At 43.0% G+C, this 144,179-nt stretch overlaps 1 protein-coding gene across 2 annotated transcripts; it reads right to left on the reverse strand.

Moving 5' to 3' along the window:
* Window positions 1-35,543: 35,543 nt before the first annotated feature.
* On the reverse strand, window positions 35,544-98,160 carry LOC115400564 (CD166 antigen homolog). 2 transcript variants are annotated; one of them, XM_030108540.1, is made up of 16 exons: window positions 97,873-98,159; window positions 49,725-49,831; window positions 49,322-49,538; window positions 49,145-49,209; window positions 48,622-48,709; window positions 48,228-48,386; window positions 46,225-46,349; window positions 44,776-44,908; window positions 44,327-44,439; window positions 44,106-44,232; window positions 43,471-43,592; window positions 40,400-40,532; window positions 39,362-39,391; window positions 38,849-38,960; window positions 37,365-37,506; window positions 35,544-37,270 (listed from the first exon to the last, which is right to left on the reverse strand). In XM_030108540.1, the coding sequence occupies exons 1-15, from the start codon at window positions 97,922-97,924 to the stop codon at window positions 37,404-37,406; spliced, it is 1,686 nt and encodes a 561-aa protein (XP_029964400.1). In that variant the 5' UTR covers window positions 97,925-98,159; the 3' UTR covers window positions 35,544-37,270; window positions 37,365-37,403. The 2 variants fall into 2 exon arrangements, with proteins under 2 accessions (XP_029964400.1, XP_029964401.1); XM_030108541.1 differs by lacking the exon at window positions 39,362-39,391 and having other exon boundaries at window positions 97,873-98,160.
* Between the last annotated feature and the right edge of the window lie 46,019 nt (window positions 98,161-144,179).

Below are 144,179 nucleotides of genomic sequence, written 5' to 3' on the forward strand. Positions count from 1 at the left end.
AACATAGTTTTGTCAATAGCTTGAAGAAGTCTTTTGCATTACCTGAGAATCAGTTTACCTGAAAATGAGATGCCTGGATTCAAACAGGACTCATGTTGGGATGAAAATGACTTCAGCAGGATTGGGAGTCCTCTGATTCCTTCCCAGATCCTGGTTTAGTGAGCGAGCTCCCCTGAATCACCAGAAAAACTACTGTTTTAAGTGTCCTTTCTGTGTAAATGGACATCGTTTTCAAAAAGTGTCTAAAATGAAAATGCAAAATGATGTATTTTGAAATGAAATGTTGTCACATAAACGGCCTTACGTTCAGGCTTATATATATATATATATATATATATATATATATATATATATATATATATATATATAGTATATATATATATATATATATATATATATATATATATATATATATATATATATATATATATATATATATATATATCAGTGGCGGACCGTGCATTTCACATTAAGGCCTTCAGAACAGATCCACCTGAATCAATCCACCTCTCAATAACTATTTTGTCTACAAAAAAAATCTTATTATGCAGATATGCACATAAAGAGTTGTTGCACAGCAGATAGATACCTGTGCAGCCAGAATAAATGCCTTTGCTGAAGTGCACAATTCTCCTACTACATCTGTGCACATACAATGGGCATCAACAACTTAATAAAACAGCAATATTATTTAGGAAAAGAGGAACATTTTACTCACCAAAATCCCGATTATTTGAAAACAAAATACATCCTCCTTTCCTTCCTTAAAAATAGTTCAACTGCTCTGTCACATAGATTATCCGTGCGTTTCAGTTCCATAAAGCCAGGGCTGAAAGTCCAGCTTGCCCTGTGGTATTTGTGGCGTAAGTTTTATTTCTCTTCAAGTCTTCTTCTTCTTCTTCTTTGGAATAATTGAGGTAGGCGACCAACAACTTAGGTGCATACCGCCCCCTACTGTATCTCTTGGTGAATGTAAATCAGAGGGCCTGGATATGCTGTTGTTAGAAGCTAGAAGGCGCTGAGTCGCCAACTCGAAATCTGATTGGTTGAAGCAGCTGTCTGATTGGTTGAAGCAACTGTCTGATTGGTTGAAGCAGCTGTCTGATTGGTTGAAGCAACTGTCTGTTTGACGCTTCACTTTACGTCACTGCGCCATCGGGAACGGCTAGCGAAGGCCTCGGGCAGATTTCTTTGACTCTAGCAACAGATGATGCCTGAAATCTGATTGGTTAAATGATTTAATATGAAAAAAACATGTCTGGAAGCAGCGCAACCACGGGAAAACTATGAAAGGAACTGGAATATACCGTTTGGAATCATTTATTAATTATTTATGGACAAAATATAATTTACATCAGTCTGTAATTCAGATCATTTTTAGGCCAGCAGAGAAGGCTTTGCAGGCCCTGAGGGCCCACCACTAATATATATATAAAAAAACTACTTTATGCCAAACAGAATAATTGGGAAACCCATGTTACGGCCCTGGGAAGAAACACAATATATAGGAAATAGTTATACAGTTCTATAATCCCCCATCCAAGTGTGTACCTTTGCAGAAACATTTTTCCATTTTTTTAAATATATCATTTAGTTAGTTTTTTTTATTCTTTGTAAAATAACAATGGTCTCATAACAACCTGAATATTAAAAAGAATAAAGAAAAAAATAATATTAATAATAATTAATAATAATAACATTTTGAACTATGCTACCTTATATAAAATATATAAAACAGAAATATTGCACAAAAAATCATCCCCTTTGATTTTCTTTTTTGCCAATGCCACGTCACAGAGCAGTAAAATAAGCTTGCTGCATCTTGTTGTGTTAGTCTGCTACTCTAATTAAGACAATACAACCCCCAGGGAATAAATCAGAAACTACAGTGACTTTCACTGAATAATCAAAGTTGATGGAATCTCTAATAGCCCTATTTTAGCCCACAGACTTTATGTTTGGCACTGTTGGGGTTTATGATTGGTAATTGGGAAAAAATTACTAAAGTATTGATTACTGGGAGTAATTGATTACTTTAAGTAATTTAGTTACTTATTAATTTGAGTAAATTTTGATTTACCAATTAATAATTGCAGGTCCTTAACAGTGGATCACCAATAACAATCAATTACAGCGTAATAAACTGTTTATAGTGAAGCACCAAGTAAATTAACCCAACATCAATTATTATTAATCAGAATAAATTGTTATTTATTCGTTAATAATGTCAAATAATCAGATAATTTGGGAATGGAGTAGATCACAGAGTGATTTAACCATCAAATTATTGATCAACAAGGTGTTATTAATCGATAATGCCACAAATTACCAATTACTGGAGATGGGTAAATCACAGAGAATGAGCTGAGAGAAGTTGTTAATTATGTATTAAATTAACCTATGGTTTATTTAATTAATAATTTCGGGGTACCACCACAACTACCAATTTTAAGTCTCAAAGATGTGAAGATAATTTAAGCTGGAGGTTAATCTTTGGATAAACAACCGTTAAATCGTCAGAGAAGGTGTGAGATCGAGCACTGAGCTGTTATAAACCAGGGACTTATCATCAAACACAGCCAAGAAACACAATGAATCGTCCAGTTCAGTTAATGAGCGTTTATTAAAATGTCCACATCTAATCAACACAAATAACAAATCTGAACAAATTCAAGGTATGCGGCAGCAACAGTGTTTGTGTGTGTGTGTGTGTGTGTGTGTGTGTGTGTGTTTGTGTGTGTGTGTGTGTGTGTGTGTGTGTGTGTGTGTGTGTGTGTGTGTGTGTGTGTGTGTGAGTGAGCGGGTGTAGATCGGCTCCGGTCTGCTCTGTCCGGCGGCCGGCAGCAAATGTGTGTGTGAATGGGTGAATGGGCGTGAGCGTGCGTGAGTGGGCGGTCGTCGGGTCACGGAAGAGGGAGTGGACCCCACGTCACTCGCAGCGTAAAGCCAGGTTTACACTTTCACGATTCTGTGGCACGCGTTGCCATGAATCGAGTCACAAACGGTCGCAAACCACTTGTAAAGTGGTGTGAAGTCTGCGTAAACCTGTCGTGACTGCGTGGCATGTCAGGACGAGAATTTTGAAATGTTTAAAATTTTGGTCTCGACAAAATATCGCGAACAGGCCGTGAACTGTGCACCAACTGTCCGTGAACTCCTCGTGAACGCGTTGGGACAATGCAGGAGGATGCATGCCAGTCGTGGCCACCGGCGAGTACCCAGAAAAGGGCCCCATGCGGGGGATTTTTGACACATTGTGGTTGCAGCGTCTAGTGTAGCGCCTTTAATTTGTCATTGAAATTGACTGATGTCAGCCATCCAGGGCCCCCTTCAGCTCGGGGCCCTCGGCAGCGCCTTTTCTGCTGCTCTTCAACACAGAGCAGCAGACATGCCACGCAGTCACGACGGGTTTACGCGCACTTCACGCCACTTTACGAGTGGTTTGCGACCGTTTGCGACTCGATTTGTGGCAATGCGTGCTACAGAATCATGCAAGTGTAAACCTGGCTTAAACCTAGCTTAAGCAGGGCTCGGGTCCTGCCTGTGTGTGTGGAGGGTGGAGAGCGGAAGAAAAAAAGGGGGGGGGGGGGGAGAAAGGGGTGTCGGCTTTCCCTCCTGGCTCCTCCCAGCAAGAGAGAGCAGAAGGCGTGGAAGCAGAGGGGGGAGACGTACCGCGTCCGAGTCTGATGGCCTTGCGCCTGTGCTGGAGCGGGGAAAAGACAGAGGAGGAGGAGGAGAGGGAGAGAGAGAAAGAGAAAGAATGTGTGTGGGAAGCCTGGTTCAGTCCACTTCAACCCCCCTCTTTCCGGAGGAGGCGGGGGAGAAGCGGGTGGTGCATGAATGGGAAGGAGGCGAGCGCAAGGTGTCGTGCGTTGTCCGAGGTCCGCTGCCTGCGCGCCTGGGCAGTTGCCCAGGGGCCCGAGACCTACAGGGGCACACGGCAGTAGCCGTATAACCAGAGCAGAGGCGTAACTTACATAGGGTTGGTGGGTTATGAAAACCCACGGGCCCTCTTTTGGTGAAATCCACTGCCGAGGATTTTTGTTTGTTTGCTTGTTTGTTTAAATCCGAGGCGGAATGAGCAGCAGCTGCTTTCTCTCCAGCCAGAGGCGCCGCTACTGGGTAGGACCCCGAGCTGAAGGGGGCCCCACGGGACGGCTGACATCATTCAATTTCAATGACAAATTAAAGGCGCTACGCCAGACACTACAACGACAGCGTGTCGAAAAACCCCCGCATGGGGCCCTTTCCGAGTGCTCAGCAGTTAGTTGCTGGTAGGAGGGCCCGACAGACGGCAGATATCAGCAATGTTAGGGATATACTTTAATTAGCACTACTACTATGGGACAATTGTATCAACCAGTGGTGGGCCGTCAGGGCCTGTAAAGCCTTCTCTGCTGGCCTAAAAAGTATCTGAATTACAGACTGATGTAAATTATATTTTGTCCATAAATAATTAATAAATGATTCCAAACAGTATGTTCTGGTTCCTTTCATAGTTTTCCCGTGGTTGCGCTGCTTCCAGACATGTTTTTTTTCATATTAAACCATTTAACCAATCAGATTTCAGGCATCATCTGTTGCTAGGGTCAAAGAAATCTGCCCGAGGCCTTCACAGTTCGTTCCTGATGGCACAGTAAAGTAAAGTGAAGCGCCAAACAGACAGTTGCTTCAACCAATCAGATTTCGAGTTGGCGACTCAGCGCCTTCTAGCTTCTAACAACAGCATATCCAGGCCCTCTGATTTACATTCACCAAGAGATACAGTAGGGGGCGGTATGCACCTAAGTTGTTGGTCGCCACCCGCAATTATTCCAAAGAAGAAGAAGAAGACCTGAAGAGAAACAAAACTTACACCAGAAATACCACAGGGCAAGCTTGACTTTCAGCCCTGGCTTTATGGAACTGAAACGCACGGATAATCTATATGACAGAACATTTGAGCTCTTTTTGAGGAAGGAAAGGAGGATGTATTTTGTTTACAAATAATTGGGATTTTGGTGAGTAAAATGTTCCTCTTTTCCTAAATAATATTGCTGTTTTATTAAGTTGTTGATGCTTATTGTATGTGCACAGATGTAGTAGGAGACTTGTGCACTTCAGCAAAGGCATTTATTCTGCCTGCAGCTTATTGAGAGGTGGATTGGTTCAGGCGGATCTATTCTGAAGGCCTTAGTGTGAAATGCACGGTCTGCCACTGGTATCAACTGCACATCAGGCCGTTGTGACACTTGTTCCTGAGACAAGTACACTTAGTCTATAAGATATTCTGTTAAAGTGTAAACATACCCACATGTTCCGGAGATATCAACACACACACACACACTAGTGTTCCAAACATACTCGATAAGGATAACAGCGCTTGGTTGGCAGCTGACATCAACACCAAATCGTCCAATTGCGAACAAAGTCCAACCTATCTGTCGGGGCAGGCCCAGCCCAGAAGAACATGGAATAAAAACTCTGTCTCATCAACGATCAGGATCCTTTCAGGGCGAAATACTTTGTATCTTTCCCTGTAAGGTCCAGCGCTAAGCATTACATCTGGCTATACTTAAATAAATGGTAATAATTTGAAGTCAGTCTTTTTGGCGTTTTTCATACCAAGCATAGAATCAAAGAACCGGGTGGAGTCGGCCGAACAGAAGTCCTGGGCTCCAACAGCAACACAACTTGAAATCCCCGGATAACTTGCAATGACACGTCTGGAACCTACCTAATGGGGCCCCACGACTACCCGGCTTGCATCAACGTGATGCATTACATGCAGTCAATATTCTGCATTCAATAGTACGACACCATGACTGCATTTACACTTCATGCCACTAGGTGTGCTGTTTGCATGTTCAACCTTATTTTACACAGACACCACAGAAGAAGAAGGGCCCTCTCTTTCTGCATGTTGTGAGAAAAAGCCAGCAGGACTTGGTGATGTGTTCAATGATGCAAAGCAGAGAAGAAGTAAACTTGCTCCTCTTGTAACCGGGTTGAACCGATTGTTAACTCGTGATTACATTATTATTATTATTATTATTATTATTATTATTATTATTATTATTATATTATTATATCATTATTATTGTTATTATTATATTATGAAATAATTAAAGTAATTAAGTAGTTTGAACTGCTTTCAGTATCACTGTCCCTGTTATTCAGCCTCCTTTATATGTTTACCCAAATTCAAGATTTTTACAAGTACGGTATTTGAAGTTTTCAGAGTGGTTGCTTTCTTTGAGTGAAAAAGTGTGTTACTTTCTCTGCAACCGGAGGGCTCATAGATCAGCTTAGACCAGGGTACTTGCTCCTGTTCTGACACTAAATGTGTGTTTTGGGGGGCAATAAGTGCTTTAGGATTTTGTAGGCGTCAGAATTTTAGCTTAGAGGGGGCACTTTGAAAGAACGTGCCCAGGGGCACGTCAGTTAGAGGTGTGCGATACTCCGAATTTTGGCATCGATCCGATACCAAGTAAATACTGGGCCAGTATCGCCGATACCAATACCGATACCGATACTTTTTTTACTAGGTTTTTAAAAAATTTCTTTTAAGTTTTTATTTTTTATTTTACATACATGACAGGTAGCAGTTTTGCTGTCTGACGCTTTGAAGTAGCTCCTAACAGTTCCTGCTCCTGTTCCTCATCTTAAATTTGCCATTAATGAACCAGTCTGTCTGTCTGATCAGCAGAAGGAGAAGGAGAGCTGCACAGTGTGCCTGAGTGAGCTGAGAGAGAGAGGAGTGCTATTTGTAATCACCTCACCTGGAAAATAAAACACAGGACCAAGATTTTAACCAAATAAAAGAACAGTTTTTATCAAAAAACACAAGATTACTACAACAATGTCAACGTTTCAATAAAAATTATTCATTTTGCCTTTTTCACACACAGAAAATGTCAATACTGAAAATATTATTTAAAAAAAAGGAACAGTATAAGCAGTACAACAAAAAGTACCATTACCCACAGGTATTTATGAAAAAAAGTCATTAGTGCAAATAAGGTGCAAAATACTATTGGCTCTTTGCTCTTTTGTCAGTGAGCTTATACCCTGAGGTTGCTTTTTGCCCCTGGATATCGTGAGCAGTTATACTACAGTAAATAAATACATTTAAAAAAAAATACTTGAAAATGCACAGCAACAACACGATAAACAAAACTTTAAAAACACACAAGCTGTGTCAAGACACAGCATCTTCAGAGTCACATGCTGAACCACATTAAACAACTCCAGTCATTAGTGTAAATATACTGTAAACTATAGCTGGCTGTCGTTCACCACCACCTTTGATAAATATTATATTTTTCAAGTTGCATTAACACAATCAGGATTTATTTCAATTGACTAAATATATGAAAATAGTTTAATCACTGCTAAAATGACATCTTTGACCACCAATTGAAAAGCAACGTCAAATTATGCTGGAAATACCAAAATCTTAACTTGGCTTCTCTAAAACACTCCCTGGATGTTCTGGAGGCTTCTGGTGAAAACCTCAGTCAGAGACCTCTGTCTGTGTCGGGGTCTGGTCCGTTCACGCTGCTTTTAAAAGTTTGTGCAGATTGGTGGTGTTACCGCAGCAGCGAATTACCTTCATGCACACATGATGCAGTGTCTTTGTCTGAAGCTGTGAAATAAGTCCACACAGCGCATCTTTATCCGTCCATCATTGCTTTTCCTCACGCTCTCTCTCTCTCACGCTCTCTCTCTCTAGCTGCTCTGACACGGCAGTGAAGAGCAGAGGGAGGAGGGAGCGGGCAGAGCGCGTTAACAAGTGTCTGAGCACTGAAGTGAGCTAAGGTCCGACAGAGAGGCTGCGCTAATGCCGGGCGGACACTGTGCGATTTTATAAATCTGACTGTCGGGGAAATGCTCCCACTGCACGATTGGGTTTGTCGCTCGTACTCTATTTGACCCTGCGACATGTGCACTCATACTGTACGACCGCTGTCGGTCAATATTATTGACAACCACAGCGTCAGTCAGCGTGTGACGGCACGACGTGCTCGAGTGTAAACAACGAAAGATCGAGGTTCCGCGTTCCTATGACAACCACAGCGTGCATGACAACAAGGCAGCGAGCAGCCGGGTCATGGCGGCAGCCTAGACGACCACGTCCACGTCACCCTTCGCAAATAAACTCAAACTATTGCTTCATGGTGTGATTTACTTGATTTTTTTTCTCTCTTTTTGTAACTTCATCAGTGTGCTTCTCAGCCCAACAATCCTGACCTTTTTCATATGTGCAGTACGAGAAAAGCGACCGCTGCCAAGCAAGCCGCCATGAGTGAGGTGAACAGAGAGCTTGGCGTGGAGAACGCGGCCCTGGCCAAAACCATCGAGAGGATCATGGCAAAACATTTTAAAGAGGCCGACGAGAAATCTGAAGCCAGGAACAACAGACTCGAAAAGCGGCTTGATAACATGCACGCGACGCTAACCCGACACACGGAAGAATTGAAAGCTCTGAGCACAGACACCTCGCAACTTCAGGAGCGCGTCGCGCACACCCAGACACAATTGAAGTCTCTAGAGGATAAACTTGTGGACATGGAGGACAGAGCCAGAAGGGACAACCTGCTCATCTTCAATCTGAAAGAGGGGGCTGAGGGCCCTAACCTGCTGTCCTACCTGACGGAGCACATCCCGCGCTGGTTCCCGGCTTTTACGCACGGCCATCCCCCGGAGATCATGAGGGCGCACAGGCTTGGCCCGGCACCAAGATCCGCTCCTGCTCCAGGTAGAGCTCAACGCCCGCGCCCCGTCATCATGAAGCTCCTCCGTTACACAGACCGAGATCTTCTGCTCAAGGAGGCTCGCAAAAGTGCTCCCGAGGTGGCGGGGGAACTCCTGAAGTGGGCCGCGGACTACAGCGAGGCGACATCCAAACGGCGGAGACCGTGCTACAGGATAATGCACGAGGCCCGCACTCAGGGATTCACGGCTTTCCTCATGTACCCCGCCACCATCAAACTCCAGCGGGGCAGCGAGAGCCACGTCTTCAGAGAGCCAGGTGAGGCGGAAAGATTCTTGGCTTCTTCAAAATGAGACGCTGACAAAACTTAACTGAACATGGAACTTGTTTTGAGGACTGTCTTGCAGTGCTTCTCGACTCATATTAGTTTACACAAGGACTGCAATGACTGACATCCTATTTTTTTTTTCTTCTCCCTTCTTTTTTTTTTTTTTTTCTAGGAAGTCGGCAGCTCCTCTTATTTCAAAAGGCAATAATAAAATATATTTGCTGCTATTATGAGTTACCTATTATCACCTAGAGGCCTTAACATGAAACATGGTGATCAAGAATATAAGACTCACTTTCACACCTTGGTTTATTAATGTAATGAGAGGGTGGAGGATTTGGTTGTGCCCATGGTTACCGGTACAATTTTGATGGGAAATGGTTCAATGGGACGTTTGTTTTCTTTTCTTTTTTTTTTTCTCCTCTTTTCTTTTTTTTTTTGGGGGGGGGGGGGGGGGGGGGGGGGGGCTGTCCAGGCATGTGTATGTCATATGTATTTCTCATTGCACTTATTATCTGCAAAGGTCTTGTTATTAAATGGATAAATTCAATGTACTATCATTAAATGCGCGCGGGTTAAACTCTCCACCAAAACGTTTCAGTGTTTTAGATCTATTACAAAGGAAAAATATACACTTTGCCTTCATTCAAGAGACTCATCTTCTAGAAACTGATACACACAGATTCTCTAACAAACATTACAATGTGGTGGCTTCTTCCTGTTATACCAAAAAGAGCAAGGGAGTTCTCATTGCGATTAAACGAAATCTATCTTTTATCAATTTGGGTCCCGGTGGAAGTGACGATGGCCGCATCAGTTACTGTAAAATTTCTTGTAATGGAATGAAAATTGCACTAGTCTGTGTGTATGCTCCTAACAATTTTGACGAAAATTTCTTTACCAGTTTAAACTGTATGCTTTTTGATTTATCTGATTTTCAGCTTCTGATAGGTGGAGATTTTAACGCTGCATGGCTTCATGAAATTGACAGGACAGGGGGTCGAGAGGGCAGTGACTAAAAATGAGCTTCCACTGCACGGAAGAAAATGGCAAACGAATTTTGTTTAATTGATTTATGGCGACTTATGAACCCTTCTGTTAAAGATTTCTCTTACTTTTCCGCACGACACAAAACTTTCTCGAGAATTGACTATATTTTCATTTCGAAACCCTTATTTGAGGAAATCTGCTGCTCAGAGATGATACCTTTTCCACTATCTGATCACAGGGCTGTTTTTTGCTCTCTTCAAATCAAAACTGGGCATCCGAGGGCTTCATGCTGGCGCTTTAATACATCACTGCTCCAGAATGAAGCCTTTAAACAGAAACTCAAACAAGAACTAGATTTTTTTTATCAATATAAATAAGCATTCAGTGAAGGACCCAAGGATCCTATGGGATGCAATAAAAGCCTGCATTAGAAACACTACTATATCGTTCGCTTCAAGATTAAACAAAGAAAAGAATCGTGAAATTAACTAATTAGAAACAGAGCTAGTCATCATTGAAAGGGATTTGTCAAATAGAATCACACCCGAAATGACTACAAAACGCCAGAAAATTTCAGAACAATTAAGTGAACTACTGAGGCAGAAGACTGAATTTCAGATATACAGGACACGTCAGGAACACTACATAAATGATGCTCGCCCAAGCCGTCTTCTTGCCCTCAAAATTAGGAACAGTGAACAACTCGCAAGTATACCTGCAATCAGGACAGAAGAAGGCATTATAACTTCTGATCCCACCTGTATAAACAATACCTTCAAATATTCTATCAACAGCTATATACTTCAGAAGTCATGCACAACCAAGAAACTTGCAGCTCTTTCTTAAAATCACTTCATTTGCCCCAAATTCCCTCTGATGCAGCAAGCGCACTAGAAAAAGAATTTACATTAGAAGACTTAACCAAAGCAATGAACAATATGAATAAAGGCCAATCACCTGGCTTAGATGGGATCCCTCCTGAATTATATATTGCATTTTGGCCGCAGCTTGGTCCACTCCTCCTGGAAATGTTAAACTTTTCTATCTCTCAAGGTTCTTTTAATGACAACTGCAATGTAGCTATTATTTCTTTACTCCTTAAAAAAGATAAACCACCTACTGAGTGTGCTTCCTACAGACCCCTTAGCCTCTTAAATACTGAAATAAAAATTTACGCTAAAGTTTTAGCTATGAGGCTGGAGGAACACATGCTGCACCTTGTTCATCATGATCAGACAGGCTTCATGAAGTCACGCCACGCTTCTGATAATATACGTCACTTACTTTATGTCCTAGACACGTCATCCAAATCATCCGATCCAAATACTGTCATTTCACTGGATGCCGAGACGGCATTTGATCGGCTTGAATGGGAATATCTATGGTCTGTACTTTTTCATATGGGCTTTAGCAAAGGTTTTATATCTATGGTTAAAATACTGTATGCAAACCCTACAGCTGTAGTATTAACTGGCAATACTTGCTCATCCAGATTTACTGTAACACGCTCATCCCGTCAGGGTTGTCCCCTTTCGCCATTTTTGTTTTGTCTCTCACTAGAGCCCATAGCACAAATTATTAGAACATCTGGAAGAGTAGCGCCAATCATGGTACACGATACTCCTCACTATATCTCACTTTATGCTGATGACGTTTTGATATATACAAGTAATCCAGATATGTCAATACCCTATCTACTCCAAACTTTTGAACAATTTGGGAAAATCTCTGGATATAAAGTGAATTGGATGAAGTCAGCTCTGATGTCCTTGAGTGACACCTCAGCCAATCTGCCACCCTCACAAATCCCAGTTGTCAAAAGCTTTAAATATCTTGGGATCTCCATATATCCCACTATAGACGCAGTGGCAAAGAATAATTTTAACAAAACTCTAGACTCTATTACAAATGACTCTAATCGCTGGTGCTCCCTTCCAACATCCTTTCTGTCTCGCCTTTCAGTCATAAAAATGAATATTTTACCTCGCATAAACTTCTTAAGCTCTATGTTGCCTCTGACTCCCCCACAAGGATTCTGGAAGAAACTACACTCTATTGTCAGCATTTATCTCTGGAATAAAAAGAAGCCAAGAATTAAAGCTTCAACATTACATCGCTTCAAATCATCAGGTGGTGTCAGTCTCCCTAATTTTGAATGGTATTCATGGTGCTTTACATTACGTGCATTTACTCTATGGTTCAAACCCTCTATTCCAGTATCATGGAGACCAATAGAAGAGCCCTTACTAAAGCCCTATGATTTGCAGTGTTTCTTGTATTCTAATATACCCACCAAGGCAGCAAAATGCAAATATGGCCCTACACAGCAAATTTTCCAGTGTTGAATTAACTCTGAAAGTGTTGAGAGTGGTCTCATATAGACACTGTTGTAGTGTTAAATGTAAGTGTTAAAATATCAACCCTGTCTCCACAAAATTACGTTCTGAGGAAACTAAACTGCATTCTCAAATACGTTTCAGAGGAACCTATTCTGCCCCTTATTATGTTCGTCTTCAACATATCTTTTTTTTTTTTTTTTTCATTACGCTCGGTCTGAAACTGATTTTTTTCCTGCTTTTTCTTCATCATGTTGGTGGGTAAAAATGAGCCTGTATATTCATCTGGGATGCATTTCACTCTTCTGAAAAGACATTATGTTTATTTACTCTTTTTTTAGTGATGTTTGAAGGTGCCATGCAGTCTTTTTCAACTTATTCTTGCCGTTAATTATATGCACGCACACCTAGCTCACACATTGTGTAGTGACGAGGGCTGTTTTGGAGCTAATAATTACCTCCTGATGTATTTCTAACATACCTGTTTTGGGGTTGTTGTTTTTTAAGAGCAGCTCCAACAAGATCTGCCACCAGAGAAGACAGCTGGAGCTTCTCCGACGCTGCACGGGTCTTGATCACCATGGAAACCAAGACGCGGTTCTGCGGTCATCTGAAAGTGATTACAACATTATCGTTCTTCACTGTTGTTTATTCCTGATAAAATAAACGTGTATTTCCCCTTACAGCGGTCTTCATGCTCCTCGTTACTTCCACCTTACGACAAGTCCCAATATGAAACGACCACATGGCTCATTTATGATCCAAATATTAATTCATGATCCAAGTTATGACCAAGATATACTTTTTAAAATCAAGTATCTCCTATTGGTCACGTAAATATTATCACGGAGAATCACGGACTGAAGGAGTGTTTTTTTTTTTTTTAAATTTAACAGATCGCGTTGCTCCGAGAAGTTTGAGCACAAATACAATTCTCTGCATTAAATAATGACTTCAGGTAGACTTTCAAAACATAACAAAATCACTAAAATAGTTTATGAAACAGATCAGAAGCCACAATATGAAACATTTTTTAAAAAATGACTATGAACGGAGAAGTCTCTAAATTATAATCTACACAATGCTTCTCTAGCAATAAATGCACATTTTTATCTTCATAGTTTCCACTCGGATTATGGATGCGATCTGCAGTGTTTTTGTTTAAATGCGCAATCTGTCTATTTTGTCTTCTAAAATGCCGCCCCGCTGGTTGCTAGGCTGTTGCTATGGACTCTGAACTCTGACCCGGAAGTACGTCACGGACTGATTTTTTTTTAAACGGAGCGAGTTTTTGATCTTAAACTAATTATATTTGTCTACAAATATGCTTCTGTGCATTATATAACAAGTTCTGTTTAATTTTAAGAGTAATATTTATTTTGAATCAGATGTGTGTTTTCATCTTCATACATTTGCTGAAACAAGTTTGTTATAAATCAAGCAATCATTAAATCGATCACTCTGTCTGCATTTATGTGTTATAACATTAAGATCAAACTTTTTTAACTGTTTTAATAGTATTCCAGTAGATTATGAAGTATTGACGTAACGACAACAAATAAGAAAAGGGTGAAAAATTGACTGATTTCTTTAAGATAGATAGAACTTTATTCATACCTTTGGTGGGACCTGATGATAAAAGTCGATCTAAAAGCAGCAGAACACCAGCGTCACGTGCGCGTGTGCAGAGGAGAAGGAGCTCCATCATGAAAAATGGACTGTTATGAGCTGTTAACATGGTTAGTGTGTGATTACCTCACGAAAACTTCTTTTGGCTGATGTTTCTCTTCATTCATGCGTATTTGAGTATTCTGTAAGAATAATTAGTGCAAGCTCCAGCTCCCTTCACACGACTGATGTGCAGCATGGTGGCATACTTCAGCACGAAGGAGAACCTCTCAAGCACAGATGTGCTGCACTAGATCCACCAGACGGAGCTGCAGAGGCCTTCTCTCCAACTTCAGTGTAAAATACACACTACAAGGCCTGTTTCTTTCTTTCTTCATGCTGTGAGAGCTGGATTATTGTCAGACAGTCCTTTAGAGGTGCCCCACAAGGTCATTAAACCCTCTGAGGCCTCGCTGAGACATGAAGCCTGTTATGACCTTTGACCTCTGTTGCTCTATTGCTCTTATTTGACCTCCACAGCAGATACAGACCTAAAACCTGAACTGCGAGGCCTCTGGGAGCTATAAAATCGTGACCTGTTGGACTTTTTTCATAAGCTCCTCCCAAACAGGAAGTAGCTTCAGGAAGGAAGTGGGGCTTCCAAATTCTACATATGACTTTCTGGCAGAGGTGTGAACACATCCCACAAATCTCATCTTATTTGGAGCAAATCTGACCAAATGATGATGCTTTATTGATTCTTTTAACTGGACACTGCGGCGCCCTGTATGGGCAGCAGAAAGGACTTGATGGAGTTAAACCACCGCAGATGTGATCCTGAGGGAAGACAGAAGAACATACTAACATTTCAACTTCCTGAGTTGAATGGACTTTATCAGCTGATGACACTGGGGGAATCAGAGTCTGTGACCTTTACCCTCTCAGAGCCTTTGTGAGCAGTCTGGAGGATCAAATCCAGGTTCTGATATAAAATGTTCGTCACAGTGTCCAGTTAAAAGAATCAATTAAGCATCATCATTTGGTCAGATTTGCTTTATTTGGCGAACTCTTTAGGCTTTATCATCAGCTGATGATAAAGCCTCTCAGAGCCTTTGTAAGCAGTCTGGAGTCAGGATCAAATCAGAGGCCCGAGCGCTGTCTCAGACAAACCCCAACTCCAATAAGCAGCTCCTCAAACCCTGGCAAAGTGTTCTCCTAAACTCCCCTCCTACAATTTCAATTTTCTGGGTAGACAGGCAACATTTTATATCAGAACCTGGATTTGATCCTCCAGACTGCTCACAAAGGCTCTGAGAGGGTAAAGGTCACAGACTCTGATTCCCCCAGTGTCATCAGCTGATAAAGTCGTTTCCATTCAACTTAGGAAGTTGAAATGTTAGTATGTTCTTCTGTCTTCCCTCAGGATCACATCTGCGGTGGTTTAACTCCATCAAGTCCTTTCTGCTGCCCATACAGGGCGCCGCAGTGTCCAGTTACAAGAATCAATAAAGCATCATCATTTGGTCAGATTTGCTCCAAATAAGATGAGATTTGTGGGATGTGTTCACACCTCTGCCAGAAAGTCATATGTAGAATTTGGAAGCCCCACTTCCTTCCTGAAGCTACTTCCTGTTTGGGAGGAGCTTATGAAAAAAGTCCAACAGGTCACGATTTTATAGCTCCCAGAGGCCTCGCAGTTCAGGTTTTAGGTCTGTATCTGCTGTGGAGGTCAAATAAGAGCAATAGAGCAACAGAGGTCAAAGGTCATAACAGGCTTCATGTCTCAGCGAGGCCTCAGAGGGTTTAATGACCTTGTGGGGCACCTCTAAAGGACTGTCTGGCAATAATCCAGCTCTCACAGCATGAAGAAAGAAAGAAACAGGCCTTGTAGTGTGTATTTTACACTGAAGTTGGAGAGAAGGCCTCTGCAGCTCCGTCTGGTGGATCTAGTGCAGCACATCTGTGTTGAGAGGTTCTCCTTCGTGCTGAAGTATGCCACCATGCTGCACATCAGTGGTGTGAAGGGAGCTAGAGTTTGCACTAATTATTCTTACAGAATACTCAAATACGCATGAATGAAGAGAAACATCAACCAAAAGGAAATTTTTGTGAGCCAATCACACACTAACCATGTTAACAGCTCATAACAGTTCATCCATCCTCAGTAACACCATGCACCCTCTACATGAGACTCTGTCTGCTCAGAGGAGCCACAGATCAGACCGTCTCCTCTCAGTGCGCTGTAGGACGGAGCGCTTTAGGAGATCATTCATTCCTGCTGCCATTCGATTTTATAAAGAGCACTGTTAATGTAACATTATGTGCTGGGGTTTGTACACGGGATTCTTCTTTTTTTTCTGTTGTTTTTAAATACTATTTTTTATTATTCTGTCCTGTTTTATGTGTTGCTACTAAATGACCCTTGAATTTTCCCATGTGGGGATTAATAAAAGTATCTATCTAAAAGTCCATTTTTCAGGATTGGGCTCCTTCTCCTCTGCACACGCGCACGTGACGCTGGTGCTGCGCTGCTTTTAGATCGACTTTTATCGTCAGGTCCCACCAAAGGTATGAATAAAGTTCTATCTATCTTAAAGAAATCAGTCGATTTGTCACCCTTTTCTTCTTTGTTGTCGTTACGTCAATACTTCATAATCTACTGGAATACTATTAAAACAGTTTAAAAAGTTTGATCTTAATGTTATAACACATAACTGCAGACAGAGTGATCGATTTAATGATTGCTTGATTTATAACAAACTTGTTTCAGCAAATGTATGAAGATGAAAACACACATCTGATTCAAAATAAATATTACTCTTAAAATTAAACAGAACTTGTTATATAATGCACAGAAGCGTATTTGTAGACAAATATAATTAGTTTAAGATCAAAAACTCGCTCCGTTTAAAAAAAATCAGTCCGTGACGTACTTCCGGGTCAGAGTTCAGAGTCCATAGCAACAGCCGAGCAACCAGCGGGGCGGCATTTTAGAAGACAAAATAGACAGATTGCGCATTTAAACAAAAACACTGCAGATCGCATCCATAATCCGAGTGGAAACTATGAAGATAAAAATGTGCATTTATTGCTAGAGAAGCATTGTGTAGATTATAATTTAGAGACTTCTCCGTTCATAGTCATTTTTTAAAAAATGTTTCATATTGTGGCTTCTGATCTGTTTCATAAACTATTTTAGTGATTTTGTTATGTTTTGAAAGTCTACCTGAAGTCATTATTTAATGCAGAGAATTGTATTTGTGCTCAAACTTCTCGGAGCAACGCGATCTGTTAAATTAAAAAAAAAAAAAAAAAAACACTCCTTCAGTCCGTGATTCTCCGTGATAATATTTACGTGACCAATAGGAGATACTTGATTTTAAAATATAGATCTTGGTCATAACTTGGATCATGAATTAATATTTGGATCATAAATGAGCCATGTGGTCGTTTCATATTGGGACTTGTCGTAAGGTGGAAGTAACGAGGAGCATGCAGACCGCTGTAAGGGGAAATACACGTTTATTTTATCAGGAATAAACAACAGTGAAGAACGATAATGTTGTAATCACTTTCAGATGACCGCAGAACCGCGTCTTGGTTTCCATGGTGATCAAGACCCGTGCAGCGTCGGAGAAGCTCCAGCTGTCTTCTCTGGTGGCAGATCTTGTTGGAGCTGCTCTTAAAAAACAACAACCCCAAAACAGGTATGTTAGAAATACATCAGGAGGTAATTATTAGCTCCAAAACAGCCCTCGTCACTACACAATGTGAGAGCTAGGTGTGCGTGCATATAATTAACGGCAAGAATAAGTTGAAAAAGACTGCATGGCACCTTCAAACATCACTAAAAAAAGAGTAAATAAACATAATGTCTTTTCAGAAGAGTGAAATGCATCCCAGATGAATATACAGGCTCATTTTTACCCACCAACACGACGAAGAAAAAGCAGGAAAAGAATCCGTTTCAGACCGAGCGTAATGAAAAAATAAAAAAAAAAGATATGTTGAAGACGAACATAATAAGGGACAAACTAGGTTCCTCTGAAACGTATTTGAGAATGCAGTTTAGTTTTCTCAGAACGTAATTTTGTGGAGACAGGGTTGTAAAATATACACTTTAAAGTGTTCATTCTAAGAATTAACACTGTATAGAGTTAAATAGGAACACTGGTCAACAGAGAGGAATATTAATATAACTTCACAGAGTGTCAGCATTAGAAAATTAACACTGGTCAGTATTGAGATTTTAACACTACAAAAGTGTATATAAAAGACCGCTCTTTAACACTTTCAGAGTTAATTCAACACTGGAAAATTTGCTGTGTATTATTGCCCATTTCTTGATGGTTTGGCACAAAGTTAATCGGTTTATGAAAGTTAACGACAAATATTTTATGCAATCTCCAATTTTTCATAACGAATTGTTAACAATAGACAAGAAACCAATTGCTTTTTCCCCATGAGCACGCCAAGGTGTTTTTACGCTACACAACATAATTGATCAAAGTGGATTAAGAGAATTTCAGGATATTCAGAAAGCCTATGATTTACCTGCTACATCCTTCTTTTTCTATTTGCAGCTCAGAGCAGCTATGCGTGCCCATGGCGTCCCATGGGGATGTGCTCTTGAAGACCATCCCCTCCACACCATTTTAAGTGGAGAAAAACGCCATGGTATTGTGTCTGATCTGTATAAAACTATAACTAAGGAATCATACAAGCATCTGCCCATTCAGCAACTCTGGAAATCAGAGCTAAAAGATCAAACTGAGTGGGACTGGACAAGTATTTGGTCTAATATATCTCTGTCATCCAGAAACCCAAACCACCAAATGATTCACTATAAAATTATTCACAGGTCTTATTTATATCCTAGGAGATTACACATGATGAAGTTGAAAGACAATCCTTATTGTGATTTCTGCACGGACAATACCATTGGCACTTTCCTCCACATGGTGTGGCAATGCCCAGAGGTCTATGATCTTTGGAGAAATGTTGCTAATGTTTTATCAAAGATCATGGAAATCCATATGCCCCACACACAGAGGCTTCTCTTACTTAATGACACAACAAATCTGAAACTAACCATTAATCAACGCCGTCATTTTCTAGCTGGTCTTACTGCTGCTAAAAAGATGATTGCATGCCGCTAGAAAACAAGACAACCTCTGAGTGTGGGGCAGTGGCTCCGGTCATTCAAAGAAATCGCACAACTGGAACTATCAGCAGCTCGGATTCATGGAGCCAAAAGCTCAAATATTTTATGCTGGTCTAATGTAGTGTCTACAATTAACTCTGCTGTTGAGACACTATTGTAACCTCTGCATTCCACAAGCAATTTGCTACATACTACATACTGCCATAATATCTTATTGTTTCCTATTGTGATGTACTTAATTCTATGTATGAAGAGCTGTTTCTGTGGATGTCAATGACGGAGGAAATTAGCAGCATTAGGTTTTTTGTATCTGTATATGAAAAGGTTATTGTTATTGTTCCAATGCCTGGACAGCCAGGGGTGGGTGGGCTGGTTCTACCCTTTTCTCTCAAATGTTCTGTTAATAATCTGCCATAACTCTTAATTTTTTTTTCTTTCCCTACATACATTTTTTTATTTTTTTTTCTTTCTTTAGTTTTGTTTTTTTTTATTATTATTATTATTACTTGTTTTATTTTTATTATTTTGCCATCATTTACAGTCTTCGAATGTCCCATGGGGTGGGTGTGAGGGTGTCTGATTGGGAAAAGGGGAGGAGGGAGGGGGGGACGGGGATAAAAATACAAGCAATGTAAATCAATGTATCATTGTTAAAATATGCAAAGACGAATAAAAAATTGATCACAAAAAAAAAACAAGACAGCGAGCAGGCAGCAAGTTGTTGCAGTTGTGTGCGCTGTCTTCTGTGCTGAAACTAAAAAAAAAAAGAAAAGGATTTGAGTACGTGAATGGCTGAGGAGACGTGGTCGTTATGGGATGTCCATCCTTCATCAGGAGCTTGAGGTAACGTTAATGTAAACTATATATTGTTTTACTGTAGCTATGATAGTTTCACGTTAGCATTGGCAATTAGCATTAACATGGAGCCTCACTGAGCCAGCCAATGTTGCTTTAAACACTATACTGCCCCAGCGAATTCCTCATCTGTAGCTGATAACGTTATGATGAATATAGTTAGCTCCGCCGGTGTCTTCTGCGCAGGTGCAAACATAGAATCGTTACGTAACACCACTCCCACTGTACGGGCTCCGGCGAGAATTTCTGACATGCCAGAAGTTTGATCGGGAGGTCGCAGCATTATCGTTAGAATGTAGCAGCAATTAATCCTTCCTCGTGAGTGTTCTCACACTGTACGGCTTACGACCGGACGTCCCGACGCTACGATGTTTCCACGATGACGCAGCGTGGTCTGCGACCGTGGTGAAATCCCCTCGAAATCGCACAGTGTCCGCCCGGCATAACTCTGGAAGAGCAGAAAAAAAAATATCGATCTCAACATGCTGGTATCGATGCTATCGATATTTGGATCGATCCACCCACCACTAATGTCAGTGTCTTAATCTGGTTCTGCCAGCAAGAAGGGGTTTTTGTTTCTCCTTATCACTCCGTGTGAGACGCCGAAGCTCTCTGGTCCCCTTTTTCAGCCAATCACGTCGTCTGCTCTCTGTCCCCCTCCCGCTGTAGCGGAAGTGTCTCACGAGCGCCCTCGTGAGGTGGCGCGGTGGTAGTGCGCCAGGGGCAGGCCACCCAGATGTGGAGACCTCTGGGGATCCGCCATTATCCATTGTTCTCTGAGGGATTCAACTGAGCACATGGTCGAGGGTGAGCCCCCTCCTCCGCAGTCCTTTGAAGTAAGGCCCAGCGCGTGGAGAGGCCTCTGGTCTGAGGCCTAATCCTTTGTGTCTTTGTGAAGCAGACAAAGACTCATCAAAATATGCTTCCGGTCACCTATGAGCCCCCAACAACACCAGTGTTGTATATTTAACATCAAACTTGAATTATTTTTGACATGATGCAGAAAAACTATATGTGTCAAACATGTTTTGGTCTTTGGGTCAAAACTGCCTCCTTGGAGGAAACTTCAAAATGTAGAGAGATAGGGAATCAAACCTGCAACCTTTCAGTTGAGAAACAACCAGCTCTTCCAGCCACAGGTGCCCTGTTTATGGGAAGAGACTTTTTCCAACATCTCTCAGGGTTGACCTGTTGAAGGAAGAGTAGCTGCCATTGTATTGACTCTATTACAGCCACATCTACAAATATAAGAACCTCAAAGAAGATGTTATCAATAATCACTTATCATGTTTCAGGATTCCTTACACACATACAGTAAGGTACAACAGAATATATCTTTTACCCCTTCATTGTGGGTAAGGTACTTTTTAACTCTTCCTGGTTGACAAGTTCTTAGAAACCTAAAAATAGGTCATAGCTTGTCTTTTTACATTATAAATAAGTAATAAATAAGTAAGTAATAAATAAGTAAAACATGAATAAAATCACATTTATTGCTAATATGGCAAGAACAAATAACAAAAACTGTTTTCTGTATTTTTTTTCTCTCACCTGCAACAACTACAACTTTATCTTTATCTGGATTGATCTCAATATTAAAATAAAAAAAAAAAACTGAACAAAAGCATGACCCTTTGGATTGTGGGACCCTCGACTGTTCCCACAACACCAACGCTCGATACAAGAAGAGCCAGTGTTGCCAGAGGAGACTGAGGTCCTTCGGAGTGTGCAGGCCTCTGTGCTCAGTACCTTTGATGACCCTGTGGTAGCCTCTGCTGTCCACCACGCCGCCGTCTGCTGGGCCCAGGGCAGCACAGAGCAGGACAGGAAGAGACTCAACAAGCTGGTCAGGAGGGCCAGCTCTGTCCTGGGCTGCCCACTGGACTCTGTGGAGGATGTCAAAACAACACTCAGTCAATAGAGTCCAATGTCTGATTATAATCTGAAATGAGGCTCCCGAATAAATCTGCTGTGAAAAACTCCAGTGTCAACATTCACCATTTTCTTTTGTCCTGCTAAAATCAAACCTGTTTAAATGTAAATGTGATAACTGAAGTAAATGAGTTTTACATTGATTGCATAAAGTTGGTCCAATGGTTGGTTTTGGTCAGGTGGATTTCTAAAATGTTGGAACTGGCTACATCTTACTAAAAGCCAAGATAAATAAACCATTAACCATTAATAAAATCAAACTTTATTATAATGTTTTATTTTTGATAATGGAATGAAAGAAAGTGAACTGCTTCAGTCATATATTGGTATTTTAAGAGATGTTTTAATCTTTTATATTTGTTGCGTCTCCAGCTTCTGTATCCATGTTGACGAAGGATCACATGTTATATACATCCGTTTCTGATGTCTTTATTTCCATCTCAGCACCAGGACAAAAACATTGGTAGCTCCATTTTTGACAGTTCCTGCTCACACAGCATTAATGTGAAGTGTCAAGTTACATCACAACAAGAAAACTAATATAATTTGCATCACATAACAGGGAGTAACATAAATAAAACTATAAATGAGAGCATTAAACTCAACACCCCCTCTCGCTCTCATCATCTCAGACCATACATTTAAACCACTTTCTTAATCTCCAAAGAACCATTTCTTGAACTTTGTAATTTTAATCTTCGCTGCAGGTTTTGTTAATATGTCTGCATCCATCTCCTCTGATGGGCAGTATGCAATAGCTATCTTGCTCTCATTCAGTGCACCACGTATTAAGTGATACTTCACATCAATGTGTTTTTTTTTTCAATCTCTGTCTTTTCACTGGGTTCCTACTCAGTGCTATAGCTCCTCGATTGTCTCCATGGATCCTGGTATAAATGTGTGCCTTGTTATCCTTGCCACTCCAAATTTGTATTAAATGCATGCTTTCCTGGGTAGTGGTTGCTAGACCTATGTACTCAGCTTCAGAAGTTGACCGAGCCATTGGGGGTTAGTTCTTCCATGAAATTGCAGGGCCTTTTCTTGTCAGGCTGGAACAGTATCCCACAGTGCTACATCTGTCTTGTGCAGAAGATGAGCAATCAGAGTCCATGTTGGCAATCAGACTCAAACCCTCTTTGCTTTTCTTGAAAGTTAGTCCATAATCATTTGTACCTTTTAGGTATTTCAAGACATGTTTAGATGCAACTAAATGTTTTGGTTTGGGGGTTTTCATCCGTTTCTATCTGCTTTCTTTATTTCCATCTCAGCAAAAGGGGAAAAACATCAGTAGCTCCATTTTTGACAGTTCCCGCTCCCACAGCATTAACGCAAAGTGTCAAGTTACATCACAACAACAACAACAACAACAACAAAACACGACAGTCTGGTGATATTTACGCTATATCAAATGTGACACATAAATCACCATAATAACACACTGGAAAACTAATATAAATTTACATCATATAATCGGCCTCGAAGAAATTCAGGTAAACCGTCCGGCGCCTCAGGAGGGGAAAGCAGGGGGGTATTGCACAAAAGTCGGATAAATACATCCAGGATAAATGAAAATGCGCGGCTTGAGTAAGCCTATCGGTGTTTTCTCGGATTAATCTGTTGCACGTTTGCCGAGCCAGGATGAAAGGACGCGGCTTACTCAAGCCAGGTGAGGAGCATCAGGATTTGTGCGCGTTCACGGCGTTCTTCAGAAGACCACCAGATTGATCACAGAATCACAGATTGAAAATGGAACAAGGACGAGCATCTTACTTCACACGGGATGAGCAGCAGTGTGCGGACTATACCGCGGCTGTCGGGGGGGGGGGGGGGGGGGGGGGGGGGGGGGGGGGGCTCACTTAAAAAGAGGGGTGCCCCAGAGCAAGGACTTTACACAAAACACGTCCATTAATGTCACTCCATATATTCCAGCCTGTACGTCTGCTTTAAGTGACGTTTTTGGCATAGCGCCCCCACGCTTCAATGGTGAGGACAAGTACTGCATGCAGGCCTGCAGCTTTGTTAAAGTGAAATCGTGATGTGCAAATCATCCACTAAAAATGGCCTAATTCTGCTTTGATCCATGATTATGATCATACAAAAATGATAACAATAAAATACAGGAAATACACGGGGGAAACAGCATTTTGCCAATATTTAGGATATTTATTCAAGAATATTTCAACCCTGTGTCTGTGTTATCTAATTGAATCAATTGTCCTCATGCTGTGTTCTGTTTCATCCCTCATCTGTCATGAAGAACAAACCTGTCTGGCTAGAAAAGAACCTGTAGCAGGTGAAAACCTAACACAAAAAATATTCTGCAGTCTGGTAAGTTACTTAAGTGTAACCCAAAGAGCAATCATCAAATGAAGTGATAAATTAGTTGTCTTCCAAGAATGAATTTCTGTATGATTTTAGCCGTTAAAAAAGTGGAGTCAGAGTGATGTGGGACCCTTTCACTCCTAAAGGTGGAGTCCTGAAATAGGACGATTTTCCTATTTTCAGGAGACAGTTAAGACAAAATGATATGCTGTCTGTCATATTGTAGTCCATTTCAGTGGTGTGATACATATATTTTTCCTTTGTTTCTCATTTTACTCATTGTGTAGCTTCAGGGTTGTTTTATTTTATTTTTTATTCTTTATTTTTTACATCAGTGTGGTTTAGTACCAATTTCATTAAGGTTTTTTTTTTCCATTGTCTTTACAATAATTGTGAACCTTTTATTGTAGGACTTGTATTAATAAAGAAAGGATTCTGAAACGTCTGTGTTGAAAGTTATGTTGGTCTTCATATAGTCTGAGCAACAAAATAATACTAAAGTCAACCAGACCCTGCAAATGCAATGACTACAGTAATAAGCTTTGGCTGCAGGATGATTAAATGATGTAATGTGTAGAAAAATCCAGGAAATGCTGTAAACCACACCCATTTCTCACATTGTTGACAGCAGTTTAATCTTATCCTGGGTAGTTGGCCTGCTGTGGAGCAGGTTAGCTGCAGAGAATAAATCATTATGGTGACTTGCCCGGGATAAACTTGGTCAGCTTTTGTGCAATCGACTTGAGGCTAACTTCGTCCAGGATAACCACAAGATCACCACAGGATAACAACAGTTTGCCGGCTTAATCCCTTATCCTGGTTTTGTGCAATACCCCCCAGGTCTCCACTAACACTGTTTACAGTGGAGGTGGAGAGCTGCTGACCACAACTGGGGATATTATAGGACAGTGGAAAGAATACTTTGAGGACCTCCTCAATCCCGTCGCCACGTCTTCCACGGAGGAAGAGAGCCCGAGGTCTCAGCGGTGGACTTGTACATCATCCAAGCTGAAGTCACCGAGGTGTTCAGTAATCCAACCGATTTAGCAGGGGCCACGGCAAGGGAGCTTCAGCGCGGGAAATAATCTCTGCAAAATCACTCATTTCGGCTATATTTTTTCATCCATCGTCAGTGTTATCATAAAGTCAGCTTGTCTACCATCTTCAGGTGGGTCAGCTGACAGTTTTTGCTAACTTAGCCGCAATTAGCTCGGATGGGAATGTCGCGGAGCTCCTCTACCCAGCAGAGAGGCACTTTGAGTCGGCCTCGGCTGTCACGGCGCCCCGGCGTCTGACTCGCTGGGAGGCTGCATAAAGTCAGCTCATCAACCGTCTTCAGGTGGGTCAGCTGACCCACCTGAAGATGGTCAGACGGCCAGGGGCAGCCGGCGCGTGGGTCCGGTCGCCCGCCTGCGGAGCCCGACCGGGCCTGGAGGCTGGGCCGTTGGGTTTGCAGCCGAGTGTGAAGCGAAAGGGATGAAGATCAGCACCTCCAAATCCGAGGCCATAGTCCTCGACCAGAAGAAGGTGGCTTGCCCTCTCCAGGTTGGTGGAGAGACTCTGGCCCAAGTGCAGGAGTTTAAGTATCATGAGTGAGGGACAGATGGAGCGTGAGACTGACCGGCAGATCAGTGCAGCGGCTGCAGTGATGCAGTCGTTGTATCGGTCCGTCGTGGTGAAGAAGGAACTGAGTCGAAAGGCAAAGCTCTCGATTTACCAGTCAATCTACGTTCCCATCCTCACCTATAGTCATGAGCTTTGGGTCATGACTGAAAGGACAAGGTCCCAGATACGAGCGGCTGAAATGAGCTTCCTCCGTAGGGTGGCTGGGCGCTCCCTTAGAGATAGGGTGAGAAGCTCAGTCACCAAGGAGGAGCTCGGAGTACAGTCGCTACTCCTCCACATCGAAAGGAGCCAGCTGAGGTGGCTCAGGCACCTTTTAGGATGCCTCCTGGATGCCTCCCTGGGGAGGTGTTCCAGGCATGTCCCAATGGGAGGAGACCCCGAGGAAGACCGAGGATACACTGGAGAGACTATGTCTCTCGGCTGGCCTGGGAACGCCTTGGGATGCCCCTGGAAGAGCTGGAGGAAGTGTCTGGGGACAGAGAAGTCTGGGCATCCCTGCTCAGACTGCTGCCCCCGTGACCCGGTCCCGGATAAGCGGAAGAAAAATGGATGGATGGATGGATGGATAACAGGAGGTAACATAAATAAAACTATAAACTCAACAAAGTTCTTGGCTTTTAAATAGGCATGTCACACATGCACAAGATGGCACCAGCCTGTGTGGCTTGCCGTCTGCATGCCCTGCTGTACCTGCTCCTTGCTATTGCTCTACTATGCTTACTCTGCCAAGGCTCCGCTCGCTTTGTTGATATATGATCGGCAAACTGTCCTCAGCATTAAATCATCCCAAGAAGCACACCAGAAGCTTGATCTGGACGATCAAACAAGGAGTCTCCCTCCTCATCTGCTGTCTGTGCCAGCTTACCTCCTACCACCCGCCATCGTCCCACGGAGGAAGCGCCCAAGGAGACGCGGGAAAAGAGCTGGAATTCTGGTAAAACTCAAGGTCCAGCCTCTGGAATGGCCCCCATCCAGTCATAAGATCCTGTTTGTCCTGGCGATCGCCTCATGCACGATACATCCAGCCCGTTTTTCCCGCTCGCCTGGATGCCTGCTATCTTCATCTGCCGGCAGAGTATTACCTTCGACCGTCCTCACCGCTGCATTCGGATGCCTCAAAGCTGCAACACTAGCCATCGAACTGTGCCGCCGTATCATCGAGATTATCCTGGACTTCCGTGTTTACATCAACGGAACCAGCTTACGACCGCTGGCGCAGCTGGACAACACATGATCGCAGGAGGTGCCTGCGGCCAATCCCACTGGACACAGCTGACATGAGAGCAGCGACGTCATCAGGTGGTCGTATCAGTCTCTTGAATGCTCGCTCTATCGCAACAAATCCTTCTCTCTGAACGAAGTCTTTACCACTGAAAACTTGGACCTCCTGTTCCTCACGGAGACATGGCAGAGAGACGGGGAGTTCACCCACCTGAAGGAGCTGTGTCCTGCTGGATGCTCAGTCCTAGGTTTGCCCCGCCGCTGTTGCCATGGGGGTGGTCTTGCAGCTGTGTACTGAGACAGGTACACTTGCAGAATGATGAACACTGACCGCTTCACTTCCCTTCAGTCACAAATGATCAAAGTTGGCTCCTCTAACACATTTCACTGTTTTCTGATCTACCGCCCTCCTGGACCTGCTGGTGTTTTCTTAAATGACTTCAATGACTTTCTATCATCCACCATAAAACTGGATCAGGTTTTTGTCCTTGGATATTTCAACCTGCACGTTAACGATGGCTCATGTAACCCAGCACCTGAGCTCTTATCTCTGACTGAATATTTTAATTTCCAGCAGCGTGTGTCAGGCCGCAACCACATTAAAGGTCATACTCTGGACCTGGTGTTCTCACTTGGCCTCCATGTTGGAAATGTGTGAGTAGGATTTGTGGAAATTTACTATTTTCTGTTCTATTTGCTATTGGCTTTGTTGACCTAAGACTAGCTTAGGTCAAGAGGGGGAATTGTGGAAATGTACTATTACTACTATTATTTCTATTACTATTTTACTATTTCCTGTTCTATTTACTATTATGAAAAAATGCAGCTTGTGAACTCATAATCTTGCTCGTCTAATGTTCATGCAAGGACTTCTGAGTATCTGTGCAGAAAGACAACTCCTTATCAGGCACAGAGCGGCTGTACTGGAACAATGGGAGTAACAGCGTATCCACATCAGTGCATGAGAAGCAGAAGTCCAACCAGCCCAAACCAGCTACAGTGATGTGTGAGCCAGAAGAATGAAGAAGTCACTCTGCCTGCGAGTGGAAGACTTGATGAATACACAACCATTAGATTAGACTTCACCTTTTTGCTCTGACTCTGTCGGTGAGGACATACTAGCTCGTGGACATACTAGGGACACAGAGGACCAGAATTCTGTCTAGAGGTTTTGCACAAATAAATTGTAAATAAGTGTTGGAGATCTGCATTTGGGACTCTTTATTTCTGCACTGAATTTGGGATCCAAGGGGGAGGGGAGCCCGGCCAGGCACAGGAGGAAGGAAAACTCTGTCCTCGACATTGTCCATCTGAGTGACCGCAGCTGTGTTTTTTGAACTGATTACTCCATCTGAACCTCAGCCTGCCTTTACAAAGGTAGAAAGGAGGATACTGAAACCACTCCTAAAAGATTCTGTGCCTTGACACTCGTGATCTGATTCACTGCACTGATGCTGATGACTTTATGTGCTGTTTTAACTCACTCTGTGGCTCTATTATAGACCAAGTGGCATCACTAAAATCCAGCCACATCTCCGGAAAGCAGTCATCTCCCTGGTTAAATGACAACATCCTGAGCCTGAAAAGATTGTGTCGGAAAACTGAATGCCTTTGGAAATCCACAAAGCTTGAGGTTCACAGACTACATCTCAGGGATTTAATGTCGTCCATAAATAAAACCATTAAGGACACAAGATCCAAATACTTTGATGCACTGATAGCATCAAATCAGAAAAATCCTGAAGTGTGTTGAAGTGCTCTCTCAAGGGGCCAAATTGGTTGGTGCCGACTTGACTGTAAGCTGCTTACCAATTCTGCCAAAAGCCTCTTTCTTTAATCACGATGCCGGCTGCGCCTCAACAATTTGCACAGTTTTTTTTCGGTGTGGTGCTTCTCCTCACGTAGCAGGCTGGAGACTGGAGGACAAACTGTGTGATTATGGTGACTGACAGGCTGGAGGTGGATAATGTACCTGGAACTTCATGTTTGACGTTCTGTTTGAACTGAGTAGCTTAGCTACGAGCGCGCAGCGTGAGAGAGCAGCTGTCTGGTCATGTGACCAGATCATGTGACCAGGCAGCGTCAAATCGGCACCCACCAACTCGGCCACTTGAGAGCGCCCGCCCCCGCAAGGGTGACTTGGCTAGGTGCCGACTTGACTGTATCCCGAGGGCGGTGCCGAGTTAGGCAGGGGGCAACTTGGATTGGTGCCGACTTCACTGTAATCCGCTTCCGGTGTGTTTCCCTCCACCTTCAGGTTGCAGTTGTAGAACCTAAACTTAAGAAACCTAACTTGGACTAACATGAGCTAAAGAACTAAAGGCCAATATTTAAACTCCCCTTTTTGTCCAAAACATTAGAAAAGGTGGTAGCGAAAGCACCTCACATCTTTTCTATAATCGCAGAACCTTTCAGTCAGACTTTCGTAAACACTACTCTGCAGAGACTACGCTACTTAAAGTGTCCAGCAACATCCTGATGTCTGCCGACTACAGGGGGGCAGCACAGTGCTGGTCCCAGTAGACCTGTCTTCAGCCTTCAACACAGTTAACCACCAGATCCTGATAAACAGGCTGCAGGACCTGATTGGTCTGTCATGTCCAGTGCTCCAGTGGTTCTCCTCATATCTGGCTGGTAGGAGCTTCAGTGTGTCAACCAACCACATTATGTCTGAGCCAGGTAACCTGCAATGTGGTGTTTTTCGGGCTCAGTTCTTTGACCCCTCCTGTTCTAACTGTATGTGCTTCTTCTGGGTCAGATAATCAAGCAGTTCAGTGATGTCTCCTCCCACCTATGTGTTGATGACCTGCAGCTGTACTGCTCATTCAAGCCTCCTGAAACTCACAAACTGAGCTCCTTAATAAACTTCTTATCACTAACCAAGCAGAGGTTAAGTGACAACAGCCTCCAATTAAATTCAGGAAAAACAGAGACTCTCATCTTTGCCCCGGACAGAGCCATCCCCACTAATAAGCAGCATCTCGGTGATCTGAGCCCCTCAACCAAAACAGAACTGAGGAACCTTGGGGTGATCTTTGACAACGCTGTGTCGCTGGACCACCACTCAAGGCAGCTGCTTAGAAACTGCTTCTTCCAGCTGCGCAATATCACTAAGCTCAGACCCATTATGTCTTAGAACGAGCTTGAAATTATCATTCATGCGTTCATATCCTCGCGGGTGGACTACTGCAGCAGCCTGTTCACTTGCCTTAACAAGAAAGAGCTGGCTTGTCTTCAGTACATGCAAAACTCATCTGCGAGGCTAGTGGCCAGCACCAACAGGAGGTCCCACATCACACCTGTTTAAAAATCTCTCCTCTGGCTCCCTGTTTTGTTCCGTGTCCAGTTTAAAATCCTGGTGCTGACCTTTTGAGCCCTATATGGCCAGCTCCCATTTATATCAGAGACTTAAGGAACACATTTTCCTTCCAAGGCATTTATAAGGCTTGACAGAATGTGAGGTACGTTTTGTGCGGCGGCACAGATGAGATGAGCTTCGACACACACACACACACAAAAAGATAAAGCTTTGAAACACAATGAATAAATGTAAGTGCAATTATATAAAGTTGATGGATATGACATTCAGAAATTGCAATAATTATCTGTGAATGCATTCCATGTACTCCTTTTTTTTCTTTTTTCTTTTTTTTTAACACCTGCTGTCAACTTCCAAGATCTCTTTGCAATTTTATTCTTTTTGCAATTAGTGACCATCACTAGCCTTTACAGAGGTAAAAGGTCTAGTACCTCATACCTATGATGGAGGGCAGTGTAACACCACGTGGGGGTTGTGAAAAGTTGTGAGGGTGGGGGGAGTGGGGTGGGGGGAAGTAACTAGATGGAGATGATAGAGCTGAAGGTACAGAAGATAGAGGACACCAACCAGTGTCTGGACGGTGCGGGGGAACAACCAGCGTGTTCTGGTAGATTCTACAATGCACAGTGAGTCTGAGCAGAGGCTGGAGTGATCATATAGACGAGCATGTGATGTTACCCAAACAGGCCAGAGTCCTGCACCAGGAACAGCGGGGTGGCACCAGCCGACACCAATCCATGCCACAGGAGCCCCCGTAATGCCACGCCCCGCAACCCAGGGGGGAAACCTGAAAGGCCGTGTACTCCTGATAGAGAAGGAGCATTAACCTGTTGAACCCTGGGGGTTTTTGGAGGCAAGGTTCGTCTAAAAACGCCTTTTTAAATTAACAAAATCTCCACAATTATTAGGAAAATATGCATAATCTTGGTCTCAATTAATAGCTAAGACTTTACAGAATATAGTTCCTGTGTCAGAAACACTGTGAATTTTAACATGCCTTGCGCAAAGTTTGATAAAGTAGAGGAAAAAAATTAAATTTTTACCCTCGCCTAATTTTTTTTTCAGATTTCACGTTGAAAAACACCATGATCACTAGATAATCCTGACTTCCTTCCCGGCTGTAAAGATGACGGATTTAAACTTTGGGTAAACAAGGGGGTCACAAAACTAGGTGACCTGTTTGTAAACCAAGAAGTGTTACCATTTGTTCAGCTACAGCAAAAATTTGGCCTTCAGAAAACAGATTTTTTTAGATATTTACAACTCAGACATTTTATCACCAGTGGCACAAAATTAATAAATGACTTATCTGTGGTGGAAAACTTACTCTGCTCCCACAGTGGTAAGAAGTCAATTTCAATATTTTATAAAACGATAGTCTCTACTACTCTCCCAGTCTCCATGTCTGTAAAACTAGATTGGGAAAAGGATATGGGAATATTAATTGATCCAGAGGTTTGGTATGATGTTTGGGAAAAAGCTTCCAAAATATCCATCTGTAATCGAACTAAGTCAATTCAATTTAGGATCTTGCATCGTATACACATAACACCTGTTCTTAAACATAAGATGGACTCAAATTTTTCTCCGCTGTGTTGGAAATGCAAATCTGAGGTTGGTGACTATTTCCATTGCGTGTGGTCCTGTGTCAAAATGCAGAATTATTGGTCTGGTGTGGTGAAAGACTTGTCTTTTATATTTAATACCATAATACCCCTGGATCCCAAGCATCTTCTACTCGGCCTTCCGGACCCTCGTATTCATTCTAAGCAGCACAAACGACTGTTTAATTTGTTGACTTTTGCTGCCAGGAAAAATATTTTGTGTTTTTGGATCAAAGACTCGGCTCCTACCAAGAGAACTTGGCACAATCTTGTAATGGAATGTATTCCTAGTGAATTCATTACTTGTATGTTCACTTCCTCATCTGATGCTTTTTATTCCACCTGGAACCTGTATTTGACATTTATAGGCCCATCTAAATCATCTTACTTGCTTAAGGGATTCCCCTCACGCTGACTGTTTTGTTTCTGTCTTATGCTGGCTGACATATTGCAGTGCCAATTTGTACTTTTTGTTTTGACTATGTGTATGTGTATCCCCCTTTTGTGTTCTGAGTAACTGTTGTGTGTTTGAAATTGGATTAATAAAAAAAAAAAAAAAAAAAAAAAGAAAAACACCATGATCACAATGAAGCCAGCCATAATGATGCCACTGCCTGCATTCAGCAACTCTTTGACTACAACTGTACCAACTGTCATGAGAAGAGCAAAGAACATAGATTTTATAGGGTTCAGTTTGAATAGTACCAGGCGAACCCTCCATTTTGCCACTTGGAGACCAACCTGTGCCAAACTATACGAAGTGGGTTTTTATTTCTTTGAAAGGAATCTGACTTTAAAATACTTTTAATTTCCACTACAGGGGTCTGTATATATACAATGCACCCTTTAGTTCTGACATTTAGCCACTATATTATAAGTTTCACAGTATAAAATACATTTTTATAAATGACTGAACCATAACATTTAGTTTCCAACTGAAATATATTCATAATAATATAATCAGGGATGGGACGAGATCTCGCGAGATCGAATGCCGCGAGATTGAGTACGTTTATATAAAGGCAAAAACTCTTTATTAACTGGAATATTGACAGAATAATACATTACATGGCGCACAGTCGAATAAACACGTGCAAAACCCTGAATATGCTCATATTCATATTTAAAAACCCAGTCAAAAGGTACATGAAATACTGTTCTGCGCATGATCTATCCGCAAGGAATCTCGGTCATTTGTGTCCTTGGGCAAGACACTTCACCCACCTTGCCTAAGTATGAAAGTTGTGAGAGTGAATGGTTGGTGGTGGTCGGAGGGGCCGATGGCGCAGATTGGCAGCCTCGCCTCCATCAGTTTACCCCAGGGCAGCTGTGGCTACAATAGTAGCTTACCACCACCCAGTATGGTGTGAATGAATAATGCAATGTAAAGCGTCTTTGAGTGTCCAGAAAAGCGCCATATAAAACCAATGCATTATTATTATTATTATTATTATTATTATTATTATTATTATCAGTTGTGGAACTACTCTCCAGCACTGCTTCTCTAACCTGTAGTTACTCTCTCAACTTTTTAAAACTTGTAGATTTAAAATGCTTCATGGAGGTTCTGTATTGTTGTCTTTATGTATTGTGGTGGAAGCTGAACGGGGAGAACAGGACTCACAGAAACTGAAGAAATGGAGTGACAGGAGTGATGGCTTGATGAGCTGCAGGTGGAAACAAGGTGAACCAGCAGGGCGGAGCAACAAGACACTTTGAGCTCACAGGGAAATGAAATGAAAGGGTTCGATCAAGTAATTATCAAGATATTAGAAACAGGAAACACAGTCGAATCTGTGTAAACAGCTATACAGAGACAACAGACAACTCTGATTACATGACAGAATGTAAGAACATGGAAAAACATTAACCATCACACTATTCTTTTTTTCTTTCATTTATTTTTTTGACAGGGGGGCAGAAAGTGAAAGAAACAAACAAGTGACTAGACAAGCTGACACCAAGAAAAGGGGGTGAAGAGAACGAAAAGAGTGCATAAATATATATATATATACATATATATATATATATATATATATATATATATATATATATATATATATATATATATATATATATATATATATATATATGATAACATAGACATTGTATTAAGTTGGCCTACATGGCACTTTATTTTGAAAGAAAATCCAACAAAGTCAAAAAGGAAATACTTTCTCTGTGTTTGATTCCCAATCAAGATGCTCTGGTAAGAAATCACTTGCTGCAGGAAGTCTGAAACTTCTGCAATTACTTTAAATTCAACTTTTGAACTGACTGTTTGGACTGATGAATGCTTTACGTTATGGGATGAAAACTGTACTGAAACGCAAAACAACACAATTTACAAAATGCAATTCAAAGTGTGATTAATTGTGATTAGCTATGGAAATAATGCAATTAATCATGGTTAGCATTAAAACACTTAAACTGAATAGGATAATTTTAACAATAATTAATTTAAACACCAAATTTTTAAGTCATAAGAGAAATACTTTTTACTCTTAGTTGATTATCTTCTAACAACAGTATATATATATATATTTTTTTTAGCTCTAATTCATTTTCAAAATATTCTAATTGATTAAATGTTTTTAAGTTCTCCTCTCTCTGATCGCCTCATTAACTGACTTTCCTTTGAAGGTGCCGAGTTTCAACCCAGTCGCACTCAGGGGAATGAAAACTAAACAAAACACAAATTTCTTTGCAATGTGATTTTTGACCACAAGATGGAAGCAGAGGCTTATTTCGTCTTTAAGCGGCTCGGTCACAGCTGAGAACTGAACCTCTTTGAGATGCTGTGGAGGGAAACAAACTTTCCAGCGTCTCCTCCGGAGCAGCTGAGCACTGAACCCAAAACACCAGTAAACCACCGTAACGGCCAACGTGACCTCCAGCTGCAGGGTCGCGGCTTCCCAGAAGGGCCTAAAGGGCCTAAAGGGCCGGAGGTCAGAGGTCAGTGGAGGGACAACGCTGGTTTCAATCTCTGGACTCACACCAGATTTCTACAGGAGAAAATGATAGATGCTGTTTGACTCCGCCATCACCACCGGCACGGGCCTTCTAGCAAGGCACCTCAGCAGCCTCTGTTTCCGGTCAGTACGGTTCAGTATATAACATAAATAAAAAGGATTTCTCTCTCAGTCTGATTTAATCCCATTCAAACAGCAGTCTAAGACCTGCTGTTTGACTAGTTCCATGCATGTGGTCAAATTTGCAGTCACTACTTTTTCATCCTCTGGTTCCTCAATTTTCAAGATGAAAGCTGTAATTATGCTGAGAGGAAGAGGTTTTTTTTCTTTTCAAAACAAGGATCCAAAACCCACCAGCGCTCCTGTTATTGTGAGATGTGTACGCCCGTAAAACAGTGATACACTGTCAATAGTTTCCCACAAATCAAAGATCACATTTAAATACACCATCTAGTTTCTCGACACACTTTTGAATGTATGCAAGTAGAAAAATTCAGGATCCAAGCTTTTTCTCTTTATTTCATCAGACGATCAGGTGAAAGTTGCAAAAATAATTGATGATCGATGGACATGCGTTTTCCAAATGTACACTTTATTTTAAACAAAAGTACAAAAACAAACATCAGATATTTACAATACTTGCATGGCAATGTTCACTTTCTTTGGTCATTCTTCCAATTTGATGGTTTTGCACAAGGTAGGCAATGCAACAGCAGCTTGGAGGTCTGAGATTATCACATGCTGAATGGATGACTCAACCAGACGCTGAACAAACTACTTAAATTAATTATATCTTTTTGTAATGTCTGCAAGCAATTTATCAATGGTTTAAATCCAAGATATGAATTATGTAATAGTTATTAAATTTGCCTACCAGGATATATAGTCTCGTACAATATAAATAGCAAAAAGAAGAGTCAAATTCACATACTTCACAACTACATCTTGGTCTTTTTTTTGTTTTGTTTTGTTTTTTTTCACCCCCAAATTCATTAAATGCTCTCCAAGGACCAAAATCCATGACATGTACAGCTGCACGTATTCCATCGTATTCTACACAAATCTGACATGAAAACATGAACCCTAGTGCACGTCACAAACTGAACCAGTTACAGGTAGATTTTCCAAAAAAGAAGGCAAACATATAAAGGCTACTTCGAGACGCGCGTCCCGTCCGCTCCGTGCTCTCCGTCACAGACATCAAGCTACATGACAATCGTACCGCAACACTGAAGGAGCACCAACGGACCCACGGCCTCCACAGATAAATTAAAACATCCTTTCTTTACAACAGGCTGAAGGACAGTTTCTCACGTAACTGAACAATGGCTTTTTTTTTTCTGCAAAAAACAAAGAAAAGAAATAGAAATATTGTGTGTGCAGCCAAACTAAAGCCTGGAAAATAGATTCAACTGTGCTACACGGTCTCCAGATGATCTACCTGCTTGTGTTGTACAGTGGTTATGTCAAAAGTACAGTACACGCGGAACAAACCGAGAGGAAAAAAAAAAAAGATAAAAATGAACTAATTTTGTCATTTTTCTCACCTGGTTACACAAATTTATAACAAAATATTAATAATGCAACAGCAAAGAACTTTGTAACACATCACCTACTTCCTGCAATGCAACATGGAAATCATATCACCGTCTACATCTAATGCCAAGTATACCAACGTATACCTTTAGCCCTTTCATTGATTTCATCTCAGATTCAACATTTCTTTAATGCCTGAATGAATAAATGGATACACTCACAACAGATTTAGCATCATGACACTGAAGGCAGCGGCCGTTTTGACTTGTGATGGCGAGAAATTAAGAAGCGGCGATGGCGGCGGTGGAGGGACCCCTCCGGGCCTGCTGTCTCCGAGGGGCCCCAGGGTCGAAGACAGACTAACGGAGGTCTACACATCCTTTCAAGCAAAAGGCAACTGGTCTAGAAGTAGTTTTACTTGCATCGACTAATGAAACCCAAACAAATTTAGCATTTTCTCATTTTCCCAAAATCCTTTCTAACAAACATGAATCCTAATAGTAGACGAGTTTACACATGTATCAGTAGTGCAGACAAGTTATGTATATCACATACAGTATTCATTCTTTTTTTTTCTTCTTTTTTGTTTTAAGAAATGGAGGGGTGGGGAGGGTGGACTGACAGGCTCGGGGGATGTTTGGATATGCATTTTAGTAAAATTCTCCCTGAAACCAAATCCAAACTGTCTTCATCCGAATGTACGCTCTTTTTGTTTCCCAAAGACAGAGGTGAAGAGAAATGTGCAAAAGTTCCACGTTCTCACTGCAAAAAGAAGAGATGGAACAGAGGTTATCTGAGAGCAAATGGCAGAACTGTTCTGTGAGCACACGGCGTAAACAGATGATCGTCTCTCTACCTTTCACATCCCCGCTGAAAGAACGCGCTTGCTGTTTCTTTACACCTCGGCTTTTTGGCTGTTCTCCTCCACCTTCTCCTCCAGCTTCTTCTCCTCCTCGGAGGAACCGTTCTCCTTCTCTCCGGTCTTCCAGCTTCCCTGCCTGTTTGGGTTAAATACTTTGTTAGGTGACGTCCTAATAATGCCTCCTCGCAAGATCAAGAATGATTTTGTTCACCTAGGGAATTGATAACCGACCTGAACGTACAGATTTGGCATTTGATTGATAGAAAGACCTTGACTGATCTCTCTGGAGAAATTGTGATGGTCTTTGTCTATCTTGCTATACTTCTTTATACTTCTCAGAGTTATATATATTTAATCCCCAAGTATCTCAAGGAGCCAGATTCAGATCTTTAGCTAAGCTGGAATTATTGTGTGCGCTTGTTCACATTCTAATGTAAATGAAGCTGCTGTGACCCTGAAGTGATCACACACACACACACACACACACACACACACACACACACACACACACACACACACACACACACACACACACACACACACACACACACACACAGTCTTGTATTTCTATCCTTGTGGGGACCGTCCATTGACTCCCATTCATGTCTAGCCCCTAACCCTGACCCTTACCCTAACCCTAACCCACACCACAACACAGCCTAACCCTAAAGAAATGTTTTTGCACTTTTACTTTTTTCAGTAACAACAACATGGTCAAGAAAACACTGTTTCTCCTACTTAGGACCGGAAAAAGGTCCCCACAAGGCACGTCGTTCCACGTTTTGCTATCCTTGTGGAGACATTTGGCCCCGACAAGGATAGAAATACGAGAACACACACACACACACACACACACACACACACACACACACAGGTCCTGTTAATATGAATGCTCCATCTCAACACGTGCATGTCAATAATCAAGATGTCCAAACCTTGATCACATGACAAAGAAAGAACCAAGAGTAAAAACCAGCACATTATATCTGCACTGCAGCTATGTGTGGAAACAGTGCAATCTGGAATCCATTTAAAAAAAAACAACGTGCTGTAGAGTTACAACTATGTACTACATATAATTTATCCACAAAGGCCTGCATTTTAACTGTTATCTGATTTTCCAGCCATGAATACAAAACACCGCTTTTGGACAAATGCTCTGGTTTTGCTGTGCTCCTATTATCAATAATTCCATATTTGTACACAAAGTTCTGTTTGATCAAACAACAGCGAACGTGCAGACAGAAGATCTGCTGCCAGGTGGTGTTTTTCCAGGGTAGTCTCTGAGCAAACATGCATTGTCTGCTGTGTATTCAGTGTTTTGCACTAAATGGGAACGTGGAGGCGACGAGAGCGACAAATGGTGTACTGCAAAGCTTTTATATGTACCTGCTTATTCCACAAACATATCTGGATTTGAATTATTAGAAGTATCTCTACACAACAGCATCTGCACAGTTTCAAATGGAAGCTCTTACTTAGATTTCTTCATGTAAAGCCAATAAGCCAGGCCTATAACGGCGGTGGCGATGAGGACGCCGACCACGACTCCAACCACCACCTTGGTCTGGTCGCTGTCATCCGACTGGTCTGCAATAAAGACAAAAAAACACACGTTTAAGATCATTTCTGTCGAACTCCAGCCTGGGCTGCATGTCGGGAATGAAGGAAAAAAGCCTGCAATGTGCCGGAGATGCATTGATGAATGGACACACCCGCACTGTGCATGATTTACACCTTAATGGCAGATATCAATAGTACAGTCAATTGGATTATCAGGATGTCAGGATGCTGGTGGCTCCGTTCCTCTCACTCCTTCAGATCTAAAAGAAAACCCCTGGTCTCGACACTGAGTTTCCTGAAGTGCACGTTAGGGCAAAGGTAAACACCGTTTTACGTAGAGGGCAACACTTTGCTCTGAAAGTCTTCATTAAGTCGGACCCATCCCATCATTCTTTCCTTTTACAAGCAAGAAGACTATTACAACTTACCTTGTTTATCCACTCTCACTTTCCAATTTACTGAAATCAGATATGAAATAAAATTAACGTCCAACCAAAAAGGAAAAAAGGAAAAAAGAAAACAAACTTTGAAGAATTACTCTAATACTACTTCTACTCTACTTAGGCATGCGAGTAGTGCAAAGAGGGAAGAGATTAGATCCAGCATCCCAACATAAACACACACACACAGCGAGCGGGAAAGGAGATGTGAATAATGAAATCCCAAACACACAGGAAATGAGTCAGCAGAGAGAGGAAAAGGACATCAGTGGAGACAAAGTGCTGAGTGCATGCATCGATTACAACGTGAACAGCCACCCAAATAACAAACCCTGGAGCTCAGAAGGAAAACAACCCAGATTAACCAGGATTAGGCTTAATTTTTACTTTTTAGATAATCAACGTGTGATTTGTGACAAGAAAATGCTTTTTTTTTTTTTTTTTTTTTTTTTTTTAATTTAAAGTGGGGAGTTTAAAATGAAGGGACATCAGATAACTCAGTAATAAACACAACATTTCAATAGCATTAAAGAACAAGCCTGAAAATACAGGAAATCCAGAACTGATTCTAATTTATTGCGTCGTTATTAGTCTGTTAGTTTCACTAAATGCCAGTTCGGCTTTTGTTGCCTATAAAAATACATTGATTTATTGTTTCTGCTCCAGAAAAGATAAGAAGCAAAAAAAACAGACACGTACTGCTCGTCGAGCAAATCTAACTGTATATAATCTGTATATAACTGTTTATGATCTTTAATTTTAAGGTCTTTTCTATTTATAAAGCATTCAAAGAGGTCTGAAGACTGAACACATAAAAGAAGGAGGGACATCCCTTAATTACATACCCGCTAAATGTTATCACGGCATATAAACATTGCACCGAGTCAGCATGCAGACAGGAGGAGTTAGAAACCAGGAGAGGAAAAGGCACGTCGAAATGCAGATTACTGAGTGGAAAAGAAAAACACAAAGAACGACTACAAAGAGTGGAGAGTCGGGAGGACAGTTCTGTCACTTTGTACTTACAAGATGACACATTTATAGGTCTGGTATCGCTGCCAAACTCATTGGACACTGTACAAGAGACAGTTAGATTTGCCGAGGGCACAACTTTGATCTTGTGTGTAATCATCCCATCCACAAAATCACTTTCATCAAGCTGGAAAACAACAGAGACAGACAGACAGAGAGAGACACTGTCAGCATCTGACGGAGTCGAGCCCAGGCTGGACTTCTTTCCACCACTAGGGGGCGATGTTGCCCCAATGAGGGACTCGTCTTTTGCATGACAAAGAAGCAGCGTGTGTGCCTGTGGGATATAGACTCCAGAGTCTCAAAGGAAAACCCCAGACACAAAGACAAACTGCCAACACCCTTTTTTCACATCCTCCACATGTACAAGAGAATGTGGTGATTCTGTAAATACCCATTACGGAGCTTTTATTCCAGTCTTAAATTATTCTCTCAGAGAACAGGCTTTGAAGACTTCAAAAAAAAAAAAAAAAAAAAAAGACTGAAATGTTGTGTAAAAAAGTGTTCAGCCTCAGAAATACATTGTTCTCCAGTGACGGTGCTCTGTGGATTGATTAATTCTCCTGTTCAGGTTGAAGTTGAAGGACATTCTAGTGGTTGGACACAGACTGAAGAGGCTGGGGGGAAAAAAAAACAAAAAAAAACGAAAACAACAAAAAAAACCCAGAACAAAACAGTAGCCACCATCCTGCACACACACCGCAGGTTCAGATGTAATTCACTCTGCTTCACTGACTGGCTCTGCTATCAGTGTGCACGCAGGTGCACCGCAGAAACAAAGGAGGGGGAAAAAATGTTCCATTTAAAAAAAAAAAAAAAAAAAAACAGACAATTTTCGTCTTCATGACAGTCAGGTGCAAAATGAAGTGTTTGAGCCTGAGACGGAAAACGAAGAAATTTACTCTTTCGAGAGACTGAGCACAACTGCCGGGAAATGTTCGGACCAGATAAGTTCAAAAGTGTGACTGAGAAGGGGGGGGGGGGGGGGGGGGGGGGGGGGGGGGGATACTAACAGTGCGAACGGCGACGAGCGTAATCACTCACTGTGGAGTGGCGAGCAGTAAAAGCAAAGCAGAGACCGTCTGGGGAGCAGAACGGGCTCCCTGAGCTTTAATCAGACCCTCGTATCTCTGTTGATGTTATTCATAGGTGTGTTGTAAGCAAATGCATTTCAAATTTCAACAAGTTCACCAGCGAAGCAGCGATTCTCTGAAGGTCTGCTGAGACCTGCTTCAGCCAACAGCACCAGAACCGAGCAGAACTGGAAGACGGATGGATGGATGATGGATGGACATCAAGCTGCTGTAGTTTCATATATATTACTGCCACTGTTCGTGGATCACAACCTCGCTGTTCTCTTGCAGAGGAAGATCCCTGTCAGAATGAAAGCTGAAGGCTGGCAGCATCGATTCAGCATCAAAAACAGGCTTTAGAGGGAACGTGGACGTAAACACTCGGAACATAAGTTGAAATCTGCAGTGTGCATCAAGGAGAGGATGAGAAGGAGCCGTGTGGGCTCGTGTCAATATCCTTTTTGTTACCTTTCTAAATAAATTGGAGCAACAGAGCTGCAAAACACGGCGGTTAACAAGCACAAGGGGGAAATTCCTCCTCGATCGCCTGTCACTGTGAAATGGGCTCGTCGTGACATGATGGCTTACAGCTGTCCCACATGACAACGCGGATCTATTCCATCCTTCACTTACTGATATTAAATAAACTATTACGGGTTCACATTCTGGAACAATTTAGAGGTTTTGGAATGGCTTATTCAACCCAAGGGCATACTGCAACAACCGACAAAACTCTGTAAAGAAGCACGACAGGACCTTCAGACTGCAGCTTTAACATTAGAATCACTGAGCTTAAGAAACCAAAGACGTATTAGTCTCAGCATAACGTGTGGTACAGTCCACCGCATGAACTTAGATGTTTTCAGAGCTGTAGTTATTGTGATGCTATTCTATTCATTGATTCACACACAGCAAGAAATCCAGGTCTACTGCTGTTATATTGCTCAGAAATCACAGCATTTATTTGCTAAAGGAAAAAGTTTGAATAAAGCAGCTGCACATACAGGTTCTGGATGTACCCTGCCTTTTGTTCTCCGGGATAGCCTCCAGCCCCGTGAAACAAGAGTCTAAATAAAGCCGGCGGAGCAGAGAGCCAGATGGATGCTGCTGTACTGTACTCTTTACTCAACGGGTGTTTGATTACGTTACAAAACACACTCATGGCTACGCACTGATCACACGTGTGTTCGGATCCCACAGAACTGGGAGTTAACTTACACAGGGCTTGCAGTGATTTGCATGAAGCAGACACTGAAAACTCTGTTCGGAGGGATAAGTGGTTGAGTTTAAATAAAAAAAAGAGGCCCCGCATTTGAAATACGGCATCCCTGCAGTGTGTCGGCTTTTCACGCCTTCGCTGCGTGAGGCAACATAAATCTCTCATAAGTCTGATGCAGACACCATAAACAAACTTACCTTGAGTAGCAGCACGTATATCGACACTTTGCCTCTGGCATTACACCGGATTCGATTTTGTTCTAAAGGCATCCATCCATCTGGAGGGCTCTGCATTTTGGCGTATTGGGAATCTGAGAGAAGCGAGCGCTGCCTGGAAGGTTCGCCATACCTTCAGAAATGAGCTCATCTTATGGTACCTCAACCACAGCTGATCACTAAGTACCTTCAAGACTTTGCACCTTTGTAAAAAGGAAGTAACGACAATCTGGAGAATGAATCCACTCACTGACAATGAGGTGACAATGATGATATAATTGTCACTATTAATGAACACATTTTCCTTCCAAGGCTTTTCTAAGGCTTGACAGGATGTGAGGTACGTTTTGTGCGCACAGATGTGATGAACTTCGACACACACACAAAAAGAAAAAGCTTTGAAACACAATGAATAAATGTAAGTTAAATTATATAAAGTGGATTTGACCTTTATAAATTGCAATAATTATCTGTGAATGCATTCCATGTACTCCTGATGGAGAAGGAGCATTAAAGGTGCGTGCGTGTGTGAGTGCGTGCGTGTGTGTGTGTACATACCAATGTGCCATTGATGCTCCAGGAAACGACCGGCTTGGGAAAACCTTCAGCTTCACAAATTAAGACTTTATGAAGACGGTCGTCGCTGAGCTGCTGAGACAGCTGTTTGACGGCGGGAGCACCTGCAACAGGACATCCGTCTTCAGCGACACAACCCGGCAGGGACATTCACGAAAACCTCCAAAAACAACGGGCAGAGAACGGCTTTGGCTGGACGGATGATTTGATATTTTGGGGAAATTCATTTATTGGCGTTCCTGCCAAGATTTGGATGAGATGATAAATGCCACGCTCATCTCAGTTTGATAAATCTGAAGCTGCAGCCAGCAGCGGGCTCCCTCAAAACTGCAAACGAGGAAAAACAGCAAGTCTGGTTCCGTCCCAAAAAAAAATAAATCCCATCCACACCTTCAAACCCAACCAATTACCCCGCTTTATCGAGTCTGATCTGGACAGAAAACACGTTATGATGTGAACTTATGTAAACCACAACAACTGGCTGAAACAGTATGCATTTATTTTGTGCCGCCAGTCTGGATTACTCCTTTCTGTATTAATTTAACTGCGGCATGTGAAGACGGTGTAAACTTTTACCTCTAGCTATTGAGTGTTTTTGTTTTTTTTTATTCTGTTACCTTCAACAACCAGCTGGAAGGAAGCCTTTCGACGGAGCGGCCCCATCGTCACCTCACACTCATAGACGCCAGACTGTGAGTAAGTCAGCTTGTTAAGGTCGGGCTTCTTCTCCATCTCAGCACCATCCTGGATCAAATGAAGAGAATATCGCTGCCGTCAATAACACCCACAAACTTTGCTTCACTGATTTGAAAGTGGTTTTATAAGAGATTGCTTTTACCTTTGTCCAAGAGACCTTTGCTTCTCCGGAAGAATAAATGTTAAGATCTAGAGGCAGGCCCTCACCGGCACGCTTGACGATCTTCCCAGAGGGGCTGAAATTGATGTCTAGGTCTAAAAGGAGGAGACGATGGTGGAAAGATGGTTCAGAGGCTTGATAAGTGTGGAAACATTTCTGTTGTTAACCATACAGCCCCACACTTGGCTCACAGCCCTGCGGATGCAGCTTATTAGAGGCCGAGCAGTTGACACAACACTTTCCCCAACAAATCACAGGAAGACAGGCTGGCAAAGAGAGATATTAAGACTTTCTTTTCCACAACAAACACTTTTCAGTACTATTGTAACAAAAGAGATTGCACCGGGAAATGGAAATTACACTGAGAACGGCGCAAGCAGAACTCCGCTTTATAGAAAGATTTTTGTAAATGTGTGTGTTTTCCTCCTTACAGTTCACTGTGATGTCCTCAGATGATTCCATGCTGGGGTCGTCGATCAGGGAGCATTTGTATTCTCCGGTGGTGTCACGTGAGACGTTGTTGATGGCGTAAGTGTCGCCATCTTTCACTGTCACCACTTCCCCCTTCAAAGACACGAAGGCCAGGAGTCAATTCCACAAACGTCTGTGCAGCCAGACAACTTTACGAACGTAGAATACGATGTTTTTCGACCCAAATCTCACCAGGCTGGGGCAAAGCGCGAGATGAAAGAGTTTCCAGATCATTTCCAAACAAGGCCTCAGTCTTCTACTTGTTTGAAAAATCTGAACCACTGTTATGTTTTCTCACCTTATTCTCTCTGGGTTCATTTCATACTGATTTCATACATGTTGTGCAGAGTGAATGAGTAATAATTTGGCCAAATTATGTTGTCCTAACTGGGATTTTTTTTTTTTCTTTTTTGCTTTATGTTGAATTGTTCTGTGGAACAATCAAAGTCTTCATGAGGCGCTGACTGAACACAGCACACAGGTCAATATTCCAGTTGTTCTAATAAATATTAATTAAGAAAAATTAAAGCACAACTATGCAAGATTTGCTGTAGCGCTCCCCCTACTGGTCTTCTGTGAAAGCTCACTGTCGTAAACGTTCTCTGCATCAACCCCCAACCCCCCACCCCACCCCCACCCCCGCGTGCAGAGAGCGTCCCACTCCCGTTTCCTTTTTGTCCGCTTGTCAAAGTTTTTTCCCGTCTTTTGGTTCTGCCCTCCGTGAGCACCTAAGGGTGGCGTTGCTAACGCTAGCGAGGGTTGTTTTACGCGCTTTTATCCTTGTACTCCCGTGTGAGCGCCGTAAAGTAGGTTTGTTCTCGCGAGATGTTGTCGGGTCCGCTCCTCTGAAATTGTAAGTGCTGTTTTCAGGACACAGACCCCGGGGGGAGGGGAGGGACCGGCGAATCACCGTGACAAGTCTATGTTTCCCCCCACAGGGATTCTGAAACACATTTATTGAGGTAAAAAAGTTGCATAGTTCTGCTTTAAAGTAACCAGAACTGCTATCTGTAGTGCAGGAGCTTTCTCAGTGCAAACCTTTGGTAAAAATGAGGCACTGTAGCATTTAAACCACATTCAGTCCTCAAGAGTTTTACTGTCCCAAACCGAAAACTCAACTAGGTCAACCTGAATCTGGCACCGCTTCTCGTTGTGAATTTCATTTCTACAAGTTAGAATATGTGGGAAATTAGAAAAGACCTTTCTGCATGTCAGTCTCGTCTTCTTCCATGAGCTTTATTTTTTATTTACCAGTCCATTCACCAGAACAGCTGCAAATATTGTGCAACATGTGTAACCTTCACGTAACCTTCACCTCTTTATAGTTAGTGCTATGCAATGTACAATATTTGAGTGTGTGGTTGTTGCTGCAGTGCAGGGAGATCTGGACTTTAGAGCTGACTGAGTACCTTCAGGTGGAAGTTGAAGCCGGTCGGCGCTGGATTTCCGTCTGCCTCACACTTGAGAGTCACGTTGTCTCCTTCTACCAGCGGAGCCTCGGCGATGACTGTCAGAATGATGTTTTCTGTCGAGTCTGCAGAAAGAAGGAGACACAGGGTCAGAGAGGCGAAGTATGTAAGGTTAGAGGCGCGTAGCAAGTGGGCCGCGCTGCCCTGCCGGCTGACTGCAGGCGTCGCGGCAGGCGGGCGACGGTGTCAGCAGGCTGCAAACTTTGCTGGATACGAGCGAGTGTGAAAACCAGCAGAGGAAGCGGCTGAGCGGCTGTCATAATCTGAGGCACTCAGCTAAACAATTCGTTCAGAGCTCAATGTTTCTGCTCCATCTGAGGCAAACTCTTTTAAGAATCTCCTGTAAGAAAGTATTCCAGCACCGATAAGTTCTGCTTGGAGCTTCGCCGAGACGCCAACGTCAATATTTAATGTTACCTTCGCTATGAATCCCACAACAGAATTACAGAATCCACATCGCATTTTTCAACTTTCCCAAATCAAAAGATGTTCGTGACTTGACTGGAAGCAGAAGGATTACAGGAACGAGCATGAATTAAAAAAGTTCCTGAGAAGCAACGTGCTTCCTGTGAGCCTCCTGGTCTTCTTACGGGTCAGGAGCTGCTGCCGCGGGATGTGATGCTAAAAAGGTTTGACTTCCATTAAATATTTAGCACGGTGTTCCCTCAGACTGCGTCTTTAAATCTTAATGTGATCGTCGATGAGATTCGGAAGCTGTTTACTTAAAAAAAATACACACACAGAAGCAAACTATGGAAATAGAAACTATTTCAATACTTTTAGGTATCAAAATGTTTATTCTTCCAAAGGTTAGAGATGTTAGAAGCTAAAACAAGCCAGGAGTGATTATTTTCAAAAAGACACCATCTGCTTCTTTCCAAACCCTTGTAGAGAACATTGCATTTATAGCGTGTGCTGGAATGAGGATTTTCCTTGAAACGCAGAGTAGCGATCCAGTAAACACTGTCATATGTGTGGATTAAATGTGAAGTTTTTGACAGCAGTGGGTTTAGCAGTAAGATTAAAAAAAAATGCAACAGATCAATCATTTGTTTAATCAGTATGAAATCATTAAAAGGAGACAGATTTTTAGCACAGCTTGATCAGCTGTTTCCACTCTATAAGATCACCATCTGCTGGATATCATGTTATATTTAGCATGCAGACATGACAGACGTATCACTCTGTTCCACACACAGAGGCGCACTGCCTAAAAAGGCTAAATTATGCCTTTAAGGCTTTCAGTCCACGCCGCTGGGTTTTTTTTGTTCTTATACAGAGCTAAAGGTGGCTTCAGTAAATCTTTCTTCCTGTGGCGGGTAACATTTTTGTGCAGCCTGCAGGAGCACTTTCTCTCATTCATGCGGATGGAGCACGACTTGTTAACAAGAAAATGAAGGAGAGGCTTTTCTATAAATCTGATAGGAATGAACCAACAGGGACAGAAAAGCCCACTCCCTGTGAGCGGATCAGTCGTACGCGCCGCGCTGCTGGTGGCGAGCGCCGTGCTTTTATCACACGGCGCGTGATAAGCTTGTTAGCCCGTGTAGTAAAGCCTCCAGGTACACAGGCGCCGAGTTGTTACAGAAACAAAACACATGTGTAACAGTTGTTTTGTTTTTTTTTTTTGCTCGATCCACTTCTATGGATCACTGCATGACGCTGTGAGAGCGATCGATGTGAGCAGAGGTCCTAGGAAAATACTCGGGCCGCAATATGTAAGAAATATGCCTGATTCCGCTGCAGAACCGCTGAACGGTGGGAGAGTGTTTCTATCAGCCAGGACCGAAGATGATAACTCCATTTTAAAGGGTACGCTGCGACAGGGTATCGACGTTTCGTGGTTCCTTACTTTTCAGCGTGTTGCTGTGTACTCTGGCAACAGACATCTGCAAACAACAGAGAGACTGTGTGTGTGCGTGTGTGTGTGTTCAGCGGCTCACAGGTGATGCTGAAGGTCACCGGAGAGGACAGCAGCCCCCGAGTGCTGCAGGTGAACTGGGCGTTTTTGTCTTCCTTCTCGGCGGAATACTCGAGCGTGGAAGTCGTGGTGGAGAGGCCGGTCACAGGGTCCACCAACACAGAGGTCTGAATGGAAATCCCTGGACAGGAGACACACAAACAAACAAAAAAACACACAAACACTGCTTGAAAACCCTTAACGAGGACAGGTGGAACCTGGACATGTGGCGATCACAACACTGCAGCCACGATTCATCACAGTAGAATCATTTACAGCCGCTGTCACAGAAGAAAGCAGTCAGCTGGTGTAATATTCATGAGTCTCATGTTTGGGGTTGAATTTTAAAAGCAGAAGAAAGACGAGGTGAAGCTCACTGTTTCCGTCAGCCAGCAGAGGTTTGCCGTTCTTTAACCAGGTGATGTTGGCAGGTGGGTTGGCGTCTCTCGCAGTACATGTTCCCAGCTGTGGAAAACAAAAGACGTGAGCCTCGAGAAACAACCCAACATGAGGAGGAACCACACTCCAAGGACAAAAACCCCATTCATCTCTCTGGCTGACCAAACAGTAAGTGAGGGAGCTCCTTCACTGCCGCACATTTATGGACTTAAGAGTTTTCTACGCAACAGACCGTGAAATGCCCAGAGCATTTCTAAAGCCCCTCAGATCCTTTGGGTATTTTAATTGAAGTGGGGGGGTGGGGGTGGGGGGTGGGGGGGGGGGGGGGGTTCTGCTCTTTAGTAATTCATGAGAATCACTTCAAAGAACTCATTACTGTAGTAACACGCATGGTTTCTGTAAGGCCTCAAGATACCTCAGCTCCAGTCAGGACTTTGCCTCGATGATTCGCTGCATAAAATAATGTGAGTTTAAGCAAAGTTTGTGTTTAAAGAAGGCTACCTTAGTCAGCTTGCCGATCTCCAGATCCTTCGATTGCTCAGAAATCTCCAGCTCTGTGGGGAACTCTGGAATGATAACAATAACAATGGGGAAAGACTGCGTTAATCCACATGGGAAGCCAGCCGGAGCGCTGCGTTTGTGTGTCAGTGGTCCAGTGGACCAGTGGACCGCACTCACTGTGGACGACCACGTTGACCGGGTACTCGGCGATGTCGGCGCCCACCACCTCCATGCAGGTGAAGGTCCGCTGGTCGGCCAGCGTGGCGGCGGACAGCAGCAGGCTGGAGTTGGCAGCCAGACTCACGCGGCCCTTGTACTCGTCGGCGGCGCTGATGGAGACGTTCTGGTTCTTCTGCTTGACCAGCAGGTCCCCCGAAAGCCCGTCTCCTTTGTCCTGGAGAGCCGAGAACAGAGAGCTCGTCACCCATCGCATCGCCTCACCCCCCCGTGTCACACGGGGAGACGGACGCACGGTCGAATGCACGCCACATGCACTCAGACGGGGCGTGGCTCAGACGCCATGAGTGGGTGTCGAACGGACGTCGCCGTTTCAAAACCGCTGACCTCCATTCTGACTTACATATTTCCATTTAGTGATGAGGACGTCTTCCGCTTTCATGGCTCCATTGTTGCACGGGATCTGGAGCGTCTCGCCGTACAGGCCAGTCACCGTCTCCAACGCAGCCACTGCCACAGGAAGAGGACAGACGGACAGACAGACAGACAGGCGTTTTCAATTACGTTTAAAAGAGGGCTAATCTGGCCCGCACCGACACAGCGTGAATTTCCCCGAACGAAAATTGAAATCCGTCATTGTTCTGAATACTTGAACGTCTTCCCTTCTGGAGCATATTTGACATTTATCAATACCACTTAGTGTTCGCCCAAACACACACAGCAGCATGGCAGTTTCAACAGACTTCTGCTAATTTTACAGCTCCCCCGGCTTAAAGGGGAAAGAAAAAAAAAACAAAAAAAAAAACAATAACCTTTCCTGTCCTAAATTTCATTGAGAACATCGCCATGGAGACAAAGTGCTTGAGGGGGAGGAGAAGAGTGTCAATGGCCACCATGAGGGGTGAGAGCCAGAAGAGGCTGCCCCGGCCCGCTGAAAATCAGCTGCTGCTCAGTTTATCAAGCGCTCAGATTTACATTTCTGATACCTCCGAGTTCAGGCCGGGGTAAACCTGACAGCCGAAACCCAAAACAGTGACCAGACGGCGGCCGCCTGCTCATCCAGCCACAGAGTCGAGTCTGTTTATTTACAAGAAAAGCCCGAAACAATGAAGATGTTTGATATTCTGCGAGCATTCATGCCTGAAATTGTCTGATTACACTCACACGCACGGGAACAGCTGCACACAATAATGCCGTTTCTAAACTTTTACTCTCACTTTCCTTCTTAACTCGGCAGACTTTGAGAGGCTTCCTCTGAGTGGAGCGGCGACGGAGTGAATTCATTTGCCGTGTGCGTGATACTCATTTGAATCCGGTTTGAATGAAAGTAAATACTTGTGCTATGGTTACCATTGTCTGGAGGAAGACAGAGTAACACCCGGGACCCTGAGGGCGCGTTTGCTCAGTTGAATGCGAAGTTCAGAGGTGCACAAACGTTTGTCTCAAACGGGGTCTGTCCCCTTTCCCACATGCTGAAGCACCACTAGCGGGGGGGGGCTCATCTTCTTCTTTACAAACAGGTAAAACTACTTCATGAAATAGTGGTGTAGCGCTGTGATGCGGGACGTAACCAAACAGCCGTCCCGGTGTCGGCGCGGCCTGCTGTTGTTGCAGCCCTCCTGACACTCGGCCCGACAGGTTCACTCCGCAACACTTGTCACTCATCGTTTCTGAGCTGTCAACACAACCCGGTCTGACGCTCAACCGACCGGCACTCTGAAGCCCGGCTGTAAAGTCACAACAGCAGCAAAAGAACACACAAAAAAAAGAAGAGAGAGAGAGAAAACAGGACAATTTAATAATAGGGTTTTAAACAGAGCGTGCTTCATTGCTCTGCTGCCTTCAGCTTGTTTTCTGTTACTGCCATGAATTCTGTGTCTTTTGGCTGACTTGTCTCACTTTAAGAGACTAGTTGGGCATTTGGGAAATAAATACACTTCTCTTGCAGAGAGTTGCACGACATGAAGAGATTGATGAGACGCTTGCGTTTGTGTGTGTGTGAGAGTGTGTTAGCTGATCGTGACGCTACCGTCAGCAGATCGTTGACTTTCACCAGCTTGAAGACCAGAGAGGAGAAGAAACTGTTGGTCTGGCGCCGTCCGAAGACGACCACGAATAGTCATGTTGTCTGTTTGCTCTCTATGAAACAGTCTGAGAGCTGCAGGTCGAGTGTGTGCTGAGGCGGATTCACTGCTACCAGCTTCATATGAAGAAGAAACAGTGCTGAACGATGTGTTCAACTCACGGTACACAACTATACATTCAATTGATGCTCCTTTAGCTCTGTTCATAAAACACAAGAATTTATTTAGCACATTTTAAGAGGAAAAATGAAACATTTAAACAGAGCAGAGGAAAAAAACTAAGCAATAAACTGAAGTTTAAACTTTATATTCTGTAATAACTCCTCATATATTTTGCAATGAAGTGTCTGCAAAGGTTGAAGGATGAAGTGCAAAACTTTTCACTTTCTTCTACTTCTTGTTTTAATGTATTTTACAGGTCTTATTTTTTTCCATCACATATGAAAGTGTGAAATGGTTTTTAGTCATTACATGTATGTGATAACGGCACATTATTCATACGTAATCTATACTGAACAAAAATATAAAGGCAACACTTGTTTTAGCTCCTATTTCTCATGAGCTGCACTGCAAGATCTAAGATTATGAATGCAACAGGCTCATTCTCTGAAGAGTCTGTAAATTTGAGTTAGTGAGCACTTCAGAGCAGTCGGCACAGGAGAAGTGCTCACGAACACAGATTCAGACACATTTGTGAAAATATTTGAGAGAAATAGACCCTTTCTGTACATAGAAATCGTCTTAGATATTTGAGTTCAGCTCTGCACACATATAGTTCATACATCTCACTCCTCTTTTATAATATTAAAATATACGGTACATACAAACATTTATTTACATGATTTACATCAAAGCAAGCACAAAACAATAAAGCCGTGACTCCAGTTCTTCCTCCTCACAGAGGCTTGTTAGGTTAATATCATGAATACGTTTGGACTGTGATACTGTTTAACACAGATTAAATACCGGTAATTTATTGACACAGCGAAGCTTAGTCAATATTCTGACCTGCTGTTTTAAAACACACAAACGCTTTTATAGTGGACTTCCTCCACATTCCCCTCGTAACCTGCGGCACAGGTCTGACTGGAAGAACCAGCTCGCTTCACACGGGTCTCATCAAAACACAAAACCCAGGTGTTTTTTTTTACCATCTCAAGTTAATTTGAGCCTTTTGACTTCACACTTCTGATGTGAAACGAGGGCGTTTAATTTGGAATTCGATATAAAAAGTTTCAGCATATTGAGTTTTTAATGACTCACTCGATTATCAAACAAACTTTATTTATGAAGCTCTTTTCATGTGCGATGAAAATGAAGCGCTTCACAGAAAGGTTGATGCAGTTCTGACAGGAAAATGAAGAAAAGGGAATATAAAAGATGCAAATGACTAAAAGCGTTTAAAATTGATGCTTAAAACTGGATAAACGTTGAGATAAAATATGATTCTGACGACATAATTAAAGACTGGGCTGAACATTTTTTATACTTCCATGTTGTAACTATGCATTTGGCCAGATTGTGTCAATGAAGACTTTTATGAACATTTTAATGTTCCCTTAATTTGAAATGGCTCTTTGATTGTGGGAGGATAGTTTACTTTTCAAATATTCATGATGTGATACTTTTCTTTTTATCAAGTGTTCCTGCATTTTCATTCCAATAAATCTTTTTTTGTGTACTGTATTTCAATAAATACCGGTATTCAATGAAATCTCACCTCCTGTGCTGTAATCTGTCAGATTTCTGCCACACATAATGTGCTTTATTTGGATTTTCTTACCACACATCAAATGAATCATTGCTTTAACAAAATATGAGCAGTGGTAAAACTATTTCTTGCAGTTTGACAGTTACATTTTGCAATAATCTGCAGTTTATATGTCAGTGTGGAGCCAGAGCCTGCTGCCACTGGCATCTACCAGCTACTTTATGAGCATAAACCGAGGCCCCAGCCTGGCTCAGTCTAACCTGCAATATGACTGTTGGTAATTCATGTGTTTTGACCTTTCACAGTGAAAAAAGCCAATAAAAGTACTTGTGAAAAAGTGGGCTATTTTACAAACAGCCATGATGGCTGAAACCTTTCCATTTGTGGAATCACACACACACACACACACGATTGATTTGGATTTGAATCCACTTCATTTCGGTTTTTAATCTTTTTTTTTATTTGTTCAAGAATAGTTTAAGTAACCTTGGGTGGGTGAGCAGAGTGAGCTTCGACAGAGCTCCCTCAAAACCACAACGCCCGCAAAAATGAGCAAGAATTAGCAGTACCGGAACAACTCCAACACAGGCGCTAACAAAGGGCTTTAAAAAGCTGTGTGAACATCTGAGGTGGTTGAAAATTATCCCCGCTTACAGCTGTTTCCACGGAGCGGCTCATGGGAGCATCCAGGCAGACGAAAACCACACAATAAATAAAAAGCCATGTGAGACAGACACAGCGCCACCACTTCACCCACAGAGATACCATCCCTGAATTTAAATAAGACCGGGCGACACTTAATGCTGACAGCACGGGACAAAACAAATCGCGCCGCATTTCAACTCCTGACAGCCGAACCCAGAATTCCTCGCCAAACACAGGAGTAAGCTGCCACTTGTCAACTGAACTGAGGCGTGATTGCAACCAGTTCCTGCATTGATTCGTCTCCTTGTCACTAATTTACCACACCTGAAATCTCTTCCCTCATATTCTAAAGTGATTTAACAGGATTAAAAGCTGCTTTTTCTTTTTTTTTTCTTTTTTTCACTCAGAATCAGGGGACGCAGTGATTAGTCCCGGAAAGTGATTTTGCTTGTTGGAATCTGTCAGCTGGTGTTTTACCAACATGCAATGCTTTTGTTGAGTTTTGATTTCCACATTCATTCCTGAATCTTGCAACATTAAATCTGCAAAAGACAGATAAAGGGGGCTGCGTATCTCTCAGGCCATCCAGCTTTATCTAAGTTGGGGTCAGATAAAGCGGACTGGAGCGGAGCCCGGCTGCTGACAGTCACACTCACATTCGAGCAATTTTCCATCCCGTCCAAAGAGAGATGAAAACCGCTCACAAAAACTTCTCTGTCCACTCACAGATCCGTCGAGAAACCTGTCCATCCGCAAGAAACCATTGAACATGCTGTAAGTTTTCATACCGGGCCTGTTGTGGTGCTGTACAACAATAACAAAGAGAAAGATAGGAATCTCAAACCACGGGATCTGGGAGCGTGAGGCGTCTGCAGTTCTCATGGGAAACGCACAAGATCGAGCCAGAAAACTCTGAGCAGCATTTCTACTCTTTCATCCAGAAAAAAACCAGATGCTAAGTGAGTTTTTCACAATAAAAAAATGCAGATTTCCTCGCTGAAGTTGTCGGCTTTTTGCAAAAAAAAAAAAAAAAAAAAAAAAGTAACAGTTGTTGAAAATGATCCAAACCCGTTTACACGGCAATGTTTCAAGTGAAAATCCATCATTTTTTTAACATTTTTGTTTCAGAATAGTTGAGCATTGGAAAATTTTCAAAAATGTCCATTTATGTGATAACAGAACCGGAGGCAGTTTTCCTGTCGAACCACTAGTGGGAGCTGTTTGTTTGTTTCTGTCATGAAACTACACACACAAGCATCCAGGGAACTACAACACACTACAAACATTAACAATGGCAAATACATGGGAATTTGTACGATCAGACATTTTCTAAAAGATGCGCTTTCAGTTGTTCTGAGCACCATTTTTTTTAAAACCGACGTCCAAAACGCCATTAAAGTTTTGTGTTTCTCTTGAAAACGTTGTCATTTAAACGTGGGCTTCGAGCCACTTAGTTAGTTTTCAAATGTATGTTTCTGACCTGTGTGAGAAGACCGAATTCAAGGAACATGCGAACGCCACACAGCCTGGAACCGTGGACATTGTTTCTACGAGTTGAGATCGTAAACCGCTTCACCACTTTCAGCCACTTCAGTTTCAGAAGGATTTTGAAATATTTGACACAAAAAAAAAAATGCATGACACTTGATTGATGCTTCACAAAGACATTTCTTCCTTTCAGTAAACGTATCTATGGATGTCTTTACCTTGGAAATGTAAAAATAACAAATGAAAAAGTGAGACAAAACACAATAAACTATTTTTTTCCCATTTTCAAACCTGCATTATCTGCTTTTTTTGTCATTGCTGTGAGAACAAAGACATATCAAGCCTTTTTACCCCAAAACCAATGACTAATGTATTTAATCACTTCCTCAAGTTCCTCAGATTTTATTATATAAGTGGCTTTTAATTGTGTTTTTGTCTGAGACTGAAAAGTTATCAAAGTTCAAGAAAAGAGCTAAACCTTGAAATCGTCACCATATCTGAATGAGACCTACAAAAGAATCAGGAGTCTCACTCAGCTGCAGCAGAGTTTTCATGGATTTCTGGACTGTAAGTGTGTGTCTGTGTTCCAGGTCTTTGCTCAGGTTGACATTTCGCCAGTCCACCTGAAACACTGACGCAGACAGCCGGTGAGCGCAGCATGCGGATGGAGCCGACCGGCTCTCGGATGTTTTTTCTTTCTGATGTACGTCTTAATGAAACGTGCAGGTTTTCTGATCTGGCCAAGAAACAAAGTCCCACGCTGGGCGGGAAAGGGAAAAAGGAACGGGGACATGGTGAATATATTAAGCCGGGGTCGTTAATGAGACCTCTGAGCGAGGCACACATTTGCATACGTGTCAAACCTGATGACATCCAGCTACATTTCATTTCTGTTTAGGAGACCAAAAATAATCAGCGCCTCGATTATGTGCTCCACCTGCGGGGCGCCGGTGCCCGCGCTCTCCGGCAGTCGAGGAAATAAAATGTTTTCCACAATCTGCTCGGCGGCCAAGTTTGCTGCATCTTTGTGTTGAGAGACTCAAACTTCACATGAGATAACGCTGCAAACCTGCTATGCTGACTCCTACGGTTACTGCAAGGAAAAAAAACAAGAGTTTGTTATATTGAGGTTACAGAGCAAAGCCTGCGGTGCTGGAAAGGTTATCAGACTCATGGTATAATGGACTCCTTACATTTCAAATTCAAATGGACATTTTTGAATATTCTATAAAGCCGCGCTCGGCGCCTGCGAGAACTTTAAAAAGCGTCGGCATTAAGGAAGAGGCATTATCTGAGCAGATTACACCGCGGCACAATGAGAGCTAATCACACATGTTAGAGTTACGGAAGACAAAGCTCCTGCTGCTTACTGAGATAAGGTAATCCTTCGCAACTAAAGTAGGTGAACAGAGTGACTTCGCAAACACACACACACACACACACACACACACACACACACACACACACACACACACACACACACACACACACACACACACCAAGGGCCGAAAATCACCACTAGTCCTCATGAAGAGAGGGAGCAGCACAAACTGATAACAAGTAGCACGAGCGCTGGTGTTGGTGTTTCCTTAAGACTGACTTGACTTTACGCTGTTATTGTTGTTGTTGTACGTGTACAAATAGTGTAATACACTGAATAACCTTTTTCTCCCCTGAAATTATTTACAGGTGACCTTTTAAAACCCAAATGCACCAAGGTGGTGATTCTCCTGCTCCCACCGGCTCTGCTTCTAATGTGAGGACCAAAACATTTCTGCACCTAATAAGGAAATATTAAGAATAAGTGTTGTGTGGAGAGCTGGAACAGCAAACAATCAATACGTACGTCATCTGACTGTAAAAAACAGCGCACAGAGAAATATAAAACCCTGTCTGAAAGCTTTACAAACACTTTACATTCTCTCTCTGGCATCTTTTAATGTGTTTCAAAGATTCTCACGTCCATTTGGAGTGTCACGAGCTGGAAGATACAATAAGCCTTCATTTGCTCGGTCAGCTGTGAGGAGAGTAGGCAGTATTTGAATTCTCATTCTTTTCTAAAAATCCAAACAAAATGTTTGGATTCTGAGTCGTATTTATTACAATTCCACTAAAAGTTGACGAAGCCATGCAGAGTGTGTTTCCTGAACTCACACGGTGTTCAGGATCTTCTCCCAGATCACAAACATTTGGGTTGTGGGGAATAATTTCTGGGTGCTCTGCCTCAGGGAGGGTTTCCAAGTCATTTCTGGACTCCTCAGTCTAAAACCCTGAATTATCTTCGCTCACCAGATACGAAGTATGATTCCTCTTCACTTAAAAGCGCTCTCATGCTGGACACAAAAAATTAGCTAATACTCCGGCAACGTTAATGCAGGTAATAGACAGGCGAGTGACGGAAACAGGAGGCAGCGCCGCAGGAGATACTTTCATGTTCCTGATTAAGGCGCCTCGATCCCCAAGTAGAGACAGGTGACGACAGCTCAGATATAAGCTCACCGGGGAAATCAGCTGCCTCCTCACGGTACGCTCTGTATCCCTGTTTTGCTACCTTATGCCCTCCCACTTGTGTAAGTGTGCGCTCGTGCGCGTGCACGTGCACGCCTTTCAGGAGCAGCATCAAAAAGAAAAACGAAGGCCCGAACTTAATAAGTGCTGAAAATGAGGATTGTGCAGTGAATGGAGATCCCATGGCGCATGTCCACAAAGGCTTGATGGCAAATAGCCTCGCTTCAGCAGCGGTTCATTGGTGAGGGGGCAGACAGAACCACTTCAACTAGATCAATAATACTTGAGCAAAGGCTAGATTCTTATAGTGAATGCCGCTTGCCTAAGGAGCAAGAAATCAAAGAAAAGCTAACCTTCCGTGACATTCCGCTTCTCGTCCTTGTCTCTTCTTTAATAATTTAACTGGAGCTGAATTTTGATCAGCCATATCTACCACCTCCAAAGAGACAGATCAGCGATTTAATAAGCTCAATCTCTCATTACTCGCCGTCAGATGAAACCTGCCACGCCGCTGTCACGCAGGATCCCACCGCCTCCAAACTCTCGTGAGCCAGAGGCTCTGTAGGCCGTTGTTTCTTTCACGCACGCCCTCCGCTCTCATGTTGCAGGCCATGACAAGCATATGACTACATCTGAATTCTGCTTCAGTATCGGTTCGTGGCGAGGCGGCGGTGTTCCAGATCAGCTCGCTGAAGAGAGATTTTAGGGGGGAAAAAAAGAAGAAGAAAAAGAAGAAAAAAAAAACACTGCTGCATCCTCACTATCTGTGTCTGTCTCTCGAGGGAAGGGGTGTAATCATGTCGCTGATGGATAACTGACAGCAGAGCTTGCACAACATCCCTCTCACATCGTGTCTTTTTGTTGCAGGCTGAACCGTAGAAGCACCATTCCAAACGTCAACACTCTGCGCTCTATAATTTTGCTTTTGCCTTCACACTGTAATTGCCTGTCAGTGTCTTTATAGCATAAAACTAAGAGCATCAGCTTGTATTATTTTTACCGGACTGGTGAAAGCCAGTCGAAGGAGAGGGGAAAAAAAAAAAAAAAAAAAAACATGTCCCTAGCTGGGTGAGTCTCGGATTCTCTAAACATGTAATGAGGAAGCGAACGCAACCTGGATGGGATAGTTACAAACTTTTCCAGCGCGCTAGCGGTGAGGCCATTTTAGTCCTGGCTTGAGTATTTTAAGGACAGCACAGACCGACACCAATAATCTCAGGACTTTCTAGCAGAAACACCAAACAGATGATTCTCACAGATCTAAAAAAGTATCAGGGAGCATAAATGATGCTGAAGATTTTCATCTGGTGCCATCATCAGATAAAAAGTCGAATTTAAAATTGTGGTTTATGGTCAAAACACTTGAAAACTCAGAGCCTCAGGTGTATGGTTCATGCTCATGATAAGTAAATGTTTCGAGGTTGTCAGCTATAATTGCTGTAGTATCAGTCTTAAGATCAGGAAATAGCACTCTCTGCTCTGAAACCATGGTTCACTGGGAGTTGACAAAAGGATTTTCACCTCAGCAGATTTACTGGACAGTTTTACCGTCACAACTTTCAGCTGCGATCTGAAACTTATTGTTGTCTGAATAGCCTAAAACACGAAGAGATCCTGACCTTCAGAATCAGTACAGCACATTTTCAGCAGTTGTTCAATGTGTGTAATGTATTTCTAAACCAATTTATGAATTTTCATTACATGCACATTAGTCTACTGACACCTTAAAGGCCCAAATATGATTTGAACAAACAGTAAACACACAGACAGATACTCTGTCCGCTTCCTGCATTCATTCTCTGAGTAACCCGGCTCGTGTTCCAGGAGTTTGTGGTTGCATGACAGACAGAGTAACACCACTTGAGACCTGTGGGGGCAGTGTGGTGCCGAAAGGCTGACGTGTGACCAGCAAAATGAACAAAGAAGACCACAGACATAACAATCTGAACGGCTTAAAAACAAAAACATCTGGGATCAGATTATCTCCTGAGACCAAATTTAAAATTTTACAAGACAACAATATGTATTTTAGCTGTTTTGAACCTGTTTCATTGATGTCTGGACTAGAAATGTTACCAACAACGTGCGCTGCTCTATACTGGATGTATTAACGATCAAACCAATGTAAGATGTTTGAACGACGCCAACCGGTTTCTGTATGAAAGAAACATCTTTAGTACTTAAGGCCAACTGTGGTTTAAAAGTTTGGGTCCAAGTTAGAAGAAAAGAGAGAAAGGCTTCCATTCAGGTGTGATTTTCTTTGTATTCAGTTTCTTTTCACCGGATATTTTTGACTAAGTCCTAACAATAGAACATGCTATAGAACTTAACATATAATATAACACAATAACATGTTCTCCATCATAAATGCTGCATGCATGCTGAGCTAAGTGCTTTTTCATCCATGTAAGTTCATTGTAGATAATATTGCGGTACTTAAGCGGTACCTTGACCTTATAGAAAGAAAAGAACCTGAAAAGAGCAGCAGGGACTTCACCGTGACGCACATGAATTACCATCTGCTGCCGGAACTCAAAGCCCCTGTGGTCTGTCTCCTGTTGGGTTTAATCTGTATTTAACTCTTAGGTCTGTGTTGTGTTCAAACTTCGACTAAACTTCAACCTGCATCAGAAATTATTGGAAATATGTTTGGCAGAGACCACAGTTCATAACGCGGCGGCACTCGTACCAAGGCTGGTTTTCATCTGACTAAGGCTGAATCCCATTTCACCCCTTAGCCCTTCCCCTTGGCCCTACCCCTCGTTTTGCGCGTTCACGTGGAGGGGTAGGAGTGTCCCAATTGTCATTATGACGGAGGGGTAGGGCCAAGAAAGAGGGCCAGTCACCCCTCCAAAAGGAGATTCTCGAGAGGCACGCTCCAAACGGAGGGGTATCGGCCGATGGCGAGGGGCGCTTGTTCTTTCAGCCTAGGTCATGCCTGGCGGGCGGGGTGAATTCACTTCCGCATTGACGGGAGTGATCGTTTCCACACCCGCGCATTCCAGGCGCATTCCAAACACAACAGATAGACGATTATTTTCAATAAACTGGTTTCTTCAACACGGCCCGCCTGGAATGCGCGGGTGGGAAACGAGCGCCCCCGCCAATGCGGAAGTGAACTAACCCCACCCGCCACTGACGGTCCAAGCGAACAAAACAAGCGCCCCTCGCCACCGGCGCCACTGGATGACAGATTTCTCAGAAAGCCTTCCAAGATCGGCAAGATGGCGGCGTCCGCAACGAAAGACGTTCATAAATGTAAGTATTTTGTCAATTAATAAAGTTTTAAAATGTAAGAAAAACATTCTTCTTCGGCAGATAATTGTCGCATCTGCCTACGTCATCGGCAGCGGCGACTACTGATGACGTACGCGATTGTCGGAGGGGTGTCCCAATTCGGAGGGGTTGACTTTCTCCCCTACCCCTTAGCACTCCGTTTCATAGGCGGAGGGCTAAGGGGTAGGGCCAAGGGGAAGGGCTAAGGGGTGAAATGGGATTCAGCCTAAACCTGTCAGGTGGTCACACACAACATCCGTCAGCTGATGGATGGAGGTAAACCTTCACCTGAAGTATCTACAGCAAACAGAGCTTATCCTTCAGCGTGAGACTGGATCTGGAGACGGAGCAATAAAACACAAGGCGTCTTAATTCCTGATGATTTGATGGTCAAAGCAGGAGAAAAAAAAAAATCACGTAGAAATTTAAATATATTAGAAATTATTTTTTATAATGATGTAACATTAAAATACATATGTATAGACTGGAATGTGCATAAAAATACAAATGAGTTTTTAATTTGGGAGAATTCGTTTTAAAAATATTATAAACACAAATAAGTATAGATTAATATTGGTGGAGCAGCACATATCTGTCAGCTATTTTAACAAGTCTGGCTCCTTGCATACCCTGACAAATGATTTAGACATTAGATACTTAAATTTAGTTTTTTTTCTTCTTGGGATGGGCATATTACTGGCTAAATAGAGGAAAACTGAAATATTCAATCATAAAATAACAGAGAAACTGACGAAGCTCTTAGCAAATTTCTGATCTGTTTACCATCAAACAGCCTGCCTTGCCTGGAGTCATGAAAAAAAAAAAAACTTTTGCCGCTTTTGCACAACAAAAATGGGCTTATTTCTATTTATTTTCTGTACAGACAAGAGATTAAAGGTGCTGTACGCAGGATTCCGCATCTCCGCCATCTTGCTTAGGGTTACCTAAGCAAGATGGCGATTTGACCCATCTAAGATGGCCATTTGAAACCCAGCACAGCCAATCCTGTCCTGTTTTCTCTGACATCACGCCCTTACGCAAGTTAAGCCCCTCCCACAAGAACGTGCGACGAACACCCCTCGACCAATCACAGTTAGAGCTTCAGGGGCTCTTCTGATTGGTCAAAGATACCTGGAGCTGTCGAGATTCCTTGTCAGCTCAGAACAGAGACAGATGGAAACGCTGCGCCTTCGTGGTAGTGCAATTATGCTACACTCCTAAAGGATTATCAATGGATACTTTAACATTTAATCCAAAGAAAACAGAAAAATTAGCATTGACGAGCAAAATCCTGCCTACAGCACCTTTAATTGATCACCAATGCCTGAATGAGGATGGGTGAAGTGGTGAATTCTGTTGAACCAAGAGACCGGACTCGTCTGTTCGTTATCTGCTCATGGAAGGCAAGCTTCAATGACTAATCCATCAATTCTTCTATAAACACGCCATTGTTACACTATCGAGCCATTTAGAATTGCTTGAAACATCTGGAGAAGCGAAGCCAGCACTGAGGGGGCGTGGCCTCAGAGGGGTTCATACATGGTCTCCGGTGAAGCCAAGATTGAAGATCTTTCCTAGCAAGGCCAGCCGGCAGCCGCAGAATAGTCCAAGGTGCAGGGAGAGGCTGTATCAAACATCCAGGAAAACACACAGACACCAGCAGTACAGGAGGAGAGGGAAGAGGAAGAGGTTGATGAAGCCGGAGTTGAGATTCGGGCCTTTTGAGTTCTTGCAACTTCTCCTGGAGTATGAAATGTCGGCCGGCAGCAGAACTTTCTTCAGCTGCTGGATGATGTCATCAACTTTGTCAACGTTGTCAACTTTGTTCTTGTTCTTGTGGAGTATGTAGGGGGTCTTGAGAGTGAATGATTGGTGCCATTTAATGGCCTCATAATCTACCCTGGGGGTCGCTATATATGGAGCTGACCACAGAGAGAATGAATAAGGTAAATGTAAAGTGCATTATTGTTATTATGTTCAAACTGCACAGCTGGTCTTCTGGATACTTATTTCTCTGCACTTTGCCAGCTGCAACGCTTGCGTGTGCAACAACTCAAACACCGGTCTCACCTGGAGCTGTGTTGCTAAGTGATTTCATGAAAGTTAACTTTGAGAAAAATGAATCCCGCAAACTTCTGGAAAAAAATACTGTCCTCAAGACGTGGAAATCCAAAGATACTCGACATTCAGACCAATGGAAACCTTCTACTGGACCATACTGGACCATAATAATATACTGGCAGTATTATGTGTGTTTGGGATATAGTTGTTGTGACTATCTGGTTTCGACCCCAAGCAAAGTTGGCCCATAGGCAAGTCGGCCCCAAGAAACCAGCTCTTCTAAACTTTTTTTTCTAACCTGTCCTGTCCAACATGTAAGTGCCTGTCAGTGTCTTTATAGCATAAAACTAAGAGCATCAGCTCGTATTATTTTTACCGGACTGGTGAAAGCAAGTCGGAGGAGAGGAAAAAAAAACATGTTGCGAGCTGGGCGAGTCTCGGATTCTCTAAACATGTAATGAGGAAGCGAACACAACCTGGATTAGATAGTTCCTCTGGCAGTGCCTTATTGTGTGTTCCTAAAGCCAGAAGCAAGACTCATGGCGAGGCGGCTTTTAGCCACTACGGCCCCCGCCTGTGGAACAGCCTGCCGGAGAACCTCAGGACCGCAGAGACCGTTGATATTTTTAAAGGGAGGTTGAAAACACACCTTTTTAATCAGGCTTTTAACTGACCTTTTATAGTCCTCTTATTCCATCTTTATTTATGTAAATTTATTCTATTTTATTACGTACTTTTAACTTGTTTAACTTTTTTACTTTGTAATCCTGTCTTACTACTTTATTTTAATTTCGTATCATATTTTATCACGTTTTAGCTGTTTAATTTCAGTGTTTCCTCAGGGGGGTCCTTCACACCGGGAGTTGGTCCCGGTCCAATGTTGGGGTTACTGTGCCCGGGTCCTCTGGTCCCGGCAGGTCTGGGGGGTCCACACTTCGGTGTGCGGGTTTCCTTGGTCTGACGGGGTCGGGGGTCGGGCGCTGGATTTCTCCTGGTGTGGATGGCCCCACTGGTAGTGTTTTCCCAAGATGCTCAGTGCCATGCCATGTCTCCTCTGTTCTGTGCAAAATAATGGGAGAGTGTGTGTGTGTGTGTGTGTGTGTGTGTGTGTGTGTGTGTGTGTGTGTGTGTGTGTGTGTGTGTGTGTGTGTGTGTGTGTGTGTGTGTGTGTGTGTGTGTCGTGCATACTGTTTGATGGTGCGTTTTTGTAATTCTTCTTGTTTTTATGACTGTTTTTTACTGTTCAGGACTTTATGTTGTTTTTATAAATATGAAAGTGCTATATAAATAAAATTGATTTGATTTCATCTGATAGTTACAAAGTTTTCCGGAACGCTAGCGGTGAGGCCATTTTAGTCCAGGTTTGAGTATTTTCAACTAAATCGTAACAAAAGAACATGCAATTGAACTTAATAACATATAATAGAGCACAATAACATATTGTCAATCATAAATGCTGCATGCATGCTGAGCTAAGTGCTTTTTCATCCATGTAAGTTCAATTTAGATAATATTGCGGTACTTAAGCGGTACCTTGACCTTATAGAAAGAAAAGAACCTGAAAAGAGCAGCAGGGACTTCACCGTGACGCACATGAATTACCATCTGCTGCCGGAACTCAAAGCCCCTGTGGTCTGTCTCCTGTTGGGTTCAATCTGTATTTAACTCTTAGGTCTGTGTTGTGTTCAAACTTCGACTAAACTTCAACCTGCATCAGAAATTATTGGAAATATGTTTGGCAGAGACCACAGTTCATAACGCGGCGGCACTCGTACCAAGGCTGGTTTTCATCTGACTAAACCTGTCAGGTGGTCACACACAACATCCGTCAGCTGATGGATGGAGGTAAACCTTCACCTGAAGTATCTACAGCAAACAGAGCTTATCCTTCAGCGTGAGACTGGATCTGGAGACGGAGCAATAAAACACAAGGCGTCTTAATTCCTGATGATTTGATGGTCAAAGCAGGAGAAAAAAAAATCACGTAGAAATTTAAATATATTAGAAATTATTTTTATAATGATGTAACATTAAAATACATATGTATAGACTGGAATGTGCATAAAAATACAAATGAGTTTTTAATTTGGGAGAATTCGTTTTAAAAATATTATAAACACAAATACGTATAGATTAATATTGGTGGAGCAGCGCATATCTGTCAGCTATTTTAACAAGTCTGGCTCCTTGCATACCCTGACAAATGATTTAGACATTAGATACTTAAATTTAGTTTTTTTCTTCTTGGGATGGGAATATTACTGGCTAAATAGAGGAAAACTGAAATATTCAATAGTAACATAACAGAGAAACTGACGAAGCTCTTAGCAAATTTCTGATCTGTTTACCATCAAACAGCCTGCCTTGCCTGGAGTCATGAAAAAAAAAAAAACTTTTGCCGCTTTTGCAGAACAAAAATGGGCTTATTTCTATTTATTTTCTGTACAGACAAGAGATTAAAGGTGCTGTAGGCAGGATTCCGCATCTCCGCCATCTTGCTTAGGGTTACCTAAGCAAGATGGCGATTTGACCCATCTAAGATGGCCATTTGAAACCCAGCACAGCCAATCCTGTCCTGTTTTCTCTGACATCACGCCCTTACGCAAGTTAAGCCCCTCCCACAAGAACGTGCAACGAACACCCCTCGACCAATCACAGTTAGAGCTTCAGGGGCTCTTCTGATTGGTCAAAGATACCTGGAGCTGTCGAGATTCCTTGTCAGCTCAGAACAGAGACAGATGGAAACGCTGCGCCTTCGCGGTAGTGCAATTATGCTACACTCCTAAAGGATTATCAATGGATACTTTAACATTTAATTCAAAGAAAACACAGAAAAATTAGCATTGACGAGCAAAATCCTGCCTACAGCACCTTTAATTGGTCACCAATGCCTGAATGAGGATGGGTGAAGTGGTGAATTCTGTTGAACCAAGAGACCGGACTCGTCTGTTCGTTATCTGCTCATGGAAGGCAAGCTTCAATGACTAATCCATCAATTCTTCTATAAACACGCCATTGTTACACTATCGAGCCATTTAGAATTGCTTGAAACATCTGGAGAAGCGAAGCCAGCACTGAGGGGGCGTGGCCTCAGAGGGGTTCATACATGGTCTCCGGTGAAGCCAAGATTGAAGATCTTTCCTAGCAAGGCCAGCCGGCAGCCGCAGAATAGTCCAAGGTGCAGGGAGAGGCTGTATCAAACATCCAGGAAAACACACAGACACCAGCAGTACAGGAGGAGAGCGAAGAGGAAGAGGTTGATGAAGCCGGAGTTGAGATTCGGGCCTTTTGAGTTCTTGCAACTTCTCCTGGAGTATGAAATGTCGGCCGGCAGCAGAACTTTCTTCAGCTGCTGGATGATATCATCAACTTTGTCAACGTTGTCAACTTTGTTCTTGTTCTTGTGGAGTATGTAGGGGGTCTTGAGAGTGAATGATTGGTGCCATTTAATGGCCTCATAATCTACCCTGGGGGTCGCTATATATGGAGCTGACCACAGAGAGAATGAATAAGGTAAATGTAAAGTGCATTATTGTTATTATGTTCAAACTGCACAGCTGGTCTTCTGGATACTTATTTCTCTGCACTTTGCCAGCTGCAACGCTTGCGTGTGCAACAACTCAAACACCGGTCTCACCTGGAGCTGTGTTGCTAAGTGATTTCATGAAAGTTAACTTTGAGAAAAATGAATCCCGCAAACTTCTGGAAAAAAATACTGTCCTCAAGACGTGGAAATCCAAAGATACTCGACATTCAGACCAATGGAAACCTTCTACTGGACCATACTGGACCATAATAATATACTGGCAGTATTATGTGTGTTTGGGATATAGTTGTTGTGACTATCTGGTTTCGACCCCAAGCAAAGTTGGCCCATAGGCAAGTCGGCCCCAAGAAACCAGCTCTTCTAAACTTTTTTTTCTAACCTGTCCTGTCCAACATGTAAGTGCCTGTCAGTGTCTTTATAGCATAAAACTAAGAGCATCAGCTCGTATTATTTTTACCGGACTGGTGAAAGCAAGTCGGAGGAGAGGAAAAAAAACATGTTGCGAGCTGGGCGAGTCTCGGATTCTCTAAACATGTAATGAGGAAGCGAACACAACCTGGATTAGATAGTTCCTCTGGCAGTGCCTTATTGTGTGTTCCTAAAGCCAGAAGCAAGACTCATGGCGAGGCGGCTTTTAGCCACTACGGCCCCCGCCTGTGGAACAGCCTGCCGGAGAACCTCAGGACCGCAGAGACCGTTGATATTTTTAAAGGGAGGTTGAAAACACACCTTTTTAATCAGGCTTTTAACTGACCTTTTATAGTCCTCTTATTCCATCTTTATTTATGTAAATTTATTCTATTTTATTACGTACTTTTAACTTGTTTAACTTTTTTACTTTGTAATCCTGTCTTACTACTTTATTTTAATTTCGTATCATATTTTATCACGTTTTAGCTGTTTAATTTCAGTGTTTCCTCAGGGGGGTCCTTCACACCGGGAGTTGGTCCCGGTCCAATGTTGGGGTTACTGTGCCCGGGTCCTCTGGTCCCGGCAGGTCTGGGGGGTCCACACTTCGGTGTGCGGGTTTCCTTGGTCTGACGGGGTCGGGGGTCGGGCGCTGGATTTCTCCTGGTGTGGATGGCCCCACTGGTAGTGTTTTCCCAAGATGCTCAGTGCCATGCCATGTCTCCTCTGTTCTGTGCAAAATAATGGGAGAGTGTGTGTGTGTGTGTGTGTGTGTGTGTGTGTGTGTGTGTGTGTGTGTGTGTGTGTGTGTGTGTGTGTGTGTGTGTGTGTGTGTGTGTGTCGTGCATACTGTTTGATGGTGCGTTTTTGTAATTCTTCTTGTTTTTATGACTGTTTTTTACTGTTCAGGACTTTATGTTGTTTTTATAAATATGAAAGTGCTATATAAATAAAATTGATTTGATTTCATCTGATAGTTACAAAGTTTTCCGGAACGCTAGCGGTGAGGCCATTTTAGTCCAGGTTTGAGTATTTTCAACTAAATCGTAACAAAAGAACATGCAATTGAACTTAATAACATATAATAGAGCACAATAACATATTGTCAATCATAAATGCTGCATGCATGCTGAGCTAAGTGCTTTTTCATCCATGTAAGTTCAATTTAGATAATATTGCGGTACTTAAGCGGTACCTTGACCTTATAGAAAGAAAAGAACCTGAAAAGAGCAGCAGGGACTTCACCGTGACGCACATGAATTACCATCTGCTGCCGGAACTCAAAGCCCCTGTGGTCTGTCTCCTGTTGGGTTCAATCTGTATTTAACTCTTAGGTCTGTGTTGTGTTCAAACTTCGACTAAACTTCAACCTGCATCAGAAATTATTGGAAATATGTTTGGCAGAGACCACAGTTCATAACGCGGCGGCACTCGTACCAAGGCTGGTTTTCATCTGACTAAACCTGTCAGGTGGTCACACACAACATCCGTCAGCTGATGGATGGAGGTAAACCTTCACCTGAAGTATCTACAGCAAACAGAGCTTATCCTTCAGCGTGAGACTGGATCTGGAGACGGAGCAATAAAACACAAGGCGTCTTAATTCCTGATGATTTGATGGTCAAAGCAGGAGAAAAAAAAATCACGTAGAAATTTAAATATATTAGAAATTATTTTTATAATGATGTAACATTAAAATACATATGTATAGACTGGAATGTGCATAAAAATACAAATGAGTTTTTAATTTGGGAGAATTCGTTTTAAAAATATTATAAACACAAATACGTATAGATTAATATTGGTGGAGCAGCGCATATCTGTCAGCTATTTTAACAAGTCTGGCTCCTTGCATACCCTGACAAATGATTTAGACATTAGATACTTAAATTTAGTTTTTTTCTTCTTGGGATGGGAATATTACTGGCTAAATAGAGGAAAACTGAAATATTCAATAGTAACATAACAGAGAAACTGACGAAGCTCTTAGCAAATTTCTGATCTGTTTACCATCAAACAGCCTGCCTTGCCTGGAGTCATGAAAAAAAAAAAAAACTTTTGCCGCTTTTGCAGAACAAAAATGGGCTTATTTCTATTTATTTTCTGTACAGACAAGAGATTAAAGGTGCTGTAGGCAGGATTCCGCATCTCCGCCATCTTGCTTAGGGTTACCTAAGCAAGATGGCGATTTGACCCATCTAAGATGGCCATTTGAAACCCAGCACAGCCAATCCTGTCCTGTTTTCTCTGACATCACGCCCTTACGCAAGTTAAGCCCCTCCCACAAGAACGTGCAACGAACACCCCTCGACCAATCACAGTTAGAGCTTCAGGGGCTCTTCTGATTGGTCAAAGATACCTGGAGCTGTCGAGATTCCTTGTCAGCTCAGAACAGAGACAGATGGAAACGCTGCGCCTTCGCGGTAGTGCAATTATGCTACACTCCTAAAGGATTATCAATGGATACTTTAACATTTAATTCAAAGAAAACACAGAAAAATTAGCATTGACGAGCAAAATCCTGCCTACAGCACCTTTAATTGGTCACCAATGCCTGAATGAGGATGGGTGAAGTGGTGAATTCTGTTGAACCAAGAGACCGGACTCGTCTGTTCGTTATCTGCTCATGGAAGGCAAGCTTCAATGACTAATCCATCAATTCTTCTATAAACACGCCATTGTTACACTATCGAGCCATTTAGAACTGCTTGAAACATCTGGAGAAGCGAAGCCAGCACTGAGGGGGCGTGGCCTCAGAGGGGTTCATACATGGTCTCCGGTGAAGCCAAGATTGAAGATCTTTCCTAGCAAGGCCAGCCGGCAGCCGCAGAATAGTCCAAGGTGCAGGGAGAGGCTGTATCAAACATCCAGGAAAACACACAGACACCAGCAGTACAGGAGGAGAGCGAAGAGGAAGAGGTTGATGAAGCCGGAGTTGAGATTCGGGCCTTTTGAGTTCTTGCAACTTCTCCTGGAGTATGAAATGTCGGCCGGCAGCAGAACTTTCTTCAGCTGCTGGATGATGTCATCAACTTTGTCAACGTTGTCAACTTTGTTCTTGTTCTTGTGGAGTATGTAGGGGGTCTTGAGAGTGAATGATTGGTGCCATTTAATGGCCTCATAATCTACCCTGGGGGTCGCTATATATGGAGCTGACCACAGAGAGAATGAATAAGGTAAATGTAAAGTGCATTATTGTTATTATGTTCAAACTGCACAGCTGGTCTTCTGGATACTTATTTCTCTGCACTTTGCCAGCTGCAACGCTTGCGTGTGCAACAACTCAAACACCGGTCTCACCTGGAGCTGTGTTGCTAAGTGATTTCATGAAAGTTAACTTTGAGAAAAATGAATCCCGCAAACTTCTGGAAAAAAATACTGTCCTCAAGACGTGGAAATCCAAAGATACTCGACATTCAGACCAATGGAAACCTTCTACTGGACCATACTGGACCATAATAATATACTGGCAGTATTATGTGTGTTTGGGATATAGTTGTTGTGACTATCTGGTTTCGACCCCAAGCAAAGTTGGCCCATAGGCAAGTCGGCCCCAAGAAACCAGCTCTTCTAAACTTTTTTTTCTAACCTGTCCTGTCCAACATGTAAGTGCCTGTCAGTGTCTTTATAGCATAAAACTAAGAGCATCAGCTCATATTATTTTTACCGGACTGGTGAAAGCAAGTCGGAGGAGAGGAAAAAAAACATGTTGCGAGCTGGGCGAGTCTCGGATTCTCTAAACATGTAATGAGGAAGCGAACACAACCTGGATTAGATAGCTCCTCTGGCAGTGCCTTATTGTGTATTCCTAAAGCCAGAAGCAAGACTCATGGCGAGGCGGCTTTTAGCCACTACGGCCCCCGCCTGTGGAACAGCCTGCCGGAGAACCTCAGGACCGCAGAGACCGTTGATATTTTTAAAGGGAGGTTGAAAACACACCTTTTTAATCAGGCTTTTAACTGACCTTTTATAGTCCTCTTATTCCATCTTTATTTATGTAAATTTATTCTATTTTATTACGTACTTTTAACTTGTTTAACTTTTTTACTTTGTAATCCTGTCTTACTACTTTATTTTAATTTCGTATCATATTTTATCACGTTTTAGCTGTTTAATTTCAGTGTTTCCTCAGGGGGGTCCTTCACACCGGGAGTTGGTCCCGGTCCAATGTTGGGGTTACTGTGCCCGGGTCCTCTGGTCCCGGCAGGTCTGGGGGGTCCACACTTCGGTGTGCGGGTTTCCTTGGTCTGACGGGGTCGGGGGTCGGGCGCTGGATTTCTCCTGGTGTGGATGGCCCCACTGGTAGTGTTTTCCCAAGATGCTCAGTGCCATGCCATGTCTCCTCTGTTCTGTGCAAAATAATGGGAGAGTGTGTGTGTGTGTGTGTGTGTGTGTGTGTGTGTGTGTGTGTGTGTGATGCATACTGTTTGATGGCGCGGTTTTTTAATTCTTCTTGTTTTTATGACTGTTTTTTACTGTTCAGGACTTTACGTTGTTTTTATAAATATGAAAGTGCTATATAAATAAAATTGATTTGATTTGATCTGATAGTTACAAAGTTTTCCGGAACGCTAGCGGTGAGGCCATTTTAGTCCAGGTTTGAGTATTTTCAACTAAATCGTAGCAAAAGAACATGCTATTGAACTTAATAACATATAATAGAGCACAATAACATATTGTCAATCATAAATGCTGCATGCATGCTGAGCTTAGTGCTTTTTCATCCATGTAAGTTCATTGTAGATAATATTGCGGTACTTAAGCGGTACCTTGACCTTATAGAAAGAAAAGAACCTGAAAAGAGCAGCAGGGACTTCACCGTGACGCACATGAATTACCATCTGCTGCCGGAACTCAAAGCCCCTGTGGTCTGTCTCCTGTTGGGTTCAATCTGTATTTAACTCTTAGGTCTGTGTTGTGTTCAAACTTCGACTAAACTTCAACCTGCATCAGAAATTATTGGAAATTTGTTTGGCAGAGACCACAGTTCATAACGCGGCGGCACTCGTACCAAGGCTGGTTTTCATCTGACTAAACCTGTCAGGTGGTCACACACAACATCCGTCAGCTGATGGATGGAGGTAAACCTTCACCTGAAGTATCTACAGCAAACAGAGCTTATCCTTCAGCGTGAGACTGGATCTGGAGATGGAGCAATAAAACACAAGGCGTCTTAATTCCTGATGATTTGATGGTCAAAGCAGGAGAAAAAAAAATCACGTAGAAATTTAAATATATTAGAAATTATTTTTATAATGATGTAACATTAAAATACATATGTATAGACTGGAATGTGCATAAAAATACAAATGAGTTTTTAATTTGGGAGAATTCGTTTTAAAAATATTATAAACACAAATACGTATAGATTAATATTGGTGGAGCAGCGCATATCTGTCAGCTATTTTAACAAGTCTGGCTCCTTGCATACCCTGACAAATGATTTAGACATTAGATACTTAAATTTAGTTTTTTTCTTCTTGGGATGGGAATATTACTGGCTAAATAGAGGAAAACTGAAATATTCAATAGTAACATAACAGAGAAACTGACGAAGCTCTTAGCAAATTTCTGATCTGTTTACCATCAAACAGCCTGCCTTGCCTGGAGTCATGAAAAAAAAAAAAACTTTTGCCGCTTTTGCAGAACAAAAATGGGCTTATTTCTATTTATTTTCTGTACAGACAAGAGATTAAAGGTGCTGTAGGCAGGATTCCGCATCTCCGCCATCTTGCTTAGGGTTACCTAAGCAAGATGGCGATTTGACCCATCTAAGATGGCCATTTGAAACCCAGCACAGCCAATCCTGTCCTGTTTTCTCTGACATCACGCCCTTACGCAAGTTAAGCCCCTCCCACAAGAACGTGCGACGAACACCCCTCGACCAATCACAGTTAGAGCTTCAGGGGCTCTTCTGATTGGTCAAAGATACCTGGAGCTGTCGAGATTCCTTGTCAGCTCAGAACAGAGACAGATGGAAACGCTGCGCCTTCGCGGTAGTGCAATTATGCTACACTCCTAAAGGATTATCAATGGATACTTTAACATTTAATCCAAAGAAAACACAGAAAAATTAGCATTGACGAGCAAAATCCTGCCTACAGCACCTTTAATTGATCACCAATGCCTGAATGAGGATGGGTGAAGTGGTAAATTCTGTTGAACCAAGAGACCGGACTCGTCTGTTCGTTATCTGCTCATGGAAGGCAAGCTTCAATGACTAATCCATCAATTCTTCTATAAACACGCCATTGTTACACTATCGAGCCATTTAGAATTGCTTGAAACATCTGGAGAAGCGAAGCCAGCACTGAGGGTGCGTGGCCTCAGAGGGGTTCATACATGGTCTCCGGTGAAGCCAAGATTGAAGATCTTTCCGAGCAAGGCCAGCCGGCAGCCGCAGAATAGTCCAAGGTGCAGGGAGAGGCTGTATCAAACATCCAGGAAAACACACAGACACCAGCAGTACAGGAAGAGAGCGAAGAGGAAGAGGTTGATGAAGCCGGAGTTGAGATTCGGGCCTTTTGAGTTCTTGCAACTTCTCCTGGAGTATGAAATGTCAGCCGGCAGCAGAACTTTCTTCAGCTGCTGGATGACGTCATCAACTTTGTCAACGTTGTCAACTTTGTTCTTGTTCTTGTGGAGTATGTAGGGGGTCTTGAGAGTGAATGATTGGTGCCATTTAATGGCCTCATAATCTACCCTGGGGGTCGCTATATATGGAGCTGACCACAGAGAGAATGAATAAGGTAAATGTAAAGTGCATTATTGTTATTATGTTCAAACTGCACAGGTGGTCTTCTGGATACTTATTTCTCTGCACTTTGCCAGCTGCAACGCTTGCGTGTGCAACAACTCAAACACCGGTCTCACCTGGAGCTGTGTTGCTAAGTGATTTCATGAAAGTTAACTTTGAGAAAAATGAATCCCGCAAACTTCTGGAAAAAAATACTGTCCTCAAGACGTGGAAATCCAAAGATACTCGACATTCAGACCAATGGAAACCTTCTACTGGACCATACTGGACCATAATAATATACTGGCAGTATTATGTGTGTTTGGGATATAGTTGTTGTGACTATCTGGTTTCGACCCCAAGCAAAGTTGGCCCATAGGCAAGTCGGCCCCAAGAAACCAGCTCTTCTAAACTTTTTTTTCTAACCTGTCCTGTCCAACATGTAAGTGCCTGTCAGTGTCTTTATAGCATAAAACTAAGAGCATCAGCTCGTATTATTTTTACCAGACTGGTGAAAGCAAGTCGGAGGAGAGGAAAAAAAACATGTTGCGAGCTGGGCGAGTCTCGGATTCTCTAAACATGTAATGAGGAAGCGAACACAACCTGGATTAGATAGTTCCTCTGGCAGTGCCTTATTGTGTGTTCCTAAAGCCAGAAGCAAGACTCATGGCGAGGCGGCTTTTAGCCACTACGGCCCCCGCCTGTGGAACAGCCTGCCGGAGAACCTCAGGACCGCAGAGACCGTTGATATTTTTAAAGGGAGGTTGAAAACACACCTTTTTAATCAGGCTTTTAACTGACCTTTTATAGTCCTCTTATTCCATCTTTATTTATGTAAATTTATTCTATTTTATTACGTACTTTTAACTTGTTTAACTTTTTTACTTTGTAATCCTATCTTACTACTTTATTTTAATTTCGTATCATATTTTATCACGTTTTAGCTGTTTAATTTCAGTGTTTCCTCAGGGGGGTCCTTCACACCGGGAGTTGGTCCCGGTCCAATGTTGGGGTTACTGTGCCCGGGTCCTCTGGTCCCGGCAGGTCTGGGGGGTCCACACTTCGGTGTGCGGGTTTCCTTGGTCTGACGGGGTCAGGGGTCGGGCGCTGGATTTCTCCTGGTGTGGATGGCCCCACTGGTAGTGTTTTCCCAAGATGCTCAGTGCCATGCCATGTCTCCTCTGTTCTGTGCAAAATAATGGGAGAGTGTGTGTGTGTGTGTGTGTGTGTGTGTGTGTGTGTGTCGTGCATACTGTTTGATGGCGCGTTTTTGTAATTCTTCTTGTTTTTATGACTGTTTTTTACTGTTCAGGACTTTACGTTGTTTTTATAAATATGAAAGTGCTATATAAATAAAATTGATTTGATTTGATCTGACAGTTACAAAGTTTTCCGGAACGCTAGCGGTGAGGCCATTTTAGTTCAGGTTTGAGTATTTTCAACTAAATCGTAACAAAAGAACATGCTATTGAACTTAAAGGGACTTAAGGCAACTTTTCAAAATTTACCTCAGTGCTGCCGCGATAGGTGTTGCGGGGAACTGCAGCCACCAGCCAAGGCGGCACGGGAGCGCACACAAACATTTTACAGAATGTCCCGCTTCACAGCGCTGCACCAGGGATGCTCCTGCTGTTTACTACGTCGCGGATTACTGCAGGACCACAGCGCATATTATGTGATTTTTGTAAGCATCCATTTTCACTCCCAAATGCAGCTGAAGTTCCCTCCATGAATCAAACGCATATCCAATATTTATTCGCGTGCCTGCCCGGCTTCGATCATATTTTTTTTTTTTTTTTTGACTCACGAGATAACGCTGATAATAGGGCTGCGTTAAACGATTACTTTTGTAATCGATTAATCTAGGAAATAGTTCTTTGATGCATTGATTAATCTAACGATTCATTTTTAAATCCGTCGCGGAGCTCCTCTCCGCCTCCGTGTTTATGCGGCGGGTCCCTGCGCGCTCCGCGGCCGGCACGGAGCGCGTCTCCGCCCGGTAGCAGAGATCCGGGGCTCTCCCGTCAGCCTCCGTGGGGCAGCTCCACTCGGCCCGTGGAAGCCGCGGCCTGCTTCACGCGCCTCCGTGGAGCAAGCCGCGGCGCGGCAGCTCCGGATCTCCGCTCCCGGGCGGAGACGCGCTCTGTGCCGGCCGCGGATCGCGCGGGGACCCGCCGCATAACCACGGAGGCGCGTGAAGCAGGCCGCGGCTGCTGGAGCTCTCCCGTCGCCGCCGTGGAGCAGCTCCGGGCCGTTTACCCAATCGGCCCCAACTCAGCAGGGAGCGCTGCTGAGACTGGCCGCCTGTGAGTGCTTTGGGACGGGGGAGAGGCTCACGCAGCACCGCTGCTAGTTGAGGACAGCGGAGACGTCCTGTCACGTCTCCAGAGCACCAGAAAAAGACGCTAAATTTGTCGCTAGTTACTTTTGACAAAAAAAAAGTCGAAAAGAGGCTTTGGAAAGTCGCCAGATTTAGCGAGAAAGTCACCAAGTTGGCTACACTGCCAGATACGCGGATTGGCCTGTTATTTTAGGTTTTTAATGCTTCATGGCCCATTAGCATTGAATAAAGTGGAAATGCATGTGTAGTTTTTCACAAATCTTGCCTTAAGTCCCTTTAATAACATATAATAAAGCACCATAACATATTGTCAAACATAAATGCTGCATGCATGCTGAGCTAAGTGCTTTTTCATCCATGTAAGTTCAATTTAGATAATATTGCGGTACTTAAGCGGTACCTTGACCTTATAGAAAGAAAAGAACCTGAAAAGAGCAGCAGGGACTTCACCGTGACGCACATGAATTACCATCTGCTGCCAGAACTCAAAGCCCCTGTGGTCTGTCTCCTGTTGGGTTTGATCTGTATTTAACTCTTCGGTCTGTGTTGTGTTCAAACTTCAACTAAACTTCAACCTGCATCAGAAATTATTGGAAATTTGTTTGGCAGAGACCACAGTTCATAACGCGGCGGCACTCGTACCAAGGCTGGTTTTCATCTGACTAAACCTGTCAGGTGGTCACACACAACATCCGTCAGCTGATGGATGGAGGTAAACCTTCACCTGAAGTATCTACAGCAAACAGAGCTTATCCTTCAGCGTGAGACTGGATCTGGAGACGGAGCAATAAAACACAAGGCGTCTTAATTCCTGATGATTTGATGGTCAAAGCAGGAGAAAAAAAAATCACGTAGAAATTTAAATATATTAGAAATTATTTTTATAATGATGTAACATTAAAATACATATGTATAGACTGGAATGTGCATAAAAATACAAATGAGTTTTTAATTTGGGAGAATTCGTTTTAAAAATATTATAAACACAAATACGTATAGATTAATATTGGTGGAGCAGCGCATATCTGTCAGCTATTTTAACAAGTCTGGCTCCTTGCATACCCTGACAAATGATTTAGACATTAGATACTTAAATTTAGTTTTTTTTCTTCTTGGGTTGGGCATATTACTGACTAAATAGAGGAAAACTGAAATATTCAATAATAAAATAACAACAGAGAAACTGACGAAGCTCTTAGCAAATTTCTGATCTGTTTACCATCAAACAGCCTGCCTTGCCTGGAGTCATGAAAAAAAAATAAACATTTGCCGCTTTTGCAGAACAAAAATGGGCTTATTTCTATTTATTTTCTGTACAGACAAGAGATTAAAGGTGCTGTACAGCAAACATTTACATGAAGACTTTAGCATGTAGAAGTGTTAAAATGTAGCTTCACAGGACTGTTCGCACAGACTGCCGGGAGAAAAACCAGCTCGTCTATACCGAACCTTTAAAAATCTATTAATGGACACGTTTGACTCGAAACTTGCGTTGGCCAATCTTATTCTAATATTGTATGCGTATGTTATTTTTCTTATGCTTTCCAGTAGAAAGAAGGGTATTAAACCTCAAAAGTTTAAAAGGTGCCAACCTCATATCATCATTGAGTTTCCTCCCTCAGTCTAAGTGTTTAGTTCCTGAAGATCGTCCAGCTTCTTCCGAGTTTTCTGTTTACTGTTGTTCAAATTCTTTTCATTTCCTGTTTTATTTCACACACTGTTATCTGGTTTTCTGTGAATCCAACTACTTCTCATGGACCTTCTGTTCCGTCTGTGTGAGCTCTTCACCTCACACCTGTGTAACACTCCCTCTGAGTGTGTGTGTGTGTGTGTGTGGTCCAGTGCCTCTTCCTGGTGTTGATTAGCCCCGCCCCCTGATTGTGCCAGCTGTGCCTCATTTCGTCGCCCTTTGCGTGTCGGTACGTCTGTATTGTCCTCCTGTTGTTCTACTGTTAACCTTTATGTTACGGAGAAAATCCCTGCTTCCCTCAGTTTTCACATTCAACCTACTTTTCATTTCCACTTGTCGTGAGTTCTGCCTCCCAGTTTGTTATATTATTCCTGAAAACTGCCCTTCTTTTCTGCTTTCCTTCTTAAGAAATAAATGTCCCTCTGAAAACTTCTGAATCAGTGTGGTTATTATTCCTGATGCTTGTTTTTGGTCTTGATTAAACTATCAGGCTTTGTCAATTCAAGCAACGTGTTGTGTAATTTTCATTATTCACAATCAATTGTTTTGGCAATATAATTCTTAAGTTGTTTAAACAAAATGCACATCTTTCCGTCTATTTTGCACAATCAACACTCCCTTCACCCATAAAACACAGTTTACTACCATGACAAAGAAAAAGGAGCAAATTACCGCAACAGAGAAGATGCCAGCAGAGACTATTTGCAATGTTTTGCTTGATAAATGCCTGCAATTATTTACTGATTATCAAAGTAACTGCTGAGAGTTGCCGTTTTGCAAAAGTAAGCGTCAGGTATTATTCTGTCGCTACCTGGGAGCCGACAGACGCCACACGATGTAAAACGTACCATCGGCGAGCGTGTGACATGCAGATTTAGCCGCTTTCTCTCGTTATTTTGCCACCATCTGTCTTACAGCACAGAGAGCGCCAATATAAAGCCTAAAAGCTGCAGCCCTGCGTGACTCTGACCTTTAAATGGGGGCAGAGATCTTTCAGAGAGGAGCGATGTGAAAAGAAGATCCGTTTATGGACACGAAAACGTGGGACAAAGCTTTCATTCTTCCATCGACGTTCCCTCAAGGCTCCATCTGCCATTCGGCCGAACTACGTCTGTCAATTATCCGCTTTTACTGAGCGGCTCTCTCTCTCTACAGAGTTTTATGTACGATTTGCAAAGGGAAACCTAAACACTTTATCAGTTTTATGAAGGGAAAGCGCAGTTTGCTATTATATCGCACTGAATTCATGCGCATCATGAAAAACATATTGAGAAAGAAAATTAAACTGGAAACTGGTGGCAAAGTTCTTTTAACAGATCAGATCTCTGCAGCGTTAAAACTGGATATGAAGTGACAATATTGTTATTAATTTTTCCAAGATCTTGAAAAACAAACAGTGAAAACTATAGAATGCTTTTCATTAATCCTCTTTAAAGTGTTTTTCACCTCAGACACGCTGAGGACGACCTGCTGACCATGGCTGAAGGAAGGGTGCAGGGGTCACGCTGGACGGTCATCAGTCCATCACAGGGCAAGCACAGGGAGACGGACACACACACACACACACACACACACACACACACACACACACACACACACACACACACACACACACACACACTGATGGGCAGTTCAGAGCCGCCGATGAGCCTCAGACATGTTTTTTGGAGGGAAATGTGCAGTCTGGACTTGTTTCGGGGATTTACCACCATGCAGCAGTTTTCATCATTTCAGGTATTTTGTCTTTGTGTTTGACTCACAATCTCTTACTGACCTACAACTCAGACTTCATGAATCATCACATGGTAAGACTTCAGTCACCGCATAAACCAAACACACTCATTACAGACTAAAATTGCAGTTTTCTTGTCATTTGTAAGAACTGAATCCAATTAAAGCTCAGAACAACTCCCACAACTCGGAAGCATCACAGTGGACAGAAAATATAGGAACGCATCAAGTTTTTCCATTTCATCCACAACTTTATGTATAAAACTTTATTTTGTTCACATCATCATCATCTTTTTTTTTTCCTGGTGAAATACTGTCAAGCAAATTTAGTAGAAAACTTTCTGTCGTTGAACTGAACATGCCACTGTTTGAGCTCTACAGGAGACATTTCAGTTTAAAAACAGGATTTTATGAGCCAGAGAAACATAAAAAAAAATAAATAAATAAAAAGCCCTCACTTTTTTGCCAGCCTACACTGAGCAGAGCCATGTTTGTCACCCTGGGGCAAAAACAAGCCTGTGTTCTGCCAAGGAGGAGGATGGACAGCCAGCGGAGAATTATGTAGAGTGTACAACACACAGTATTATTAGTCTGAGTCTATTAAGCATAATGGCTCCCCTTCTTCACCCCAGCTGCATGTACACATTTTTAGATCGCTGTGTTCCAAAACCAACAAAAGCATTCATGCTTGGCAAACAAAACATCCAATCACAGAATTCAAGATAATTCTGCATGTAATTTAGGAAGAAAAAAAAAGAAGAGAGAAGAAGACTGGCCAAGCTAAAATGTGCATGTAAGAGCTTTAACAGAAACTAGGAATGCAGGAGTGAAACCGTCACAAGCGCTCTTCACACATCTTTATTCCTCGGGCGAAATGAATACCTGCTTCACACTCCGGCTGCCAGATATAACATGCAGCTTCCAAAATATATATTTTCTAGAGAGAGAGAGAGAGAGAGGCATAAAGATGATTCTCCCTCCTCCGTGCCTGGAGCGCAGAAAGCAGTGTTCATTTGCTGCTTCATGTGTGGTCAACAGACTCCTACGGACCGCGGCGGGCGGGAGCGCCGCTAATGCACGGCCCACAGCCTCACCTGTCGAGCCGCTATTGTTGCCTCGTGACTGAAAGCGTTGGCTCCATTTTCTCTGGTTTCAGATTTGTCCCGAGGAGGGCCGGCTACCTGTGCAGACGTGCCGCTGGGGGATCGGGTTGCCGCTTCTGCCTCTTGTCAGGGAAAGAGACGAGAGGACAAAGGCAGAGAGGAGCGCTCCACCAGGAGAGGAAGATTTAGTTTGCTTTCGGGAGGTTTAAGCTACTCCTGTAATTACCGGCTGCTTCTCTCAAGAAACAGCATGAAGGAAAACCTTTGATAAAAAAAAAATAAATAAAAATAATCCATCAGTGGATTGACACCTATTTTTAATCAACCGAACAACAAAGGAAGTTTTTTTTTTTTTTTAAACACTAAAAACTATGATCCCTTTTGAACATTTCTAAATGAGAGATTTTGCCAAGTCTGTTGGTTTATGTGCTGTTTGATTTTACATTATTTCACAACTGTTGGCTACCAATGACATATAACATTATGGAGACTTCCTCACTACTGAAAGCAAGTTGTCCCCGACTCCCATACTCCATCCTCAGCTCATGCTTCCAGCAAAACACCGAATCCCTGCAAGATATCTGGCACCACTGATGCATGCATGCTGGAAAACGAGAGTGAAAAAGCTCTCTGAGACTGCTCAAAGTGCTGAAAAATACACAAGATAACCCATTCACCACCCGACTGACTGCATACATTTAAACTGTGTGAGACTTCCTGCTCCTTTATCTGCAGTTATTCAATATATCTGTGTGTTTATGGGGGTAATGAGGGGCTCATTTTATACGCTACTTGCAACATGCTGGGGATTGTTATCTAAGGAGGTCCTGGGGGACGCTGTGATGGGGAGTGTATAGTTTGATTTTAATTTTCTAGATATTATCTGGAAGTTACGGCTGTAAGAAGTATACATGCCAGTCTTGACAGCTGTGACAAGATGGGATTAAAAGTGTTTCGATACTTTCTGCATGTCTTTTGCTGTTCTTTGCACAGACACGCATCGTGCCGGTGAGTTTATTAGAGTTGTTCATTGTTTGCTGCTCTGTTATCCAACAACTCCCAGAATACCTGTTGACAATCCCTAAGGTAACAGGTGCAAACACAGCAGCAGCTGCATGTTTTTCAGCACAGGCACCAACAGAAGACGGCCAAAGGAAGACGCGGGTCCTTCACCACCGCTGAATCCATGGGGTGTCCTTGTGACTGCGTTTAACGCAAAGCATTGTGGTTCATTAAAAACAACTGTTTTCAGTTTTCTTCACCTTATTCAGATGAAGAAAAAGAAGAAATTTCCTCTTCAATGTTTCAGATAGTGAATCTGTTCCGTTAAATTTCTCCGACGTTGAGGTTAGAATGGCTCGACGTGCTGTCACACCGCCGCTGTTTGACCCATTATTCCTGGTAATGAGAAAAAACGAACCACCAAACAACCAAACGGACCTCAGACTGTCAGGTAGACGGCTAAAAATACACGTCATTAATCCCAGCCAGACAAATCCACCAGAGCGACGCAGAGGATCAGTACATCTAAAAGCCAAGAATATAGAAACACTTAATCTGATTTTCTGCATCATTATTAATGAACTATCACTCACGCTTTGAAGCCGGATAATGAGCGACGCAACAAAGATTTACAGGAAACCGCGACAGATCCAAGAATGTCGTGCATTTCTCCTTTTGATTAGGGAGGGAATTTATGAGGGGAATTTAAAAGGGTGCCTTTGTCAAGTATTTTAATAAATGATGTTCAAGTTACCCTAAATTGCCGCCTCACTCGAAAGATGCTGACGGCACAATCAAAGCAGACAATTTGGCTTTGATTTAGCCTAAATTAGTCAGCAGCACTTCAGCAAAGAGGGCAAAACTAACGATTGTAAAAGTTTTGTCAGCACTGCAGCTGCAGGGAGAATAAATATTTCCAGAAAGCTTAAGCTGTGTCCAAGCAGAGTGAAAATCATGCACACACACACCTTGTTTCATATAGGATGCATGCAGGGAAAAGGCACGTTTTGATGTATGGCTCACATTATTGGCGGTATCGGGAGTCATTTTGCTACATTTTTCTCCGAGCGAGGCAGATGGGGAAGATAAAAGCACATTACAAGAAGGGTGATTATCACTCTAAATGACTTGCCATAAGGTTTCCTAGAAATTGATCTTGTGGCATGATCGTTAGTCTTTGAAACATTCTCCTCAGCACACTCGACCACACGAAGCGTCCGTAAAAACTGTCATAAATTGCATGAGCGGATGAGCAGCACGAGAGCAGGGACAGCTCTTAAGATTGCAGCCGGCTGGAGTGATCAGGTGGTAAGTGCACTCAGAAATCACGTCCATTATGTCTTGAATTATGTATTTGTAGGGCGCAGGCCGCGGGACCCTGGAGATGGGAGATGTCTGTGGGCAGACTCAGACAGCAGATCATGGGAGCGCTCGCCATCTTGACTCTAAACATCCTCCAACAACTCCCATTAATGACATACCATTAAAGGCAACATTAGGCCATTAACAAAGCTCTGCCCCGCTGCTTCCTCCTGATCCATTAACCCTTTCTAATGCAGCTCAGCGCCCAACATTTTGCCAATGACTTCATTCTTCTGTTTCCAGGAGTGCTTGTGCTTGCATTAGCTCACCCAAGTGACTGGACTATGAATGGACTGGAGAGATTTTTAAATTTCCCCTCCGTAGCAGACACTAGCAGAAGCTAATGGATCTTCAAGTCTTGACTTTGCCACAATGACCCTGTTTCTCAGGTAAGGATTTGTTGAAAAAAAAAAAAAAAAAAAGCTCCAAGGATATTAAAGCCTCCTCCACATAACCACTCTTCAAAGTCCTTCCCTAAAAATAGACACAGCCTGCAAGCAAACTGCGAGTTTACGGCCTGAAAAGGATTATCAAATCATTTCCACCTATTAAAATGGAAAAACTGGGCACCACCAACCTGAATCTGTCTGCCCCGCAGATAACACTCTTTTTAATTAGGGTTTTGACATGTGGTAACGATCAGACAACACCTTCCCTCAGTTAAATGTCTCTCAGAGGACAACCGTTTTCAGACAGCAACACATCTAAGAGACTCTTCACCTTTTCAACACTCAACTGTTACCAGAAATAGTAAAACTGTGATCAAAACCAAAGTGACCTCCACTGTTAGCATAATTAAAAACGGACTTTTATTTGAATGCCCATAAAGAATGGAAATTTAACCCGCATCTGTAATGACAACTCAGTCCGCTCACTTCTAAACTTATACAAGTCAGAAAAGTCTATTAAATGTGCTTATAAGTTTATTTTGAGGTTACTTTTGTGTGGCGGAGGGAAAGGCTGAGGCCTATTAACTCTCCATTCAGTCAATTCAGATGTGTGATTAGAAACCAGTCATTCATTCCTAATTATTTCTCAGTAATTCAAATTTGATAACATTTTTATTCGCGGAGGAGCCTTCAAACTTTATTAAACTGCTGGATCCTACAACCTTTATTGAATTTGTCCCGCTCGCCTGTGCCTAATGATGAGCTCTGCATCCGCATGTAGCCCTGCTCCTAATCACACAGGCTTTGAATTTAACGCAGCTCATCTTGCAGCGGCTGAAATACTTCCAAGAGTCTTTTGGGGTCCAAAGTTTATCTGCATCTTAAATCAAAACGATGTATTTTTTGATCTGCGGCCGGACTGTGCCGGTTGTTTCAAGGTCGCTGAGGAAACACATTTTGGCCTCAGATGCCATTCCTGCCATATGTGCAAAAAGTTTGAGACTTGTGTGCATTTTAAAAAGTGTAATCTCATCGCTTGATGTGATTCACAGAGTGAATCACCAGGGGAGGGTTCAGTATTTGATGTGACCGCCCATTGTCTTCAAAGCAGCATCGCTTCTTCTCTGCAACGCTGCTTTTTTTCTTATTCGTTTTGCAGGAACTTGCATGGAGTTTGTTATAAAACACACGGGAGCACCAGGCAGGGATTTTTCTGGGACGTAGTCTGGTTCAGATCTCTCCGTCACTTCATGTGACCCACGCAGACTTGATTGTGTTCAGATCAGAGCTGTATGGATGGGGGACGTCTCGCCGCCTCCAGGACCCTGATGTCTTCAATGTGCCGAGCTTATAAAGCACTGGCTGGATTTTGGAGGGTTATTTTCCTCGACTGCAGAATGAAATTGGAGCCAGTCACACACCCTTCTCCTGGTACGACATGATGGATAAGTAACAGTGTATTACAGCCGCCTTAAATGGTTGTAAAGTAATGCAGTTTTTGAATTTCTCCGTATTGAAATAGTCTAACGGCGTTCAGCCGGATGCGTGTGTCTTGAAGCGGAAATCCGATCACGCCGTTCGAAGGGGTGATTCTCTGGTGATGTTTTTGTGTGTTAGATGGATGAATACATGGATGAATCCAGTTTCTCAGAGGATGAAACTCGCTGTTTGAAAACTCTATTTTTGGCCAGCGCAATTAAAATTACAGGCCCTTTTTATTCCGGCACTCAGGAGTAAAACAAGTCTAATTAGGGTTTAAAAATCTAGTTGACTGATAAAAAAATAATTGTTTACCATCTAATAAAATAGATGTAGAAGATGAAGAGACGGTGCAGATGAAGCTGGCAGTGTGTGACGTTGATGGTTCCGCCTCTGAATCGCTGCAGCAGGTGAACTGATCTCCAGAATTCTGAGCTTCTGAATTTAAATCTCAGGTTCTCCAAACGCTCCCATGTTTCCAACAGCGGCCGGTCAGACGTGTTAACGGACAGCTTTAAAATATTCAAAACAACCTTCTAGACATCAAAGTGCTTTTTCTTCAGCAAGTCTGTTCAAGAGGCCTCTCATCAGACAGGAGGAATCAGGTTTTTTTTTTCTCCCACTCTTTTCTTTTGCATACAGCCATAAACCTGCCAGCCCGCTCGCCTGGAGCCACTGAGCCAACATTCTTCAGGAAAAAAAACTGTCTATTCTGGGAAAACCATTTGTTATTGTCACTAAAAACCACTGGAGTCAACACTATTAACATTCTCTAGGAACAGAAAGTGATTATTGAAACTGATTAGAGCTTTATGACATTAATCAAACAAAAAAAAGTCATATTTCACATTTCTAAAGTCAGAATTGACTGTTCGCTCTGTAAATGTAACGTCTTCAGGCCGCTTTTCAATGAGACAGACGTCAGTCTGAGCTGTGAAGACTGAGCTGCATGTTAATAACTATTTTCTGACATTTTATAGACAGAGATGCTCATAAAAACAAAAGAAAATGAACATATTATGATCAGTTGGTGCAGCCAACACTCATTACAAGACCTGCATAACATATATCAGTTATTTCTTTATAACTTTTGAATTAAATTTTCTTTTTTGTCATTTACTGGAACAATCATTTGGTCTATAAAATGTCAAAACATAATGAAAACAGTGGCTTCAAAGACAGTCATTTTACTTTCATACAAAAGTGAAAAATGAGCCAAAACTCAAGGCTGGCTGGCATTTTTCTGCATGAAAAGCACGTGAAACTAAATACTAATTAAGAAAGCAGTTGGTGATTTATTTTCCCCCAGTCGACGGTGAAGTGTGAAACAGTTTGACGTGTGAGGATGCGTCTGCTGCACGCGCTACAGACGGACAAAGCCCCGCAGGAGGGTCAGCATGGAAACATTCACTGAACCGTCTTTTGAAAAGCATCAGCTCACTGATTGCACATTGAGTGAAGTGTCTTTTTTTCCCCCCCTTAATTTTATATTAAAATATTTGTCCCAGCTGGCAGCGACAGATTCAGCTGTTTGCACTACTGCAAGCAGCTTTTGTTCAAGTCTGCGCCCGCCTGTGTGTCTGTCTGTCTGTCTGTCTGTGTGTGTGTGTGTGTGTGTGTGTGTGTCTGTACCACGGGCGCTCCCCTCTCCTGTCGGAGCGGCGGGCCCCACCCAGCCCCTCCCTCCCTCCACCCTCCCTCCCTCCCTCTGTAGGAAATCCTTTGAACACTGGCAGCGCCGTGGTCCTTGGGGAGCAGTTGTGTTTACTATTACACTATCTGCACGGCCATATTACAGTTTCAGGTGGTGCCCGAGGATACCAATCAAACCTGCTGCCAGAGCCGCGTTGAAGGCAGATGGATTGAGGCTACAAAGCCACACACGGCGCGGCGGAAAAAAAGGAGTGGGAGACAAATGTGGCCAGGGCCCATCACTTTCTACGTGGGTAAACAAGAAGGCATCCACTTATTGATCCTAAAGTGCTTCATTAGATGCGGCATGAGCCATGGACGAATATTTCCCCAACAACAAACAGATGATTAATGGAAAAATGTGTAGTGGTTGCACTATTGTCTGAGTTTGATGCACGGCACCTGCTTTTGGGTATTGATAATATATGCCGAGCTGCACTGTACCCAGCACAAAATATTAACAGGTACATATTTTCATTTGTTCGGCGGAGAGCTGGCGTGGCTTTCATCTGCGGTAATTGCCGCGGCGAGGCTGATACGTTCGCATTAGTTGGGCAAAGAGTCGCGCACGCTGTTGTGCACTCATAATGACAGAGCCGACCTTCTAACCCTTCACTGTGAAACAGAGCGGGCGGCGCTCCCCATCCCAATAAGGAAAACAACCTGGTTGGTATTAAGAGGGCACGACGCTTTCAAATGGTGGCCTGCCCGGGCTTTTTTGGCTCGAGGGGGGTCCTAAAGCCTCTGCTGGCTAAACAGAGCGGAGAGCGGTGGGAGGAATACGTGGAATGCAGATAATACATACAAAGGATTATGTACCTGCTTGCACATCAAATCTGTGTGGTTACACATTTAATGCCGGCGGACCAACATCTGCTTTGATGGAGCGCTGTGAAAGGCTGGAGATTACCATGGGCTTTGACACCGTCGAGTCTTCCTACGACTTCAGGACTTTCAGATTTACATGGCGGGATAACCGCACGATTTGACTGGAAGGCTGGACTCGTGTGAACACCGATGGACTCAAGCTGGGTTTGTGTGCATGGAGAATCAGCGCATGCGTCCTATGAAAGGAGGAGAAATTGTTTGCTTGTGGCCGATAAATTCACTTATATCCAAAAGTCGATTTATCTCTTGTCACAGCAAGGTCACTAATAGTGTTACGCCCTTTTTTTTCTTCCCAGAGACACATGCCAGATAAAACTGTCACAACAAACCCGATTCCGCTCTTCTGTTTGCGTCTTTTCTTTCTGTAAGATGAGATAACCATTTAGTTTATGCGCTCCCGCATATGTCACCGTCATCTTGGGTACACAGGACCTTCAAGGCATAATAATTTCATTAGGAGTGGCTATTACATTTTCTGCTTCCATCAAGACGTGGGGAGAAGCTATACATCAAGGTAAGTGCTTTTAACCATCCGCCCAGTAGCCGCACTCTTTCGCCGCGCCCCTCCTGCTTCCTGGCCTGTGCAGCACATCCCAAACAAGACGGGGAGAAGCCCTGCAGATCTGTCTGGGAGTGAGATGAGCTGGCACCAGTGAAACACTCCATTTCACCCCAAGAAAACAAAAAAACAGACCAACCTTGTCAATAAGCAAGAAAAAAAAAAACCCCCGAAAAACATAGTAACATCTCTTCTACGGCTGAAAGATGCTGGAAATATCTGCGATGTGGCCTAAAGAGCTCAGGAGTGAAAGTCTCCATGGGAATGTTCCTCCTTCAAGCACACTGAGTCAACACGCTGTTCAAAAAGTCCTCTGAAGCAATGAGCTGCTTCGGCTGCGGGGTCAGACAAAAAGCCCAGGGCTCCGGGGCGGAAGCTCCCCCGAGAGACCGGGAAAGGCTGCAAACTGCGGCAGAACCAAAACAGCTCAGATAATCAGGAATACCTGGCCTGCACGCATTTAAACAAGCCTAATCCTCCTGGTGCCAGAATCTGTAAATATGCAACCCGAACGTGCTTCCAGCCACTCCGGGAGGGGTTCGATCGCGCAGGGCGGCGGGGTAGGTTAAAATTATCTGAGGAGCTGCTGGCGGAGGCAGCCATGACCCAAGCTGACAACCGCTACCTGTCTCATACTCTGTAGTTTTCAGTGGCATGTCTCAAGAGACAGAAGGCGGACTGAACCGTTGATGGTTCCAGTTTCTTCTCTGTGATCTGCTGGGTTTTCTTTTCTTTTTTTTCTTTTTTTTTTTTTTTACCTCTAGGATTCAATATCTCTGTCGTCTTGATCTGTCCCGTCACAAAACTTCAAGTGGTGTTTACTTTCACTAGTTTCTCAGAAATGACTCACTGAAACAAGAAAAAAAACATCTCTAGATTTCTCAACAATAAAGATACTCAAACCAAGAATTGACATAATCGTTCCAAAAAGCATCATCAGGACAGATTTTCCCAAACTAATAATCAAATGGCAGCAGATTCATTTAAATTTAGCGCTAAAGTGCCCAATGCTTTTTGCAAATCAGCTTATTGACATTACAGTAAGAATTGAATCACTTGCAAAACATTGCCAAGACACAAACATTATTGTATTTCTTCACTGCATCTAATTCTAATGAACAAAAAGCTTCTTGCTCTGAGCCTCTGTAACAACCAATAATGGAATAATGTCCAATAACATGACACCTGCCAATAATGTAAAACTTCTGCCCATTTTAAATGTAATGAAGCCAAAATCGTAGTTAAACCAAAAAAAAAAATAAACTGCACTAATATATAAATAAGACTGTATTTCCTTGACATAAAGGCTTTTCTATAGCTTTGCTAATCAAAAATATTTACTACTCTTTGTTTCTATTGAGGTTATGGAAGATTTTTTTAATATTTCATTAGATTTTTGGCCCATTGTTACATTCCTGGCCGTTATTCCATTATAGTTGCTACAGTCTCGAGTGTGGTTTTGGTGCAATTTAGTGAAACATGAATAGCTTTTTAGCAGCGCTGGAAGAATACTATTAAGCATGCATTTTAAGCCTGATCATTATGTAATCTATGCGGTTATGGAGTGTTAAGAATGTATATTTAATTTTGCCTTGATACAAACAAATGGTTCAGGCTTGAAAATAGATTAAATCTCTTCAAATTGAATTCAAAATGTGGAATGAATTAAATGTGAGCATTTTTTAATGTTTCCCCAAAGAAATGATGAGATTTTATCAAGTCTTCGTGAACAGATGATTACAAAGTCTTTCTGATGGAAACAAAGAAAACATGTCAGTCAAACGAAAGTTAGGATGCTAAATTGCTAAATGCTAATGTCTCACAAGCACGCACATGTAGCAGCAAAACATGAAGTATAATCATCATTATTCTCATCCATCACACTCAGTGAGACAGCAACAGCATAAACACGCTTTTGTAAGCTGCAAAAAAATGAAACTGTCGTCACATTCTCCATTTATTAAGAGAGAGAACATGCATATTAGCAGGCGTAATGACCTGGGATATGGAAATGCATTCGACACAAGACATTACAACGAGAAAATGTCTTCACTCAAGCATGATATCTGTGTTGCCTTGAGCAAAAAGGTAACAAGTTGTCCAATTACTAGAAACCTGCTGGGAAATACATGCGGTCTGAAAAAATATGCCATTAAAAACAAACTGGGACTGCGATGCCGCCGTGGATATGGCTACAGACGAGCGTGCCCCGGCAGGCTCTCCGCAATACCACAGGTAATCCTGAGATTTCCTCGTAAAAGAGGAGAAAATCCAGGCTTCTTCACCCTTCATGTCCTAAACTTAAGCTCACTACCAAAAAATTACCACTTCATCTTTCTTTGTCACTTTTTTGTGTGTCTGACCCGGAGTGTTGGGAGTGAAATCACTATCATTATACCAGGAAATGATGTGTCATCTCTTCTGCATCTCGACTTGTATGAGGAGAAAATGAGTGGCGGCACAATGGGCGGCGGCCCCTTCATCACTCAAAATTAAACACTTCAAAGTCCATTTAACAACATCCTCATTCCATACACCGCCTGTGTGGGACCAGTGCAAGTTATAGCTTATCTATTTGATATTCCTGATGCTTTTTGTTTTCTTCTTCTTCCTGTTACCTCCGTGCAGTCGCAGTGAAATCAGAGCCACACAGGTTCAAGTATTTGCATTAAAGGAACAGGAACAAAAGCGTATCATTAAATTGCACAAGTGGGACGTCTAATGCTCAGAACATCTACCCAGGAACACAAGGCCACTTGACCCTTTAAGGCATACCATTAGAAAACTAAGTATTGCATCCAATTATCAGACAAGCATCTCTTCACCTTCCACGTGAGGTCCACCCGCCGAACGGCTGAACACTTGACAGTATTTTAGCAGGAAACATCGAACACATCCGCCAGTCCTGCACGGGGCACAGCATCGGGGGTAATTACTGCGTGGAAGAAAAAAAGCCACCGATTGACTTCTTGGAATAAAAACTGAAGCTGAATATGAGAAAACAGTGCCGCGACTGCTGGAGATTCAGCCGACAACAAGACGGTTTTTGAGTAACAATCTGTAATGTGCTGTGAGTACTGCGTCTCTCTGCACTTAATCGTGGGTTTTTTAAAGCAGTCCCTCATTAGGGAGTACATGCCCCGAGGCCTGAAATGAAGTCTTAACTGTTCGAACACTGGAATGTAAATAGATCTGGCTTTCAGAAGGAAATCAGCACTCCTAATTTATGTGGCTGCGTATTTCAATTATCCAATTTTTTTGACCTAAATACCTAAATTGTTTACTTTAGTCTAAGTGTTCCCAGCCTTTACACATTACTTTTAGGTGTATATTTCCGCTGTTTACCTTCCGTCTTTACTTATTGATCCAATCATTGGCTTTGAAAGATTGTAATCCTCCTTTTTTTATGCATTAAAACGCGTCTTTGAGGTGCAAAAGCTTTCTCTGAATTGGTTCTTGGAGAGTGGTTTTACCGTTTTGTCGGAAACTTACTGGCCATTGTGCCCAAAAAAAATCCTGAAGAGTGGCATTTAGGAGGACAGTTCTCTCCCAAATAAATAACTGAATGTTTTTGTAAACTTCTGGCAAAAATAGAAGTTCTGTTTGGCAATTTAATCCAGAAAGTAGCTTGAAGTCCATGAAGAGAGAAACTTCTACCACCAGAAAGAAGCTATTTTCTGAAAATAGCCTGAAAACCTACCAGAACTTGGAATTTAAAGAGAGCATCTAGGTGCTTTTTCTTCAAGCAACATGTTCTCGGCCGCTATAAGGAGCTGGAGGCAGGGAGGCTCAAATGTACTGATAGATTGATGACCCAGAGGTATGCTATAACCATTTAATTTTTCATCTTGTTTGCTACTTGGACACTACCAGAATGATGGTCTTTTAATTTCGTGCAGAGATACACTCTCGCTCTCCCCTGTGAAAAGAGAATCTCCCTGAATGAGAACTCCTGTCTCCTCCAAGTTCAACCGTAGCAGCATATAATCAAAGATAGCTTCGGGCGCTGCAGGCCGCTGCAGCAGTCTGTGAAGGAGGGATGGTGGACATCAGCGAAAGCAACACAAAGAAACGGCTTTCAAAATGGCAAGAATGTGAATGCTGAGGTCAAACGCAGACACAAAACTGTTCTGTTGAGTCCCAAGGGCGGGACGAGACGCGGAGCAGCGCGATGTTTCATGAATGAAAAACTGCTAAACACTGTCGGGATGAATAGAGTGACTTCCCACTATTGCGAAAGGGGGTCTTTGAGTCCAACAGAGGGTGATTCAGAAATGAATGGAAAGACAAAACTCAGTGTCACTTTATCAGTTGGCCCGAGGCTCAAAATGAATGTTTCACCTTTTGCACAAAAGCTGTGTCAACCTGCGTGACTCCGCTCAACCTCAGACAGCGTCAGGAAAAAAAAAAGATTGGTTCCCTAACAGCCTCCTGTCTTTCCAGCTGCCTCTCATGAGGTGGCTGGAATAATGACTTTATGGGAGTGCGGGCGTATGTATCGGAGGTCCACCGATGACCCCTTTCTGGCTCGGTGGGGGCCCCTGCTGCTGGCACGCCCATGTGCTGCCGCCACTCTTCAGCTGCTGCTTTGTCTTTGTTTTATCTGCGAGGTTCTAATGAGGAAAAGAACTTAATTAAGTGTAATTTACTAAAACAAGGTCACGCAAGCACCCGGGTCACAGCTTCCCTTATTCACACGTCCACGTCCCCCTTCGAGATGGTCCGACTCCGAATAATTAATGAAAGCCAGTCAAAGGATTCATTAAAGCAGAGCAATGACTCTAATGGAGGGTTTGAACAAAGATCCAGGCCCTGGCAGGGATTGGGTGTGGCCACGGGCTTTTCATATGGAGCAGGGATGCTTCTCCCCCAGTCAGGTTGCACATGTGAAGAGCAGGGACAGGCAGCGGCGGCTCTGTGCCCTCTCCGAGGGGTGTGTGCCGTTCCATATTAATGACAAAGAGAGGAGCGGGAGCAAGAAGTCGCTATCATACACTCATTCTGTTTAAAAAGAGCCCGCCTCACAATACAGTCGGCGGGAGTCCACAGGCATCCAGCGAAAGCTTGGGTGGATGCGTGAATGACAAAAGGCAGAAACAACCTCACTTTTTGTCCCCTGAAACAAGGGCCGCCCAATTTCAGAGTGCCGTTCGTCTTTCACCAAAACCCAGGATAGCTTCATGCATTTCAATGGGGGTATTCCTGCATAAAGACTGAAGCACCACTGCATAGCACAGCCATCTCTCTCGTGTTGTTAAGTCTTTCTTTATAGCTGAAACAATGGGACTCTAGTCCCTCCCCTTGAATCACAAATAAACCATTACTTTGCATGGCAGAGCAACAAACCGGCGCGCCACATGGAAAGTCAGGAAATAAGCCAAGGCAAGCTTTGGAGGCTGAAAATCTACTTGTTGAAACACAATAAAAATCAGTTTAAAAGTCTTCTGACACTTTAGCAGGCATGAAATTTTCATATTTCATGAAAGTTTCGTATTTCAACAATGTCTCTCCACTCTGATTAAAGCCAGAATCTAAAATTCAAAGGGGGTAATTTTAACCAAGATTATAATAAGTGAATATATCTCACACTATGTCTTTAAAAGCTGAGGCTAGCCAATCACCAAAGTGTAATTAAAATTCACTTACTGCTGTTTTAGTGATAATCCTGTGTGTAAAAGTGTCACCGGCGAACAAAGGAGCTTTTTTCTCATTGAGTCATTGCCTGAGAGAGTGATTACTTTTGCCACCCAAGTCCTTTCATTTTCCCAAGCCAAAGCCGCTCATACATCTCCCGGCTCGGCGAGTCCAACGGGGAGCGAATTGCTCTCCCTGACATGTAGGAAACTCAGCATGTTCATGTGGCGTCTCCTGCTCTTTTTTTTTTCCAGCACTGTCTCCCTGAATTCCATGTGACAAAAAGGTGACTGGAGGTTTTTAACAATGAGGTTTTTCAAACAAAACATTTTTAAACGAAAGCTCTTTCAAACCACACGGCCAATAATGAGACTGAATTTGTGAACTCAAGCTCAACGTGAGTGATTGGAACAAACTGTTCTTTCAACAACTGTACACACAAACTGGTATCATAAAGAAACCCCCATCCTCCCTCCTCCTCCTCTCTTCACGGCCCAAAAAACCAACACTCCTCCACCTGTTCAGTGTCCTGCTGGGGGAGGAGAAAAAAACAAGAGCCAGTGTGTGTGTGTGTGTGTGTGTGTGTGTGTGTGTGTGTGTGTGTGTGTGTGTGTGTGTGTGGGTGGGTGTGCGCCACTGAAACCCACAATGTAGTTGGTGGAGAGCAGACAAAGAGCAAAAGGAAGCGGTAATGCATGTCTGTAACGACCTGTTCCATCAGACGCTTCAGGTTCCCGCTGCTGAATTAGACTTTTCTGTCAGGATTACAGGTTGCTCCACTTTAAAATTTCAGCATACAGTATCCGAGCGGGCCCCAGGCAGCGCGCCATATGGTAAAGATGCACATGCTACAAGCGTGATTTCTCTGGGGACCAGCCGATGCGCTGTTTTCCGAGAGACCGTCCTATCTAAAGCAGCTTTCTCCTCCCACAGAAGTCGGGCAGGTTAATGATCAACTCCCATTCCAGCTTCTCCCAGCTACAGATTCACTGTAAAACTCGCGCTTTAGTCTTTCACTCCACATCAAAGACTTTGCAACTTCCACATTTAAATTTCATCATGGCCGCGGGTTATTTTTAGTTTTACGTCACCCCCCCAAAAAAACCTCCCAGTCTTATTTTTAGTAATTTCTGTGGTTTATAACCAAGGTCTACATGTCAGTAGTTGTTTAAGCGTGATGCTAACATCGCAGCTATAAAGCGCCGCTGCCAGGGGCGCTGCGAGGAATTCTGCACCCCCTGATGAGAAGTGACACCGGGCTCTCCGCCCTAATGCTGCTCTAATTTACAGTACGACCTCGCCTGTCTCAGCGGCCCCACTCTTCTTTATGGATCCCATCAAAGTGTCCCCCTTCTTCACTCCCATCAGCATCGGCGGCGGCGGCGGCGGAGGCGGCTCCGCCTTCTGCTTCACGACTTATTTTTTTAGGAGCCGAGGAGCACATGACGCACGCCGACGAGCTCGCGCACGGCCAACATCTGCCTCGTTCTCATATCGCACTCACTTTGTGCTTCTCATAATGGCATCTTGTCTCCCTTTTATGCTCAACACTATGGGCTCTTTTTTTCACGCAACAAAACACAAGTGTGCTCGCTGGGTGACGCTCCAAAGGATCCCACTTCACACCTTCCCTCCGCACGCCGAACTGAGAGTCCTACAGTCTATTGAGAGACGCTATGAGCTCCCAAATTTGGACTAAGCATCCAGCAGGATAATGGCTTTTATAGATATCACATTTGGGAGCATTTTTAGCCTTTCTATTATAATAAGTGAGCTGAGGGATGGATTAATGGGAGATCTGCTCTATTTTGTTAGCTTGAGATGTGAGGTTATTGGTGTTTTGCGGCGCAGTTTGTTTATTGAGATGCTGGAGTGTTTCCAGTGCTCCTTCAGCTCAGGCGAGATGCGCGTTCTCCACTTAGCCAGTTTAGCCAGTTAGCTATTAGCCGAATCTGGTCGACAAACTCAAAGTTATCGGCGCCCAACTTTAACTACATGAAGGGATTAAATATTAACGCCAATGCAGAAACTGGAGTGCAGAATTTTTATTCAAAACGCATCTTTCAGTTGAGCTGCCAAACTTGTTATGGGTGCTTCTGAATTTTGCATGAAGGTATACAATACTTTGCAAGTCACAAAGAAATCTCTTTTCAAAGGAAGAGACAACCACCAGCAGTCTTCAGACATGAAGGGAAGGAGCGCTTAGAACAAGACGAGACGTGCACGGGCGCACAAATCAACGGGCGAGCAAAGTCTTTTTACACGTGTAGCAAACATACAATTAAAGCGCTCCTTTTCCTTCTCCTTCCCGTGCATCAACATCACGGCGTTCGCGGGACGAGTCTCGACATAACCTGGTTAGAGATGAAAGCGGGGAGAGTGAATCTATCGCAGGTGAAATTGGGTGACCCCTGCGAGAGATTAGTCCATTAGCAAAGAGGAGAGCCCCACTTGCCTGACAAGTAATACCAGCTGTGACACCGAGCGCTGCCTGCCTGTTAAGGAGGGGTGGGGGCAAGTGGGGTGGCAGTGGTGGCGGTGGGGGAAGGGTGGAGACAAGGGAGGGAACAAAAAAAGAAGAAGACAGATGCATCTTCCTAGACTTGTTCTTCCAAGAGTAATTCGAGAATGTGGTTTTCTCAGTTTTCAGCTCTTCATCACTGAAACACTGGATGCTCAAATACAATAAAGACCAGCCTGTTTTGGGTTTAATAAAAGTATTGATGGAGTTTTTATTGCAAATCCAAGATTCAATAAACCCCCACAGACACACAGATCTGGCCCACATTGAGCAAATTTGACAGAGACCCCCTAAAAAGGTTTGTGTTCACGTCGCTCGTTCCACCATCTGCTGTGTAAGCAAACACACATGTTTAGACCATCACTCAAGGCAGCGCGTCAGCTAAACACACAGCGGTGCGGACCGTAAAGTCTAACCTCATTACCAACTCAGAGCACTCTGCTCCGGTCTCAGGCACACGGCACTGCAGCGGCACGGCGGTGTAAAAATCACCTTAAAAGGAGCCCTTCGTTTCCTCTCAAACAGCACCTGAGCTTGACTCATCGGTGCTGCGTGGCGCTAATTTGCAACAAGAGGCGCCACCGTAGTGTGACCGGGGGGGGGGGGAGAGATCCCAGTGAGATCCACATCTCCGCCCCTTTCCTATCCGAGGAAGTGGTCCCAGACGGAGTGGAGTGAGCACATGGCGCAGCTACCTGTTGGCCTGGCGGAGCACACGACACGGACGTCTACGTGGACGCTCTCTGCACAGTCCATACTGCACACAAACTTTTACAGAGTGGTCTTTATCCAACAATCATTTGTTTTTTTTAAAGGCAGGGTCTGGTGGAAAACAACCTTTTTCTTAAACCACAATTCCAAATCCCCCCTCCAGTCTCCGGCGGCGGCGGCGGCGGCTTCCTCGCCACATCCAGGAGAGCACATTTCTGAGCTGAAACTTGGACGCGCTCAATTCCAACAGCCCCACATCTTAGAGGTTTAATTGCCAGAAAGGAGCCTGTCAGTAGTACCCCCCCCCCACACACACCACACACACACACACACACACACACACACACACCCTTACCTCCACCCACCCACCTCCACCTCCACCCCCTACCTTGAGGAGACAGCCCATAATTACAATAAATCATACAGGATGTGAACGCAGCATCGCTCAGCTCAGGAAGCTCGCATGCAAGTGCGCGCGCACGCACACAGAGGGGCACGCGCGCGCACACACACACACACACACACACACACAGACACACGCTCACGCACACACAAATGAGGCATAGTGACATCATGCATGAGCACATGTGGCGCTCGCGGCGGCACATAATCAGTTAACAAACAGCTTCAGCTCATCGGTAAGTGAGGCTCGACTCCTCAACATTATAACGAAGTGAGTGGAGTCACAAGAAACTACTTTGTGAGATTACTTTTTTCTTAAATAATTATGTCTGACATTAAATACCAGCAAACATGACTTCAAAAAAGGAGGGAAAAAGGGGTAAATACTTCACTTCTATCAAACGAAGCCACGCGAAATGAGCTTTTTTTTTTTTTTTTTTTTTGGCTGGAAACAAAACAACTTGTAAGTTACAAACAGCGATATTCGTGGCAGAGACGGGGCGGGTGAGTGGAGTTGGGAGTAGTTGAGGCACCTGCGGCGGGCGGAGCGGGCTGGTCCGGGTGGGAGCAGACAATGGCTTACCTTGGCACAGGAGCGTCAGGGCGCACACGCAGCGGGCGGACAACAAGTGCATCCTCGAGCGTCTCACAGATCCTCAGTCGAAGAAGAAGAAGGTGGGGGGAAAAAAAGGAGGAAGAAGAAACACTTGGTAAAATGTCTTTCTTTCTTCTTTTGATGTTTTTTGAGAGGCGGATTAAATCAGTGTGTCCTCGCTGGAAACGCAGTTCACTTCACTTCTGGCTCCCCTCCCAGCGTGGCATGTGCTCGCCAGCTCGCGCTCGCATCAGTTCTGGTGGTGAAACAGGTAATTGCGAGGGGCTCGAGGACGAGCGCGAGGGCGGGGGGATCCTGTCTGCAGCTCCGCCTCTGCTCTCCCTCCGCCCCTCCCTCCTCCTCCTCCTCCTCCTCCTCCTCCCCCCCCCCCCCCCCTCCTTTCCTCTATTTCCCCTCCAGCGTCACCCTCCTCCCCCTCCTCCTCCTCCCCCTCCTCCTCCCCCTCCTCCTCCTCCCCCTCCTCCTCCTCCTCCTCCTCCACCCATATATCCCACTCCACCTCTTTCCTTGAGACCCCCTTCACGATCCCCTCCTTCTCTTCCTCCCTTTACTGTCATCTGCAGCCCCCCCCCCCCCCCCCCCTCCACTCCTCCTCCACCCCTCCCTCTGTCTAACACACACCCTCATCCTCACACACATTGATGCACACATACAAAAGGAAATCTTCAGTCAAGCAACACCTCAGACTGGAGGAGTTCCTCACCTGCGTTTTAAATTCAACCTGCGTCAAACTCCGGTTTCTTATCAGCTAAAAGGACCAATGAGCATTCACATGCTATGCATTTATTTAAAAAAAAAAACTGCCTATTATCAACAGGAGAAATGTACAAAAGGGAATTTAAAACCATGTACAAACTTATTTTGCTGAAAACCTGTCACTTTTTTCTGAAATCAGGAATCATTGCATGCTAATGTAGGCTACTTAAGTCACAATTGTTTGAAGTCTGAAATCACAGTAAAATAAATTAGAAACAGACATTTGTTTTATTGGCAGATCATGTCTTTTTTTATATATAATTTTGTATTGTTATTACTATTGGTCGGGTTTCAGTGCACCTCATATGAAAGGAGCCTGACTGTTTTTAATACACCCTTTATAAAAGAAAAAACTTCAGAAAACGTACATCAGCATGGCTGCAGGATCCATCAGAGAGACTTCACACTCTAATCTCAGCTAAAATGCAGCTTTTCAGTCCAGATTATCCATCTACCGATCCAGTCATGTGTGGACAAGACGGCTTTCTCCTGTCGTCCTCTCCCGCCTCAGAAATGCTGCGTTTTTTACACAGCTGATGGCATGTTTTTCTTTTTTTCTTTCTTTTCTTTCGAGTGTCAGGTATGCAGAGAAAGCATTCCTGCTGTTTCCATCAACAAAGGACACGATTCCGGTGACACAACAGTCGGAAAACTAGAAATTAGCTCGTAGCAACAGGCAATAACAGTGTCAGCCAGAGCTTTTAAAGCTGGCGTCAATCTGTATTTGCTGCTGTGATAAGTAGGGACATATTGAATGGTTTACAACCATCAGCTCTGACTCGCCACACTAAAATATACATTTGAGCCTAACTGGAAACTCTAGTTCAGGGATGTCAAACATAAGGCACGTGGGCCAAAATCACCCCACAAGAGCAGACACAGCACAATGCAGAGACAGCCTTGCTGCCAGGGCGAGTTCGTAAAAATATGCAATTTACAAAAGGTTTTTGGACCTTTCATTGTATTTTGCACCAAACCTCATTAAAATTGACTTTATATCGAGGTTGTTATCAATTTTGGCAGTAATTATTTGTTTTTGTGAAAATACAGACATTTCCATCACCTATACTCTGCACCACAATGAAGACCATCTTTAAATTTGAATGTTATTATGACAGTTTTTCGCCAATCTGACTCACTGAAGATGAAATCGGCTGTATGCGGATCTTGAAATAAAATGTTTTTTGACCACTCGGCCCCAGTTTATCCTGTGATTGGTTCAAGCCCTGCAACCCTGGGTTAAAGCGGAATACCCGATGGATCGCTGAAGTTACTTGGAAAAGTTAACGCTTTCTTTTCTCTCTCTCTGGAATTGGAAGTCTTCACATTGTGCACATAGCTGTATTGTTGCTGTGACGCATTATCTGAGCTGTCGGCCCCGTGACAGTGAGTCCAATGATTCACTCACTCATTACGTTCAACTCAAGTGGCCGTTAGTTAGTTGGAAGTCAGACACATTAATCTGACCTCCTCGAGTTAAACAGTCGTCATTAAAGGAGGCAATTTTCATTCACGCTCATCCGACTCATCAAGTGAGGCGGACGCACTCCTCAGCAGCCACGCAGAACTTGGCATTACACCTGTTTCCGAAAGATTTATGGACTAATGACAACAAAAAGGAGCAGCAACAAAACAGCTGAGACATCCCTCCAACATGCAGACAGCAGCAGACAGCTCCTAATAAGGTAAGCTAATGTTTATTTAGGGCTGCAGATACATCACAGTTACTGCGGATGCCGGGTAATGGCAGTGTTACTGACAGTTAGACATCTTTCACGACGCTGTCAGGAGGACCGAGGGACTTCAGGACTAACGAGCCATTTCTCCTCCAACGAAGAAGAACTTTGGCTAATGCTAAGGCTAACCGTCGGCACATGGAGCAGCCATTTTCAGGATTACAGTAATGCGTTACCTTCAGAAGACGATAATCCCCAGAACATTTTGCATGCATGTGGGAAAAGACTGTGACTTGGTTTGGAATAATGTAATCTCGCAGATTTTATGCACAAACTAGTTCCTCAGTTTTGGTCTGCTCGGTTCATTGTTCCATGAAGGTCATGGTTTAAGTAAAAATCAAGTTTGTTCAAATTGTTCAAACATCTAAACTGCAAGTTAACATTCAGTCAACAAATTGTCTTCATTATTTTAAAGAAACACCAAGGTTTCACTTAAGTAAAGAACCCTTTTCGGTGTTAATGCTGCATACCTCCAGGCACTCGACAGTTGCTTTGTTTTTAAAGATCGATTTTCTGAATGGAGGTCCACGGTTTTATTCATCCAGCTGTCTCCAACTCCAAATGCTGACTTCGTAATCTTTAATCCTTTGTTCATTGATCATTATTACAACCGCCAGAGGTCTGAGCTACAAATGAGACAAAAGAAATAAAACCTATAAAAATAAATACGTTTGAGAATCTGTCGAGATGTACATTTCTAATATAAGACTGACTGACATGGAGATCAAACCTAAAATTATTTAGTCATCAGAGATTGAGTGTTTACTTCAAAAGTGGAAGCGATGTCTCAAAGGTTAAGTCATAAAACAAAAGCTTGCTGGTTTGAGTCCTATTACCAGTAAGTCATGACTGCAGACCCCTGAGCAAGGCTTTTGACTCCCCGCTGCTCAGACTGCATGAGGAACCTTGTGCCAAATCAAACGCACAGGTTGTACAATCAGCCGTATCGACCCTGGAAGGAGGCTCTCAGTACAGCACTGGCTTCCGAGGTTATTAGAAGACGAAAGTCATTTAACAGCATGACAACCTAATTTGTTTAATATGCAAAATGTATCTGCTGCAGGGGCCCCGACGTCATGCGGCTCCCCGCTCCCTCATGCAGCATGAGCAATGCGCCGCCAATCCACGCTGGATTTCACGCGTGGTAGGCTCACCTCCATCGACACTTTGCATGATGTAGTTTTGGACGTGTTTTTTTCATCCAGAAGCACATTACTCCTGATAGCATAGCTCTGAAGGTCACCATCAAGAACCGGAGCCAGGAAGGCAGCAGTGATGCAGATCCTCCCCTCCAGCCTCAGTCAATGGGTGGAGGACGGGACGCCCCCTCCAGGTAGGGAGGAGCACCGTCCTCAGGCGGAGGACTTCAAGGACCTTCGGTCTTCTGAGTTATGTGAATAATGAAGGAAACAGATTTGGACGTTCGGCTGCGGCAGTGCAGACGTTGCATTGGACTGTTGTAAAGCTGTAAAGCGGAGCTCTCGGTCTACCGCTCGATCTTCATCCTCATCCTCAGCTGTGGCCGTGAACTTTGACTCAGGACCGGGCTCTCCTCCCGCCACTGGAGGTGGTTCTGAATGATGCTAGGTAATTGCAATATTAAATTAAAAGTTAACGAGTTTGAGCATTTTGATACTAGACAGTAAAGGAAGCTGTTATTTCTCAATTAATGAGGGTTTAAAATAACTTATTGTAACTTTGGAATATTCTGTATCTATATGGAAAGAGTTGGTACACTTTGCATTATGAAACATTTTTTTGAATTGATTCAGGTACAGATATGACTGCTATCATTTAAGAACTTGTTTTTTCTTTTTGTTTATTTGCTGAATTAATCAATCAATCAATTAGTAAGGGCACTAGATGGCTGAGGCCGATCCCAACCAGCATGGCATGAAGGGCAGGACGCCGTCATGAACAGATACAACACAGGAAGACAATCTCTCAGTCCTACAGATAATTTGGAGACACCAATTAATCTAACAAGCGTGTGTGTGAAGTGTGGGAGGAAGCAGGAGAGCCTGGAGAAAACCCACGCAGGCGCGTTCACCAGAGGAACAGAAACTTCAAAAACAAGACATCTGAATAGGTGGAACCTGGTTTTCATTTATGATTTTAGGAGGTTGATTCATTATCAAAACACTCTCAGATAAGTTTTCCTGATGACTGTGTCTGATGTCTGGAACTGATTATTTCCAGCTGACAACCAGCTTATCAAGCACATCAAATGATTTTTTTTTTTTTTTTTTTGCTGTTGTTTTTTTTTTTGTTTGTTTGTTTTTTTTGCTGTTGTCAAGAATCTAAATTGTCATCAAGCTAAGCTTGGGTTTTATTATTTATCAATCCGTTTATGTTTGCCAGACAAGTGTGACAATTAATGAGTGAATCGAAGGCGGCAGGAAGGAACAGCTGTCACAGAAACGCTTTCTGAAAAACGTCCGTGAGAAATGCACCATAAGTGGATGGCTCCTACGTCAGAAAACGCCAGTACCTCCAAATTGTCCTTTACCACAGTACTTGAGTACCCATTACTTTTTCCCCCGGCTGCATCCAGCATGCACTCCCTCTCACTCTGATGGTAGCGTGCACTCAGATGCACAGGAACACGACGCGCTATATTCTCAATCAACCCGAGCCTCAGACTCGAGTCACGCAGGAAACGACACAAAGCGCCACTCGGCTTTATGCCTCACAGGCTGGGAACATAAGGTTCACCGTAAAGCCAGCTATAGGACGTGCATCCAGGATTAATTATGATGAAGAAAATTGCACATAAATAATTAAGCTGTAATTAATTATTAAAATCCCTGCTCATATCTCCTTACTTTTCAATTATTTTACAAAGCACATTCAAGAGCAAGAGCACCATAATTAATATCATATAAAGGCTATCTAATAATTAGAATTAATGTGAGTGCGTTGGCGCTCAGAGAGCTTTTGCTTCTCTGTATTAATTTACGGCTCTCTGTATTGTCAGTACTTGTACATATATTTACTCGACCAGCATGTTGTTGGTTCAGAGCACTGCTGCTCGACGGCACTCTTTAAAAACAGTAGAACAATATCAATTTCAGCTTCAGCCAGTGCATTTTCGAGGTAATTTTTAAAAAATAAAGAAAAGAAAGAAAAACAGCACGTGCAATGTTATTAAATCCACACTTGCTGCAAATAAAATGATTTACCACTGTGCTGTAACTGCATGATCATGCTTGTCTGATCACAAAATGTGTGTGGCGGTGTGCTCGTCCAGCGTGTGTGTTGGGTCTACAGGGTGAAAGAAGTAAGTATTCCTCACCCTGGGTGTGAAATTCATGTAGGCCTGTGATGGTTTGTGCAAATGGAGTGAGGGCACAGGCTGTGAAAACCTAATGCAATTTGATTAGAAGTTAACCGCAAAGCAATATTTTTCTTGCCTCAGTGCGTTGAGAGAAAAAAAAAAATAAAACGAACTTGCTTTTTCTATTTTTTTTTTCTTTTTTCATGTGGGTGAAAGTGAATGAGACTGACTGATGACCAAGCCAGCAGCATTGTGTTCAGTTACCAAACAATAACATCTCAGTCATAATTGGGATTTTAGGTGAGCCTGCTCAAGGACTCTGTACAGAAAGGTTATTTTCTTCTTAAAAATTGCAAGAACAGTCAGTCTGCTAAAACTTCATCGTTTTTTTTTTTTTTTTTCCCCCTTTTCAATGGAAGGAATGCAGCTGAAACTGAGGTTGATTTTGTATTCACAGGAGAGCATTTTCAGTCAGTCCCCATGACTGGAGAAAGAGATTACACACAGAATAATGAATTACAATACATCATGTCGGAGTGGTGGAACTGTACCAGCTCCTGCTGTCTCTTTTTTTTTTTTGATGAAAGAATGAGCGTTCCTATTTTGACATCTTGTGAGACATCTTGTGACACAGCTCCTGCTATGAGCACGGAAACAAACAACCTTGTGTTGCTTTGGACTCGGGCAATGAGAGTACATATTTCTGACATTCAGAGATGCTGCAGACAAGAAATCCTTCTCTTTTTTCCCCCCCTTGCTCTCTCCTCCCCCCACTGGCTCATGTTATAGATCTACTCTAATTATCCTAGTTACTTTTCAAGTATGAAAATAATTAAATTTGTCAGACTGATTATAACGAGAGCTGGCGGTGCGGCTCGCGCCGCAGACCAAACAGGCCACTGCTCGTTTGCAGTCGTCCAGAAGTCACTTTTGTTTCGCATTCCTTCATTTTCTCCCTGCTGAAGCTGCAAATATAGCGCGGGGTAACGTGGCTGCTGTCCAAGTTTTTGGTGGAAATCGGATTCCTCCTGCAGCCCGTGGAGGTGTCGGTCCCTTCAGATCCACTCGTGGGAGGCAGACAAGTGATTAGTCTCCTGCAGACTGGGCTTCAGTAAACTGTGTCAAGAAGTGAACACAGTGACCCTGACATTTTCAGTATGGCCAAGGGAGGGGAAGATCCACTTAATGGCTAGTCCTGCGCCAGCCAGCATCCCCACTCCGGATCGATAATTGCTTCATTAGTTAATCTGATTGAGTGTGTGAGCAGCCGCTTGTCGATGCAGAGTTACCTCTCTTTCTGTGAGGAGTCTGTGTTTTATTGATTTCATTGTTCTCTGTAGAGCCTAACTTTTCCCCCCAACTAATCCTCGCATTTACACGAAGAAAAGGAGAATGGATCTCTTTGTTTGAGCCCCTCACGCAGTCCGTGTCTCACTTTTATTAAAACCGATCAATGGAGCCCGCGTGCGTCTTGATAGCAACAGAGGAGTGACGGCCAGAAGCAGTCACGTGTCCCGCGTTGTCATGTCGGCGCCGTCTGTGTGGTTCGTGGAGAAATGTCAGGTTTTTTTTTTTTTTTTTTTTTGAGCGGCAGCTGCTTAACACGCTGTACGTCCTCACTCTGCAGGTGGCATCTGCTTTGCAGGAAGACAAAAAAAAGTCACACCCCATTATCAAACCTCTATAAATTAACACAGAAAGCTGCAAACACAACACGGATGTATTTGCGCTCCTTAATTCAATGTGTTGAACTCGTTTGCAAGATTTACACACCAGAGCTACCGTGCAATGCAGCGACTGTCAGATTATTCCTTACGACCTTTTTTTATTTCTTTATTTTGCTGCTGTTTAGGTTTCTGCCGGCTCTCCTGAAAGATGTCCTGAACGCTGCGCTAAATGTTACGTTTTGCTCCCAGAAACGAGCGGCCGGGTTCGCTTTTCACAGCGTCCCTCAGATCCACGTACGCGGCCGTGCGCCAGTGGTTACAGCTGTGTTTGGCGTTTAGAGGGTATCGAACCATCTACTGCACTTCCTTTGCTCAAAATGATGTTGGCAAAATCCAAGAGGGACACAAATGAGGGGATGATCGGGAAAAATTGAATCGTCAGGTGTGATTGGTGCGATCCGACCGTTCCAGGGACTCCGTAGCTCCGAGCTGTTTTTGGAGTTGGACTTGTCGCCTTAAAGGCTGGAATTCCATGTTGGACGTATTTACAGTCCTCCTATAGCTTTGACCATTTCACTGACGTTCCCAGTACAGCTCAGCTATAGGATTACCTCTGGGTACCAAGCTATGCTGTGTTGTGAATGAAATATAGTGTAATGTTTTATTTATACTCGAAAAGAACGAACACAAGAGCAGCGTTAAAGGAGGCTTTTATGTTATTTTCCCACTCGCAATGTTGTGATCAACTGAAGGGCAACAACTAGTTTTTTTTGTTTTGTTTTTTTTTTTTTCTCAAGCAAGCGACGTCATTCTGAGTCATGAATCGGGTCTTTTGAGACCAGTGGGACATAGCATAACTCTCCAGGCCATTCTGGAGTGAAAACAGCCCAGAAGGTTGAGTGTGGGAGCTGAATAAATAGATTCATATATTGTGGCCTCTGGTGGCTGCAGTAATTATACCAGGAGAAAAGAGGGAGGCTGTTTCATGTAGCCTTTCACCTCAAAGGTGCAGAGAAGTTTGCATTTGAAGGAGGATTGATGGATTTTCGGCGGGTTTTCATCAGAGAGACAGGAGTCTGAGACCAGCGAGGATGACAGAAAGGTCAACATCAATTTTATAAAACAACGCTGCGAATGGGGATGTCTAAAGACAGAATTATATCTTTTCCTGAACCTGACCACAGGTTTTTAAGCACAAATAGTAACTGTCAAAGAGTTTAGAGGGAATTTTGACGTATGAAAACAGAAGTCTAGCTCAACTGTTGACACTTGAAAGTAACCATATCTGATGACTTCCTTCTGTTCATTTCAAACTAATAATTATCCATGATTGACAATAATAGTGACAAAAACACATAATTAAACCTTCCTACTAAACTGTGAGAAGGGTGCTGCTGCTATTACGCTTTGTCCTTTTACTCTTTCAGAGGATCTTTTTCTTCCTACCAGTTTCCCTAATTGATATATTTCCTGCAAAATAATGATAATTCAGCAATGAGAGGCCATAGTTATTGAAGCCTTGTATGAATCAAACCAGTTCAGTCATAAGCATAATGCTCTAAGTCATATTTATGGCATATATTTCCAAATAAAACATCATACAGTAGTGTTCAATCGCATGTCGCCATGTTGTTTTACAGAGATCCAGAGGAGAAACATGTCCAGCTGGAGACATTTCAAGCTAGAAATGGCAAAATATGTGTGATTTTGGTCAGTGTGATGGATTTTAATATGTTTTTGTGTCACATAAGAGGCTGAAATATCTTTAGATTAAACTCTGGGGTGTGGTATTTCAAGGGGTGCCCTATAAAGAGTGGAGTGAATTACCCTGTGGGTATTGATGATAAGGTCTCATGGAATGTGTGTGTGTGTGTGTGTGTGTGTGTGTGTGTGTGTGTGTGTGTGTGTGTGTGTGTGTGTGTGTGTGTGTGTGTGTAGTAATATATGAACATTTTATTGTCTGTGTGAGTGAGAATCGACCCGCTGTGCCATCTCAGCTCTCAACTGGAAGACGTTGGTTCATGACTGTAGGTAATCTTTCCCATGCTGTCATTCCTCACACATTTAATAAATCAAATGTATTTAAATCATGAATCAGTGGATTGAAGGGACACACTTTCAACTGAAAAGTTAATGGTTTGAATCCCACTGATCCATTAGCAAGGCCCTCATGTCCAGCTGCTCACCTGTGTGGTTCATGCATCCATGGCAACAGGAAATTCTGATTTCAGCTGAAGGGGGGGAGGGGGGTTAGGGGGTGGGGGGGGGGGGGGGGTGGGGGGGTGGGGGGGTGGGGGGGGGCTCTGAAGCCGACATTAAATAGAAGTCAGTTAGACTGATAAAATGATCAAAAACATAATACTAGACTTGTTTAAGTCAGCAAATTTAACTACAGAAACTTTGAATTCTGTCCAAATGAACATAACAAATGAACATATACATATACATTTGCCTAACTTCTCAGCTAAAAATTTACAGCTTCTACTGCTGTGCTCCAGTATATCCTTCCATGGAGCACTGCGCATGCGGTCTGTGTGTAACAAAACATTATTTTAATGGATTGAAAAGAAAACATGTCTTTTAAAACGTTTTACAGCCATTCGGATTTAATTCACGTGCTAATACGCCGTCCCCTGAACCACTGGAAGGAGTATTTTGTCCACTTTTGTCAGTCCGGCTCTGACTAGCAATTGAGCTAAGCTAACTATGATGCTAACAGCTGGGATCCAGTCACTGGACGCACAAACACAGAAAAGTTATTCATGAGCTTGTCGAACTTTGTCCATGATAGGGAAAGGGCGTGGGTCCAAAATCTTCGGAGTATTCCTTTAACATCAACGACAACCCCGCCCCCCCCCCAGCAGCCCCCCCCCCCCCCCGCCCCCCGCCCCCCCCCCCCCCCCCCCCCAACCCCCCTCTAATATTTTTTCACCGGATCTAGACAATTCACAGAAATGGTCCAATTTGAAATTAAATCGGCGGAAATCCGCTGATCGGTGGAAAATTGCCATGTATGTCCATGTTGTCTTGGAATAGGACGGGTTAAATGCAGAGAAATTATCTCCCCATGGGCATCAACCAAGAGGCTTCTACATAAAGAGCATCTTAAACCTTCACATGCTGAGTTTCTTCTCTTTCAGGTTTAAGAAGGATGCTTGGAGATGTTAAGAGAACATAAATACACATTACTTTAACAACTGTGATGACTCCCGCTTCAGCGCCTCTGGCTTCAGTGGACGGCGTTCTGTCTTCCACTTTTCTGGTTTAACCCTGCATTGTCAGATCTATTAATAGTAGTACAAGACTGAGGGAGAGGAGAGCAGGCACACAGCGCTACCTACTGCATAAAAACACCATTATAGAGAAAAAAAAAACCCCCTGGTCTCTCAGTAAATCGCTTGAAAAGTGGTTCTGAATATATTTGGATAGTGAAATGTACTTTCTCTGTACTCCAAATTCAAGATTTGAACTTGCTGCAAGAAAAAAAGAAGCTGTGTGATCTCATGTGTTGTCGATGTGTATTTTTACTCATTAACCTTAAAGCGAGACAGTTTTGATCATGCAGTTGCGTCCTCTGCGGTTTATATATATGAGAAAGGGAGGATTTTTTTAATCTCGTCTTTAGTCGATTAATCCCGTATTGTGGAACTGCGTCGCATGTCGGCGCAAATCACAGCGAGACAAATTCTTTGTGGGACCATTGTGCTGACTCAAAGAAAGCGATTCCAGCAGGCTTACAGACAAATAGGAAGAAAGAAACGGAGAAAATGATGCAGTCTTTAGTCGTATTGAAAAGAATTGAGATGTCAGTATTGAATAAAAGATCAGAGATGTTACCGCAGTCGCACATAAATGCATTAAATGGTCCTACAACTGGTCTTCAGAGGAGAAAATTACCGGACGTGTGTGCTTTATCCTGACATTTAGATCAAGGCACGCATGTTAATATCCGTATCAGGACTTCAAAGATGGCACAGACTGAATCAAAAAGGTATAATCCTGAATAATAAAGATAAAAATGTCTGTAGTTGCCATTAAGTTGTGTTATTATGGGGAAGGCCAAGTATTACCTAAGAAAATTTCACCCAGAGACAAATGTTTGGGAAAATTCATATAGAATGGCCGGAAAAGTTGGCGAGAGCGTGTGAAACATGTGAGGGAGAATCAATTACAGCGAGGGCCGAGAGGCGAAATGGAGTTCAGATGTATCGCAGGTGAGACGTTCACGCCTGCATTCAGCGGCGATGCAGCTGCTTGCGTGCGATATATTGGAGCCAGCCTGGCGGGCCTGGCTGCCAGTCGTGTCTGTTTCCCCAAATTACCTGGCTGTGAATACATAAATGCAATTCATTGGCAACATGAAAGGAGCAGAGAAATTATTCATGAAGATGTAGACCGGTCTGCTACAACTCAGGCATCTGTCAGCTGTCAGTATTGTTTATTTCTCACCTGAGCCCGAAACTATTTTGTTGGTTTGTCAGCTAATGGCGGCTCGTTGCCGGTGGAATCGGCGGCGCTTTAAATGCCGCCTGCTGCAGGCTGATGCTTTGAACGGCAACAACCCAGAATAAACACGAGCGGCATCTCCTTGTTATCCCTCTTTAATACGGCACTGAGTATTTGGGGAAATACATCTTCTGCCATTTTCTCATAATGGTGTGTAACGCCCAAATGTTCCATGAAATGAACTTCCAAACAACACATACGTCTTATTATGGCAATTCTCTTATTAACATTTTGTAAATAGCTATAACTCATCAGAGGGATTTCAAAGGCTACCTTGTTGAGTAATTTGTCTGAGCGCTATAATTTGTCGCTGGGTTTCTTCAGCGGTGAAAGCCGGTTGGCATTCAGTCCGCCAGCTAATCTTTTAAAGCACAAGAGGTAGATAGCAGTCAAAGTGAGATACAATCGCTCCACGCATCGCACTGAAAAGGGCATGTCAAGAATATCAAACAGACGACAAAGTAATCAAATCTAAACGACGAAACGTTTTCTTTTCTTTGACAACAACTGAATTGGGGGGTTGCCATTCTTGGTCAGAGAGGAACAACTGCAGGGATTTAGTGATTCACACAATGTTGAAGAACAAGAACTCCTGGTTTAAGCTACTAAGGCCTGTATGTCCTGTTTCCGAGCTTTACATATATTACAATAATCCCACTCTCATTTGGCTGTTTGAAACTGTGTCACCACACAGGGATTACAGTGTTTGAGAGAGATCATTTGTTCAAAAAACAGCTGTAAAAATGCATCGCTGCAGCTGCAGGAAATGTTCAAACACAGGTCTGACTCATGCAAAATACGTTAAAGCAGCCGTGGACTAAGCATGCCCGGATTCATGAATGGGCACTAAAGTAAACAACACGGAAAGATGAGACAAACTGGAAAGTAGGGAGGAATTGGAGACAATCTATGAATGCATTAATGGATCATGGCTGCAGATCTGACCGTGAGAGGTTGTTTCCACTCAGTTAGAAAAAGAAAAGAAATGGAAAACATTACAGTACCTTACCATTCCCCGTCGGTGTAAGTGACTGAGTGGGGAACATGGAGAGGGTTTCCCCAAAGCGCTCATCTCCTAAGGAGTCTGCCAACCTCACTGACACTCAAAAGACGAGTTGATGTGAGATCTGAGCGTTCCGCGCAGACTTTCATCCACGTTTTAACATAAGAACAAGTTTTAAGGTGTAGCCTCAACTTTCCATGATAACCTTTTTTGAAGAGTGGAATGAGAAATACTGTAAATCACTCATGGTGCTAATTTAACATGCATGATTCTATCATGTCACCACCCCATCTGAATCTGAGCTGATACCCAGAGGCGAGCGGTGACTGCAGCTGCGGTGCGTGTTGATACACATTAATGTCACATTGTCAGGTTAATAGTAGGAGCTGCAAGAGACGATGTGCTGCAGCAGGTTACCATCTTTTTTAGATTTACACAAACTTTTTCTGATACCTTTCGCCTCCATGACCCTCTGTCAGCTTGTTGCTTCGGTCGTTGCACCACATTGTGATCGACTGGTGATCAGTTGCAGGTGGTGACAGTTTGTTTAAGTCGCTGGACTCTTCTCGGTGTAAAACACAGGAACGCCGATTTTCAGCCTTGATGACTGATAACGTCAGATTTAATTCATCTTGTGTCGGATGTGCAGTCAGGAGTGTGTAGCTGACCTTTACAGGCATTTTTAGTCCCACCTATTACCCCAAGGCACGTGTGTGTAGCCCGTGAGAGCAAATGATGAGCGAAAACATGAAAACTCAAAAGCCTGGAATCAAACCAGGGACTTCCTTGCTGTGAGGCTTGCATGCTATCCACCACACAGCTATATAAGTGCAGCAGCCATACGACGAGTGTTTGTTTTGCTGCGTTTCTTCATGCGTCATTTACAGGTTTTGAAATGTAATGACATTTCTCTTCTACAAGACGGGTCCATTAAATCTATTCAGTCCTTTTATTCCAAGCTTGTTTATTTTTCACCGATCATGCAGATATGGAACCACATTATAACTGATCTGGAGTCATTGATTGTAATTCTCCATCTCATTTGTACTGCTTTTGGTCTGCAAAAAAAAAAAAGAAAAAGTTTAGAAATCTGTCTTTTCTTTGTTCCATGCTCTGTAATGTTTTGTAGCTCATGGCTAACGCCGGATTCTCCTTTCTGAGGCATTCATACATTATTAGCTTTATTAGGGCTTTTCTGGCGGCAAGAAAGCTGCTCGCTAAAAGCACGACCATGAGAGTGGTGAGCGAGCTGAGAGGCACTAAAGAGCCGAGGGAAGCTGCGGCGTTGGGAGATAATTATCCTCGGGTTGTTTGCCACAAGCAATTTTTCATATTAGACATAGCCATTTGAGCAGTGATCAATGTGAAAATGTGCCAGCTTTAAATGTGAAAGAAACATTAAGGCATAAACCTGTTTGCATGCATGGAAAAGCAACATCGACTAATGAGTCCTAATGTGTGGTGGGTTGCTTTTGCAAACTTGGTGAAAATTCTGGGAGGTTTTAGGTGAAAAAGAGACGAAGACAACTGCATCATGGGAATAAATTCTGATATAACTTCAGTTAATTATCTTCATTTAGGCTGCATACTTTCCACGAGCAATAATCAGACACACTGAGCAGAAATAAACTCCCGAGCACTGAAGTCTTTTATCGTTTCACATTAAATAGGTATAAGGGAGCGCCCCCAATAACATGCACACATTTTCAGTGAAACTAGTTCTCAGTGAGGGAAGTAAACCTCAGAAGCTCGGGAGACTCCAGCTCTCGTCTGCGGCAGCGGAGAACAGCGCTTGTTGTTCATTCTGAGCCGGTGTCAGATTTCTTAATGCACTGCTGCTCACAGTCCGTGTTCGGGTCCCAATTGGTGACAGTCACTCAAAAACACAAACACGCTGCATGCATTGACGACGCTCTTGCATTTATTTTTATTGATTGCACCAAGTTGCCCGGTGGCAGAGCGGCTTTGCGGCTTATTGTTGTTGTCCTTAACTGGCGGCTCTACCTCGCTTCAAAAATGTATCTGCTATCAGACAGCGGTTGATTTCTCCTCAGACTATTTTGATTGCTCGATGCTTGTGAGATGTTTCAAGCAAATCCTTTGCAAAACAATTATAGATGAGGCATCTACCATGCACGGCGGTGATTGAATCAGCCGGTCTGAAATGCCAGGAAAGGAAAACAAACAGCCAGTGTGTATTCATAGACTGAGTTGAATCGCAGAATTTCACCCAAGCTGACAATTTAAACTGAGGGAAAGAAAACCAACTTAACGGGAGACGATAATTGCAGAAATGATTTCTGAGTCAAGCTACATTTCACTGTTAGAAGTAGCACTTTAGTATAATATGGTGTGAGATGTATGAGAGGTGAGATATAATTTAAACCCGACACATCAGATCACGTGGCTTTTACATATCTCACAGTTTGGAAGTGCATTGATGTGTTTCTCTCGTTCTGATCCGGCTGTTTGGAAACATGGCAGGGTAATAGAAAACACTGAATTCGGTTCTTTCTCTGGGTTTCTTCCGGAGGGGGGAGCGCCTGGTTTTTCCTGTTTTGAAAATGCCCCCTTCAGAAGAAGTTTGCTCACTAACTGCCTGTCTTGTTTACCGGGTGTGAAAGAAGCACCTTGCGGGTGTCACCTTACGCCGCTGTCATAAAGACACTCATTGTTTGGAGCAACAATGCGGATCCAGTCCTGCCTTCAACAGTTTGACACTCAGATCTGATTAGAACTGTTTAAACACAGTCGCTCTGCAGTGCAGAGGAAAGACGGCTGAAGCTCCCCCCGACCCTGGAATGTGGAGGGATGGGAGCATCTTGGCCCTGGGGGGGGGGGGTCTGAGACCTGAGCGGAGGTCTGTTTGTTGGCCCGAGTCAGGCTGGCATTATCTCTCCTGCAACCCCTCGGGCTGCGCATAACAAGCAACAGGCTCCGTGCGCACCGGCGGCGACATGGGAGAACAAGTGCAATTAGCCACACCTACACTTACACCACATCTCCAAATAAACAGATGTTACCATAACAATGGGCTCTGTTAGCAACCGGCGATCCCCTCGCCTCACGCCGTGTCCATGACAATGCCGCCTCTGCTGCGGCGAGGCAGAGCCGGCGAGCAGGGCACGGTGTCCCCCTTTGTTTTGTTCTAGGAAGGGCTGAAAGAATGCAAATGAACTGAGAAGCAGCCCGAAGCCCAGCCTTGGATTGTAAAGTCATTACATATCTCGAATGCGGCCCTTGTCTACCTTTCCGCCGTTTGGCGTTTCTACATTTGTTTACGTTTGAGCAGCTGCGACTCGCCTCCGGAGACACCGACTTGTTTGACTTGTTTTGGCTTTGGGGTGTACTTTACTGACACTGCGCGCTGAATTTCAATTGATTTATCCGCCGTTACGTGATAAAGCCATTAAGATCAAATGATTCGCGATGAAGGATTTCATCGCCGTAAATCAGCCTCCTAAATGAAATCCTCCGGGCTGCAGGTTTGATTCTGCAACGCCACAATTTGTTAGGAAACCTGCCTTCGCGGAACCTCTTCTCAGCACTGACTGTACGTTTTTTTAATATGTGTGAGGCTGAAACGGGGCTCCCCGAGTGACCCGGTGGGACGTTCAGGAGGGAGCTCATTATTAAAGCTGACATGTCTCTGCCCCGCTGCCTTCACTCTCCCCTGCTCACTCTCTCCATGCTTCATCTTAAACAATTACTCTTTCCAGCTAATTTTCTCCTTTGTTGTTTGCATTTCATATGGAGATTAGCGAGCGATCCCATTCAACCCCAGCCTCGTCTGGTGAGACCGCGCGCTCTGAATTTCATGACTTGGTGTTGCTGATGCTGACTGGCACTGAATGAGCTTCAGAGGAAAGCCAGTGGCAGCAGAACATGCTAATTTCACCAACAGATGGTGCTTAATAAAAAAAATAAAAATGCTTTGTTAGCCTCTGACTACACTTTTTCTGCCGTTTAGCCAGAAATTAACACTTAAAATGACAGGATATTGTATTTAATGAGGAGTCATTGATTGGATACCTTTTCAGAAAACCTTCCAAAGTAATTTCGTTACATCAGTTTGCTGAACTTTTACCTTGTTTCAAAGAATCAGAATGAATATAAACACCAAAGTTTCATTCCTTCAGTCAGCATTCAACCTTTGACATGTTAGCATGCTGCTAACAGGGCTGCCAGCTGTCACACAATAGGCATGGAACGCTAAATAAACTCAAAATAGCCTTAAAAATAGCTTTTAAACTTCAATTTGTCCTTGTTACATTTGATTTATTGCCTCAGACATTTAGTCCCAAGACATTGTGTTATATTATAAATAACTGCCTCTCTGCCTCTAACCAATATATCGTGATCGTTTCTTAGAAATTACAAGGAACTGGGCGTTCTGGGGAATACTAATCTGTTTCATTATCCAGTTCCTCGTGTTTCTCTTGTGTCTGACACACAGACCTGACACTGGGAGTGGATGAGAATCTGCATGACTGCGTTTGAACCACTTTGAGCACATTATCAGGTGTTAATGGGAGTTAAGAGCCGTTAATTAAAGCCGAACTCACTCTCCTCATTCAAAATACTGTTGAAATGCTGAATATTTTTTTATATAAAGCTGATATCACACTTATGGTGCTACATTTTCAGTCCTAAATATATTTTAATTATTTTATTAAGCGAATTTGCCTCCACCACACTCCATTACTACAAATTCTGGAAGAAAAAGTTGTGCTTTAACGAAATCATCAGCCTGCCCTTATTTCTTTTTATCGTCTCAGAAGTCAAAAAGTGACTGAGAAAAGCCCTGCTGACCCTGACATTTCTCCTGCAGCTGCGGCCCTCTTGAAGCTCTCTGGAGCCCCCCGAGGGAGACCCAACCCACACTTTGAGAAGCGCTGCTCTCAGACGGAGTCAGAATCAGGCTGCCCTGCAAACGCTTCAGCCAATCGTTGAATATATACACATTCAACAGATTCGTGGCAGCATTAATATTGATTCGGAGTAAAGCTACTCGCAGCTCAGGGCTGCTTCTTCTTTACCTCGTATTTTTCAAGCTTCTTCAGACTCGTCGTTGTATTAAATGGTTGCTAACCAGGTCAAGGGCATAGCAACTGCTGTTCAGATACTTCATACCTTATTTGTTTTACTCTAATCACTGCACTGCAGAAGAAGCTTCAAATAAAGGACAGACCGGGACAATAGCGCGCTCACCGTTCAGTTTAAGCTGCTGAGCACCACTGAGCTGATGGGAGATTGCAGAAAGCAGCTGATAATTCCTTGCGAGTCATTATGAACAAGAACTTTCACATTAAAAACATAGTTCTCTAATCAATGCTCACTATTACAACACTGATCGGCGCGGCTAAGCAAAGCAAAAGAATTTCCCTGTATTTGCATTGGCATCTACAGTGTAGGAACGTTTCAGGAGAACAGATTTGCTCTCTCTGTTTAAAAGCAGGCCTTATATTACTGAAATGGAAAACATTTAGGGAGCCTTAAGTGTCTCTGTGAACCATTATTAGCTTGTCTGGCTGCTGTCAGGCTGAATCAGGAGGTAGAGCTTATCATGCACTGCAGAGAAACTTTCCGCAGCGTCTGAGTCAACCATGCAAATATCACACTCATCGTGAGTAAAGCGTTCAGCCCTGCTAAAAAATAAATAAGAAGATGGCACATCAGCAAACTCTTGGCGCAGAAGATAACGTTTTAACAGCTCTAAAATCTCTGGGAAGGGAACCTTTGCCCTGCCCATTTCAAATACTGATTTTAAGCCTTTTAGTTCTCCAGCATCTTTTGTATTTCCGTGGTAACCAAATCTTCATAATTAAAAGCATCAGTCTGTAATTTGATCAGATTAACCCTAACATTCACGAAAGGTCAAAAGCAGCTCAAACAATCACTCAGATTTGTATTTGAATCCACCCAGAGACTCCTTCCCCTCTGCAATTAAGTGCAGGCAAACGCATTTGCAAAGTAAAACAAGATTAGTGGCCTCTAGCAAGGCTGCGCTCCACTCGCGGTAAATGGGCTGCTTACACCTCCTGTGAACCCGCCACACCTCTGAGCATAAAAACTGCACAATATTTAACATCAAGGCTAATGCAGCCGGCGCTGAATGATTTTCTCAGGCTCACATGGCGTTATCAGAGCTCGGCCTTCAAAGAATCATCATGGCAGTTCTGCATCTTCCAAGTCATTAGCTACAAATCGCACACACTTCGCATCGCAGGCCGTCTTCCGGAGCTCAGTGTAAAGAGCGCACATTGATTTTCTTTCTTCTCAACCAGCCATTATTTTTTTACATTCATTTCAGTGCACAATTAAAATAAGCTCGCAGAGATTTAAAAGTCGCTGCAGACAGGCAATCCATCACCGGGGACACCGTGCGGTCTTTGATTTTTGTCAGAGATACATTTGCATTGCATGATGGTAGTGAAGCCAGTTTTGTGAAAACTGTCCATCGGTGCATTCAAGGACGCTCTCAGGATGTCTGCAGTTTGACATGCCGGCTGCTGCGCTGAGCTGACATTAATGGATGAGGACGACTGTAAAACAAACAGACAGAACAAAAACAAGCCAGTGTTTTGATCATCAATTAAGTTTTCAAAAATCAACTTCATTAAAGGATTTATACTTTTAAGCCATATCACTGCGGCGTTGCAGTGTTTTCCACAGTGAAATATCACAACAGTGATGAAATTTAAGAGAAGTTGTAAATAAGGAAGTATTTCAACTTCATTACTGAGATTAAGCACGTTTTTCAGATATGGGCACAATTTTTCTGAATGGACCAGCGAGCCGCGTCGGATGAAATGGAGAAGATAAACGTTTTTTCTTGAACAAGTTTTTGGTTTTACTCTCTACATTTGAACACAAATGTCTGTACCTTCTCCCCCTTCATCAGAACTCTCCAGACGAGGTTTCAGAGTGACAGAGGAGGGATTAAATCCACTGACGGTGGCACAAATCCTCACTGATGCTGCAGGTGAGGAATTTAAGAGTGATCAAGTTACACCGAGACTCACTAAATAAACGTTGTAAATGAGATTTGATGTGTTATATATGAAACTGAGCCAGGTTATTCCATCCATCCTTCCATAACTGAACCCAGATACTCTCGCTGTGAGGGCGGAGCGCTAATCACTGCACCACAGGACGCTGGGTTACCGATTCCCATTAAAATAACTGACTTGAATTATAAGTATCATTATGAATGATTGCTAGCACATGCTGCATCACAGTAAGTATAGTTCTAACATGTAAGATTAATTTTCACTATTGTCATTTCAGGAGCTGTTGCATCTTGAGTGGCTCCAACAGGGAATCCATTGCCATGGTAACCTTTAAATTTAAAATGTAATGTGTTTTTTTTAATCACGCACGAAGTAAACATGAGGAAAATGTAGATATTTTTGCAAAATCCATATTTACTACAGAAAATTATGATAAATTCTACTAAAAGCCAGTATTAAAAATAGGGTAGACGATGTTGTCCAAAAGCACTTTTTGTCATACTGAGTGAAATGCTCCTTGCCCCCTGGGAGAAGTCAATACATTATGTGTACGGAAAAAGGTGCGGAAAAATCTGACAACTGTAGCGGCCAAAGGACAGTAAAAACTCCGACCAATCGTAAGGCGCGGACCGCATGAAAAATAGAACAAAGCGGAGCGGGCACATCGCGCGAGCTGCGGCGCGCGCAGTCAGATAGGTGGATAACATGGGAGGCGATCAGAAACTCCGTGCACGGCGCTTCCGCGTCCGGTGCGTTCCCCCGTAACAGCGGGAGCTCCTCCAATGGGGTGGGAGCTAGCCGGAGCCTTGGGGAGATGCTACATTCGAATACATGCTAGTTTTCCAAGATCGCCGACGCTAGCTTTAATGAAACCTTGTGGTGTAAAATACAGTGAAATGTCAAAAAAAACCTCTCCTACAGCTGTTGGATTGTGCGTGTTTTCACGAACTCATCTTGGCAGCACGGCTTAGAGGCTGTTCGGTGTCGCTGGCATCATGGCAGCGTCACTGATATCTCAACTCGGGTGTCAGTATGGTGTTGTGAAATTTGTTAGAAAATTCAGTGTTTTCTCTGAAATTTTGTGAGTTTTGTTTGATGTGCTGGATGGGAGCCAGTTTTGGCCCACGGGCCTTATGTTTGACACCCCTGTCTAGACTGCAACCGAGACTCCAAGGAAGGTTTTCAGGATCCAGTTTTACATTTATGGCACAGATTTCTGAAATATATTGAAAAAAAATAATAAAAAAGACTGAGCAAACAGAGCTGCAACATCTGTACCTTTACAGTCCGGTTCACATCAATGTCAAAATTCCGCTGGTCACACAGACTGGCTGTCCTTTTCAGCGTCACTAGAACAAATAAAAAAAAAAAAAAAAACACATCTGTTCTTTACCTGTGTCACAACTCTAAAAAAACAGAGTATTATAATTTCATTTCCCAGGACCAGCGCGACTCATTATTGCAATTTTTCCTCAGACGACTATCAGCCCACCACTCTCACACTGAGACAATCTGTTTTCATTTGGTAATAAATGGAAAGCAAACATTGCCTGAAAACTAATAAAAAGACACCCGAATATCCCAAACATTGTTTTGGAAAAATTGTCAGCGGTAATCTAAAGTAAATGACTCTCTAAATGGACGTTGTTTTCTTATTCTGTCATATTGCAGCTGTTTGTCTCCCCGCTCAGGTGGGGAATCCACACTCCCCCTGCACGTTGTTGCCCTGCATAAAGAAGATAGAGGTGAGGGGTAATGCAATTACTCACCCTTGTCAGGCCTGTTTTCACGTTGGGTGTCTGTGGGGATTGATAATGAGAGGCAGAGCCTATCTCTATCTCTAATTATACAACCTCCTTAAATCTCCCTCTTTTGTGTAATGTGGTGTTCATTTTCCACGGAAAAAAAGTCACATTTCATTCATCTTCCAGCAGCCTTGGCAACTGCCACAAGGACAACAAAGCATTAATCTGGGATAATGCTGGGACGGCACAAAGGCCCGCTCACATTCCTGAAAACACCTGCGGATGCTTCCGCTGCCGTGATATTAACTGGAATGCCAGAGCCGGTCCTTGATCCGTATTTGCCCTTTCACTCAAAAAGCTGCGAAAAACATTGTGAAGTGTTGGATGAGTTTGTGTACTGTCTTTGTATGCAGCACCTGATACCAGCCTCAGAAATCTTTTCACAGTTTCCACCGACAGATAAAAAATAACAGCTTTGAACCTTCTTGCCCAAACTCTTACATGAATTTATTTAAGAAAAAAAAAAAAAAAAAAGCAACACTTGAAAATAGATGGTTTGACATTTTGTAAAATGTGCTGTTTACTTTCTGGAAGAGTTCCACGAGACGATCAGCTGTCATGTCTGAAGAGTGAAGGACAACAGTGGAGATTCAGTTCTTCCTCTTTGTCGTTTCTCACTAATTACCCTGTTATTCAGCCACACTTTCATTCACCGCTGATCACAACCAAACCTCTGCTGGTTTTCAGCTTATCTTTTAAAAAAAAAAGCTGCTTCTGAGACTCCCTCAGATGTTCAGTTTGACTTCATTTTCTGGACACACCAGGAAGCTGGTTGATTCATTCAATGAAAGGAACGGAGCAGTTTGTTGTTGCCATGAAATCAAAGTTATTGTTGACAAACAGATTCTCATGAGGACTGTATGGACTTAACAAGCGATTTTAAGTATATTTCGACTGCTGAATGTGATCTGGCTTTGCTTTGTTTCCGCGGGCTTGTGCTTATTTCTGACCTTCGTTATAACAGTTCTCATGGCCTAAAATGAAGTGAGATGTAAAGGATGATTACTGCGGGAGGCAAGCAGCAACAGTCCCCGTGTCTGTGTTGTTATGGCTACAATAGTTAAGAATATCATCATCTGCCTGGAAAAAGAAAAAAAAAAAACTCATGGAAATAAATTGAAATCACTGTGTGTGATTCAGTCTGATTAAAATAAATCCAGGTCACTGCTTCATTTCTAATACTCTGCAGGACACTTGATTAGTGTTTCAGTACAGACTGATGGTATGAACTGAAATAGAAACGTAGGACTTTCACTTTTCTCTCTCACACAGGAGGCTTTTATACCCAACATGTAATTACGTGACTGCATTTCTTTTTCACGTCAGTAGAGCTGTTTTTGCATGAGTTCATATCTGATTCACTCAAACTTGTTGCAGTTAGTTGGGAGTGAAATGCTGGTGCACACACACACACACCTGTTATTTTAGTTTGTTTGAGCTCCTCAGTCATTTTTGCAGTTCGGTATTTTCAGCATAGCTTCACTCATGCAGAAAGTGGCACATCACCTCTTCTCAAAACCAACGGGTTTATTAACCAAAGGCTACGAGAAGAAACGGCGAGAAAACAGCTCGGATAAACTACCAACACGCAGACACGTCTTGATATGTGGAGTTAATCTTTATTCAGGGCCGTGAAAGTGTGAAAACAAGCTCCTGGAGATGTTAGTCAGTTCATGTTGTAGTCAAGACGTACATGTTTGGATGAAACGCCCCGGTAAACACGAGGTTTCAGAAACTCTGTTAAATCATTACGATTTTCTCTGCTACAGAACAGTTTTTGAATATTACCATTTAATAAGTTTTGCTTTGATTTATAAATTATTTGAATTGTTTTAAAGTCTATAAGATCCATACATTTTAAAATTTTTGATTGTGAGAAAAGTAGATTTGTATGTTCTTGGAAACCAACATTGTGCACAATTCTTATTGGTCCTTTTTGCAGTATAACAAGTAATTTTAGGAAACCAGCATAACTACTTCCACACAGTACATTAGATAAGGTTGTATCAGTGAATTTTAAAGAGTATAGAGAGATTTCTGGTCTAGTAAGTGCTTGGCTTAGACTTAGATGCTTCTGGATATTTTGTTTTGGATAGTTTTATTTGAAGTTTCCAGCAAATTTTGACATCAGTCAAAACTCCTAAAAAATAGTTTTGATTTACCCTTTCTATAATCACCGCCTCTATCTGTACATTTACCTGACCTATTTTATATTTTCCAAAAATCTTGATTTTTGTTTTACATAGACGTAATGACAACTTATTTTTGTCAAACCATAATTTTATTTTTTTGAGCTCAGAGGTGATTAATTCCAAACGCTACTGAACATCCTCACCGGTTCCTGAAATACATGCGTAATATGAAATTCACTATTTCAGAAACTTTGGAGAGGCCACTGATTTTACACAAACAGCTTAGGTCCCAACACAGCGCCCTGTGGGACTCCACACACAATATCCAGAGGTTCAGAGTGACAGTCTCCATCCTCCTGGTCTCCACTGACTCCCTTCATTTCTGCATGCTGTATGAATGCCTGCATCCTTCGAGGCCTTTCTTTGAGGAGTTTGCATGTTCTCCCTGAGCAACCCTGACATTTCCTCTCACAGTCCTTGCTTGAGGTTATCGGGTGAGATTCATTTGCCTGCAGACTGGATTGAGAGTGTGTGTGGTAGTTTGTCTCTGTGACGTCCGGTGACTTGTCTGAGGTGGAACCTGAATTCAAAGCGCTCCAGAAGATGGATGAATGGACGGATCAATGATACCTGCTGCTGCATGAAAACTCTGATATATTATATTTTGAAGCCTGGGCGTCATAACAACTCGCATATACTGTTTTTTTCCCCCCTTTCTCTGCTTGAGCGGTTTGACCTTACATATTTATACAAGCTCCACATGAAATTAAACAAATACTGTCGATGCCCAAGAAATTAAGTCTTTCTTTCTTCTAATCTGCAAAAGCACAGCAGAATCCTCCCACACTGATTTTTTTGAAGTCGGCATAATGAGGAAGCACTTTAATATGTTCTGAGGTGGTGGTGTGGCGTAAAGTGCAGGTCTCAGCAGTAGTAATCATTTAGCGGCTGAAGCATGACGCCATCGTGATGCCGAGGCGGCTTCAAGCGCTCGGATAACTTGGAGGAACGATCGAAACGTGTTTGTTAAGTAACAAAGACGTCAAAATTGGTTTGAAGTGAGAAACAAAGGACGATTTCATCACTTGGAACCACTCCTGCCTTTGTCTGCGCCGTGCCGGCGTGGTGCAATGTGACGGCCCCTGGCTTTCTGAATGAAAAATATATTGCTGCTGAACAAAGCAGGAGGATATAAAAGAGTTTCTCTGCACAGAGCCAGTGGCTCGATTTTGGAGAAAAAAAGGTGAACTTAAAAGTCCACATCCAGGCTCTCAAAAATATGTTCTGCTTATTGTACAACAATTGGATGTTTGACCTTGACTGTGCAGAAGTTAGATGGGTTTAAAACTCCAAGACTGTTTTCACGTCGGAGACTTCCTCGCTTCTTGCTCACCTTCAGCTTGAAATGTGTGCGAGCAGGATGTGTCACATTGCTTGGGATCAGAATGTGAGATGTGAATCCTTGAGTGCATGCACAATTACTTGAACGAAGTTCTTTTCTAATTCAAGAGAAAACATTTGATTAGACTCTGGATTTTTCATTAAGTGTTTTTATGCAACTTACAAAGCCCCCCGGCTCGCTAATCCTGCTGTATTTAAGCTTTGAATCTTCTTCATCACCTTCATTCATAAACGTGTTTGCTTTGAATCGTTTTTGTACATTACTGTACGACTCTGTTCATTTATAAACTGTGTCCGCAGAGTTTTGCACTTCCTGTTAATAACGGTTTAGAAGCGTGTTGGCGGATTCGTGTCGTACATCCTGCCGTTATTGACAGTGCGGTAGCAGAGAGTGAAAGAGACAAACTTAGCTATCTGATTTCTAAAATCCTGAACAAGCACGTTTGTTACTTTACAAGGTTAGGGAGGACCGACGGGCGCCTCATAGCATGAATATGCAACTTTGTTGTTTTCCAAGGCTGCCACGGAGAGAACAAAGACAGGCGCTCCCTTGTCCGGGCATCATGGGAATACGGGGAGGATGTATCTTAGATAACAAGGTGTTTTCCTTTACTGGTGATTCAGCAGTGTTTTGGAAACTGGTCTAATCAGAAAGTGAAGAAAGGCCAATTTTTCAACACATTTTCAGTCAGCAAGGACAGAAATGTTGTATTCATAGTGTGACATACATTACAAGACTTTTTATTTGTATTTAAATAAAACAGAATTCATGAAATAAGTGGAAAAAGATTGAACGTGTTCTTTACTCGGCATTGGCATGGCAGGAGCACGGCCTCGAGAGCTGCTTCAAAGGCAAGTTTTATTCCAAAGACGAAGACAGGCAGAGGTCAAATGACGAGAGTTGAGCCGGCTACAAAAACAGGCTGCAGTGGAAGCAGGACAAAACCGGGACACGAGCAGACCTGGACTGGCACGCTTGAACGAGGAGACAAGACAAAGTGGCAAAAACCGAAATAGTGCACGGCGCTTACAAAAAGGGGGGGGGCGGGGGGCAGCTCAGGTAGAAACAATGAGGTGCTCACAGGATGACATGAGGCCACCTGAAACCAGAGGAGAGGTGAGTAAACACAGCAGACAGAGGAATGTGCAAAAAATAAACAAGCGTGATCTGAGCTTAAAGGAGATCCTGACGGGACGTTAGCAGCGGCGGCCGCCACTGAACCGCCGGCCACTTCGACGGACTCACCGTTTGGATCGCTTTAGGAGGGAGAACAGGATGACCATGTTCTGCATAACATCCGCATAATGTCTACTTGTACAAAATTGTTCTGCAATGAGGTCTAAAAATCTCATAATCACATACTGTGTCTTGACAGAAACAGTGAATATTCCTTCAAACACAGGTTTGTAACACTTGTGCTCGCTGAGAAATTGGAAGGAAATTACCAAGATTATGCAATCCCGCTCAAATATTGTGGAGTTTTATTGAAATTATGTTTATCATTGTGATTTCCTGGAGGACCTGGTTTAAGCACTGAATATATTTAAGAGAAAAAGCCTTTTTTGTCTTCAAACAGCTACAAAAACCACCTGAATGTAGTAATGATCCTCATCACTTGAGGAGACTCATTTTAAAAACGTAAATGAGCAATATATGACTGAAGTTTTGAGGTTTATTTAGAGTTCCCATCCATGCAACAGTTGTCTGAAAATGGACTCATCTTCCAACAAAGCTCCTGTTAATGTTTGTGTCTGATGCATTTCATACCTACCAATCTGTGAGTTGTGGAAAAATTGTTAAAGAATCAATAAAGAGGCAGAAACATACTCAAACCGTGCTACTATTATGACAGGGAGTGTTATTACAACCTGTTTGGAAACCCTCGCCGTTCTGGAAAAGTAAAACAAATTGTAAGAAAACGCAATTTCCTTGAATGTCATGTCGTATTATCTCTGGTAAACAATCCTCGGGGCGGTATCTCAGACATTTTAGCCACGGAATGCCCCCACATGGCCTTCAGGCGCTCTCCCTCTCCCCAGCCACGGCCTCCTCACTGGCACCGGCCACATTCCTCTCAGCGGGGTCAGAGGTCGGCTCTCTGGCGTTCCCTGGATCCTGCCGGCCGGTACCCTCTCCGATTCAGAGAGGAGACCTCTATTTCCAGAGGCATCGGAGCAACAATGATGTGCTTGTGAGCAAGTCCATCAAATTTCCTGAGTAATGAATCACCCCATCTGCTGCTTCCACATGCGGCTCTCACCCACTTATAGGGAGTCAACCGCAAACAACAGACCTGGAAAAAAGAAAGAAGAAAAGCAAGAATGAAAACAGCCCAAGGTTCACCCTCAAGCCCGTGATGGAGCCGCTAAATATTTCATCTCCCATTTCTTTAAACCACACTGTGTGGAATCATCCGATGACAGCGGTGTTGCTTCTTAAAGAAATACTAATGAAAGCAGGTAATTAGATAAGCTAGTTTTACATTTGATAAAGAGATGTTTGCACTGACATGCTTCCACTGTCCTTGTTCATTTACATTTCATGAGTTCGTTAAAAAAAAAAAAAAAGAACGAACGGTGGGACTTCTTAAAGATTTTGCTCGTGCAAACCAGTGGAGAATTAAAGGGCTGAGAGCAGGCTTTGCATTTTGATTCACCGACAGAGAGACCAATTAAAAGTCACCGATGTTGTCCAAGGCTGCAGGGCACAGACTGACTGACACCCTCAGTAGAAAGCAGACCGCTCAGGTGAAACCCCAGCAACAATATTTAAAGCAAAATTGCTCCTCTCATATATCATTAGCCTGTGATGTTTGGTGCTTCCTGGGAGGTATTTTGCAATCCGCAGTGATCATTTGCATTTGTAGCTTTGGCTGTTCTTCTCCTTTAACCCCGGTTTCATGCTTGCATAATGCTTTCAAGTCATATTTTTCACATTCCATGCGGAATTCGCCCGGACTTGTTGCACACATCATTATCTGTAAGTTCAGAGTTATACCAGCAAGGACTCTTACAGCGAAGTCATTCACACACACACATACACACACACACACACACATACCCTCCTCAATCCCTGTTTCACACATCAGGATTTGTGGTTTCAGTGTATCCGGTGTCACTGGATTACCACCTGCACGTCACAGTGTAATTATTCTCAACAGACTGGATTCCTGCTTCAGAAAGGAAGTGGAAGCACGACAAGCGACTTTTATAAATGGTGACATGTGACAGAGAAAGCCAATCAAACACATCATTAGTGGCTTTTTTTTTTAAGTCAGAAGGTGATGTTCCTCATGTGACATTGCGGGATTCCTTTATTTTAAGCCGCAGCTCTGTCTCGAGCTAATACTGGTGGGGTACTGAAGCAGGTATCGTGCTGCCACCAGATCAAAACACATATCATCACTGCTGCCAGGTGACAGCTGCAGCCACTACTGCTCGCTGCGGGAAGGCGCCAATCATCCACCCATCCATTTAGTTCAGCTTATTTCAGGTCAGGTCCAGATAGTGGACGTCTCAGCGGCGCCGCTCACCCGGGCAGCGCTTTCCGGCTGCACCTCGGGGGTTCCTGACGAAACATTTGCCTGCAGTATTCAAGTCGATGCACACAGATGGAACGCTTGGCATACAGTTTCATGCCTTAAAGTTTTTACGTAACGTAACAAAATGGCAAGAAGCAAGTGAACCCCGAGTTTTCCTGCTGCTCCTTCCTGCTGTCCGATGCTTGATTCCGCTCACATCGACCTGAACCCCAGACTGCACTCTTCACTCTTATTTTTTTAGTTTTTTTTTTAATTTATTTCACCTTTTAAAACCTCTCACTCAACAGCAGCAATCAATGGATAAGTAAAACTTTCAGAACATCGATGCTTCATCAGACGCACATATTGGGCGGAAACAGATAATTCTGTTCTCTGTGTCCTTAATGTACCTGTTTTACATTTACTAATGTCTGAAAGTTGCAGCCTGATCGCAGTCAAGTCAGGGTCAAAGACACATTCTGAAAAAAGACAATTTAGGTCCTGTTAACACAACAAGTATTCAAGTGAAAACACATCATTTTTGACTCTGAAAAATTTCCTCTTAGCACAGTTTGGAAAAGTATGTCAATTTTTTTAAAAAACAGCAGAAATGCTGAAAATTGTATCGTGTTCCTGTTGGGCCACTAGTTGGGGCTCCTTGTTTTTGGGGCAGTTTAGAGACAGCGGCTATGCTAACCATGTGCTTGGAATCCATAAGCTGAAGCCTGCCTTGGCCTGTTTTAAACAATGGGAAATGCTGTAGACATGTTTTTCAGTCACTGCTCGACTCTGTTTGCGGATCAGGATGTAGAAACTGAGAGTATCCCCCCCCCCCGCCGGTCTGGTACAGCTCCCACAATACGACTTCCACCGCACCTGTCAATCCCACGCCTCAGCTTACAGTCACCCGTGAACAAGACGCCGAGACACTCCCTCACTGGAGGCAACGGCCCGGTCCCAAACCGGTGGGAGCACCCAGCTGGTTTCCGGCTGAGAGGTGCGGCCTCCGGAGGTGCTGGCTCTCGTCCCGGCGCCTTCACACTCCACTGTGAGCCGCCTCAGTGCCCGCAGAAGGTCACGGTCTGATCGGGGAAGCGTCGACGGTGTCGTTTATTTACCACAGACTGGGAGCCTGCAGCCATGCTAGCAGCTCTGTGAGGCTGCTCTGAGGCTGAATGCTAACAGCGGCGTGTTAATATGCTCGCCGAGCTGACACGCCGGTGTTTAGCAGACACAATATTTTCCATGTTTGCCAACTGAGTTCGGTTCTACACCCCTGGCTCATGTGAATGTAATTAGATTCACTTTTGTTTTGGGTGAGAGACGGAAGAACCGAAGGAGTTTCTCCTTAAGGGGAAACTCAATATTAAACCAAGTGACTTCTAATTAGGCTTTCTCCTCTGGGCTTACAGCGTGCTGAACAGAGGTGGCCACTCCTGGTCACAGTCCTGCATGTTTTTCATGTCCCCCAACATGTGAATCTAATGAGCTTTTCATAAATCCGATTAAGATCCCATCAGGTGTGTTGATGAAGGCACACATGAGAACCACACTGAGTGCCGTCCGCGCCCGTTAACCACTTTCACATGGTCACTTTTTCCTTAATCTGACTGAATTCTGTCTGACTGAGAGAGCAGATCGTCCTGTTTACACGAACACCAAATGAAATATTCAGATTGATTCACATTTATATTCACTATTGGTGAGTTAGATTCAGCCAGTGAATTAATCCCATAATGCTTTGCACTTTAACATTAAACATCTTGACAGGTGCACAGGATCGAGGTTTACCTTGAAGCTCGCCATCACTGAAGATGGATTTGTTGGGTTTCTTTTGAAACATGACAGCTAAACTTTATCACTGCGGAAACCTTTAACAGTTTTAAGTGTTTTCTGCTGTGAAAGTGAGAAGTCATCCAGTCATCCAGTGTAGTTCCGGTCAGATCACCAACAGCATTACACCATTTCCTCTAATCTGATCATGATATCAATCAAACATGATTCCATGATGCAATTTAATCAGATCAGCACTTAATCTGATTAGTTATAATCGAATTAACTGCATCCAGAGCAGGAGGACTGGTCATCCAGCCAGCGAAGTTTCAATGTTCTAATTAAGTAAAATGTCCACTTTGATTATCGGTGTGTGTTATGGAGACTCATGAAAGCCTGATGAGAATCATAGTGTTCATTTTCAAAAAAGATGAATTCAGACTCCATCAGTTAATCAGTTTAGAAGAAAAATTAGACCCAGAGACTCAGGGTAAAACAACCCAACTGTTTCTGTTGGAACCACGAAGTCAAATCAATGGCTCCCTCTACTGGTCACAGTGAATATGACAGACACAATGTAGGCTGGGCGGAGAACAGGGTTAATCAACAGTGGTCTCTTTTCAGTCACCACAATAATAAAGAACAAATCAAAGTAGGTATGAAGCTTCACTTCACCTTATCTCAGGAAACAAGCTCGACGACTTAGAGAAGAAATGGAATGTCAAAATATTTAATATTTTTTTTGCTTTTTTTAGAAGTCCTGTGTTTCAGCTTCCACTGGAAGGACGTCTTTTATACTTCCTCCATCTGCCAAGTTGGCTTGAGAGCCTCTTTAGACGCACTGCGACAAAAATTAATGCAAGTGCACAACCAAGATATTCACTTCAACAGGAATGTTTTGAACTTTGGTGTCAGGAGTGGGAAACTGAATTTCAGAATTTCACTAAAAAGGATTTTAAAGTCAACCTCAGTGAGGATGGTGACATTAGGAAAGCATTGAGAAGAGCGACGGTTCCCAATCTGGGGTCTGGGACCCTGCTTCAAGTCGGGGCAGCAGAGACTGAAGTGGAGGAGAGGAAAGTGTTCCTGCTCAGAGGTCTTCAGAACCAGACGTGATCATATTGATCCCGCTATTTTGAGGGTCGACAACAGTGAAACTGCCCGATGCTTTTAATTCAAAGGCTCCTGCTTTTGTATGAGGTTGAGTGTGTTGACCAATATTTATCTTCAGAGTTCAAACAGGGAATCCTCAGTCTTTCTTCTAACCCGTGTTGTTAACCGGCTGCTCTACAGGACGGCCATCTTTAATCTGTCTGACTCCTGCCTTGAGCTGCTCGTTATTTAAACCTTGATTTGTAGATCTTCTGCCTTTTTTGACTCAGAAGTGTTATTTTTTTGAGTCCTGCATAAATCCAAAATAAGACTCAGATGGTTTTGAGGTTACATAAAAATATGACTTTCATGACAATATTCAGTGCATTGTGTATTAAAATAATTAGTTCAGACATGCTGTTGAGTTATTTGGTGGATAGGGGTTTAGTGTGTTGAGTAGTACAGAAAATTTCAGTACGAATTGAAGGAACCAAGCAGATATCAAAGCAAAAACTCATTTAAAAGTGTATTCTGACGTGCGGTATTCAGTGGCTTTATTTTGATGATCAGAACAATGAAGCTAAGTCTGTCAAAATACTTGAAAATATTTATAGTTCGATGTTGGTGCCTCCTTTTTAGAGTCCTGCTATTGTGGATGCTGGTCTTCTGTCACTGCTTACAGGCGGATTTGAATGGAACACCCACAAACTGCTTTTATTAAGAAAGCACCCATTCATGATATCGGCAGAGGAAGGTCATGTAGGATTATTCTGCACTGCACGTGAGTCTTGTTTCAAAGTCCTTACTAACACGACAGAGTTACTATTACACCTGTGTGGATACATCCTAATGCAAGTAGCCTTTGATTTTTATTCATACAAAACAGAGACGTAAACAACAAATAGGAGCGGGGACACAAGAGACATCCTCAGATGCACCTTTAATGTTTGGGATTTTTCTTGTTACGGGTCAAATCATCACCTTTCATAGCTCTGTTTTCAAATGCGCTGCGTCTCTCAGAATAACAACAATGTGCTTCAGGATGTTTTTCACATAAATGTGGCTGGATTAAAAAGTGTATATTTAATAAATGATTCTGTGCAAGTGGCACAATGCTGGACTGCCGTGTACAGGCGGCAGAGAGCTATCCCCAATTCAAATGCAAATCTGCTCCGTGCAGGCTTTAAGCATTTGTTTAGAAAAGAGTGAATGAAGTTCAACTCTGCTCCAGTCGTGCATTAACTGGAGATAATCCAAAGCTGGAAATCAATAGAATACATGAAATGTAATGATTTTTTTTCCCCTCACTGTTTCAATATGAGAAAATGTAAATAGCTGTAATCTGGCTCTATTGCGTCCATTATTACTGCATATTAAACTCAGTGAAACAGAATACACTGATTAAAAACCCACACCTCTCCTGCTTGGGAACCTGCGTGCTACAAAAAAAAAAACTGTAGCAAAAACAATTGAGACAGGAACCACTCCCTCGCTTTTAAAACCTCTCAGCAAAACGCAGGAGATAAGGTTCGCTAAAAATGAGAGAAAACATGTCTGAAAGGGTATAAATCTTTAATCAAACGGTGGTGATGTGCCTTGCCTCCAGCACTCACTGTGCCAAGCTGGAGAGCAGATGCTGAGATCTCAGATCTTGCTTCCCCCAAAACAGGATAAATCCCCTTCTCCAGTACAAATGTGTCATGGGAGCGGCTCTCTGAGCACCGAGGCTGCCGTGTTTTGGGTTCCCTCCTCAGAAACTCCCACAGGGACGACGCACTATTTCAGCATTTTAAGCAGGGGCGAGGAACACGAGGTGCTGAAGCACATACTTAATCTTTTTTGCTTCCAGTTAAATATCTAAAACAGTCGTTGCGTAAACATGAGCTGGTGAGATTGCTTATCACAGCAAATTTAGCAGCAGCTGCAGAAGGAAATGACACTAGAAATGTTATGTAGGACTAATGAAATGCAGCTGAATCTGGTTCCATACATAAAAAGGCAATATTATAATAATAGTGATAAATAATGAATGTGCTTCTTCTGCTCATTGATTACTTCCTGGACTGCTATACACAAGAGTATCTCCTTTTTGGTACTTCACTTCCACGGTCTTGACAGCGTATGGATTTTATGATAAGTGCTATTTGCAAACCATGCATTACAGCTATTTTAGAAAGCGGAAGTGGTTATTTATGAATGAAACAATGTAATGGTGACAAGAAATGGAAATTTCTGCAACATATCATGTCATGCATTAGACTGAAGACAGAGTTTCTTCTGCATCAGTGTAATAGGTGCATATTACTGTGTTCAAGCAGAGCAGTAATATCCCGAAGAGCCATTCATCATGGGAAAACTATACCAAACAGGGTCTTTGGGTTGTATTATGCAGGCTGATGTACTTCAGTAGTGCACACTTCACATTTCTCATATATGGTCTGATTGAAGTGTGCAACTTAAAGAAGAGTGTTCTGCCATCCGAGGCTCACACAAGGGCTCACTATGCAACATGCTACAGTTTCCCTCAGAGACGACTTCAAAGACGTTGTGTTATGTTCTCCTCACTGAGATTGTTTATTTGCGCGATATCGTATGCATATGCACCCACAGGAGCAGAAGTATAAGAAAGATGAAAAGCACAACTACATAACAAAAAAACTGAAAAAAAACAAAGAGCAAGAAGAAGACAGCTGGATTTTCTCTAATTTAACAAACATGCATATAAATGTGTCTATCATGCATGCACAAATACATGATGTGCTTTTCTCTCTTCATGAGCACAGACATGTACAGAAGAGGGTTGTGAAGGAATCATATTCATGTTCCTGTCAGCAGATAACAACCAGGACGGGCTGCATCAGTGTCACAGCACATAATGAACTCCGCGTCGAAACCTTCAGAAGCCGCAGAAAACCGGGGAGACGGAAAGAGTCAGACAGACAAAGGAAGACAGATGTTGCAGGAGGAGCAGGAAAAAACGAACGTCATTGAATGTTTTCACCTTAAAGTGAGAAATCATTCTTTCACACTCTATCAGAGAGAAAAATGAGACAATGTTTTAAGAAATGCTGATGAAGACAGAAGAGACAAATGAAGAGCATGAAACGCAATTCATCATTCTGCTTGACTAAACGTGGAATCAAATATTGTAATGCCAAAAGGAGTTATCTGGCGTGGCGCTGCTGGACAAGCAAACATTCCTGCTTTGTCAATCTGTGGAACAAAATGAAAATATGTTATCAGCTATTACAGCTGCTGCCGAACTTCAGTGTTGACAAGGTCAGACACAGCAGATTATGCAGATTATTAGCGTTATGTGTCTGTCCCGACTCATACGGCGCAGTAATGCTTCAACAAATGTTCGATCAATCAGCTTAAAGCATGTTGGAAATGCCAGCCAGACACAGACGTCTTTACATGTGTTGAATTATTTATACACATAATGATGTGATATTTCATTGTTCTCACTGGAACAGTCACTTCCTTTTCCATATGTAAAGGCTGAAATTCAGTCTTTGCTTGGCGTTTTTGGTGGTCGGAGTAACTTTTTGAAAACAGCTCCCAACTTTTGGAAACACTCAGACTCTATCTTTTTGGCAACTGGAGGAAACTCCACTTTTTGAAAGTGCTCTGTGTAGACGGTGGAAATGCTGCTGCTGTCCACGAGCACCACGGCCGTAGTGAACAGTCCAGCAGATCGACTGTAACAGTGTTTTCCTCCAGAGAGTCACGGGTCCCAGTCCGAATGCTCCAGGGACTTGGTGGTTTTAGAGGCAGTCACCAAGAATGTCCGTCTGGGTACAAATGGTAATGTGTATGGTGTGTTGTTCTGTCTGTGTGTGATTTTATGACAAAAAAAATCTGTCACTGTGACTGTTATAAATGTACTGCAAAAAAAAAAAAAAAAAGATTTTCATTGCAACTGCAGTAAATCCAGTATTCTGCAATTCAGCAAAGGTGCCTTATCTCTATTTTTAAAGAACTTGTGAAGAATTACTGTAGCACCTCTGCTATTAGGAGTAACACACTATGAACATATTACTATTACAGAGGGTTTGCTGTAGAGCTCCTGTCTCTCTCTGCCCTGCTGCCTGTAATCATTTCTTAGCTGTTCTTCTCCACCATACTTGGTGCTCTCTGCATGTTTGTAATTTTCTACAGATTTTTTATTGGTTTGTGTTGTCATTTATTTGTAATTAATCCATTTCTTGAGGAAAATAGAGTTACGCTGAGTTCGGGTCCTTCCTGTGTGAGCCTGTGCACCAGGGTGCTTGCAGTTGAAAATGCTGTGATTGAAAAATTCCATCCATCCATCTGACATTCATCTCTATCCAGCACAGAACTGATGTACTAGACCCTGTATAAAACATGCTAAATTGTTAAATTATTCATCAAAATAGCTTTTGGTTTGTGTGCATTTCGCCGGTGATCAGCTCAGAATTCTGCCATGTGCAAACAGACGTGTTCAAATGAGGGGTTTTGTGTGTTTTCGGTCTGTTCACACAAGACAGGTTTGCTGGAGACATTATTATTTGCCTCTGCCATGGAGCGATCAGACAGAGACCCCACCAGCACAGAATGAATGACGTGTTTGTGGAGGAAGCTATCAAACATATCAGGGGGGTTACGGCAAATAAATCTGAATCTGGCAAAGAAAAAGAAACATGAAAGGAGATCAGTAACATAGTCAAATCTGTGGAGAAAAAATAGCCAAAGAAAACATTGCAGACAACAAAACAATCACAAGAACTGACAAACGGGGGCACAAATCAGAAAACATGTTAAATGAAGTCCACAATTAAAAGTCGTCGGGGGCCTGCTGGGAAAACACCTCTCGCCTCAATAACAGAAGTCTCTCTGCTGATTCAGATCACATTGTCAAACATGTTGGAAACAGATGTTATCATAAACAATGCAAACATGTATACAACATAATGTACATAAACTCCTCCCTGTATCTTCTTCAGTCTGGATCATTAGAAATATTATGTACCATATTTATGATTGTTAACAGATTTTATGCAAAACATCAGTAGATGAGGCCTTTAAGAGCCAATTCCAGCTGAATATGGGGCAAAGGAAGGATACTGGAAAACCCAAATAGACAAAATAATGTACGTACATGTGACTTAATGTATCAAAACAACACACAATTAAATGACTAAGAAAATTAACAAACAGTTGCAAATGAAAAAGAGAATCTAAACTACTACGTGAGTCTCTTTTCCAGGTAGCCTCTCACCCACAAGAAGAGTAACATCTTCACTTGTTGTGGAAGTAATGCTAATCAAATACTGATCCAATAACTTCCACCACCGAGTTTCCCTTTGCTAATCAATAAAGCAGCATGAGTCAAATCTAGGGGGTCATAAAAGTACATCCAGAAACAGAAACGCTGTTCTTCATTCGAGCCTGTATCTCTGACCTCTTAATAAATGCAGTGCAGATATCCACCCTCCTTCACCTCACTTCACGGGTTTCACAGCTCCTGAGAGAGATGCACGTCTCTTTAGCTGCTAAATGTTCCACTGTGTTCACCAGATAATCTCCCTATCCGTCTGCTGCTCGCCGTTTTTTTTCTCACCCTTTCCTGCAGCAAAACAGCTGCTTGCTGCATCTGGAAAATTCCAACAAAGTCCAATTTGTGCTTCACTTCACCTGGAAGATGAAATATGTTTGTGACACTTCCTGCAGAACAAATCTCTACAAGCACACACACAAAAAAAAACCAACCTCACTTTAATATTATGTTCACAGCTGCATAAAGACATTTAGTGTTGTGTATTGATTAAGTGTGTTTTTAACTGCCCTCAACTTCAGACCTGTCAAGTTGTTTGTAATAACAGCAGGATGGAGAGGGGCTGAACGCTGTCGAGGTTGTAGGATAGCAGAGATCACAGTCAAAATATTGGAAAAACTGTCTGGAAGAAAGAAAAAGTTGGTGAGCTTTAAAGCGAAGCATGAGACCCAGATTCATTTTAGTGCCCTTGCTGTCACCCTCGCGGTTTCATCAGGGGAACTTGAGCGCTTTCCTGCGCTCTTGCAGTGATAGTTGATAAAGTTTCTGTTTCCCATTCCCGCTAAGACAGTCGGTATGGCGCTTTTGAATTTTCAGATCAAAAACCAACAACGAGACAAAGGAAAAGACTGGATAATGTTTCACAACATTTAAAGGCTATGCAAATGCAGTACTGATAAAATACCTCAGGGGGTCCACTGTATGCAGAACATGGGAAAATAAACTCCAAAAATCACTTTGACTTCTCAGAAAGACCAGTCAAAGAAATGCTGAAGAAGCAGTTGCATTGTGTTACAGAAGCTGGCGGAAGCCGTAACAATGTGAGACACTCATCAACATGCAGCCGGCTCAGTCACAGAGGGAGAAAGAGAGACGTTTCTTTATGAATTCAACTTCAAAACGGAGCGCAAACATTCGGCGACAAACCCAAAGGAGCCGCCGCAGGGACGTGTCAGGTTCTGGTTCAGTTGCGGAGTTTCTGGACTTCCCTCGAAAGGCAGCACAAACACAGTTTGTCACCTTTCTTTTCAGCGGCCAACTTGATCTAACGGTTGGCCAACAATTCATTTTTGAGACAGTTTACAATTAAACATCCACCTTTTCTTTTCCTGTAAAAAGTTGTGATGACGGCTCATCCTGCAGCCAGAAAAATTGACTTACTTTTCTGTCGAAATGTTTATTTCCCTCAGTTTTTTTGTGCCTTGTCGACCTGTCTTTTATAGCTTATCACTAACTCAGCATGTAGGCGTGTGTGTCAATATATTACACACTAGCTGTGTTTACATGAACATTGAAGAAATGAAGAATATCATCCTTTTCTATCAACGGATCAGTCCCACAATGCTTTGCACTGTGATGCTGGCTGCACTGAGCTCTGACCGGATCGTAGACATTTTCACACCATCGCCTCCAATCTGGCGCTAATTTGAATTGGACGATCTAATGAGACAGAAGTGTTTACATGGCGTGATTTTAATCCGATTGTCTTTTAGATAACTAATGGTCCATGTAACCACGGCTTCTGTCAGGAAATAATTTTTCTGGTCGCACAACTGTGACAGCATGAACCCTTCTCACTCCACAAATTTGAAACAACAGCGAAGTTTGTTGTCGCCACTGCTTATTTTCCGTCTGAGAGTGGCAGATTCGCTCAGCGCGCCGCCACCTTAAGACACAGCTTTGGGGGAAAATGGAGTAAATTAAGTCCGGCTTCAGCCCCTTATTAGCATTCGTCATTACTCTCAACTCTTGAGCAGGCAGCAGGATTTAGCAGAGAGGAGGGAGTCTGGCTTCACTAAGGGGATTTATCAAAACCTTTAGTACATGTGGTTTGTCACTGCTTTGCATCCCAGGAGTACTCAAGCTCATCCTGCTTAATCACTGACCTATGCAAACGCCGAATGCAGTCTACTTCACTCTGGTATTTGTGCAATTACTGTATTTTCTGTATATCCAGGCTGTGCAGGGGCCGTGACTGCGTGTGTGCGCGTCCATATCCGACTGAGCTAATAACACACATTCACAGCACTCAAAAAAATCACAGAGCGGCGGCCAGCATTTGCTTTCCTGACTCTTGAAGCCAGGGATCCAGGCATGATGAAAAAGGCCGGTGCAGGCTGGTGAGCGCGGCCGTGTTCCTCTCAGCGTCTGGCTCCCTCCATGAATTATGAAGCGTGATCCCCGGAGGCTTCCCGATGGCCGCAGATGGATCGGGGGCAGAGCCGCCCATCTGAGCCGGCGGTGTCGAAGGGCATTTGTACTGTGTGAGAGGATGCGGCTGTTTGTGTAAGTGCTGCTTGTCCTCTCGCCCTCTGAGCGCCATGTCGGTCTGGGGTTAAAAGCTCGGATAAACGGCTCAGCCGTTCCTGTAAGTGAACAGGTGTGGCGTCTGCGGCTGACAGACTACTTTCTGCCAAAACTGGTTGATGGTTTTCCATGGTAAAAAACATCGAGACAGTTTCATGAAACAAGGAGCATCGCTCTTTTAGCTCTTCCTGTTCACATTGGGAGATGATTCGAGGTCACTGCTGAACTGTTTGACGAGTGCAGCTCTCTCCCGCAGCCTTTGGGAGGACTGAGGCCACCTTCACCGACGGCCCTTGAAATCTTAATTGTGAATCAGCTAATCACATTCTGGAAGACAAAATATCCCTTTTGATATCGTCAAACAGGCTTTCAAACCTCATGAAAGCGCTAAATGGCAGTCTTTTTGCATCTGATGGCGGAAAACATCTCTTTTGATCTTTCTCAGACCTTGCCGTGGCTTTCGACACCACTGATCATCAGAGCTGCCCCGACAAGCTCAAACGCTCTGCGCTCGCATGGAGCTGCTTTAAAGCGTTTCTCTGTTGGTTCTGAAAGTTTTTTGATCCCTTCCTGTTAAAAGAGCTCTGCAGGGTTCCCCTTTAGGTCCATTTCAGTTTCTCTGTGTGTTATCTCCCCTCGAGCCACGACGGTGAAAGACAAAACCGCTCGTTCAACTCTGACACAAACAATACTGCCAACGCTTCTGATCCAAGTAATAGGAACATAGTTAAAACTTCTCTGCAGCCTTTAGAACTGTAAAATTACATGTCAGAGCTGGACTGACACAGACTGTTTGATAATTTATAGGTAGGAGGCCTTTCTATACACAGTGCGTAGCTCAGGGTGCAACGTAGACGTTTTTACTGAAATCACTCAAACGCTGCTAACAAAAGCTTGGTTATTTTAGTATTAACAGCTTTACATGTGTTCAAACACACGTATACAAAATAAAAGTAGTGGGGATTGCTTCATTCAGGCTGAGTTATTCATCCCCCTTTAACCAGTTTCAGTGAGAGTAAATAAGTCAAAACTGTGATCAGTAAAGATTTGGATCATAGAGATCGGACATTTAACAGGCCGCATTTGATTATTATGGGGTTTTGTTCTGCCACAGAGGCAGTTTTGATTTTAATTAAGTTTCTAAGATTACCTCCTCTCCTGTGGAATTGGTTTTGTCTCAAATAAAATGGTCGGGGAGCAGACACAGTCTCCACAGGATGGATGGAGGCTGACCAGCCTCTCAACAAACACTTGTAGCTCATGTTGTTTTAAATGAGGACGTCCAGATAAACATAATTCTCTGGGCAAAGTTTGACATTACAGCATATACATATTATATAACCATGTTTGTGTGATGATGTTGGAGTTGTGCTTAAAGCATCTGAGACCTGGAAACATATTGGGAACAAACTTTTTAATAAATTGCTTCGCAGAGCTCTTAATTAGTGTTTAGACGTCATTAGCATGATGGTTCCCTTAATTTGTTGACTCATTCTTCTTGTTCAAATACCTGTGAAGATGTGATTACCAGCCTTACATTTAAATTAAAGTTTGAACCAATGGCCACATGCTCCCACAATAATTTCAGCTTGATGCTCAGAACAGAAAAGAGCTGCTAAAACAGGGTTTAATTAAAAAAAAATCCTGTATCAACTGGATTAATTTTCATGCTCTCACAGATGTACTTTCAAAAGTCTTGTTTTCAAAAGGACTGATTTTTAAAAAAGCAAAAACTGTGGTTAAAACTGTGGACCACATTCAGCAAAAACAATATAAGAAGTCCAACATAGAAAATATCCAACAGTAAAGTCTGCAAATAAGCGTCATGGAGGGGCCAGCTAAGGAAATGCCTCTTCACAATAAGAGATGCACCTCACCTGGTTTCCACCTCCTTTCTTTCTCTCCCAACTCCTCAGCTTCTCATCAACATCTCAGAGTTTTGAACCTTCTTTCAAATACATTAAAATCAGACTTAATGCAAACATTTTTGAAACTATTGAAGATATATAGAAGAACTTCTACAAATATTCAGCTCGATCTGAAGCTCACCAGACCAGATATTCCATATTCACAAAGGTAAATGCGATAAGTCAACAGCCGAATGGCATTTTGTATGCCCGACTCAATCCTGTCTCTCTTCAAATATTTATAGCATGATGCTTCCTCTAAATTTGGAAACATTAATCATTGTTATCCTCGTAGCGTACTTGAGAAGTGCTCGTCCTGCTTCCATCAAGACGAATTTATATCATAGCACTTTGCTTCTCCTTAGATTTCCCACTCTGTTAGCGCAATGACTTTTGACTGGTGTTGAACTTCATTCGCAGCCTGTGAGTCACTGGCTCTGTTTCCTTTTCCCATTTCTGAATAAATATTGATTAGATCCCGAACACATCCGGGTTTATCTCTGAGCTGTGACCCTGACCTTTAGACAGCCCATTAGTTTATAGTGTGCACAGCCTGAGAGCCTCATACGGGCTGTTTCCTGCTCTCTGACTCATCTCTGTGACGACGAGAGCACAGATTTTATCTTCATTTTTCACAACAATTTTTTTTCCCTTTACTGCCGTGTGTTTCTGTGGTTTCGTTTTATTACGTCGGATATGCTGCTTTTCCACGTCTTTGCTCCTTTTATTATCGCTTCCCCTTCGCTGTCATGCAGAGTCTTTATATAGTTTTTATATAAATATATTTTAACAAAAACCTGACTCTCAAAATGTCACATTTCGTATGCGGTGCTGCTTAAGTCCAACTTCTACTTAAAGTGAACATATTTCCTTTCTTTCCTTTTTTTTTTTTCCGGCAGACTGCAAATCTATGACACGGGAGATAAATCAGCAGCTGTGGCACTCTTCTTATCTTGCTTTTGACATATTCTCCACAGCGCCCGGGCTTCAGCCTCCAGAGAAACAAAGCAGCTCAAGAGGTGCGCTCAGACATCACAGTGACGCCGCCACACTACGACAAATAAAGCCGTATCACACATGACTCAGTGTACAGATCCGGAGATAATAAACCAGTCAAAAACTAGTGCTGCGCCGCAACAATGGCCCCGCTTTCACAGGCAGTCTTTAGCGAAGGGCCTCCTCGGCTGTACATTATTGATGGGGTTTAAATTGAATGTCTCTTTGTTCCTCCATCGATGGACACGGGGCGTGTGTCTCCCTTACAGAGGGAGAGCGGCGGCGAGCGGCGTGGGGGGAGGGGAGCCGAGGCCGGGTGACTCACCCCTGTCCCATCATGCAGCGGGGGATTCATCCATCACATTAAGAGGTGCCGCATCAATCATTAACAAGGAGCCCCCTGTTGAAAAGATGATGGACAGCTTGACAAATAAGTTAAGATGAAGTGGGACAAGGTGATGCTGGCCTTTTTCACTTTTGAGGCAATTTATTCAGGACACAACAATGGCATACCCAAATGCAGCCGGCGACATGATCGCCGATGGAAATAGCCATAATTCTGAAAAGAATGAAATAACGGATAATGGATTTTCTCCCCTTGCAGCGTTTCAAACTAAACTGAACTCTGTTGATGCTTTTAGGGAGCCGGGTGTGGTGGGATGCAGGCGGCGTCATTTAATACTTTTCTCCTGGGTGGTCAGCTCCTCTTAGAGAAATTCCTGCTTCTTCTTCTTTTTTTTTCTTTTTTTTTGTGCTCACTCACTTGTAAAGAAAGTATACTCTGATAATCTGGAAGTCCTTTAAAAACCTTTGAGAGGATTTTAACTTCAGCTGGAGTATCCGCAAATCCAGAATGGGATTACTCAGCCTTTTGGAGGGATTTGACATTTTTACCTGTCACGACGGCCGGAGTCTGAAATGTGTTTGTAGTCAGTCGGCATACCACAGACCTGCGCCAACATGTAAATCCACCCGAGGAGCCGGGGAATCGACTGGTGGGGACATTTAAAGCAGTATGCAAAGTTTGTAGGATCAAATAACAATGTGTTATATGAGGGGTTGCTTTCCCCTGCAGGTTTTCTCTGTGCAAACGCTGGAGCAGTACGACTCAGGTTCACTGCCGGGGTGCATACATTACTTTATATTTATACTGATGATGATTTAAGTTCCACTTTGGGCCTCTCAAAGTCACTCTCGAGTGACATCTCAGCAGGGATAGAAAAAGTTCACTGTTTACATCCTGAAAGTTCAGATTGTTGTCACAATACAGTGAGCACTATATATCATACAGCCGATACCTGACGGCCCGCGGGCCACATGCATGATGGATGGATGGATGGATGGAGGGGTGGATGGATGGGGTTGGGGCCTCCGTTACATCTGATTGAATGCTTTTCTTCACTTATCAACATTGTATTTTAATCCAGACTTCAGTATTTCTGGTATTTTGGTTTTCGCGCTCGTCTGCTTTCCGGTCTTTAACCCGTTCACACTGTAATCATAGAGTTCCACTGAAACCAACACAGCAGTCCCCGGGTTCACAGATCCTCCGACAAAGATCATTCCTCCGGTGCTTTCATGGCTTCTCGTCTTCACCCCCCTCTGGATCGGAGGTGTAGTGACTTCATTGCTCTCTTCTTCAGTGGTCCAAAACCTTCTTCTTCAGGGATATATTTAAAACACAGAAAAAAAGCTCTCAAAACTTCTACCTATTAAAATCGAGGGCTTCATGAATCTTTTGTCGTTGAATCTCGCATATAGATAAATAGATATTAACCTACATAAAGCATACAATAAGGTTCATGTTATCAAGCTTTACCCATATTTATTAGAAATCAGTGAAAATTACAAGCTTTCAATTCGATCCTAGAACATTCCTGCTGAAAGAATGAGGCAGAGTGGTAGTGATATTCTTATTTGTCTATTTTTAGCAGTGAATTAAGTGACATTCAGGTGATTTGACGCTTCACAGCAGCTTGAAGTGACAGGTGGGTGAAAATAATCTTCTCATCTTTTAATAATCGTGATTAATTAACATGCTACAAAAATAAATGATATACAAGAAACAAAGTTTTTAACAAAAAAAAAAAGACTGAATGATGACAGACGTGTCCTCAGAAGCTTCAAAAGCTTTTTAAATGATTTTCTTTTAACATCAGAGTCACGTTGGAGTTAAGGTGATTGACTTTGAATGCAAAGAGTCTTCAAACAATAAATGATTGAATTTGTGGAGCACAGATCCTACATATGTTGCAGAGGGGAGCAATCATCAGCGTTTTGTAGGAGGACCTTTTTCTATTGTCAAGCTTTCCGGCTCATTTTGCCAATCAGAGCTCCTGATTGGGTTCATTTAGAAGCAAGGATCTCGTCACATCCACAGATTGAAAACCCACTCTGAAAATATATTTTACTGCTAATTTTAATCATAGCGACGGACTCTTTTTATGCTCTCGTTCCGATGTGTTCGTCACAACTAATTTCATTGTTGGCATTTAACTGAGATGAACTTTCTGATGTCTGATTGGCTTCACGTTTACTCTGTATCCCCTGAATTACACCTGCCAAGATTTCTCTCTCGACTCTTTCTAGTCTGTCTCCGAATCTCCACAGCAACTGAAAATTAATGCTAATCAGAGGCTCGAGCTCTCCTGCACACATCACAGAGAACGCTTGGAGCCGCACGCCACTCCAGCTGTCCTCACGTCTTCGGCTTTCAGTTCATTTTGTTTGTGTCACGTTTCGCCGTGATCGGCGATCGGAAGTAACCTCATCCTGTCAGCCGTTTACATCCAACTGGGCACCAGCAGAGGCTGCAGCCATTTTCCCATTTTGCAGCCATGTCCCACACCCACCCCGGTCCACTCCCCATCTCAGCACTAATTGGATGAGTTCAGAGTCACACACACACTCACTCATACACACACACCTAAAATCAAGCATATGCTGCATTCCTACCGTATCACACCAACAGCAGCTGCAGGCAGAGGGAGTCCCGTCGAGCCTTTATTGGAATCAGGAGCGGATTCGTGTGTGTTACAGTAGCCGTAGCCTCGAGCCACCAGTCTCCAGCTGAGATGAAGAGAGGCCTTCAGAGGTCTGTGAGGCGCTCTTTCCTCCAACGCTGCATCCTCCGGTTCCCTCCGAACGTGCAGTCTTCACCCCCGACCGACGCCGACTGCAGTTATTTGCAGGGGTGCACATAATATTTTTTGTCTGGTTCTCCAGGGAGAACCTTGGGTTGTTGCTTGGTCCTCACATTTTTAAATAGCCTACATTTTTTCCCACGCCAACCTACAGGAAGAACAAAATAGAGGGATGCGTGGACAATGTTACATAGCCTGCTTTTAATTTCAACTGAAAACGAAGAGAAGCAGTGCAACAGAATGTCTGAAACCTTGTAACTTTCACAAAATATAATGGTGTTTAAAGTTATGGAAAATAAAAGTGCTTTTTATCACTTAAACCAGCGGTTTTCAAAGTGTGAGGCGCACCTCCCCTGGGGGGTGCCAGAGGGCTTCATTGGAGGTGCGGCGAGCTTTTTGTCCCTGTGCGACAAAAAGTGTGCGTAGGGGATTGGCGTGTCGGTTTCGGATTTGTCTCAGTGGTTGGCTAGCGCCAGAGGGGAGTATCAATAGCGAAGCCCGTAGGTGGGCTAAGCACCACACGAAGTACAACTATAAATGAACATTACCATCTAAACCCAGAATAGTTAAAAATGTGTAGCCGGGTGGAGAATCAGGTCCTCACATTTGCCAGCAGGTGGCTCTGTATGTTCAGAACTGGCAGTATAGAACCCGGAAGAGGAAGAAGATTCACAAACATGCGGAGTAACTTTGGCCGTGTCAGACCGCCGGCGTGGGTATT

The sequence above is a fragment of the Salarias fasciatus genome, chromosome 14 (genome assembly GCF_902148845.1).
Source record: "Salarias fasciatus chromosome 14, fSalaFa1.1, whole genome shotgun sequence".
In the NCBI taxonomy this organism is placed as follows: domain Eukaryota; kingdom Metazoa; phylum Chordata; class Actinopteri; order Blenniiformes; family Blenniidae; genus Salarias; species Salarias fasciatus.

Excerpts from the sequence above, each read along its gene's own strand:
- LOC115400564 (XM_030108540.1), bottom strand. The coding sequence starts at position 97,924 with ATGCACTTGTTGTCCGCCCGCTGCGTGTGCGCCCTGACGCTCCTGTGC. Across the intron at positions 48,710-49,144 it reads AGATCGGCAAGCTGACTAAG|CTGGGAACATGTACTGCGAG; the intron begins GTAGCCTTCTTT and ends TGTTTTCCACAG. Across the intron at positions 44,909-46,224 it reads GCTTCAACTTCCACCTGAAG|GGGGAAGTGGTGACAGTGAA; the intron begins GTACTCAGTCAG and ends GTGTCTTTGAAG.